Raw genomic sequence first — 142194 nt, 5'->3', positions numbered from 1 at the left:
TTCAAAATAAAGCTCCGTATCATGCTGAAGAGACAACCACAAGGCTGTAAGGCTCTCAAAAGGATCAACGTGTCGAAGCTGAAGAACAGCCGCATCACTGAAAATCTAGCGGAAGACCTAGAGAATGAGCTTGCTGATCTTCATATTGAGGATGACGCTGAGAAAGACTGGGAGCGATTCCGCAACACTGTCCATACAGCTGCATCGAAGATATTGGAGCCCTCCACATGCAGGCAACAAGACTGGTTTGACGAAAATGATGCAGAAATCCAGGCCTTACTTGCTGAGAAGCACCGCCTGCATCGTGCATATCAAAACGATCCATCCTCAGTGGCAAAGAAGACTGCCTTTATCAACGCTCGCAGAACAGTACAGAACCGACTGCGCAAAATGCGGGACTTGTGGCTGAGCGTCAAAGCAGATGAAATACAGGCATATGCAGACAGGAACGACTATAAGCAGTTTTATGAAGCCCTCAACACACTCTATGGTCCACAGTCTTCTGGGAGCTTTCCCCTCCTGAACTCTGATGGTACTGTGCTCCTTACAGAGAAGACGCAGATTCTCCAGAGATGTGCTGAACACTTTGAAGCAATTCTCAATCGCCCCTCAGTCATCAATGACGAGGCCACTGACAAGATGCCCCAGGTTGCAGTCAATGACTCCATGGATGCTTCACCAGAAGAGGACGAAGTGAAGAAAGCTATCAATCAGCTGTCAAGTGGCAAAGCCCCAGGGTCAGATGCCATACCAGCAGAGGTGTACAAAGTCGGTGGACCCATGCTGCTGCGGAAACTCACTGAGCTGTTTCAGTCCTTCTGGAAGCAGGGAACCATTCCACAAGAATTTAGAGACGCGTCCATCTTGCACCTCTATAAGAGGAAGGGCAATCGCCAGGTATGCGACAATCACCGTGGAATCTCGCTGCTTTCTACAGCGGGGAAAGTTCTTGCACGGGTTCTGTTGAACTGATTGATCACTCACCTGGAGAAGGGCTTACTGCCAGAATCACAGTGTGGCTTCTGCAAGGGACGTGGGACTATTGACATGATCTTCGCTGTGCGTCAGCTACAGGAGAAATGTCAAGAGCAGAATCGTGAACTCTACACAACTTTTGTGGACTTCACGAAAGCATTTGACTCTGTCAGTCGCCAGGGCCTGTGGAGGATCATGTCGAAATTTGGCTGTCCAGACAGATTTATACGAATGGTACGTCAATTTCATCACAGTATGATGGCTCGTGTCCTGGATGACGGTGAAACATCTGAGGCCTTCCCAGTCACCAACGGCGTCAAGCAAGGGTGTGTTTTAGCACCCACTTTGTTCAGCATGATATTCTCTGCCACTCTGACTGATGCCTTTCAACACTGCTCTGAAGGAGTAGGCATGAAGTATAGAACTGACGGGAAACTATTCAATCTGAGGCGACTGCATGCCATCACCAAGGTGAAGGAAACTGTACTTCGAGACTTTCTCTTTGCCGATGATTGTGCTCTGAATGCTAGTACAGAGCCAGAAATGCAAGCCAATATGGACAAGTTTTCAACTGCATGCAACAACTTCGGTCTCACCATTAACATCAAGAAGACTGAGGTCATGCACCAGCCAGCTCCCCACGCTCCGTACTCAGAACCGTCCATCACTGTAAATGGACAGAGACTTCAGACAGTGGACCACTTCATGTACCTGAGCAGTACCCTTTCCCGAGCAGTGTCAATCGATGATGAAGTAAACTGCAGAATTGCTAAAGCCAGCTCTGCATTTGGCCGATTGCGCTCCAACGTTTGGGAACGTCGAGGGATCAGCCTACCAACGAAGCTGAAGGTCTACCGAGCAGTGGTGCTTCCAACTCTGCTGTACGCCTGCGAGACGTGGACTGTCTATCGGAGTCATGCACGAAGGCTCAATCACTTCCACATTTCCTGTCTGCGAAAGCTTCTAAAAATCAGATGGCAGGACAAAGTGCCCGATACTGATGTCCTTACTAGAGCCAGTCTGCCGTCAGTTCACACATTGCTGATGAGAGCCCAGACCAGGTGGGCCGGACATGTCGTGAGAATGTCAGATGAACGCATTCCTAAACAGCTCTTCTACGGAGAACTCACTCAGGGAAAGCGCTCCCATGGAGGACAAAAGAAGCGGTTCAAGGACACGCTGAAGACCTCTTTGAAGTCCTTCGAGATCAACACCGCCACATGGGAAACCTTCGCACTGAACCGTCCACATGGCGCAGCCTCATTCACACAGGCAGTAATACCTCTGAGGTGAGGCGTATTGCTGAGGCTGAAAAAAAGCGTGAGCTGAGCAAGTCCAGAGCTGCTTGTACATCATCGACAGTGCCATTACATGTCTGCCCGAGGTGTGACAGGACGTTCCACGCCCGAATCGGACTGATCAGTCATCTTCGGACGCACAGAGCCCGGTCATCGAAAGCATGAGTTGTTGAGGTCTTCATCGATAATGATGGACGAACATCACTCACATGCAATCCCCCACCCTGTTCATAGCAATCCTCTGTTTCATTCTGATGTTTTTTGATGTACTTTAATGCTTTTATTCATTTTATTGATTAAATAATTGTAATTACAGTAATACATCAAGGTATAAAAGATCTACACATCTTGTCCTGTACACAGAACACAGACCGCTCCAATGGATCCCACAACCCATACAGCGAGAAAGCTGTAGCAAGCGTTAACATCTCCAAAATCATAGGGCAGGAAAATGCACCTGCTGTTTGCAACACTTGTACAGTATAGACACAGGGTGAGGGCTAGACAAAGTGACCACGATTAGTCCTGCTCCATCTCTATGTGACGAAGTGGGGGGTTTTCTTGTTTTCTGTGGAGTTTCAATGGTTTGCATGCGGAGGGGGTGGGACTCAGTTTCCCTGGGTGTTACTGGTTTAACGAGGTGAGGGGAGAGGGAGTGTGTTTTGCAGAGGACCGGAGAGAGGACGTGGGGACCCAGCCGATGGCCGGGAGGATGGATACCCCAGTGACCGGTGACCTGGCGACTTGGTGACCCAGAGGCCCAGCTGAGGAGACGCAGCCGGTTCTGGCCAGTGGGAGGACAATGGGCTGCAGAGTGAGGACCCAGTGACCTAACCAGCCGGTTCCAGCCAGAGGACAGAAGCAGGAGAGGAGGCCCCGGTTTACGACCCTGTTTACCTGGAGAGAAGACAATGGACAGAGGCGGGGCCTGGGGCCGGGGATCTCAGATGCCCAGCTGCGAGCAGGGCGGCTCTGGGCTGGAGAGGGGAAGCAGGCAGAGCCCACCTGGATGCAGGGAGACTGGGATGTGCTGTGCTGAGGGAGGCCAGGCCTGAGGGTCAGAGAGTTTCCTGTGCTGTGTTCAACTCTCAATAAACCCTCCTGTTTCATGCTGGCTGAGAGTCACTCCGGTCTAGGGAACAGGGTTGCATCAACCCCTTCGGGGGTGGAGGCCCCGGGGGTCCAGAGCGAGTGGACTCCCTGAGGGGGCCCACGGCAGAGACAGACGTGCTAAGGCTCAGAGAGGTGCGGATCCAGGAGGTGGAGGGGCCTGACCCCGAGAGAGAGTGGACCCCTGAGAAGGGCTGTCTCACTAAAAGGGGCACCCCCCACGGACCGCACGGGGCCAAGAGTGGGCACGATCTGTGAGTCCGTGACACTCTACTGTCTGGGTTTCCATCTACAGCTGTTCACACTGGAAATGCAGGACGGGCTAAGGTTAGCCCATCACCAAAAGAACCTTAATGTAAAGCAGTGCTCCTGCCAGTGCCTGGTGGGGATCATGCAGACAGACTACACCCCAGGCTGGGCATTGTCCCAGAGTAAAGCAGGGCTGTAGTGGAAGGTGGAGGAGCCCCTGGACGAACAGGGTGAAGCATGGGACAATTCAGCTAAGAGTTGCAGGGCTGGGCACCAGAAGAATCGCCGGGTGGGAACTTTGGGGTATGGCAGGGAGGGGTGGAATGAGCCCCGCTCTGGGTCAGTCCCAGTGCCATTGGCCCACTGCCTTTGAAGAGGCCACCGATGAAGGCTATTTGTCCTACTCCCCTGGGTCCCACAACCCAGCTCTCCCCGGAGAGAAACTTTGCCTTGGAATCTTAAAGCAAGTGACTTTGTTGTTAGGGCTGAAGGGGGTGGTGGGATGGGAGACGCTGTCAGCTCAGAGAAAAATCTGACCCTTGTGCTCTTTGGGGGATCGTACCTGAAATGGGGGTCACCGGGAGGTGGAAGGGCTGAGTGTAAAGGACCAGGAAGGAAACAGGGTCCTGGGAGAAAGTCAGTGCTGGGACACCCCATTGCTCATAAGACTCCACCTTCCAAGTAGTGCGGCCCCAGGTCTGTAACCCTTATGCTGGGGCGCACTGCCAAGCAAAGTCTCCTGCTGCAGGCGCACGGCCTGCCCAACATAAGGGCTGCAGAACAGGGCCCTCAGAAGGGGGGTTACTACTCTGTCCTGAGGAGCATGAGGGATGGGACTGCTCGGAACCACAGGCTTCCCCCAAGGCTTTGGGGGCTAAAGGAGTCGGCTTCTGAACTGGACACTGTGCCCTGTCACCAGTGATTAGTGGGAACGAGGCTAGCACTCTGGCTCTACGGTGCTAACAGCTAATCGGGGGTCTGAAAGGGGTGAGCCGTGGGGTGCTAGACTTAGTCAGCCCTGCCCCTGCAGCGCACATGGTAGCAGATGGGGCAGAGTGAGTCCCAACTCCAGGAGGATACCACAGCCAGTGCTGCGAACGGAGCTGCACGGCCCGTACGGCTGGGAAAGGACAAGGGTGGTCGTGGGGGAGAAAAGAGCCTGGCAGAGACAAAGTAGCGCGAATTCCGCAGAAACAGGGCTGCAGCAACTGAGCTCAATTGTCTCCAGTGTCCGTTAGGGCGTATTTCCCTGCGCCCAGCCACACAGGAGAGCTCTGCATGAGCAGGGGCTGCACAGACAGCAGGTAAAGGAACAGGGCCCCTGAGTGCCACGCTAGGGGTACATGCAGTGCCCACAGCCATTCCAGGGAGGCAGCTCAGACTTGTAACTTACATCATCATCTCCCCACTGGTTAGTTTCACCATCGTTCTGCAGGAGGCGCCATTGCTGCAAAAGCCCTGAAGGCTACCTGCACTGAACTGTCCCTCCCAATGAAGGCCAGGGCCTGGAGCCGCTCCCTGAATTCAACCCCCTTCTTGTGCAGTGGGTAGGTGAAGGCAGCCAATGGCCTGTCAAGTCTTGGATGGTTTCAGGGCCAGAAAGGGGGATGGAGAGAGAGGAGGTCGGGGAGAGGTTACATCCACCTTGGGCTCCTCTCTGCATTTCTCCCCGAGTTACTAAGCTACAGCCTCCCCCCAGCACTGGTGCCAATGCTGAGGAGACTCTTGGGAGTGAATTGGTCTCCTGTGCCCTCGCTGTCCTGCCCTGTTACCTGCTTCCCACCATAGACAGGCACAGTTAAACTCTCCCAGTGTCACAGTTACTGTCACTCACTGCCCCTGCATGGAGGCATTTTTTCCCTGTCTTCCCAACTTATATGGTAACCTCACCCAAAAGAACCTCTTGATTTGTGCTGTCCTTTCGCCTGTGTTGTCCCCTGAAAGCACAATCACATGCAATCACTAGGAGGCAGATTTTGAAGACAAGAAACCAATATGACTCCACATTTCTTCTAAGAGGCTAACGCCCCCAGCTACAAACAATAGCAGGGGTACGCCAGAGGGTGTGCTACGAATTACTGCCCCGCAGAAGGGGTGCAGCATATATAGTTTAGGGGAATGTGCTTCCCCTTTGATTGTACATTACAAGGCTGCCCCTTATTCCCATGATTAAGCAGCATTGTGCTTTCAGCTGGGGCTGTTCCAGGATTTGCACCTTCGCATAAGGCATGTCGGTGGGGGGGTGGTCTGGACCGGGTACCTGGAATTCCAGTCTCCAGGGCTGGCGAGCAGCCCAGCACTACGGGTACAGGCCACGAGTCCTGGGGGGCTCGTGGCATTTCTCAGACACTGGGTGGCCTATGCAGATGTGCTCAGCACTGGCCTCCTTCTGCTCCCACTCAGGTCAACAGAACGGTGCCTTCCCTCCCGCCCGCCATGGGAGCAGAGTTAGGCTGCCGCTGAGTGCTCTGGACTACCCCATCCAGAGCGTCCCCTCCTTGCCAGGCCTTTGGTGGGCAGCAAGCCCCTGTAGCTGGCACATACAGGAGAGCGGAAGTACAAAAGGCGGGCTGGAGAACTCAGCTGGGAGGCAGGCGCCGGAGGAGCCAGACGCCTCCTGTGAGCTCCGAGCTTGGAGGCTGCTGCAGACCCCGAGGGAGCCGAGGACTGGCCAGAGCCATTTACAGACCCAAGCAGGGAGGAGCTGCAAGCGCTGACAGAGGCCTTCTTCCCCAACGACAAGGACGACCCTCTCCAGAGCCAGGTACACCCTGAGGGGGACCTGGGAAGTGGCCCAGGGGTAGCCAACCCTTGTCTGGCTGCAACGCTGCCAGCGAGTGAGTCAGCACGTTGCGGTCAGGATCCCTGCTGACCCAGAGGCAGACTGCTCTGCCACTGCTAGGGCCCTGGGCCGGGACACAGTGGAGTGGGTGCGCCTGCGTCCCCCCGCCACCCCAAGCCATGGGTGGCAGCCTCCCCCTCCCTTAGGCAAGATGCCTGAGCTTGTCGGCCCCCCACCAGAGCTAGGAGGCCCGACTGTTTGCTGCCTAGCCTGAGTGCAGGCCTGAGCCAGAGACTCTTTGCTGCCCCACCCCGACCAGGGGCTGGGGCTCCGTAACTGTTTGTTGTTCAGCCCTGATCACAGGCCCGAGCTCACGTCTCCCGTCACCCCGCTTATTCCCCATGTCAGGCGGCCCCCGGAGACGTAGTGGGGCGGATTGGTCGCCCACAGACCCAGAGGGGGAGGAGCCACTCCCCCCAATGGACTGCAGCAAGATAACTCATGTAAGGTTGTCACGGAGTCCCCGGGCGATGCTCTGGAACTGCTCCCCACAAAGCCAGTCAGGACTTTGGGGAGCCTCCTCTCCCTTGGAGCAGACTGTCTTCAGGGCAAGAAGCTCACACGGCTTCACCATCCTGTGTCTGACCTTGGAGCATGCAGCATATGCCCCTCCGTGTGCTTCCCACAGCGAGTCCCCCCAGGTGGGGTCCTGGGGAAGCCAGAGGGTCCTGCACCCCCACTTTGCAGTCAGACGTGACTCTTAGCCAGCCAGTAAAACAGAGGTTTATTCGATGACAGGAACACGGTCTAAAACAGAGCTTGTAGGTACAGAGAACGGGACTCCTCAGCCAGGTCCATTCTGGGGCCCAGCGAGCCAGACAAACCCATCTGCACTCACTACTCGTCCCCAGCCAGACCCAAACTGAAACCCCCTCCAGCCCCTCCTTTCTGGCCTTTGTCTCTTTCCCGGGCCAGGAGGTCACCTGATCTCTTTGTTCACCTTTAGCTATTCCCTTGCAGGGGGGAAGGGCCCTGGCCATTTGTTGCCAGGATACAGAGTGTCGGCCATTTATGCACACTGGAGACTTAAGAAATGCATAGGGGAAACTGAGGCACCCACACAGTATTCAGAGGAACCATTAAGAACAGTCCCACTTTGTCACAAAGGTTTCATTGGAAAGATTATGTTTTACTGAATATGGTTATCCTATTTGTATGCATATAACAGCCTCACACCTGAAGTTAAGAATATTAATTATTTATCTGTATTTCAAACTTTGCTACCTTGGGTGACACTCCCTGCTAACACTTCAGGTATAACAATGGAGAAGCCAGCCAGTGCTGATGGCCCATCAACAAGGACAATAGCTGGTGAAAAGGTCTAGCCTTCCTGTGGACTTGCCTGGGCTCAGGGACTCTGTGATGCTATAGGGTCAGGTGGTCTGGTCACCTGATACTGGACTCCATCTTGGAATACCAAACTTTTCCACTGTGAGGTGGGGGGAACCAAACAAAGAGTTCCCACTTTATGTCAACTCTATTTAAGGCGGGGAAGAAAAGCAATCAGGGTCTTCAGTTCTTCCTCCCCTGACTCCAGCACAAAGAGACACTGGAAAACACCTGAGAACAAAAGACTGGACTGAGGGAGGAAACAGCTGCTGATCCAGGCTGGAAAGATCTTTCTGGCCTGTGAAAGAATCTGCCTGGAACAATATTTAGGGTGAGAAATATTAGTTGTAGCCAATTTCTGTAGTGTACTAAGGATAGCAAGCCTGTTTTGTTTATTTACTGAAGTGATTCTGCTTGTTACCACTTATAACCACTTAAAATGTACCTTCTTTTAGTTAATACACTTTTCTTGTTTATGCTATAAGCCAGTTTGTGCAGTTAATATCTGGGCAGGGGCAGGGAGCTGTGCACATCTCTCTCCACACTGAGGGAGGGGGCAACTTTCATAAACCCTTTGGGTCTGCACCCCTTAAAGGGGGAGTCCCTGGGTGCTGTAATAAGCCCTAAAGCTGGTCTCTGTCTGTGCAGCTGGGCGTGGCCCTGCCTATGTGCTTGGCTGGGAGAGGCTAGTGAGCCTGACCCAGGAAGATCAGGTAATAGGGAGCCTAGGCTGGCAGAAAGTGGGGGAACTCAGTGATTTCCAGGCACATCAGGTGACTCCCCAAAGGGTGCAGCTCGTCACAGTGGTGACCTTGGGCCCTGAACACAGAACACCCTGGGGATACCATGTCCCTGGGCACCATGGGCCGCGATCCTGGCCTCAGGTTAGGGGCAGACATCTGGGCTTAGGAGCAGTGTCAGCGGGGCTCAGTGCACCAGCCAGTCACCCCAAGGGCTGCAGCGCTGGGTCCTGCTTTCACCCATCCTTGGGCCTGATCATCTACCCCGGGGACCTGCCCCAGCAGCTGCTGTAGTGCAAAGCCCTAGCGCAGACGGACTAAGCTGCTCGGGGTTTGTGCCAGGGCAGCTGCCCCCGGTGCCAGTCCTGCCTGTGGCCCTTCACCCTGTCTATGCTGGGGGCCACCCTTCTGTTCCCCCTCCACCGGGATTCTGGCTCTGGGGTCCCTCCTAAGAGCCTTGGCGCTGAGGCCAATAGTCCCAGGCCAAATCCATCCCTGCCTCAATAACACAGCTTCCAGCCAGGAGGGAGCAGGCCCCAGCCCAGCACAGAACGGCTGCTCCCTCTGCCTACGCAGCACTCGTCTCCCTCCCCACAAGAGCTGCCCTCACCTGGGGGCCCGAGCTAGCCCCGTCCGGGCCCTGGCGGTGCCGCCACGATCTGTTGAGCTCCCAGATGTAGACGGGGTGAGGGATTGTGCTCCAGTGGCCGGGCCCAGGGAAGATGTCCTGGGCTGGATGGGGTCTGGATCTCAGCTCTCTGGACTGGCGGCATGGCAGGGAAGAGCATTCCAATGCCCTGCTCCAGAGCTGTGCAGGGGCTGGGCCGTGCCAGTTGCACCAGCCGTAGGCTCTTAGAGGCTCACATCGGCGTCAACGAACCTGCTGCACTAGGACTTTGGAGACACGCTCCTTCCTGGTGCTTTCAATTAACTCCTTGCGGTGGAGCCTCTCCTGACTTGACTGGGAGTTGGGTGGAGGGGAAAGGATGCAGGAGCTAAAAGCGTTTCCCGGGGAGAGGTAGGGCGCCGGAGCTCAGCCCGCATGCAGGGAAGAAGGGACTACAAGGAGCTCCTTCAGCCTCACACTCTTCCTCCATTCCTAACTAGGACGGGTGTCTTGGGGAGCAGCTTGGAGAGTGCCCCTGGACTGAGCCTTGGGAGGGTTTGTCTCTGTCCCTTTCTGCAGCTTCCCCTTGTCTCCTCTCTGCTGCTTCTGGCTTGTGTGGGGTTATTGTCATGCCTGTCTGCTGCCTAGCTGCAGGGAAGTTGTGCAGCCATGAGGTCTAGTGGTTGAAGCTCAGGAGCAGGGAGCTGAGGTTCTGTTCCTAGCTCTGGTGTTGTGTGACCTGGGGGAGTCCCTGGCCTCCTTTGTTTCCCTGCTAGTTAGTTGGTGATAATGATCCAGACCTGCTTTTGAACTCTGTGGATGAAAGACCTTTTATAGGGATCAATATCACCGGAGCTTCAGCCTCCAGGTGCCTGGGATTTCTTCTCCTTCCTCTTCCTCACACTGTGGTTCCTCAACCCCTGCCAGCTCTATGGCCAGAAAGAGCCCCTGCCCCTCCCTCCCATGCATAGCACCTGCTGCCTCTGCCAAGCTCTCTCACGCCATCACTGTCAGCCAGGACTCTGGGGGAGGACAAGGCTGTGGTGCTGGCCAGGGGGATTGGCCATATGGGGTGGGCCAGGGCACCCCCTGTGACGTTGCCCTCCATATATTTATGGAAATATGCTTATGAGTGTAAATATAATGTAACTGGAATATGCTTTATGCAAAAGGTCTCTTGTAAGGTATCATTACAAAGCTTATAATCTACTGAATGTGTTCATCCTGTCATTCTTGTATCTGAAGCTAGAAATATGAAGTATTATTCTGAAGTCCTATTGTAACTATGCAAAATGTGGGCTATTAATGGTGGCTTGGAATCTTGATGGCTTCCATTAACTAGGACAATTGGTTGTAAATGGCTCTGTTTACTTGTAAGCCTCCCTGTGTGCCAGCCAGTGGGTAATGAAGGCTCACAGGACATGTGAACATATCACATGATACTGGAATCCATCTTAAACCTGGTGCTTTTCCATTTAGAAGGAAAGGTGGGAACCCAGAGAGAGACAAAGGATTCCTGCCTTGTGCCAAAGCTATAAAAGGGGGTGGAACAGAATAAAGGGGGCTGCAGTCATGAGAAAAGCCCTAGTTACTACCAAAACTGGAACTAACAAGAACTATACCAAGGGAAAGGATTGGGCCCAGACTAGGAAGGAGTCTAGTCTGTGAAAGATGCTTATTGGAACATCTCTGAGGGTGAGATTTACCTGTATTCAGTTTCTTAAATGTATCAGGCTTAGACATGCGTGTTTTCTTTTCTTTTGCTTGGTAACTTACTTTGTTCTGGCTGTTATTACTTGAAACCACTTAAATCCTGATTTTTATACTTAATAAAATCCCTTTAGTTTATTAATTAACCCAGACTAAGTGATTAATACTTGGGGGAGCAAACAGCTGTGCATATCTCTCTATCAGTGTTATAGAGGGTGGACAATTTATGAGTTTACCCTGTATAAGCTTTATACAGAGTAAAATGGATTTATTTGGGATTTGGATCCCATTGGGAGCTAAGTGTCTGGGTGCTGGAGACAGGAGCACTTGCTGAGCAGCTTTGGGGACATGGACCAGACCTGGGTCTGTGTTGCAGCAGACTAGCATGTCTGGCTCAACAAGGCAGGGTTCTGGAGTCCCAAGCTGGCAGGGAAAACGGGCTCAGAGGTAATTCCAGCACGTCAGGTGACAGCCTCAAGGTGGTCTCTGTGACTGAACCCGTCACACCCCCTATTCTCCCGTCCCTTAACGGACAAAGAAGACTTAACACCTATCCTGGTACCCCCCATCCCCCCCACTCCTTTATCTAGGCTCCAACAAGCACCTCTGTAGGTGCTGCCCATAGACAGAATATCTAATTCCCCACCTGGGTACAATTGTCTGTGTGCGCTCCCCTTCCATCTGTGCAAAAATGCACCTTCATGGGGGGGAAATAAGAATACAGATAAGAATCTGTTTCATAAGCCTGGAATTCCAGAAGTTAGCTGTTTTGAAAGGTACAGTCCAGTTGTGTACACTGCTTTTCACTGCATTTGTATGCAAGAAAAACTACCTTTGTGTTTAAATATAAATCAAAGGGATACAGTGTACTATTTATTGTTTGAAAACAGTATTTTCTATGCTCAGTTTTAAAAGGTTTTTTGGGGGGAAAAACAGAGGAATACTGCATTGACGCTGATTTAACAAATATTAGAAGGGATAGGCTAATATGCATGTGTTATCACTGCCCTCTCCTGGAATAAACCAGAACTGCTGAGTTGTAAACCGTAGGTCCTGCAAACCCACTAGCTAACTTTTGCTCAAGTGGTGGGGCCTGTGCTTTTGGAGCAAGAGGATCAGGATTTATTCTTGCTGTCCTTGTCAATGCTAAGTGACCACACCTAGTACAGCGTAATGACAACCATCCGGAGCTCAGATACTGCAGCAAAGGTGCTCAGCGGGCGTTATCTGCTAGTACCTAGACAGACAGAACCCTAAAGTCTTAAGGGACCAGCATTTTGTTATAACAGATTAAAAACTCGAATGCAGTTGGTCAGAAAAATAAAGATATTTAAGAGATCTGGGTGAGGGAAGGAACTAAGAATTAAAATTCCAATAAGCTCCCCTCACAAAACCCTCTTACTGAATTCCCCTGCTCTGTTATCACACACTCATTTGCTTGGGCAGGTTGATCTGCTGCACATCTCTCCAAACCTGCACAGGAAGCAATAGTGGCTGGTCAGGGTTTCCCAGCTGCTTATGCGGCCAGTGCATGTAATGACTGCAGCGTGCATGCCAAGTAATTGGGACATCTCCCAGGAGACTGACTGCATCTAGCGACTGTGAAGGGGAACAACGGCTGCTCAGGTGAAATAGATTGCGGGGAGATAAAACCCATTAATCAGAATGCCTTTGGCTAGCTCCAGGGGGTTAACCAGGTGTGAAATCCAAAGCTCTGCCCTTTTAATACTGAAGCTGCCACAGAAAAATTAAAAGAAGAAATGACAGTGGAAGGGAGTGAAGACCATGTTCTTATCATTTATTATCTGTATTGTAGTGACACCCAGGAGCGCCAGAGATGGACCAGGCCCCATCGCGCAGACGCCGAGAGTTTCCAATCTAAGTACAGGAGTTTAAATCGCTTCAGACTCTTCTAGCCAATAGTCTAATAGATGAACATTGGCTCTTACTGACGTGGTATCCAGTGAAGAATAGTCTCCTGTAAAAATAGCCTTTAGCGGTTGCCACACCACTGATGGTAGTTCACGTTTATAGGACGCTTTTTGTCCTGAACATTACACACTTACACGTGCAAGACTAATTCCCTGCACTCCTGAAATGCAGCCCGCTATGGGTGGAACTCAGCAGCTGTTTAACAATGGACAGTAACACCAACACAGAAGCTAAAAGGCAGCGAAGAACACCCTGGCTAGTTGAACTAGCAGGGGACTCTAGATAGGAAGAATACAATTATCCACAATGGACTCTTACCCAGAGACCATTTCAGCTGGGCACAGGCAGGTCTGGATCAAAGCCATACGGGGAAACATCCCCCACAGCAACCACCCCAGCAGAAGGAGACCCACCCCCTCCCAAAGCAGAGTGGGGGCCTAGGCTTTTCTGAGGCTGGGTCTCCGGCCACCTGGCTTCCTCCTTGGCGCGAGCGGTTGCTGCTCCCCCTCCACTGCAGGCTGGCTGCAGACTCAGGCAGATATCACGGTTACCCTCAGCAGCACGGCTAGCAGGAAGACTAGAAACGACAATGAAAGCTGAGATACTGGCATCGCCACATGGACAGGGGTGGGGAGAGGCAGCACCTCGTCCTGGGCCTCTCTGCCTTAACCCGGCCAGGGGACAGGCACTTGTCTGTCCGTCTATTGCTGTTTGTGGGGCACCCTTCGCTGTAGCCTCTCAGCCCCAGCTGGGCACAGAAAGCCACCTGCTGCCGACCGTTCTCCCAGGGGGTGGCTCTGCAGACCCCACCCCAGGGCAAGCAAAGGAATCCAGGCCACGATCTCCTCCCCCAGTTCCACGGGCAGCCCAAGGACGACGTGTGCTGTCAGACAGGAGACAATCCCAGAGGGGACTTTGTTGGTGGGGGGGATCCAGAGCCCACAGCTTGTTTCTCACAGGATGTAAAGCCTCCTGCTTCATGGTTTAAGCCATTCTAACTCGTAGGGAGAGGGCTGTGTAGGCTCTGTAGACTCTGGGCCTGGCCCAATCTGGCAGCGTCTACGTTCCTAACAGTGGCTCATGCACTGTCCCAGTGGCAGGCATGTCTACAGGCTTCTCATGAATGGGAGCTGCTCCCCACCTCCTGTCCAGCCCCAGCCATGCCTGTGTGGTTTCAAAGCTCCTTCCACATGCACAGCTCCGTCGCCGCCTGGGCGATCCCGTTCACACGGCAGCACGATGGTCCCGGCCAGCTGGTGAAACTCGACCATGAGAGACCGCCAGGCTCGGAACAAAAAATAAACCAATAAATCAGATGTTACGGAGAATCTGGAGGCGAAAACAGGAGAAAGAGCGACAGCTGGAGAGATCAAAGCACCCTGCCCGACTCCACTGCAGAGGCACTGCCCTGCTCCTGACCCGTTCTCTCGCTCCAGTGCACGAGAGAGAGAAGCCGAGTGAATGAGGATAAGGGGTGTCTGCAGGGGAGTAGCCCCCTGTGGCGTGTGCGTGGTGCTCACACACCCCAGAGGTGGCTGCATTTCACAGGTGCCGGCTGTACACAGGGTAGTTGGAAAGCGTTGTGTGAGCCTGCTTTTATAGAGCACCCAAAGAGCTGCTGTGTGTAGAGCCAGCACCCCTGAGAGCAGCCCAGAGGACAGCAGAGGAGGGGGATTTTTGGTTAGGACAGTGGGGCAAGCCCCTGGCTTAGGGAAGTCCCCTGGGAGCTGCATGCCATCACTGCTGAATCGGTCTCGTCACTAAGGCGCGGCAAGGAACTCGGCAACGCACGGGGCGGGGTGCTGGGGGGGAGGGGGAGAACTGAAGCAGCCCCACTGGAATTGGAACCTGCTGTCCCAGAGCGTTTATTAAAGCAGGACTCAGAGACTGTGGCACCCGGCACCCCCTGTCATGAGCCAGCTGGAGAGGGCCCGATCCCGGGCTGCTTGCACGCTCTCAACTCCCATTGGCTTCAAGGCGAGCTGGCTTCGAACATCAGCCTTCCTTGTGCTCTGTCTTAAGTGCCCAGGGCCGTTGCTGGCCATTCCCCTAGCCTGGCAAGGGAAGCCATTTGCAGGGCACAAGAACCAGGGGATTTTGTCAGCCCAGCTACAGTGCTGCTCCTTGTCCAGCCCCGTCCTCTATTAACCCTTTACACACACAGACGTAGCTTGCACAGAGGCTTAGATCGTACAGCGGGAAGGCCCATTGTGATCGCTAGCCTGAGCTCCTGCGTAGCACGGGCCAGGGGACCGAGCTGAATTAATTCCTGCCTCAGTAGAGCAGATCTTTCGGGAAACCAGCCAGTCTCGACTGAAAAATTGCCACTGCTGGCTGGGTAACCCGGATGCAGACGAGCCAGCCCCAGCTGTGCCGAGGACTTGAAAACCGGCCCCGGAGCCCCTTCCTATTCTTACATATCTCAACTGATTCCAGTCCTGTCCAGAGTCGGACGCCCTGTAGAGTGGCAGCCCCTCTGCACTGCTGTGCTAACGTAGGAAGGGCGCCTGCGGTAGCAGCCAGAACTCCTGGGTCCTCAGCACACGTGCTGCCTTGCGAGGTAAAGGTGGGGAGCAGACCTAGGGCCAGACTCAGACTCGAGGGCTGCACGCCTGCATCACCCAGACGTCAGTGGGAATTCTGGGTGCTCAGCCCCTCTGAGAACCAAGCACCTGGTGTTTCAAGTCACCGAACCCCAGGTCTGTGCGGTGACATACGCTCCCAGACAGCCCTTTGTAATGAGAGGTGCTGGGTGAAGCCCAGACACCAGGCAAAGCAAGCATGCCTCATTGTTCAATATTACAGCAGCTGGAGAGCCCAACCAAGAGTGGGGCCTCCCTGTGCCAAGCACTGCACAGCCACACAGCGCGAGACAGGCCCTGCCCCAAAGAGCTCACAGGCTAAACAGACAAAGGGTGGGAGAGGAAACTGAGGCACAGAGCAGGGAAGTGACATGCCCAAGGTCACCCAGCAGGCCAGTGGCAGAGTCTCCTGTGTCCCCGTCCAATGCTGTGACCACTAGACATCCCTGCCTCCCATCACCCCATGTATTTGCTCTGGTTAAGCAGCTCCCCCTTCCTCTCCTCAGCGTTAGCTTTGCAGATGGGCATATTCCGGGGTATCTCTCGTCATACCAGGGTTAATTACAGCCCAGACTCACCCCCTCAAATTCCTGAATAATTTCTCCCACCTCTGAAATGCAGCCAGCTCTGGGGTGCAACATGACAGGCAGGTGAAACAGCATGCTGCCCCTATAGGAGGGGAAATGTTGCCTGATGACACAGAGCCAACTCTCTTACACTTGAGAGAGGTGCATTATTCTCGTCTGTGTTACCGGAGTGCCTCCATTGTGCGGGGGGCTGTACAAACACACACCAAAGAGCTGGTCTGTGGGCCCAAGCGCCAACAGGCGGGTACAGAGAGAGCCAGGAAGCAATGAGACAATCCTGATCAGCGCCATGGCAGCTGGTGTGCTGCACCTAGGGACCAAAGAGCAAGTGTGAAAAATGGGGATGGGGGGCGGGGGTTAATAGGCGCCTCTATAAGACAAAGCCCCAACGATCAGGACTCACTGTAAAATCAGGACATCTGGTCACCCTGGCTGAGCTCAGAGCCGGAATCATTGTCAAGTGTGTTATCAGCATCACAGCAAAGGAGGGATTTGCAGGACAAGGAGCGGGTTTGTGGGGGTTTCCAGGGAGCTGTTAATTTCAAAGGATGAATGGCCCCAGACAGTCAGAGGTGTGAACATGAGCCTGTCACCACCCCAGGTCTGAGGTCCAGAGACCTCGGCCTGCTTAGTCCCATGGCAAATGAGCTCGAAAGTTCACGCCAAAGACTGGGAATTATTGATCAGGGGACACAAGAGAAACAGGTTCAAACCCAAACCCGAAAGCCTTCTGCGATTGACGCGGAGTGGTTCTGCAGGAGAAACGATCCAATGTATCACAGGGCATTGGCTAGAGTCGCTTATTCTGTCCCTCTTAGCAGACAGGAAAGGGTTCGTTCTGTAGCTGGATTGCTGTGAATGGGGATCACTTTCCTGGCTTTTGACCCAAGAGACCGATGCAGAAGGAGAAGAGACAGGGTAGTAAAGGTGGGGCAGTACGGCTTTCCACCACCTTCTCAGGATACAAGTCACTGGCTGATACCTGGGCTGGCAGGTCGGCCTCCCCCCAGCTCACTTCCCCAGGCTGGGGTGTCATCTGGCTGGTCTGGTCCCTCTCCTTCGCTGGCAGGGCAGAGCCGGGGGGGACTGTCTCCTCCTGTCATGCTGGTGTTGGGCCGTGCTGATGGTCTCACATCAGGTGAAAAGCGGAGAGAGAGAGAGAGAGGACAGGAGGAAGACGGTGGGGGGTAGAAAGGAACACACGGGGAAGGGGAAAGCAGAGCAGGTTCTCACCTGTATTAGGTGTGGTCCTCGCTGTCCAGCGGCGACGGGCCGGTGTCCTCACTGGCGGGCTGCTGCGGATGTCCCGATGATCGAGGCTCGCCAACCAAGGGCAGAGCGTCTGCGGTGTCTCTGTTAGCACAAGAGAGCTCCTGCCACGCCGGCTCGGGCCATGCTACAAAGCACAAGGGCCCACGCAGCAGAGCTTTTAATGCCCCTGCAGTGCAGACATGGTTTGGCCTCATTTGCAGGATCCCTTGCCTGGAAAACGTTAGCTGGGAGTCAGTTTCTCCATCACGTTTCTGGGAGGGGAGTCCAACCTGCGCTTGTGTAGCGCGTTTCACACGGCCCCAGCCGTCGCCTCCTGCTGGGCTTGGGGTGGGTTTGATTTCTGGGCCCATTTCCAACCCAGGCCCCTCACAATGACCCAATCTCCGGAGACCCCCTCAGAGCTCTCCCCCTTTGCCTCCCTGACAGGGCTGGAGTCGTTTAGCCAGCAGCAGCCTGCCGTCGCTGCTGCATCCAGGCCAGGACGCAGGGAGACACCAGAGAGAACCACTGGGTCTGGCTGTGTCCAGCAGCCTCAGTGGAGGGTCTCCTGTGTATCCATGACAGGCCAGGCCGGTCTCTCCCCTGCCCCGAGGGACACAGCAGTGCTTGGGCGGTTGGCACTGATAGGTGAGTGTCGGCTTAGACTTGAGCCGGGCCTGAACCAAGAGCTGATCCCAGGCACGTAGAGAGTGGGAAGCTTTTTCCTCCCTGCTGACCAGCTCAGTGGGGAACGCACTAGACCGGGCTGGAGGCCAGCGACCCCCTGAGCCACCCATCGTCCACCTCCCCCACTGAACCACAGCCAGTCCCCAGGGCACGGGACACCTAGGCGCAGAGCCAGCGCTTTGATGTCCCTGGGTGGAGGCTGATCCCCTTGGTCACATGAGCCCAGTGAGGCGCTGGGAGGCCCTGACAAAGCCCCATTGTGGGGCAGGAAGTGGGAACAGCCTGTCCGGCGGGGGGAGGAGGGGATCTGGCTGCACAGAGAGAGCTGTTCCTGGGAGTCAGCTGGAATGAGATCAGCAGGTCGCGGGTGTCCTGCAAAGCTCGTGCTACGGGGCGAGCCAAGGGGAGACTCGGTGGCTGGAAGCTGAAGCTGGAGACGTTCAGGCTAAACATAAGAGGCCCTTTTTCACCGATAAAAGGCCCTTAGCCAGTGGAACAACGCACCAGGGCGGGGTGCGTTCACCATCACTTGGAATCTTGCACGGGGATCAGCTGGGACGGGCTCAGAAGCAGGCGCCAACTCTGCCAGGAGTCATGGGCTGGATGCAGGAATCACTGGGGGACAGTCTCCATCCGGGGCGATGCAGGAGGCCAGGCAGGCTGGTCACTGCGGTCCCTTCTGGCCTGAAGCTCTTGGAACTGGTTTCCTGCCCCGTGGGACCTGCCTCTCCCCAATTTCTGAGTTAACTCCTGAGCAAAAGGGAGGGGTAAGACTTGGAGTTGGACAACCGGCCCCCTTTAATGAGGATACGTCTGAATTACATCCCAGATGCCCCATCCACAAACATGGGCTAGTTTACCTCACTCCCCATGGGTAGGTCAGGTGGGGAAACCGAGGCACAAAGCGATTGAGGCCATTAGTATTTGTATTTCACCTAGGGGTACATCCACACTGAACCCCCCTCCCCCCATGACAGTAAGTCTCAGAGCCTGGGACAATGGGCTCAGGCTTGTGGGGTCATGCTCTGGGGTTAACAACAGCAGTGTGGACGTTCCCACTTGGGCTGGAGCCCTCCCCTCTCGCCGGGTCTCAGATCCCGGGCTCCCGCCCAAGCGGGAACGTCTGCCCTGCTATTAGCCCCAGCCTGAGCCAGTTGACACGGGCTCTGAGATTTGTGGCGCGTGGTTTTCATTGCGGTGCTGACATACCCCTGGAGACCCCAGCCGAGAGCGGGGCCCTGCCGGGCTGGTCGCACAGGTCCTGCCTGGACGAGCTAACAGCCCGCCTCGACGAGTCCACCCTCGGTTTGGGAGCCCAGCCTGAGGCACCTCAGGCGGGACGTTCCAGGGGTGCTGAGCCCCTGCAATGCCCATTGATTGCAGCTTGAGCAGAGGGCATTTGGCACTTCCTATCAGGCCTCAAGTGTCTCCAACTGGGGCTCCCCAGAACGAAGGCTCTGGCAGTCAGCCGAGAGTGGCTGGCCTGAGGTCACGCAATGAGGCAGAAGTGGAACCCAGGCATCCTGGCTCAGTCCAATAGACCCCAACTCCCGCTTCTGCGGCACGAGGGAGATCCTGGCACCACCTGTGTATCATAGACTCAGAGAATCATAGAAGATTAGGGTTGGAAGAGACCTCAGGAGATCATCTAGTCCCACCCCCTGCTCAAAGCAGGACCAACACCAACTAAATCATCCCAGCCAGGGCTTTGTCAAGCCAGACCTTAAAAACCTCTAAGGATGGAGATTCCACCACCTCCCTAGGTAACCAGGGCCGGCTCCAGGCACCAGCTAAAGAAGCAGGTGCTTGGGGCGGCCAATACCAAGGGGCGGCACTCCGTCCGCTATTGGGGCAGCATGTCCGGGTCTTCGGCGGCAATTCGGCGGCAGGTCCCTCAGTCCCTCTCGGAGCGAAGGACCTGCCGCCAAATTGCCGCCGAAGAGTGGAGCGGCGCGATCGCGCTGCCATGGCTTTTTTTTTTTTTTTTTGCCGCTTGGGGCGGCAGAAAACCTGGAGCCGGCCCTGTAGGTAACCCATTCCAGTGCTTCACCACCCCCCTAGTGAAATAGTGTTTCCTAATATCCAGCCTAGACCTCCCCCACTGCAACTTGAGACCACCGTAGAGTGCACCAGGCTGCAGCCTCTCGGCCAGATCCTCCAGGGCCTCTCACTGCACTTTGCCCCTCACTAGCTCAGTCTCGCATGCCCATTCGGAGCCCCAGGAAATCGCGGGACCTCCTGGTCAACCTCCTGCGGGCGCTGGGCAGGACAACCGGCCGTCACAGCAGGAGGAGGACGCTGGGCGGAGGCTGCTCTGCGACTGTTTCCGATCCCTCGTTGTGTCACACCTCCACGCAGCGTCCACCGACTCTCTGCAGGCAGTGGGTGCTGTCTGGGGTTCTCTGCTCGGGCACCCCACCCGCAGCCCTGAGCTTCAACCTTTCAGCCAGGCTCCCGGAGCTGGGTTTTGCCTTTGTTGTTTCCCGAATTCAGCTGTGGCCTGAGTGTATTGGTGCTTCCCCTTGGCAGAGGGTGGTCGACCTGCCCGTCCCAGCACTTGCAACAGGTGTACCCCGAGTCCTTATCCCTTGTGCTGCTGGGACGTCCCGGCCACAGGGAACGCACAAGGGCAGAAAGCAAGACCTTTGCCACAGAGGGCGTGTTTAAAGCAAGCTAAGCTAGGACACCCCAAAGGTACCCCCATTCCCCAGCCCTGCGACCACAGATCCCAGCCTCCCCCCAGCCCAGCCCCAGCTCAAGGGGAGGGGAAGCGGGGCTGAGGTTAACCACTTGTTTCCTTGGCACCAGGCGATGCTCCAGCCCCAGATGAGCTGCAGCGTTTGGGCTCTTTACGGCAGGGAGAGGGCCCCAGTTTGGCCAGCCGGGAGCGTCATAGTCCTGGCCGGCTCTTGCTGCACAGAGCTCCCGCGTTTGCTGGCAACCCAGTGCCCCCCCCACCCCCCATTAAACATACAGCGCAAGCGGATTAAGGGGCCCCCATTGTTTGATGAAGCCTATTTTGCTCAGGTCCCCAGGAATCCCATTCGCTCTGTTCCACCTTCATGTTACTCTTTCTACCCTGCTCCAATGGCCCCAGCCTCCCTAGGTCCCCTTGCCTGGGCGCGGGTCAGCACACATACTTTAAGGCCAGAAGGGACCATCATCATTCAGCTAGTCTGACCACCTCTGGCTGAGTTACCGACGTCCTCAAATCAGGGTTTAACGACTCCACGTTACAGAGAATCCACCACTGACACTAGTTTAAACCTGCAAGTGACCCGTGCCCCATGCTGCAGAAGGAGGCGAAAACCCCCCAGGGTCTCTGCCAATCTGACCTGGGGGGAAATTCCTTCCTGACCTCCAAATATAGTGACCAGTTAGACCCTGAACATGTGGGCAAGACCCAGCAGCCGGACACCTGGGAAAGAATCTGCAGTGTTGTCCTAGCTGTGTTGGTCCCGGGCGATGAGACAGACAAGGTGCGGGAGGGAATATCTTTGATTGGACCAAGTTCTGTTGGTGAGAGATACCAGGACCTGTAGAAGAGCTCTGTGTAGCTCGAACGCTCCTCTCTCTCACCCGCAGGAGTTGGGCCAACTAAAGATATTCCCTCCCCTCCCCTCTCTCTAAGAAAGAGGCTCACAGTGTCAGCTGGGACAAGCGCTCACTGATTTAAAGAGCAGCTGAGCCCCCAAGGAGTGTTTGCCGGTGGGGGACTCTGCCCTACTGGTCAAAACATGGGCTCTAGCTTCCCTGTTCTGTGTCCCCAGGCCGTCTTGTATGAAGACAGGAGCCAGCACCCCCAGCTAATCATTCCTAGGCCTGAAGGCCTCTCTCCAGGAGGTCATAATTATCCGGCCAAGTGGCCTTGATCCAAATGGCTCATCCCAAAACTAAGGAGTGAAAAAGCCGCTGGAGCCTCATCCCCATGCAAGCTGTTCTCAGTAGCCTGCAGCCAGGACCAGAGGCAGATTAAGGTTTTGTGGGGCCCTGGGTCAGAGCACCTCTTCTGCCTCTAGTCCCATCCCCCCTGCACTCCTGGTGCTCCTGCCAGGGAAATGGGGTCAGGGCGTGGGGGCTTTCCCCACCCCCAGGCAGGAATGCTGGGTGGGCAGAGCAGGTCACGGGGGTGCCCATTTTTCCAGGGCCCCCCAATTGCCAAGGCCCATGGGCATGGGACCCATTGGCCCAGTAGCTAATCCGCCACTGCCCAGGACTTCAGAGCTACAGAGAGGAGAAAGGAAGGATAAGCATAATGATACACTGGATTATTATAGATCTCATTCCTTATTGACAGTAGCAGTGTGGCTCAGGCACAGAACTGGGGACCAGGAGGCATGGATTCTGTCCCCAGCTCTGACACTGACTCCCTTGTGTGACCCGGGGCAAGTCACTTCCTTTTGCTGTGCCTCAGTTTCCCCCCACCTCAGCCACACACCCTTAAGATCTCTGGCTGGATCATGATTAATGAAGTTTCACAACTCCCCCGTGAGGCAGATGGGTACCATTATCCCCACATTACAGGGAGGGAAACTGAGGCACGGAGCATGGCGAGTGATTTGCCCATGGGCACACAGTGTGCCAGAGCTGGGAACAGACTCCAGGAGGCCTGGCCCACGGTCCCCTGTTCCAACCTCTAGACAATGCTCAGTTCCTACAGCGTGTGTCTGATTAAACACTTCGCGGGGGGGCCAGCCACTCCTTAAACCCCCAGGGATGCCCACTGACTTCTGGGGGAAGAGCCCTGAGTTCCGTCTGAGCACAGGCTTAATTTCCCTGCCAACTCCCCGGCTCTCCACCCCCAGAGACAGGGCCGGCTCTGGCTTTTTTGCCGCCCCAGGCAAAAAAGCCTCCCGCCGCCCCTCCCCGCCCCCCGGCGGGGAGCGCAGCAGGGGAGGGCGCCGAGCCCGGCCACGGCCCCGCTCTCCCCGACCAGCCGGAGCGCCGGGAGGAGGGCGGAGAGCCCGGCCGCGGGCCCGCTCTCCCTGGCGGCAGGAACGCCTGGGGGAGGGCGACGAGCCCGCGGCGGCTCCACTCTCCCCGGCGGCAGGAGCGCCGGGGAGGGGGGAGGGCAGCGAGCCCACCGCAGCCCCACTCTCCCCGGCCGGCCGGAGCGCCGCAGGGAGGGCAGCGAGCCCAGCCGGGGCCCCACTCTCCCCGACTGGCCGGAGCGCTGGGAGGAGGGCGGCGAGCCCGGCCGCGGGCCCGCTCTCCCTGGCGGCAGGAGCGCCTGGGGGAGGGCGGCGAGCCCGCCGCGGCTCCGCACTCCCCGGCGGCAGGAGCGCCGTGGAGGGGGGAGGGCGGCGAGCCCGCCGCGGGCCCTGCTCTCCTGGACCGGCAGGAGCACCGGGAGGAGGGCGGAGAGCCCAGCCGCGGGCCCACTCTCCCCGGCGGCAGGAGCACCTAGGGGAGGGCGGCGAGCCCGCCGTGGCTCCGCTCTCCCCAGCGGCAGGAGCGCCGTGGAGGGGGGAGGGCGGCGAGCCCGCCGCGGGCCCCGCTCTCCTGGACCGGCCGGAGCGCCGGGAGGAGGGCGGCGAGCCCGCCGTGGCGCCGCTCTCCCCGGCGGCAGGAGCGCCGCAAGAGGGCGGAGAGCCCGGCCGGGGCCCCGCTCTCCCCGACCGGCCGGAGCGCCGGGGGGAGGGCGGCGAGCCCGCCGCGGCTCCACTCTCCCTAGCGGCAGGAGAGCTGGGGGGAGGGCGGCGAGCCCGCCGCGGGCCCCGCTCTCCCCGACCGGCCAGAGGGCGGAGAGCCCGGCCGCGGCCCCGCTCTCCCCGGCCGGCCGGAGCGCCGGGGGAGGGCGGCCCCGCTCTCCCCGGCTGGCCGGAGCACCGCGGGTAGGGCGGCGAGCCCAGTCGCGGCCCCGCTCTCGGGCCTGAGCGCCGCCCCCCTCCAGGTGCCGCCCCAAGCACATGCCTGGTAGGCTGGTGCCTGGAGCCGGCCCTGCCCAGAGAGCCGCTGACTGCCTGGCTCCTTTCCCCTCCCCCGCACCCCCCCCCCAGGGGGACCCCCTGCTGTCACTCGCCAGGGCTTGGCCGCAGATGGTCCCTGCGACAGCCACTTCCCGTTTATTAAGTTAATAAATAAACAACATGGCTGAGAGCAGATGGGCTCTATTGATTCCTTCCTATGTACCCCCATTGTCCTCCTTTCTTTCCTATTCTCTACAGCCTCATTCTGGCTCCTTTCTCTTTTCCCTCTTGTGCCCGCCTCACCTATCTCTTTAGGCAGAGGCCGCATAGCCCTTGGCCCAACGTGCAGTGGGGCTGAAGTGGTGTTGGGACATCTGTGGTCCTTTGATTATAGAGAAGCCTAACTCTGATTTAGTTGGGGATTGGTTGATTTAGTTGGTGTTGGTCCTGCCATGAGCAGGGGGTTGGACTAGATGACCTCCTGAGGTCCCTTCCAACCCTGATATTCTATGATTCAGCACGTCCCACGGGACCCATAATTTCTCTGCATTTTAATCTAGATTAGCCGGGGAGGAGCCAGGGACTGGGCTAGCAATGGGCTTGCACTGCTTCAAACCAGAGCGTGCAGCCCGGGGGGCCAGAGGGGAGGAGAAGCACTGTCCAGCAGGGGGTACCGTGCAGCCACCCCCACCGCACACCATGACAGAAGTGCCGTCCTGGCAGCACTGGCTGGGCAATGCTGTCTTGGCTGGGATGGGGTGTCTCTGGCCTTGTCCCAGATCACGCCAGGCTGGCAGGACAGCACGGCCCCCTGGAAGCCACGGCAGGCCAGATTCTCCCAAGAGCCCAGTCCCCAGCATCGGGCTCCTTGGGCAAGTTTGCACAGCGAGGGAGAGGACGAATTCAGCAGATCAGCCGTTCGCTACAAATCCCGACCCCAGCACATCTGCTCCCTCCACGACTTTCAAGCCCTATCGGGTTCCTTTCCTGGTAGGAATGAATTTGGCTCCGGTTCAGAAGGAACAGGGCTGGTTTATCAGCTAATCCAGGGGTCGGCAACCCACTGAGTGGCACGCTGCCTGTCCCGTGAGAGGAGGAGGAGGAGGGGCGGAGCGGCCGGAAAGCGCCACGCTGGGGGAAGAAGAGGGAGGGGGGGAGCTTGGCTGCCGCAGGACCAAGCTTCTGCCTCCTGCCCCTGCAGGGGAGAGCGGGGGGGGGTCCCGGCCCCCCGCCCCCCTCAGCCCCCCCCCCGCCCACTGCTCTCCCCTGCGGGGGCAGGAGGCAGAAACTTGGTCCTGCGGCAGCCAAGCTCCCCCCCTCCCCCGTTTCTCCCCACAACGTGGTGCATTCCGGCTCCTCCTCCTCCCCGCCCCCCCCCTGCCGGGACGGCCCTTACGAGGGGGAGCGGAGCCCAGCCGAGCAACAGCTTATTCCCTGTTCCGTAGAGGAGGCAGAGAGAGGTAGGGACGGGCCTTGGGGAAGGGGGTGGAACAGGGCATATCCCTCCCAGCCCCCTGCCATGAGCCGCTCAGGGCGGGGGCCTGGGAGCACTCCCACGAGCCGAGCACCCCAGCCCTCTGCCCTGAACCCCCCCACACACACCCTCCAGCCCTCTGCCCTGACCTCCCCCCAACACCCAGCCCTCTGCCCTGCACCTCCACACCCCCCACCCCTCTGCCCTGCACCTCCACACCCCCCTCCGCCCTGCACCCCCACACACACCCCAGCCCTCTGCCCTGCACCGCCACACCCCCCTCTGCCCTGCACCGCCACACCCCCCTCTGCCCTGCACCGCCACACCCCCCTCTGCCCTGCACCTCTCCCCCCCCAGCCCTCTGCCCTGCACCCCCCCCAGCCCTCTGCTCTTACCTCCCCCCAACACCCACCCCTCTGCCCTGCACCTCCACACCCCCCCACCCCTCTGCCCTGCACCTCCACACCCCCCTCCGCCCTGCACCCCCAGTCCTCTGCCCTGCACCCCCACACACACCCCAGCCCTCTGCCCTGCACCGCCACACCCCCCTCTGCCCTGCACCGCCACACCCCCCTCTGCCCTGCACCTCTCCCCCCCCCAGCCCTCTGCCCTGCACCCCCCCCAGCCCTCTGCTCTGACCTCCCCCCAACACCCAGCCTTCTGCCCTGCATCTCCACACACCCCTCTGCCCTGCACCTCCACACACACCCCAGCCCTCTGTCCTGACCTCCACACACACCCCAGCCCTCTGTCCTGACCTCCACACACACCCCAGCCCTCTGCCCTCTGCCCTGCACCTCCCCCCTAGCCCTCTGCCCTGCACCTCCCCCCCAGCCCTCTGCCCTCTGCCCTGCACCTCCACACACACCCCAGCCCTCTGCCCTGCACCCCCCCAGCCCTCTGTCCTGCACCTCCCCACACACACCCCAGCCCTCTGCCCTGCACCTCCCCACACACACCCCAGCCCTCTGCCCTGCACCTCCCCACACACACCCCAGCCCTCTGCCCTGCACCTCCCCACACACACCCCAGCCCTCTGCCCTGCACCTCCCCACACACACCCAGCCCTCTGCCCTGCACCTCCCCACACACACCCAGCCCTCTGCCCTGCACCTCCCCACACACACCCAGCCCTCTGCCCTGCACCTCCCCACTCACACCCAGCCCTCTGCCCTGCACCTCCCCACTCACACCCAGCCCTCTGCCCTGATCCTCCCCACTCACACCCCAGCCCTCTGCCCTGATCCTCCCCACTCACACCCCAGCCCTCTGCCCTGCACCTCCCCCCCCCAGCCCTCTGCCCTGCACCTCCCCCCCCCAGCCCTCTGCCCTGCACCTCCCCCCAACACCCAGCCCTCTGCTCTGACCTCCCCCCAACACCCAGCCTTCTGCCCTGCATCTCCACACACCCCTCTGCCCTGCATCTCCACACACCCCTCTGCCCTGACCTCCCCACACACACCCAGCCCTCTGCCCTGCACCTCCCCACACACACCCAGCCCTCTGCCCTGCACCTCCCCACACACACCCAGCCCTCTGCCCTGCACCTCCCCACTCACACCCAGCCCTCTGCCCTGATCCTCCCCACTCACACCCAGCCCTCTGCCCTGCACCCCCACACACACCCCAGCCCTCTGCCCTGCACCTCCCCCCCCCAGCCCTCTGCCCTGCACCTCCCCCCCCAGCCCTCTGCTCTGCACCTCCCCCCAACACCCAGCCTTCTGCCCTGCATCTCCACACACCCCTCTGCCCTGACCTCCCCCCAACACCCAGCCCTCTGCCCTGACCTCACCCCAACACCCAGCCTTCTGCCCTGCACCTCCACACACACACCCAGCCTTGTGCCCTGCACCTCCCCACTCACACCCAGCCCTCTCCCCTGTACCTCCACACACCTCTGCCCTGCACCCCCCCACCCCTCTGCCCTGCACCTCCACACACACACCAGCCTTCTGCCCTGCACTCCCCCCACACCCAGCCTTCTGCCCTGACCTCGAGTCGCCCCGCTCAGCCCGCTGCAGGCCTAGGTGAACAGAACCCCAGGCTGGAAGCGGGCTGAGCAGGCTGGCGGTGTAAGATCAGCATTTTAATTTAATTTTAAAGGAAGCTTCTTAAACATTTCGAAAACCTTGTTTACTTTACATACAACAATAGTTTAGTTATATAATATAGACTTATAGAGAGAGACCTTCTAAAAAACGTTAACATGTATTACCGGCCCACGAAACCTTACATTAAAGTGAATAACTGAAGACTCGGCCCAGCACTTCTGAAAGGTTGCCGACCCCTGAGCTAATCACAGAGAAGCCACATCCTCAGCTGGCCCAGCTCCATTGACAGCAATGGCACGATGCTGATTTACCCCAGCAGGGACCCCTGCGCTCCCCTCGTCTGACCTTCTGTTTAACCCAGGCTGGAGAATTTCAACCCGTTGTTCCTGCCTCAAGCCCCTGCCTTGTGGTTTTTGGAAGGAGCCATCCAGATGCAGCAGTTGTTCTGATTGTTAATTTCCACCCCCACACACTAAGAAGAGGCGCTGTATCTGAGCTAGATTTCACCTAGAGCACTTATTCCTGCTTTGAAACAGAGCGAGGCAGCCCCACTTTTGAACCCAGCCAGGGAAATTTACCACAAAAGGCACCAAATCTCCTCTTTATTGGGCTGATTAGAACAAAACACACGTGTGATTTTACTCAGCGGACGGAAATGCCACCTGTCCTGGGCGAAGACAATGCGACACGGGAGATTGACCCAGGGCTTACGTGGTGAGCCGGCCCCTTAGGGCACGGACCTTCTTTCTGTCCTGTGCTGGCACAGCCCCGAGCATCACGCTGGGGGCTCCTAGGCACTAGGGTAATAGCAATAATAAATCACCACAGGGCAAGCTGCCCCTCCCAGCTCAGGGTCCAAGCCAAGGGCAGGCTCAGGCCGTGGCTCCTGGGACAGAGGAAGGGAGGCCGTGTCAGAGGAAGGGTGGGCTCGTGGTTAAGGCTCTGGCCGGGACTCAGATGTGGGGTCAGTTCCCACGTTGGCCACAGACTCCCCCTGTGACCTTCGGCCAGTCACGCCGGCGTTGGTTTGCAAAGGCTCACGTGACAATGAGAGGCGAGGCCTCCCGGCACGTCACAGGGAGCGAGATAAATAGTGAGAATCTCCCCCTTCCCCTCGCTGGGCCTCGTCCCCCATCTGTAGCAGGTGCCTTGTCTAGATGGCAAGGGCCGGCTCTGGCTATGTATGTTCAGCCCCACAGTTGGAAAGTGGCTGCTCATTCGGCAGGCCTGACTGGAGACACCTGGGGGGCTGGTGTTCAGAGGGACGGGCACCCACGAGTCCCACTGGCGTTGGCTGGAGCTGCGGGTGCTCAGCACTGCTGGAAAGCAGGCCCCCAAGGGTCTCCGCTGGCCCCCCCCTCTGATCGAAGACCAGAGCACTGAAGGACAGAGCGGAGCAGCGCGATCGCAGTGCCAGGGATTTAATGACCCGTCCGGCGCACACGTTACAGCTCTTGAGAGGGCAGGGGGCGCACCTTGCCCACACAGCACCAGACACCCCTGTAGGAAATGCCCCCGGAGTTCAGGCCCTCACCGCTCCTCCCCAAACAGCCCGGCGAGTCCTCCTCTGGCTCCCATCTGCCTGGCCCGGGGCAGAGAGCAACCAGTCAAGGCTGTGCGTGGGAGGAGATGGCGCTGTGTTTCCATGGTAACCCTCTCAAAGCCCACAAACGGGCAGCACCTCCCGGCTGGCACCGTTGGCGAGGGGGATCCTCGGCAGCGTCTCACAGGCAGGGCTGGAGATGGCCTCTGGGAGCCAGGCGTGCCGGGCCCAGGGGAGCTATGCAGGGACGTGGCCAACGCGTGTCAGTGGGTGGAACCGGCCTCTGCTCCCTCCGGGCTTTCCCTTCCCCTCAGCAGCTCGGCCACGACCTCTTCCATCAGCACCATCTCCAGCTGGCAGGTGGCAGCCACCTCGGCTCTCATGGCCGTCACAAAGGATGGGTCGCGGGCCAGAGCGCCCAGGCCCCTGGAGAGCAGAGCCTGCAGCAGAAGAAAGGGATCAGCATAGCCTGGCTGCTCGGGCTGTGGAGAAACGATCTCTGGGCTCTGTGCAGCTGATGCCTGTGCTTCCCAGCTTAGCACAAACCCGTGGAGCTGGGAATGTTCACACTCGGGAGCGAACCGGGCCTAGAGCAAAGTGTGAGCAGATGCTCGGCAAATTCCCCATATGCAGCTCCGCCGGTGCGCCTCAATCCCGACCCACAGCCCCTGCTATCCCAGCCCTGGGCTCGCCCCAGCTCCACCGGAGCCCCTCAATCCCGACCCACAGCCCCTGCTATCCCAGCCCTGGGCTCCCCCCAGCTCCACCGGTGCCTCGCAATCCCGACCTGTAACCCCCTGCTATCCCAGCCCTGGGACCCTGGACTCCCCCCCCCCACCCTCCCCGGCTCCACCAGTGCCCCGCAATTCCGACCCACAGCCCCTGCTATCCCAGCCCTGGGCTCCCTCCAGCTCCACCGGTGCCCCTCAATCCCGACCCACAGCCTCTGCTATCCCAGCCTTGGGCTCCTCACACACACAGCTCCGCTGGTGCTCCTCACTCCCAACCCACAGCCCCCTTCCTGTGTCTATCCCACAGCTGGCTTTCTGCCTGTCTTACCGCTGTGCCAGCACCATTGCTGATCTCTGCTTTCACCCCATTCCGATCCCTCCAAGTCCCCCCATTGCCCCTACTTTACCACCCCATAGATGACCTTCGACCCCTCTAACTGGGGATGAACTCTGCTCCCATCCCATCCGTAGGCTCAGGGCTGGCAACTCCCCACATCCCATCCTGCCTCTGCCCCCGCCCCCTGGCCTCACCCCATCCCACTCCAGGAGCTGTGGCCTCTCTCCTCCTTTCACCGCTCCCCCAGGAACAGTCTCTCCAGTCCCACCCCAGCCAGTCCCCCTGCTGGGTGCTGCCCCACTGCTACCTCCTGGATGAGTAAGGTGGTGGCTGGGGTGGAGGCAGCAGCGTCTCCCTCCCCGTTCATGTCACTGCCGCCATCCAGCTGGCACTCGGAGGTCAGGTCCGCTCCCCGCTCCTGGGCAGCAGCCTCCTCTCTGGGCAGCTGGGCAGAGAAGGAGCCAAGAGTCACATCCTGGGGGGTGAGCAATACTGAACGTGCTGCAACAGCCTCGACAGGTGGGCGAGGTGGGGGCTGGTCCGTGGAATCGCCCAGGGGCCACCCCCCAGGCTTGCAGAGCAGCTCAGATCCCTCTCGCCCGCCGTGGCGTCCGCTAGCCGCCCGGTGGCACCCCTTTGGAGGAAGAGCGCAGCCTCTTCCGGGGAAATGACTCGGCACTTGGACAGCGCTACCTGCGCCTGCCCTGCTCCACGCCGGGCTCCGGGAACAGCCGGGTGCCCCGGTTAGTTTAAGGAGAGGTGGCGATCATTGGCGATGGTACAGAACCCGAGGGCCAGTCCTGCCTGGCTGGGCACTAGAGCAGGGACCAAGCTCTGAGCTCCAGGATACTGCCCAGTCACTTGAACTTGGCTCCTGTAGAGTCAATGGCCAACTCCCCCAGGCTAGCAACAGCCCCGTCCATAGCCCCAGGGGCCTTCTTTCCTCTGGAGCGCAGGGCGGAAGAGGACAGGGGAATGGGCAGAGAAGGGGCAAGGCTACAGAGCCTCATCTCCTTACATAGCGGAGCCGTGATTACCTGGATATAACAAGGCACGACCCCCGCCCCCCAGTGCTCCATTCCCTGGTACGCCCATCCCCACTCCTGGCCACCGGTGGCCCCGGCAGAGGCTCCAGCCCTGTGGGCCGTTCCAGTTCCAGTTGCCATTGGGAAGAGGGCAGGGGTGCCGGAGACGAGGGTCTTTGCACCTGAGCCATTCGGGGGGCTTGTGGCTGGACACCGGGACACCCCCAGCTTCCTCCAGCCCCATGGCCGCGTCTCTGCTGCGGATAGGCCAGGAGTGCAGGCTCCGTTCTGCTTCCCAGGGGCCAACCAGGCTGGGGCGGACGCAGCGCACGAGGCAGATGCCAAGCTGGGATCTCCTGCTAGCTGGCCCCAGGGGACCCGGTGCCTCTAGTGCACAGTTGTCTTGGCCAGCCCAAAGTGGGAGGGGGACTAGCCTCCCCCTGCCGCAGATGAGCCAAATGATATCCCAGCACCATTTACCTGCAGCTCCAATCCCGGGCATCCGCCGACACTGGCTGCATGCCTCCTGTCCAGCCACCGCTGCCGCTTCTCCAGGCGGAAGGAGCGGTTGTGGCCTGAGGGGAAGGGAACGGGGGCATCACGTGGGGAGCCCACGGGAAGGGCACTGCTGTGGCCCTGAGGCATAGGGGGTGCCAGCTGGGAAGGGGCTGACTAGTGCGGGGGCTGGGGAAGCAGAGCTGGTGCACTTGGAGGTCCTGTGCACATGCCCCAGCCAGCCCTGGGCCAGCCCCCTCCCCGGCAACCCCCCGAGAGAGGCAGAGGGAACCGGATGCGCCCCTTGCTCACAGGGAAAGAGCTGAGCACGGGCCTTCCCTCGGCCTTACACCCAGCCCGCCCCTGCCCCCGGCGAGGCCTGCACATGGGGATGGGAAAACGGAGACCTGGATGACCCCTCCTGGGAACCACGACCTCCTGTCTCTGCCGGCTGAGGGGGAACTCAGCCTGCAGCACCCCAGGAAATTCAGCCTCCTGCTTCACCTCCCCTTGAGGGCCATGGCGCCCTGGGAAAAGGACCCCCCCCCCCCCAGAACTGGCATCCCTAGGGAAGGAGGTTATCTGCATTCGCTGCTGCAGGGAATTCCAGTGTTGGCTTCTCTTTCTATTGCTTAGTTCATCCTTAGGCCATGAAGAGACAGCCCCTGCTCCCCGATAAAAGGGGGCTCACCAGCTGCCTTGGTGAAAAATGGAGTCCCACCCCCACATAAAATGGGGCCCCTCCCTTCCACGCCTTATGGGGTCCCCCCAATAAAAGGGGGGCCTCCCTCCCAACCCTCTGACAAAAGAGGGTCCATCCTCCAGGCAACTTGGTGAAACATGGGGTCCCACCCTATGCCCATCTGGCAAGCTGGGAGTTTCCCCAGGCCATGACCCTGCCCCCCCAGGACACCCCTCCCAGTAAGGCCAGGAAGTGCCCGGTGTGACGATGCTGCAGGTACTGACCCAGGGCAGAGTGTGGCTGTGGCTGTGGCTGGCAGGATGCCGGCAGCATCCTCTCCCTCCGCAGCTCGTCCTCGTACTGCATCCTGTCAGGGACAGGAAAGAGCGTCAGGCTGGCGCAGGGACCACCACCCAGCCACCCCTCCAAGGGCTTCCATTCACAAGCGTCAGTCACCATGCGAGACCCTAACTTCCTCCTGCCCTCTGTCCACCACAGCTCCCTCCTCTACCCCGCATCCTCTTCTTCAGCACCTCTGGGCTCCTCCCCTCCCTCCTCTACCCTCCCTCCTCTTCTTCAGCACCTCTGGCCTCATCCCCTCCCTCCTCTACCCTCCCTCCTCTTCTTCGGCACCTCTGGTCTCCTCCCCTCCCTCCTCTACCCTCCATCCCCTTCTTCAGCACCTCTGGCCTCATCCCCTCCCTCCTCTACCCTCCATCCTCTTCTTCAGCACCTCTGGTCTCCTCCCCTCCCTCCTCTACCCTCCATCCTCTTCTTCAGCACCTCTGGTCTCCTCCCCTCCCTCGTCTACCCCCCCATCCTCTTCTTCAGCACCTCTGGCCTCCTCCCCTCCCTCCTCTACCCCGCATCCTCTTCTTCAGCACCTCTGGGCTCCTCCCCTCCCTCCTCTACCCTCCCTCCTCTTCTTCAGCACCTCTGGCCTCATCCCCTCCCTCCTCTACCCTCCATGCTCTTCTTCAGCACCTCTGGTCTCCTCCCCTCCCTCCTCTACCCTCCCTCCTCTTCTTCGGCACCTCTGGTCTCCTCCCCTCCCTCCTCTACCCTCCCTCCTCTTCTTCAGCACCTCTGGTCTCCTCCCCTCCCTCCTCTACCCCGCATCCTCTTCTTCAGCACCTCTGGCCTCATCCCCTCCCTCCTCTACCCTCCATCCCCTTCTTCAGCACCTCTGGGCTCCTCCCCTCCCTCCTCTACCCTCCATCCTCTTCTTCAGCACCTCTGGCCTCATCCCCTCCCTCCTCTACCCTCCATCCTCTTCTTCAGCACCTCTGGTCTCATCCCCTCCCTCCTCTACCCTCCATCCCCTTCTTCAGCACCCCTGGTCTCATCCCCTCCCTCCTCTACCCTCCATCCCCTTCTTCAGCACCTCTGGTCTCCTCCCCTCCCTCCTCTACCCTCCATCCCCTTCTTCAGCACCTCTGGTCTCATCCCCTCCCTCCTTTACCCTCCATCCCCTTCTTTAGCACCTCTGGGCTCCTCCCCTCCCTCCTCTACCCTCCCTCCTCTTCTTCAGCACCTCTGGGCTCCTCCCCTCCTTCCTCTACCCTCCCTCCTCTTCTTCAGCACCTCTGGCCTCATCCCCTCCCTCCTCTACCCTCCATCCTCTTCTTCAGCACCTCTGGTCTCCTCCCCTCCCTCCTCTACCCTCCATCCTCTTCTTCAGCACCTCTGGGCTCATCTCCTCCCCGCCATAATCACCCCCCACCCAATCATATTAATAAAAACAGCACAAACACCACTTGTATTAGAGAGAGAACCAATGACTGGACAGACAGACACTCTAGGTACTGGATGGATGGATGGATGGATGGATGTGTAAGATGGACAGATGGATGGATACATGATGGAAGGGTCTGTCTCGGGATAGATAGATAGATAGATGAGGTGAATGGGGACAGACAGGACAGCATCACTAAGTGTGAAGAAGGAGAGGTGACTTACCCTGGGTTCTTTTGGCACCTTAGAGACTAACAAATTTATTTGGGCATAAGCTTTCGTGGGCTAGAACCCACTTCATCAGATGCATGAAGTGAAAAAAAGTAGGCAGGTATAAATATACAGCACATGAAAAGATGGGAGTTGCCTTACCAAGTGGGGGGTCAGTGCTAACGAGGCCAATTCAATTAGGGTGAATGTGGCCCATTCCCAACAGAGGACAAGAAGGGGTGAATATCAACAGGGGTGAACACAGACTAACATGGCTACCCCTCTGAAACCTGGGTTCTTTGAGATGTTCTGGCCCGATGGGTGCTCCACCACAGGATGTGCATGCGGAGACGGCAGTCGTGCTGGCAGGCCTGCACAGAGTCACACCTTGTACTCTGAAGGAGGGAAACGGGGCGACGTATCTGCAGCGGAGGGGAAGGAGGCCGGGAAGGTGGAGCACCCATAGGAACAAAGCATCTCGAAGAACTCAAGTTATGTAAGGTAAGTCACCGTCCCTTCTTCGTCGAGCGTATGTCCCTGTGGCGCCCCACTGCAGGGCACTCCAGAGCAGTAACTCAGAGAGGAGGGGCATGCCACAGAGGTGAGTCAAGGACTGTTCGGAGAACGATATCACCAAAGGCAGCGTCCTCTCTGGAAGCAGGGGACATGGCACATGCTTGGCACAGGGCTGGCAGAAGACCAGTCGCAGTCCTGCAGATTTCTGCTATGGGAACGTACTGGATGTGGACTGAGTTCCAGTGGAATGTGCTGTCACCGTGGGGGGCGGGGGGGACGCACCCCCATTCTGTCATAACAGGTTAAAATACAACCTGCAACACACAGACAACCCCTGTATGGACTAGGAACAGGTTGGCCCTTCATTCATTCTGTTAGCAACACAAGTAGCCTGGGAGAGGCCCTCAAGGACCTAGTCCTGTCCACAGAGAAGGCAAGGGCCCATCAAACATCCAGCGAATGAAGGCTTGAGACCTCTCTGGAGGCCTGAGGATGTGGGTAGAACACTGGCAGGCGAATCTCCTGGTTAATGTGATCTTCCAAGGAGACCTTAGGAAGAAAATAGGGCTGGGGACACAGTAGAACCTTGTCCCTATGAAAGGGTGGGATATGGTGTGTCAGCCAGGAGTGCCCCCCGCTCTCCAATTCGTCTTGCTGAAGTAATGGCGCCCAGGAATGAAATTTTGAAGGCGATATGGAGGAGAGAGCAGGTGGTCGTTGGTTCAAAGGAGACTTTCCTTGGAGCATTAAGAAGCAGGTTGAGGTCCCACTGGGTCCCAAACAGGAGGAAACCAATTGTATAGAGCCTGGAGGAATCTGGCTGTGACAGGGTGGGCAAAAACCGAGAAGCCCTGGATGGGTGACTGGAAAACTGTGAGAGCAGCCACCTGCACTCTAACAAAGCTCACGGAGAGACCCTGTATCTTTAATTCCAGCTGGCGGTCAAGTAGTTTGGAAAGGGAAACTTCTAGGGCTTGGGACGAAGAAAGAGAGCATCAAGAGTGAAAGTGTTTCCATTCCGGAGATAAGTCTTGCCGGTACTGGGCCATCTGCCAAACGAACTGACTGAACTGCAGCCAAATGAGTTAACTCCATGGTCGAGAGAACCATTCGGGAGCCAGGCCCTGGGGTTCAGAGAGGACGTATCTGTCATGAGGATCTTTGATGGTGTGCGATGCAAGAATGGGGTTCCCACACCGACCCTATGTGGGTCTTTCTGTCATGTAAGGGAATCCAACACCTTCTGAGGCACTGTGACCCCTTTGGACAGGTGGTGTCTGTCTGGGATATTTACTGTTCTAAACCACATCCTGGAGACATCTGAGATGGAGTCTCACATAGGAAGTCATGAACGTGCAGGAGGATGTATGTCCCAAGAGTGGAAGACGAGCCCTCATGATTGTTTATGGGCTGAACTGTAGCACCAAGATTAGGCCAGGTAGGGTGGAAGATGTCTCCCAGAATAGATAGGCTCTTGCTGTTGTGGGCTCGAGTGGCTCCTATGCAGTTTATCCTTTACATTGGAGTTAGTATCAATTTTTTGTGATTGATGCGAAGTCCTAGTTAACGCCTTGGCCATGGCTGGTTGGACCTCTTGGAGTGATCAACCCCTGATCAACCAGGTGTCCAAATATGGGAATACCAAGATCCCCCATTGACAGAGACCAGCTACTACTGCCAAGAGGAACTTCGTAAACACCCTCGGCACCGTGGAGAGTCCGGAGGGGAGAACTTGATGTTGATCGTGGTCCAATTACAAAGCAAAGCAAACACTTGTGGTGATGGGCGTCCTGTAGGTCGTGGGCGACGAGCCCGTGTCCTGGATCCAACAATGGGAGAATGGGAGCGAGTGTCACCATGCTGAACTGTTGTGCTAGAACTTAGTTGCTCAAGTTTCTGAGGTCAAGAATCGGCCTCCCGCCTCCGTCTCTCGCGGGAACTAGGAAGTAGTTGGAATAGAATCCTTTCCTGATGGATGCTGTTGGAACCAGCTTGATTGGCCCCAGGAGGAGGAAGGATGGGACCTCCACAACACTGGACTGAAACCGGTCTCTTTGGTCTTGTGGCAGATGTTCAATGAAGTGTGTACGTTCTGAGTATGTGGTAAAGTCCCATTTCACCACCCAGGCCCGAAATTGCCACTACGGAATTGAAGAGCAGCTGGTGAGTTGCTTTCTGCCCCATACGTCCAGTCTCCTGGATTCATTGTCTATTGGAGAGGGTCTAGATCGAGTCTGACGGCTCCTTTCATTGGCTGCTAAGGAATTAGTGCGAGGGTGGGAAAAGAAGTGCTCCCTCCCCTTTGGTGGGATGTAGTACTTCTTATCAGATCTCTCTCAGGTGGGAGGAATTGTGCTGGGGATAGCAATGCCTCATTAACGGGGGGAGCAATCTTTCCTTGGGGATTGATATTCACCAAAGAATGTTATGACTCCTGGACTTCCTCTAGCGGGATTTGGAGAGAGTCTGCCAGCCTCTTCATGAGTTCCTGGAATGTTTCGAACTCATCAGCAGAGGAGGGCTGGGGTGGCGTTACCGCCTCGGCCACAGATGAAGAGGACTCAGCTGAAGGAGGTGAGACCTCCTCAGGTGGAGGCTCTGACTCCTGCTGTGTATTGTCCGGTACCGAAGACGTGCATGGTACTGGGAGAGAGACAGCTGCTTGCCCTGGATGGCATGGGACCAGTGGGTGCCTGTAATCTCTTCTTGGCATCCTGTGGAACTGGTCACCAAAATGGCCCCCAGGACTCCTATTGATGGGGGGGAGGAACAGGGAGAGTGTCCCCAATGACAGTTATCGTCTCTGGGTCTGTGAGACCTGGCGGGTTCTCTAGGGTCCTCCTTGGTACAGGGACCCTTGGCAGCCGGATGGTATGGCACCAGGAAGGATTCCTGTACCGAGACCTGAGAGGCTACTTGATGGCTCAGGTAATGTGGCGGATGCTGACTGCTGGAGGCTTGGGTGGGTTTTGGCCTGCAGGTGCCTGGGCTGTACCGGTGAGGAGGCTCTGACGGATCCCATAGCAATGGCGTCAGGCTCATCTGAAATGATGAGATCTTCAGATAACTGAAACCTGGAAGGAGCTGGAGGGCACTGACAGCCGCTGACAGCCAGAGGTGAAAATGTGGACCTTGAGATGGAGACTGCTGCAGTACTGAGGCGGATGCAGGGTCCTGTATCACTTCAGAGCTGGGGTCAGAAGCCGATGCCAAGGGATGTGCGGTAGCCCCATGCGGATCATGGTGCCACGGAGGATCAGGTACATGGTACCGACACCTCGATACCGGACTCAGTCGGAGCCTCTACGGTAACCCTTAATGGACACGAGGGCTCCTGAGAGTGGGTCTTATGAGGTGACCTACCCCTTTTCTCCCTGTCTCTGGATGGGAAGGAGTGCTTTCTCCTCTTCAAAGGCTTTGTCTCCGTGGTCCCAGCTGAGGCTGGGCTGATGCCTGAAGGAGCCAGTGCTAATGCCTGGGGGGAAGCGGACCTCTCCAGAGCTAGAGCATGTCCCATTAACAGGACTGCTAGTCTCGTCTCCCTGTCATTTTGGGGCCTGCCCCCAAACCCCAGACAGATCACACACTTTGAGGGGATGGGGGAGTTCCCCAAACACCGTAGGTAACTCCAATGTCCGTCACTGTGGGGAAAAGACCTGTGGCAAGTCTGGAAGGGCTTAGCCCTTGGGGTGTTAGGCACGACAGATTGATCGGCACAAAGAAAGGTGCAGGAGTAGATGGGGAACCCCCTCTCCCAGAGCACAGAAACGTGCCAGATGAAATACAAATGAAAATAAAATATAGGGCAGGAAAACAAATGAGAAACGAAAATACACGAGAAAAGTCCCAAGGTGAGAGAAAGGCGGGAAGCAGAACACAGCTACCCGCCGAAAACTCGGTCTCGAGCCACAGGCGGCTGAGAAGGAACTGAATGGCGGTGGGCTCTCGCCTCCCTGTATCCCGTCGCTCGGAGCCGGCGCAGGCCCACCAGCACGACGTCGCAGGCTCCAGTCCAGGGCGCACACATCCTACGGTGGAGCACCCACCAGGATGGATAGCGGAAGGACTCATGAGGGCAACCTAGTTATGTTTGTGGGGTAACCCTTGTCCCCCCATTTCGCCGCCCTCCTGTTTCTGTCCCTCCTGTGTTGTTTTGTCCAGGTGTCCGGGCCCCGGGCTAGCACAACGCTGCAGTCTATCGCCCCCTGCTGGCTGGACCATGCGAAGATATTCCTGGGTCTGCTGCTGCTGAGCTACAGGCCTTAAAGCAGTAGCAGCTGATGCGTTCAGATCCGAGGTTCGCCTCCTCAACCAACCCCTGCTGATGACCCTGCCAGGGGCATGTCATGCTTCAATTACAAGCGCTCTGGGCGGTGGCTGTGTCTTTTCTGCACTCTCTGGAGCTGTCTAACTACATAACATCACCGCCAGGGCCAGAGGGAGCGAAGAAGTGTTTGGGAAACCGAAAGCCACATGCAGATGGGCACAACTGGGTTCAGGCCAAAGGAGTCACGCTGCTTATGCCAGCCCTGGGGCCAGCCCAAGGTCCTTGCAGCGTCCATATGGATAACAGTCACAGGGGCAGCCTTGGAGGGGCAGTCTGCCAGCAGGCGCCATTCATTACACCTACAGCTGTCCGGGGCTTCACAAAAGCTGTACATCTGCGCACAGAACTAGTCTCAGTGACCAGAGCTTTAGCCTGGGCGCCTGAAATCACGCGGCCCGATTCGAAGTGGGGCTGAGCCGCCCCCGGTGTCAGAGCAGCTCTGCTCGCTGCTGCTCTAAATCGCTCTCTGCTCTGTTCGAGACTCTAAAGTGCCCCACCAATAATCTGGGGCCACATCTTCCTCTGGGGTAAAACAGCCTGGCAGCTGCACCGTGCCTGTTGCTGGGATTAGTCTGACATCTGCTGGTGTAAACAGGATCTGCGCCGGCTGTACTGGGATAGTCGCTTTCAAAGGCACTGTGCTCAGGGCCAGCTCCAGGCACCAGCTTACCAAGCAGGTGCTTGGGGCGGCCACTTCGGAGAGGGGCGGCACGTCCAGCTATTCGGCGGCAATTCGGTGGACGGTCCCTCACTCCTGCTCGGAGCCAAGGACCTCCCGCCGAATTGCCACCGCAGATTGCAATCGCGATTGCGATCGCGGCTTTTTTTGTTTTTGTTTTTGTTTGGCTGCTTGGGGCGGCCAAAACCCTGGAGCCGGCCCTGACTGTGCTCCCACTTTTTTTAAGAGGCGCTGTATTCTCCTTAACCCCGCGTGTGCCCTATGGGAAGCACAGTGTAGAACAGCGGTTCTCAACCCGTGGCCCGCGTAGGGTGACCAGATGTCCCGATTTTATAGGGACAGTCCCGATTTTTGGGTCTCTTTCTTATATAGGCTCCTATTACCCCCCACCCTCCGTCCCGATTTTTCACACTTGCTGTCTGGTCACCCTAGGCGGGCCGCATGCGGCCCAATTAGTACACAGCTGCGGCCCGCTCAGCTGTGTGATAGAGGCCGCAAGGCGGGCCCTGGGACCAGGCAACTAGCTACCTCGTGGCAGGGTCCAGGCAGACGGCTGCTGCTGGGCCCTGTACAGTGGGGTCCTGGTAGGGTCTGGAGTCAGGGTCCTGGCTGCCCCCCAGCCCCACACAGTGGGGGTTGGGGTTAGGGGTCCCCGCACAGCAGTGTCCAGGTTGGGGTCCCTGCCCCACACCCCACATCCAATTCTCCGCTTCTGCCCCCACTCTGTGGAGGGGTCTGTGGGCGGAGGGCACTGAGCATAGGGGTTTGTGGGGGGATTAGATGGGGGGCCCTGTGGTTCTTAGCCTGTGGCCCAGGTAACACTTTGTGGGCCACAATGATAAATAGGTTGAGAACCACTGGTGAAGGGGTGAAGCTGCCTGGCCATGGGGAGGCATGTGCCATGCTCTGTAAATGAGACCTGGGCAATGCAGGCATCTGGTTTTGCCTGAGACCTGAAGGCAGAAACTGCACCCTCCCATGGTTAAAGGGGAGTAAGGTGGCCAGTGTCTGGCCCGACCCACACAAGAGTAAACATATGCACGGGTGCACACTCACATGTGCACGCACGCACAAGCACCCACGGCTGCACCCGGGCTCATAGTCCCCGAGCGCCGAGCTTCCCCCTGCTCCCCAAGTCACAGCAGCCGTGCAGTCGGGTTCCTCTCTTATGGAGACTGCGCCGTTTATACAGACTGCACATTGCCTTGTGGCCCCCACTGCCACACGCCCTGGGGGGCTGTCTCCGACCGCCGAGCATTACCGTGTGGCTGTGTTGCTGTTGTTGGTGTTGGTGTTCCTGTCCGGGGGGAAGTCATCGAGGAAGACAGGGGAGTCCAAGTCTTCACTCCCCACTTCGGTGAACTGCAGGGGTCTCTGGCTGGTCACGTGGGGCTGCAGGGGGCTGTTCCGCTCCATGAAGGAGTCAACATGACCGAACAAGCCACCCGTCCTCTGGAACCAAGAGGGGAGAGGTCAGAGCGGGCCTTGACAGTGGTGCTTCTCGAGGCTTCCCTGCCTGTGGCACATGCTGCCCGAGGCACATGCTGCCCGACGGTCCGGATGGGTTTGGACCCATGGTGAGCCAGCAAAGGCCAGTCATGATGGCTGAATTTAAGATCATGCACAGCAGGGCAGCAGTAATAACAGTCCCAGTTCTTACAGAGCTGTTCTCAAAGCACTTTATAAATAGGGGGGTCAGCTCCTCACTTCACAGTGGGGGAAACTGAGGCACAGAGCAGGGAAGTGAGTTGCCTTAGGTTACCCAGTAGGTCCATGGCAGAGCTGGGAATAGAACCCAGGTCTCCTGAGTTGCAGCCCAGTCCCAGCCCATCCACTAGGCAGCACTGCCTCTCCTACCAGATAAACCCTCCCATACTCACAGGCAGCTCTGAATGTGAGGGATTCCCTGAGGAGTGAGACTGGGCAGGACACTGTCACAGACTGCTGGCAACCTGGGTTGCCATGGTTATCATTACACCACAGCCAATTGGAAGCTCCCAGCATAGTGATTGCAGAGGGAATCTCTGTCAGCAGTGTTCGGTCTGTGCACATAGTTGTGCACCTGGCAGAGGTGCCAATACACACTAGCCAGTCCATCCCAGGAACGAGCACTCTTCCATCACGTTAACTGGTTAATATCCCGCTCTGCAGTCCGGGGGGGGGGGGGGGGGGGAGGGAGGGGGTCAGTACCATTATCCCCATTGTACAGGGGAGGGGAAGGGACAGCCAGGGAGATAACACCAGTGCTGGGATTAGAACCCAGAGATCCCTGAGCTCAGGTCACCAGCCCACAGCTCCACCTAACACAGGGGTGGGCAGACTATGGCCTGCAGGCCGGATCTGGCCCACCAGCCGCTTTAATCCGGCCCTCAAGTTCCTGCTGGGGAGCGGGGTCTGGGGCTTGCCCCGCTCCAGCCAGGGAGCAGGGTCAGGGGCCGCTCCACGCGGCTCCTGGAAGCAGCAGCATGTCCCCGCTCCTATGCGTAGGGGCAGCCAGGGGACTCCGCTCTGCACACTGCTTCTGCCCCAAGCACTGCCCCTGCAGCTCCCATTGGTCGGGAACCACGGCCAATGGGAGCTGCAGGGGCGGCGCCTGCAGGTGGGGCTGGTCGTGCCTCCACATAGGAGCCAGAGGGGGGACATGTCGCTGCTTCTGGGAGCTGCTTGAGGTAAGTGCCGCCTGGAGCCTGCACCCCTAAGCCCCCCCTCCATGCCCCAACCCACTGCCCCAGCCCTGATACCCCTTCCACGCTCCGAACCCCTCGGTCCCAGCCCAGAGCACCCTCCTACACCCCAAACCCCTCATTCCCAGCCCCACCCCAGAGCCCGCACCCCCAGCCGGAGCTCTCAACACCCCCTGCACCCTACCCCCCCGACCCAGCCCGGAGCCCCCTCCCACATCCTGAACTCCTCATTTCTGGCCCCACCCCAGAGCCCGCACCCCCAGCCAGAGCCCTCACCTCGTCCCGCACCCCAACCCCAATTTCGTGAGCATTCAGGGCCTGCCATACAATTCTATACCCAGATGTGGCCCTCGGGCCAAAAACTTTGCCCACCCTAACGCCTGGGAACAGAGGAGACGGTGACCCAGGACCCACCTAGCCAGTCGGTGACGTGGTTTCCTGTGACTGACACTCTCCTCTGTGATCAGGCCCATCTCCACGGACTGTGGCATCTCCCGTGCTAGTGGCTTTGTGCCCCCCAGCCAACTCACGTGCTCACACAGAGCTGGGTCCTGCCCAAGCGTTTGGCACCAAGCGGCCATGACAATATGACTATGATCTCGGGCATCATCACTCACCCCTGGCACCTGCTGGCTGGCCCCTACCCTGTCTGCAGCAGTCACCTCTCAGTGTGCTAGGCTCTGCATGGGACACAGACAGTGGGGCTGGTATGTGTGGGGTTAGAGGGTGGTACCTCCCACTGTGCTCCATCATGGCCCTCTCCAGCTCCTCCTCGGCGGTCAGGTCCCCAGAGATCGCTCGGTGTATCTCGGGCGCGGCTTCCTCTTCGATGCTTCTCAGACCAGCCTGGTGGGATGGACAGAGATGGGGAGGTCGCTCACGGGGCTGCTGGTGGCAGGGTGAGCTTTTCCTCACCGGGCAAGGGGAGAAGGAGGCTCAGCAAAGTCCGGTGGCCTGGCAGCTCCAGCTTCCTTCCCCGAACCCTCAGCCCTGGCCCCGCAACTGCCTTCACCGAGCCCAGGCTGCCCTGCCTACTTCCCAAAGGGGGCGCTCTGGTGCCTGCTGGTTCAGCAGCCTCTCCCACGGCGCTAGCTCTGTGCACTGGGTGTGGAGGAAAGGGGGACTTCACACAATGGGGCTGGAGGAGGGTAAACGGGCTGAGCCGTGGGGTGGGGGGTGACTCTCTAGGGCAGCGGCATCTCTGCCCCTCTCGCAGGGCCATGGGGGCTGGCACATCTCACCTTGCACATGTTGGAATTGGATTTAATACCCAGGGAAAGATGATCCTACACCCCGCAGGGAGGCCATGGGAAGCCCGAGACATGGCTCCATTCCAGGTTGGACAAGAGAAATGCCCCCATCTCCCCAGGGGAGGAGTCCTCTGTGCTTGGGACATGCCCCCCAGGACCTCTGATGCAGGGAGACTGGACTCCAGTTTGAAACTCTTGCGTGGGGCTGTTCGTTCCATCAGCCAGAACGGGGGGCAGGGAGCGACACGAGCCTCAGACCTTCCCCTTGTCCCTGCCTCTTTGTCCCCATTTCATGGGTGGAGAAACCAAGGCAGACAGGAGGGAAGTGACTTGCCCATGGCTACACGAGTCAGTGGCAGAGCGGGAAAAGAACCCAGGAGTCCTGCTGCTCACCACTGTGCTTACTCCTCTAGAGCGCGCTGCCTCAGTAGAGACTGAGCCTGGGCTCTTGTGGAAGGAGCAGGGCTGCAGGAAGGGTGGTGTGAGGGCACCAGCTCTGAGATTCCATCATGGGAAGCCCTTGAAAGCCCAGACCTCAGTCAAGGCCCCAGTCCAAGCTGTGTGCAGCAGAGACCAACTGCCAGGCCCCGAGGAGGCAGCCTCCAAGCGCTCCCTTAGGCCGGGCTAGCCTCCTCCGTTTCAGGACTGTTCCTCTTAACATGAGGTCCCCTCACTTACACACTGAGACCTGTTTGGGGTCATCCACGGGCTTGCCCATGCAACGTACCCTTTGTGCAGCCCCATTTCCAGTGTTCTAAGGGACAGAGCTTCCACCCACAGACTGTTCCCCTGTCTCCATTTCCCTTTGTTCAGCTCCGTCCCAGTGCTTCCTCTCCAGCCATCCTCGAGAATTCCTCGGCCAGGTGTCGTACCGACACCTTCAAATACTTAGGCCTGCTTCCCACCTTGCCCAGCATATAACAACACCACCACCTAGCTCTTGTGAAGCACTTTTCACGAGGAGATCCCAATGTGCTTTACCACAGAGGTCAGTGTCCCTATCCCAATTTTACAGCTGGGGGAACTGAGGAACAGAGAGGGGAAATGACTTGCCCAGCGGCGCTGGTGGCCGAGCCCGGGTCTCTATCCACTAGGCAATTCTGCCCCCTGAGCCCTGCCCTGCCCTTGTGCAGGAGGGACAAGCTGGCTGCTTTATCCAGGCAAGAGGAGCGGCTGGGATCCCCAGACCTGTTTGCACTGACCTGGATAGCAATGGCGTTCTTTTTGGGCCGATACCCATAATACTCCTCCTGGCGCTTCATGAACTTCCTAAAGTGATCCTGGATGAGGAAGGTCGCGTAGAACTTGCCCACGGTCACCTCATCCTCTGGAGGGGAGAAAGCCAAGTGAGGCCATTAACACTGCCCAGTGGCTATACCCAGCCCCCGTCCGAGTGGTGTGGGGCAGCGGAGGGGGCAGGCAGAGGGTGCCAGGGAGAAATAAGCCAGGGAGCATGGCAAAGACGCACCTCCAATTGGTGGAATGACCTGGTCCAGGAGTTTCATGCTAGTTCTCTTCCAGATCTTCTTGATAATGGCCCTCAGCTCCTCGTTGGCCTGCTCAAAGTTACCTGTGGGGAAACAAACCACCGATCCATTCGTTCCGCCCCGAGGGAACACCGCACACAGCCAATGGCTAAAGGGAAAGCCAAGATGCAGTGGGTGAAATCCATCCTGTCAGCGGTCACCCGCGTGAAGGCCCATCCGTGTTTTCTAGAGCACTCGGGGTTCCCCTCGCAGCTGCGTCTGTGTTCCCACCACTTGCGTTAGGTTCATTCGGGAAAAAAACCACTGTCTCTTGTCATCCTGACTTTGTGGCTCTGTCCTGGCATGGTGCCTGAAGAGTGGGAGGCGGCAGGATGGGATGACACGCCCTGGCCTTGTTGAAACTGGGACAAGCCTAGAAAAATGGGAGGGGTGAGCCTAGGGAGGGGGCTCACTCAGCATGCTGTGATGGCTATCTTGGGCTGTGAGCTTGGGCTTTAACATGCTAAACAGGGAACAGTCTGGCCTGGCTGTGGATGCTACAGGAAACAGCTTTGGTAACATGGGAAGTAGTCAGTGCCCTAAGAGAGGGCTGTTAGGGGTCACCATGTGGACGAGGCTATTGGTTTTTGAGATACGAAACTGTTGCCTTGGCCATTTATGGCCATTAAAAATGCAAGGGCACCTTTTTACAAGTGCTGACCCTGACGGCCTTCCCAGCTTCCATCTAGGGTTGCCAACCCTCCCGGATTGGCCGGGAGTCTCCTGGAATCGGGCTCGATCTCCCAGAGGCTACTGACGCCAATCCGGGAGATTTTAGGCTACTAAAAGTCTGGCAGCGCAGCGGGGCTAAGGTAGGCTCCCTACCTGCCCTGGCTCTGCGCCGCTCCCAAAGGCAGCTGGTAAGACCCTCTAGCTTCTAGGCAGAGAGGCAGCCAGGGAGGGTCTCTACACGCTTCCCCCCACCCTGAGTGCCGACTCTGCAGCTCCCATTGGCTGGGAATTGCAGCCAATGGGAGCTGCGGGGGAGGTGCCTGCAGGCAGGGGCAGCACGCGGAGCAGTCTAGGAGCCGGACATGCCGGGTACTTTCGGGAGTGGCCCGAGGTAAGTGCCGCCCGGCTGGAGCCTGCATCCCAACCTCCTGCCCCAGCCCTGGGCCCCCTCCCAAATGCAAACTCCCTTCCAGAGCCCGCACCCCCTTCTGCACCCCAACCTCCTGCCCCAGGCTCAGCCCACAGCCCCCTTCCACACTCTGAACCCCTCAGCCCCAGCCCAAAGCCTGCACCACCTCCCACACCCCAACCCCCTGCCCCAGCCCAGTGAAAGTGAGTGAGGGTGGAAGAGAGCGAGCAACGGAGGAAGGGGGGATGGAGTGAGAGGGGGGCACCTCAAAGAAGAGGCGGGGCCTCAGGAAGAGGCAGGGCAAGGGTGTTTGGGTTTGTGGGATTAGACAGTTGGCAACCCTACTTCCATCTCAATCCCACCTCCCGAATTTCCCTCTGCCATTTGAAATAGATGGAATTGCGGTTCACCTTCCTGTCTTTACCTGCTGGGTGGTGTCGCTTCCTGCGCTCCGACGGCTGCTGTATCCCCCCCAGAGAAGGAGAGGTTACTCACCTTGTGCAGTAACTGGAGGTCTTCGAGAGGTGTGTCCCTATAGGTGCTCCACTTCAGGTGCGCATGTGCCCCATGCGCCTCTGACTGGATATTTTTGGTAGCCGTTCCCATTCGGCCCATGCATGCCCTCCCAGCAGCCTCCTACCCTGTACCGGGGATAAACAGGGCTGCGCAAGTGAACTGCCCTCAGTTCCTTCTTGACCCTGAAGTCCCGTGAGACAGAACTCCAAAGCAGAGGGGAAGGAGAGTGGGTAGTGGAGCACCCATAACAACACACATCTTGAAGACCTCCAGCTACTGCACAAGGTGAGTAACCGCTCCTTCTTCTACAAGGAGTGTCCCAATGGGTGCTCCACTGCAGTAGCCCCTGAAGGAGGAGGGAACAGTGGAGCTGCCTCTGACCTAGAGGCGTGTACCAGGGCGCAGCGTTCGGGAAAAGTGTGCACCGAGGCCTCGGTTGTCACTCTGCAAATTTCAGCAATGGCTGCATTTTTAAGAGTGCCATGGAGGCAGGCTGGAGAATGGGCTATTCTTCTCGAAGGGGGCTGACCATTAGCAGCCTGGTAACGAGCACGAATGTAACTGGGAACCCACTTTGAAAGTCTCTGGGGGGAGACTGTGGATCCTTTGGATCTGTCCACAACTGAGATGAACAGTCTGGGAGACTGTCTAAATGGCTTGGTTCTGTCCAAATAGAAGCTACCGCCCCTCTAACATCCAAGCTGTGGAGGGCAGCTTCCTCTCTAGTCTGGCGTGGTTCTGGGGGAAACACAGGAAGGTGGATAACTTGGTTAATGAGCAAATCAGAGGATATTTTAGGTATGAACTTGGGATGTGGGCCTAACAAAACGTTATCCTTGAAGAAAACAGGGAAGGGGGGCGGGAAATCAGCCATCAATGCTCCTAATTCCCCAGTGCTAATTCCCCAATGCTCCTAATTCCCCAATGCTGCCTCTAAGAATGCCACTTTCGTAGGTAAGTGCACCAGAGAGCACTTAGTGAGCAGCTCAAAGGGAGATTTCATGAGACAGTTCAAATCCCATACGGGAGCAGGCTCTGCGGGAAAAGGTTAACCAATTCCTTGATGAATTTTGCTGTCATGGGATGAGCAAAGCCTGAATGAATCCCTGCACAGGGGAACGTAAGGCTGTCGTAGCTGATGAATGAACTCTGACGGAACTCACAGAAAGAGCTGAATACTTTAAATCCAATAGATAACCAAAAACAGGGGAGAGGGAAGAAGGAACAAGGTCAATTTCTGAAGGTATTTCTAATAGAGATCTTTCTGATGTTTCTAATAGGACCTGTTGGTTCTCTGTCGAACAGGAAACCTCTATCCCCAAAAACCACTGAGGAACCAAGCTCGGAGTCAGCAGATGGCCAGGTTGGGATGGAGAGTCCGACTGGAGTCCTGGGACAGCACATAGGACATGGCTGGAAGCTGCAATGCTGGACAGGAAGTGAAGTGAGTCATGGAAGGGTACCAGACCTGCCTCAGCTCAGCTGGTGCAACTAGACTGACTCTGGCTTTGTCTCGTTTGATCTTGTTCAACACCCTCTGAATCAACGGTGTCAGAGATGTATGGAGTAGGCCCAAGGAATGAGAAAGGTGTCTCCCAACGACTGATGGCCCAGTCCTCCTCTCAAGCAGAATTTCTTGCACTTTCTGTTGGCGGTAATTGCAAAGATGTCTGCTTCTGTAAACCCCAGGTCAGGAATCTCTGTTTGAGGATCTGAGGGTCCAGTTCCCACTCGTAATCGTGGGAGAAATGTCTGCTCAGATCATTGGCCATGGTGCTCTGCATGCCCGGAAGGTAAGCGGCTGTGAGGATGTGACTGGGGCTTGACACCAATTCCATAGCTTTATTGCTTCAGCACAAAGAGAAGGGGATCTCGCCCCTCCCTGAGATTTACGTGGAACATGCAGGTTACATTGTCTGTCATGACCTTCATGGATTGGCCCTTGCTTAAGGGAGTGAAGTGGATTCAGGCATTCCTGACTGCTCCTAATTCTAGGAGGTTGATGTGCAGGAGAGACTCTTGAGACAACCATTTCCCTTGGACAGTGTGTCCCATTAGCTGCACTCCCCATCCCACAAGTGAGGCATCCAAAGTTATGGCGATGGTAGGAGGCGGCTGGGCGATAGGTACTCCTGCACGGACTTTGGACAGGTCCTTCACTTGAGCGAGTGTAGCACGTGATGAGGGCCAGACACCAGATTGTCTTGACTGTTTGTTTGTTCGGGTGATAGACTATTCTGAGCCAACCCTGGAAGCAGCAAGATGTAACCTGGCATGTTGTGTTATGAAAGTACAAGCTGCCATATGAGCCAGCAGTTGGAGGCAATTTCTTGCTGTTGTCAGGGGGTTATTTGAATCTTGGCACTAAGACTCATCAGTATCAGAAATCTGTCGGAAGGAAGGTAAGCTCTGGATCTTAGGGCATTCAGAGATGCTCCTGTGAAGTTTATCTGTTGAACTGGAGTCAAAGTGGACATTACAGATGGCTTCTGTATTGCAGAGAAGACTTTGACATACAATGGTCCTTGAACAGCCAGTTGTCGTGGTAGGAAAGATGATTATTCCCCACCTGTGCACAGCTACTATTGCCAGGACTTTGGAGAAAACACTTGGGGCAGATATGCTTTGTTCTGTCTGCTACCTCCTTAACTACTTAAAATACACCTGTTCTAGTTAATACATTTATTTCTGGTTTACAATAGAACCCAGTCGATGTGATTTCTAACGGGGGGGGGGGAAGATGTGCACACCCTCCTCCACACTGAGAGAAGAGGCGAATCTCATATAATTTCGGGTTTGTACTCCAAGGGAGGGTGGACATCTGGGTGCTGTGGCAAGCTCCTTAAGCTGAGCCTTCCCAGAGCGGATCTCTGTCTCTCTGTGCAGATGGGTGTGGCCCTGCCTGTGTGCTGGGCTGGAAAAGACGGGGGAGCCGAGCCCAGCAAGACCAGGTAAAGGGGGGCCCAGGCTGGCAGAATGGTCTGACTCAGTGAAATCCCAGCACAGCAGGTGACATCCCAGGGGGTCCAGCCCGTCACAAAGGTATCAGGAGAGATGCTGCTATGGTGGTACCTAGGGGATCCCTGCACAGATAGCTGAGAATCTGAAGTGGAGTCCTCAGCACAGTCCAGAGGAGGAGCAGACATTGGAGGCGAGGATGGTTCTCCACCTGGGACAGGTGGTACAGGAGAACCCGGGGGTACCGGAGGAAAGTAAGGTCTCAGAGGCCCTGCAGATTTCACTACCGATACCCATGTGGTACCCATTCTGGCTCATCAGACTCCAACAAGTCTTTGGAGAATCTAAAACTTCTGTGGTACTGGGTGAACCTGGACTGGATGGGGCTCTGACGCGACCAGTGTCAGTACCGAGGATGTGGATTGTTCTGGTGGTATCTGTCTAGTCAATAGCGCTGATACTGAAGATGCTGAGCTCGGAGGAACCGATGTTGCTGTCAGGGTCACATGTTTAGGCACCGGAGGTGGTATTGAAAAGTCTGTTTATGCTACAGACTTTTTAGAGGCAGAGCGTTTAGGGTCGTTTCTATAGCAGGATGGAGCCTCAGCGGTGCCCTTCCCGGTGTCAGGACTGGGGCAGCCCAGCCTACTAGTTGGAGCCAGAGCAAGGAGGGACTGGGAACCAGAACCAAGGATCAGAGCTTTAGTCCGGAGCCAAGGGGCAGAACCGGAGTCAGGAAGAAGGAGTCAGAGTCCAGAGCCAGAGTAAACTGGGTTTAAACAGGAATCAGGCTGGGGCAGGGCTGGGAGTGGGCAGAACAAGGCTGGAGCAAGATAGGTCTGGGGTGACTGCAGCTGTGGGCAAAGCATTGAGCAGCCAGTGACCTGCTGCTGCTGCTGGGCTTACAAGCACACTGGCTGGTTCCCTTCAGCCAGTCAGGCGGTCCTGCTGCAGCCCATCTGGGCTTGCTATGCCTGGAGACTAGCTAGTCCCAGGCTCAGCTGCAGGCCCTCATTCCTGACACCTGGGACAGGAGGTCTCTGAAACGGTCAATCTTGACGGTGACTGAGGGTCGTTTGAAGTGGGCCGTCCAGGAGGAGAGCCGGAACTCCGCTTGGGAATTTTAGCAGTGCGCTCTGTCTTCCTACCCGCAAAGTCCGAGGCGAGCGGGGTACGGCGATTGAGGGGCACTGTGCTCACTTGGCTGCGGCTGTACAGGGGGTCTCTTGGGCCTGGACCCTGAGCTGGTTGGACGGCGAGCTCCATCATGAGGATCCTAAGCTGAATCTCCAGGAGTTTTTAGATCTGCTTTGAAAAGCTGAGCAGATCTTGGAGTTGGCTGGAATTGGAGGCGTGTCCCAGACAGCGGATACACTGGGAATGTCCGTCGCTGACCAGGGTCGATTCCCAGCGGGAAAGGCAGCGCTTGCATCCCAGGAAGCCCGGCACACCAGGTTGATGACAATCCCCAAGGCAAACCCCTCAGAAAGGGGGAGGAGGAAAAAAGGGGCTATTAAGCAGAACCTCCCCAAATTAACCGAAGAGGGACAATTATAAAATAAAGGAGAGAGGCAAGTAAACTAAACTAAACCTTGAACTAGGAACTCGAGGCTAAGCTAGAGCAAAGCGGAAGCGGGCAAGCTTGACGCTCTGTCTCAGGCCAGCGGGTAGTTGAGAAGGAATCGAGGGCAATTTGCCTGGGCAGCTCTATATACCCTCAATACGGAGCCCGGGGATGTCTGGAGTGCATGCATGGGACGAACAGGCACTGCTAGTGAACATCTCCAATCAAAGGTGCTCGGGGTGGAGCACCGCCAGGGACACTCCTCAAAGAAGAAGGCAGCATTCTGTGGATGGGTAAAAGGATCCCTACACAACCCTCACCTACCTCACATGGGCGATGTGAGGCTAAATTATAAGGGGCCAAGTTCCCAGCAGGTGTAAACAGGCGTCTCTCCTTTGAAGTCAAGTCATGCTGATTTGCAGCAGCAAAGGATCTGGCCCTCGGTGCCCAGATGAAATGCACCAGGGTAGCCGATATTACTCACGTCTCACGCTGATGGCTGGGGAGGGACCCCTGCATGGGTGGGGCTAGGGAAGCATTCTGGAGGCGGTCTCTATAGATGCACCAGCCAGCGCTATGCTGGCAGGGCAGGGCACCAAAGCAGACAGAGCGTGTCCCTCACCTTCCGTCTTGATCTTGAGGGCTGTCCGCACCAGAGCGAAGAGAGTGGCGTTGAAGGTGACGGTGCCATCGCTGTTCAGAGGCATGTTCATGCACACCAGGCGCTGCACAACAAATGACAACTGCGTTCACCCCCAGCCCGGAGCACACTTCCCACGCACAGGGCCGGCAGCAGACCCCGGCAGGACCGCTCAGGCCAGGCCTAAGGGAGATGCTGCGCCGTGACAATGGCAGCACAGTCTGAGAGCTAGGGAACCAGAGAGACCCTCCTGGTCCATCTGTGTCCAGCAGCCCCCTTAGAGAGAGTCCCCTTTATATTCATGACAACGGAGATCCGTCTCTATTGCACGGCACTTGTGCAAAGGACGCTCTCCAGAGCACAGCTCACCAGTCAGCAAAGACAGACCACGGAGGCATAGGCTGCATGGGAACAGTCAGGTTAAAGGTTATAACTCAGACGGGTTGGGTTATTCGGCAGGCTGCATATGGCAGGTGTGGCCTCACCAGTGGAGATGTCGAAGGTGAGGGAATTGGGAAGACATAGAATCATAGAATATCAGGGTTGGAAGGGACCTCAGGAGGCCATCTAGTCCCACCCCCTGCTCAAAGCAGGACCAAGACATCCTTCTATCAGGGATGGGATCAGTGAAATCCATTCAACCACAAAGGCAGCGGGGTGCACTAGAAGATCCACTAGAGAGCCCGTCCAACCCAAAGGATTCTGGGATAAGACCGCATGGCCTTTTGATAACATGCCATTTCACCCAGTGCTCCAGAATCCACAGCTGGTTTAAAATGGCAAAACTGCCTTGAACTCTGACCCAGGAACTGGGTGGCTTTGTTAACGCTTTGATGGCATGAGTCAGAAATGTCTCCCATGCTCTGTGGAGAATGAGCGGGTGCAGGAAGAAGTGCCGCCCACTCTCCCTGCTCCCTCTGCAGCCCCCGGCTTTTGGAGAGCTGCCCCCTGCGGACAACGGGACACGTTCCCCGCTGAGGAGTTTGGACTCCCACCATAAGAGCTTTCATGCAGCTACAATGGGACCCACCGAAGCTGAAGAAAGGCCTGGTCCCCAACCCCAGACCTGAACATGGGGACACTAGAGCTGAGCCGTGCAGCTTGGACCCATCTCTAGCTGAGATTTGTGTCTGACCAAGAGTTTGGGGGTCTTCTCAGAGCTGGGGGCCTCTGCCTTGTATTGGACTGACGGTACCATGGGGGATTATAATTCAGGAAACCTGAAGTGTGTCAGCCTCCGCCCGTTTAAATTGTCTCGCTCCCCCCAAAAGCCTCCTTCTCCATTAAACACTTGATATCAGATCATGAGGATACACAAAACCAACCCTGGATTTCTCCCCAGCCCCTTTCGGTGGGAGCTGGGGAACCCAGAGGCTGCAGGGTGTGCTGGAGGGAGGGGGCCGGGACTGGGATAGAGCCGTCCAGCATGTCAATCATGGAACCTTACCCTTTGCAAAGGGGTTGTTACCTTGCAAGCCACGTGGTGCGGACAGAACTTCCCAAAGCCCAGGGGAGGCTGGATGCGTCTCAGCAGGGTCACCACATCCAGATGTTTGATTCTTCCCCTGCAGGAGTCAAGAGACAGCTGTGCTTTACCCATCTGCTCCAGTGGTAGAATTGCAAACCTGGCTGGGGATGGGGAGTTAATTGGCTTGGGAGGCAGGAGCTCAAGGTCCGATCTGTGGCTCAGCCACTGACTGCCTGTGTGACCTTGGGGAAGTCACTTAGGCCCAGATTTTAACGGTATCAGACGTTGCTCCGCTGAGTGATGCAACACCGAACTGATTCAGGAGCCAAAGGCTCGTTTCCAAAGGGATATAGATGCTGGCAATGGGATTTTTGGCTCTTTACGGCCTAAATCTCTTTTGAAAATGAACCTTAGGCTCCTAAATCAATTAGGCATTGCAAAACTCAGTGCAGCAATGCCAAAAACCTTGAAAAATCTGGGCTTTAAGTCTGTCTGTACTTCAGTTTCTCCATGTAGCGGGGTGGACACCCGCTCCTGCCCTGAAGGGCTTGAAATCAGCCCTGAAGGAGGGCTGCAGGGGTAAAAGCAGCCCTGGAGAGGGCTGGAGCTCTAAAAGCCGGGCTGATTGGGGAAGTGGCCGTAGCTGAGCCACACCCCAATCAGGCCACAGCTGGCCTGTATAAGAGGCTGGGAGCCAGGAGCTCAGGAGTCTCTTTCTGCATTCAGAGAGAGAAAGGCCTGGCTGCAGGGAGGTTAACAAGATATCTGGAGTGGAGCAGAGCTGGGGAAAGGCCAAGGGAGCCAGGGAGGCTCCGGCCTAGGAAAGCCCCAGGCTGCAGGCCTGGTAAGGCCTATTAGGTACTGGGTTGCAGGGGGCAGCCCGTGGGTAGGCAGAGGCAGCAGGTCCGAACCCCTTTGCCTGTGATGAGTGGCTGATACTGCAGTCTGCCCCAGTGAACGGGGGCTAGACGGAGACTGGGCAGTAGCCAAGACTGAGGCGAAGTGGGGATAGTGGGTGGGGGTTCCCCTGGGAGGGGGAGACCCAGAACTGTGGGGTACTGCCAGGGGGCAGCACCCAGAGAAAGGGGCACTGGGGTCCTGGGAGGGACACGGGGCCAGTGGCAAGGCGGATCACCAGCCTGCAGAGGGCGCTCCAAGGCTGGCAGAGCTAATTCCCAAGGACAACCAGCAGGAGGCGCCGCAGGGGTGAGTCCCTCACTGCTACACTCCATCTTCAACATGGACACTTCTGTGCTGCACAGACTGGTGCGAGGGTAAATTCATTAATGTAGGCAAGGCCCCCAGGCACTACAGAGATGGGGGGCAGAGAAGTATGTAGGTAGACAGATAATTTTGGAACTGATGGGGTTTCATATTGCAGGCCATTGTAGAATGACACTACAGTGCTGACATATTATGTCACTGGGGACTGGATGCTTCAATATTATGTCACTGGGGACTGGAAGCTCCCAAGTCTAGAATCCAGCTGGGGGCAGTTTGGGGGCCTGCGTTAAATGAGTTGGTGTGTCTCAGGCCAGTTCTTAACAGGTCTCAGAAAGCCACTGTTATAACTAGCACCTCGGATGATCATCTCAGCAGGGCTTTAGAGCCATAAGCCAAAAGAGCCTACTGTGCTCATCCAGTCTGACCTCCTTGTAGGATATGTAACATGTAGCATGTATATTTTTGGTGTTGGGACATGGTCTGGCAGGGAGGGAGAACAGCTGGGCGAAAAGATGAGCCAGCAACCTGATCAGCTTAACAACTGGGTCAGCAGTTCAATCAAGTGAACATCTTGGTCAGCAACCTCATCAGGTAAACAACTGACTTAGCCAGCTAATCTCGGCTAGGCAGGAAAGTGTTTATACCGTATATAATGAATAACTTTGTAACAATGTATTCGAGGCGAGTACCTGAACCTGGGGGTGCGCCTGTTTGGCCCTGTTTCGGTGGCCTGATCACTCACTGAAGCAGTGAAGAAATGACATTCTTTTTCAAGCTCAAGGGCCTGTCTGTGACCCTGTGCGTTCTGGGTAGCGGGGAATAGAACCGGTCAACGCTCCTGTATAATACCGGCCAGAGAACTTGCCCCAAATAATTCCTTTTGAACTAATGCACATCTTGAAAAACGTACAGGCTTGATTTAAAAATTGCCAGCACTGGCGAATCTGCCACAGTCCTTGGTATTGACGCTACCCGTGCTATGGCTGAGCTGTGGATAAACAGGGGACTTCAGTCCCACAGGCTGCCAATCCAGCACCTTCCAGCTGTGCTAACTTCTCTCAGCCTTTTAAGGAAATAATCCGCTGGCCTCCCTGGCTGCCACTCAGACCCAGGCCAGCCACAGACCAGTGCTCACTCACTTGGCTTCCGGGTCGTATTCTGCCCAGATTCTTTTGAATTCGTCCAGATGGTGAGGACCCAGGATGGACCAGTCCCGCGTGAGGTAGTCAAAGTTGTCCATGCTGACAGCGCCACAGAGGTTGATAATCTGGCAAGAGAGGAGCGTACGTGAAGGGGACCAGATGCGGAGCCAGATCCTCAGCTGGCACAAAGCAGCTCCCATTGAAGTCAGCTGAGCGTCTGTCCCACAATGCACCAGAGAGGGCAGGACATGAGGTCTCCAAATGTGAAGGACGTATATAAAATGACAGCGCACGGCCTGGTGCCCTGCTATCTTCCCTGTGCTCTAAACTGCTACTGGTTGGTCTCCTCTGACAAATTACACACTTTGTACAAAATTCTCCTCTCCAACCTGCCTGCTAGATCTCCGCCCCGATATCCTCGTTCAGACATTCTCTGTCTTCTCCCTGGGGGACCCATCGTGCAGGGACCAGGCCTGCTGTGTGGATTAGGGAGAATTTGGTCCTTACATCGATACGCGATAGGCAGCCAATCCAAGCTGGAGAGCGTTTCACAGCCTGTCTAGTAGAACTACTGCATGGAGAACACACTAGAGGGTCGTTTTTACATGCCTCGCTCTCACCAGAGCAAGACCCAACCCAGGACCCATGTGCCCCACAGGATCCCAGGCTGAAAAAAGAGGGTGAAAAGGGTCAGTGGATGGATCCCCTCATGCAGGGGCTGAGTGAGGGCCAAGCAGAGAGGGTTTCCTGAAGCCAGCAGAGTCTGCAGCTACCGTTGGGCAGGGAACAGACCTTAGCTCCCTGGAAATATTTCATACCCAGCCAGTAAAACCTGTGACAACCACAGGCGAATCCTCCCCTCGCCCCTGCAAGATGGATGCTGACATTTGTCCTCAATCCGCATGGCAGCCCATTCATGTCAACCCCTCCAGCGTGACTGTGGGTAGCTCAGTGGCTTGCCAGGGGGTGGGCTCTGGAGGGTGGAGGACAGCGCCTCCTGGTGACTGAGTTCTGGAGCAGCACTGGTGTTTTTCTTCCCAGCCTTCCTTCTGCCACTGGCGAATGAAGCGTGCTATACCCTCAGCCTCGCAGGAAGGGGGGTGGCAGCTGCACATTGCAGAACACCCTGAACCCTTTGGACCCTGTCTGGACTGCTCTGGACTGCCCCGGACCTGGGGTGCCACGGGAGACCTCATGGGAGAAAGCCTTGGCATTCGCTCTCTGGTTGGTCCCCGGCTGGCACAATCCTATGGCCTCCACTTTCACCCTTCTCCTGTTAAGGACAATGAAGGGACCGGGAGCTAAACACCAGGGGATCCGGAATCAGGAGCCGTACCAGGAAGGCGCAGAGCATGGAGAAGCTGATGAAGTAGAAGTAGGCGAAACCTGTGCCACAGGTGTACTCCTCCCCTGGGGTCCAGTCAGACTCGGGGTCACACTTTTTCCCGTAGCTGCAGGCCAGCAGGATCTCCTGCCAGGCCTCGCCTGTCGCACACCTAGGGAGAAAGGGAGAATGCCAGCTAGGCTCTGCAGGGAAGGGCTACCCTGCCCAGGAAGTATGGGATGAGATTAGCTGGAAGGGAGCAGGAGCTAGTGGTTACAGCAGGGGCCGAGAATCAATATTATTGGGTGCTAGTCCCAGCTGTGGATGGGCAGGGGACTAGGCGTCCGGACTCCTGGGTCCTAGCCCCCGCTCGGGGAGGGGAGTACGATGCAGCAGGTAAAACAGGGGACTGAGTCAGGACTCCTGGATTCAATCCCTGGATCTGGGAGAAGAGTGACGTCTAGCAGTTAGAACAGAGGAGTGGAAGTCAGGGCTCCAGTCAAAAGTATTTCATTTCTGAAACATCGAATGTTAGGGACAATTTGGTCCTTACATCGATACACGATGGGCAGCCAATCCAAGCCGGAGAGCGTTTCACAGCCTGTCTAGTAGAGCTACTGCATGGAGAACACACCACTTCATTTCCACAACGTGGAAACAAACCTAACCTAAGCTGACGAGGAATTAAACATTTTTAAAGTTTTGATTCAAATCATTTGGAAACGTTGCCATCAGAACTGGTGTTGAAATCAACACGTTCCCAAGAAACTTTGCAATTTCAGCCCAACAGCGTCTTTGGGTGGTGAAAAACTAAAACTTTCCGACCCGCTCTGCTCCAGCTTGGCCTTGCGTTCAGCACCAAGCCCAGCTGACCTCTGACTTGTGAGTCAGGCACCACTGATGGGCTGGGGCTCTGTGGGCATCCCCAACAGGGCTCATGTGTCTTCTTTGGGCGAGTTCTGGGGAGCCCAGTGTGGGCCCCAAGGCACATTCAGGCCACAACCTGAACCCACAGTGTATTTTCCCTGGAACCTGTTGCAACTGTAACCAGCTGGTCAGCGAGCCATACTTCCCCCTCTGTGCCAGGTCCCCAGCGGCTAGGACGAGCCCGTGCCAGCTGCGGAACTTACGCCCAGATCCTCAAAGGTATTTCGATGCCACCGATTTCAGGGGCCGCGTGTGATGCCGAAATATCTTTGAGGCTCTGGATCGTAGCCCCGCAGCACAAGCTCCATGTTCAGCTCTGGAGGTGCTGGGTCCAGCTCCTGGGGATGGCCAGGATGACAGTGCCAGGATGGTTACACCTCATTGTTGCTTCCGTGTAGGGAGACCCAGGCCCTTGTGTTGCACCACCATGGACTGGTGCATTGTGATCCAGTGCAACCTCATGGCACATATGAGGGGCCCTTTAATGACCCGTGGGAGTGAGGGACTAGCCTGGGGTCTTTGCTCCTCGAGGAAGTCAGGCTGGCTTCCCCCAGCAGTGGCTCTGCATTACAAATGCCCCCAGGCTGGCTGTACCGGGCACCCCCAGGGGATGGAATGGGAAGGGATGAGGTGGGATGAGGAAGGGGTGGAGCCTACACAGACCTGAAGAGCAGCAGGATGGCTTGTGGGAAGGTCTGGAAGTTGTTGTTCCGGTTGATTTGGGTTCCATCCACCAGGGCGATTTTTCCCAAACATCTGTGAATGACATGCTCAGGTCCCAGCTGCCCTGCAGAGGAACGCCCTGCCATAGGCATTCATTGCTACCCTCCACCCCACGTGCTCCCGCTCCTGGCCTCACCACTGCTCCCGCTGGCTCCTTTCCAGCCAATAGCCTGGCACCACAGGGAAAGGGCTGGCCTGGCAGGATGACCTTGTGGACTGGGCACAGCGCTGGGAGTCAGGGGCCCAAGGTGTGTTCCCAGCTCTGCGACTGACTTGCTGTGTGAAGCCGGGGGAGTTTGACAGCTCTGTGCCTCAGTTTCCCCATCAGCGGAATGGGGATAATAACAGTGGCCTCCCCCTGGCAGGGAGGCTGCTGGGGCTTGATTCACTAGTGACTGCAGAGCACTCTGAGACCCCCCTGGTGGAAAGACAGTGGGGTTGTATCTGTCGTGCGGCAGGAGTGCCCGAGGGGTGACCCCTGCTCCCTGGATCCTGGCTCTCCCACGCCCTGCCAGCCGGGGCCCCAGCGCTGTCCCCACCTCCTTACCTGCAGCCCGATCACAGCGTACGTAGATGAAGAACAGCATCACGATCAGCAATGCCACGTAGGGCAGGGCCTGTGAGACAAAGGGTCCAGGGCTCATGTGGGAGTGGAGCTGAGAGGGAGCAGCCTATCCCCGCTGTGGATCCCGCCTGCTTTAGGAGTAGGAGTTCTCCGGGCTGGAGCTACCAAGCTCTGGTGCCAGCCAGGGTTCCAGCGGGGCAGCTGGCCGGAGAGTGAGGCTGTCTGCTGCTGGCTGGGGCTGGAAGTTGCCACTAAAAACACCCGTTCTCCAGCATTCCTGCTGCTGTCACTCACTCCACAGCCTGCACAGGGAGCTCCCTGCCCCTGCAGCTAGGAAAAGCACTGGGGGGGGGGGGGGGGGCAGGGAGAAAGGGACATGCACAATCTCAGCACAAAGAGGTGCCTACGACTGAGGTGCTGGAGAGCACCCTCAGCGCCCCTCCAGTCCTGGAAGTTCCTGTCCAAGGGAGCTGGCGATCTTACTGATCTGGTCTGGGGAATATGGGGCCAGCTGAGGCTCTGAGACATGCTGACACCAGTATGAATGAGCATCTGGGAAGCCCTTCGTGGCTCCTCCTGAACTCCTAGATGCTTGGGTAACATACATGTCAAGTGCGTGCCAGCTAGTGACCAGTCCATATCGAGGTTAACAGCCTGCTGCTGCTACCGGCTAATGGAGCTCTTGAGCAGTAGAGGCCTGTGCTTTGGGGCTGAAGGTCCCATCTTCAAAGCCAGTTGCCCAGCCACACTGGGGATTGGTCCATATGCACCTGGAAGGACTTGATGAAGGTCCAGAGCAGGGTCCTGACTCCTTCCCCCCGGCTCAACAGCTTCACCAACCTCATCACCCAGAAACGTCGGAAGAAGGTGATGGAGACGCGGGTATTGTCTGCAGAATCCTGCAGGCAAAGCACGCCCCTTAGCTGCTCAGTGGGAACAGAAGCCCCAGGGAGGGGAGGGAGGGAGCAGGCCCAGGAGACCTGCTGAGCTCTTCGGGGCTGCTTGGCCACAGGGAGGAGCCACTGCTGTGCGGAACTGGTGGCATTTCCCCCACTGTTCACCACTACAGCCCAGGGATCTCTCGGATCTGCAGCCCGGCTCAGGGCTCTCCTGCAGTTGGGTGTTATGTGTGTTAGAGTAAGCCCACTCGCTGGGCCGGCTCAGGGGAGCTGCATGCTGTAGTGAGGGTGGAGGAGTGCTACCAAGTCAGTACATTCCAGCGAGGGTGATCCAGAAGAGAGCCTCCCTCCCCCATGCTCAGCTCCACCGGCAAGGGTTACATGATGGAATCCGGTCCCTCCTGCTTCACCTGGGGCTCTGGTTGCCACCACACTGGGCCCGAGAGCCTCCTGGCTGCAGCAGGTCTACGGCAGGGGGCAAAGGGTTTGAGCTGGCTGGGCATGTTTGGTTTGGGGTCATAGAGCGGGGCCGACCAGGGTGGGGTGGGAGGAAGGGAAGGAAGGAATAGGGTAGGTTAGGGTGGGGGAGACCTTCGAAAGACGATATTGCTGCCCTAAGTCCCCGCGAGTCCCTCCCTGTCTGGAGGGAAGTGGGGATCGGAGCCCTCCCGAGGGGGAGGTGCAGCAAAGGAGGCTATCAGGAGAGAAAAGCTCTTGGCAAGAGTGGGAACTCTCCGCTCCGCGACAGGGGCCACAGACACACAACTGACAGCACGACACCCGCTCGAGTAGCCAAACGCTGCTGGGCATGGGACCTGCAGTAATAACACCTCCTAGCTCTTCGTGTCAGCAGATCTCGAAGCAATTCACAGATCCCAGTCTTCGCACCCGCCGGGCGGTAAGGCAGGGCTAGGTTCTGATGGGGATCTGAGGCCCAGCGTGATTTCCCCAGGGAGCCTGGGGCAGGGAATTGAACCTGGACCTTCCGTCTCCTTAGCTAGAGCCCTAACCCCATCTTCCCTGTAGCTCACATGCTGCCTTCCCCACCAGGAGCCCCAGGTGTCTGCGTCGGAGCAAAGGCTCCCAATAACTTTTGGAACAAGCTGAGCAAACACTCCATAGTGCTGATCAGCCAGGATCACAGCTTGTGGGGAAAAGCCCCCGCCACGCCCACGTCAGCGTTGTCTTGTCTCATTGCACCGTCTTGTTCGGTAGCGTTCGCTGGGGAGCAGCCAGGAGCTGCTGTGGCTGGCACACTGACTCACTGGGCGGCGTGGGGCAGAGGGGGGAGCAGAGACCTGACCTGCCTGTATGGACAGAGGGGGTGTGCCAGGCACAGGCCATGGGCATGAGATCAGATGATCATAGTACAAGATCCCACTCCCCACAAGGCAGCTGTGGCCTAATGCTCGATGTGGGGAGCCACGAGTCCTGGGTTCTAATCCCGACTCCACCAGCAACTTGCTGGGTGACCTTGGGCAAATCACTGACCCGCTCCGTGCCTCAGTTTCCCCAGCTGCCCAATGGGGATAGTGACATTTGGTCACCAGGCTTTAACACCACAGTGGTGCCAGTGCCAGAGGCAGCAGTCCAGCAAAAACAGCAGGTCATCTCCAGCCGCTCCAGGTTGCCACACTGAAACCCCAGCTGCCCCTCTTGATAGCCATGGGGCTGGCTCGTATGGGGGGAGCTCTGCAAAGGACAGAGTGGGTTTATCCCGAGGGGTTTAGTGAAGTGTCCCAAATTCTGCTCTCCAAAGGGCTCCTGGTCTGAAAAATCAGCCTGTTGTGATCCCTGCCCCAGCTCCATCTCGGCCCCAAATCGCATCCCAGCCTCCATCTCTGGCCTCTCCTCACGTTCCAGCGTGCTGCTGTCCACCCAGAGCAGTATCAGCACCAGCAGCAAAAGCCCTTCCAGGTCTCTGGGTACCGCCTTCTGCTTTAAAACACCCCCACTTGTTCCAGCCAAACTGATGGAGTTTGTTTCTATCTGTTCCCCTCCATCTGTCCACCGCCGACTTCCTTCATGACTGCTGGCGCGAGAGCCTTCTCCTCTGCATCGCCGGCTGTCGGAAATTGCCTCCCTGTGCTATTCCGCTTCACTGAGCTTTGATCGCACGTCACATCTCAGCTGGAAAACGTGCTTCTCGCTTGCCTTCTCCTCCCTTCCTTTCTCTCTCTCGCCTTCTCTTTCCCCTTTTCTTTCTGTCTCAATTCATAAACACTGCCTGCCATCTCCCCTAGGGGTGTGTGCAGCCGCTCGAAACACCTGACTCAGTGACGCACCGCCAGCTCCAAAGAACTCGGCACTGCCCCGAGCCCAAAGAAAACTAGCCAGCACCTGGGCAAATGCCTAATAGCCCTGGGCCCCATTGTACCAAAGAGGGGAAGGAAACTGCAGTCAGGGCCCCTGCCCAGCACTAAGGATCCCCAGACTCTTGTCCCCCCGGCATTCAAAGCTGGGGGCTGCCAGGGACTGTCTCAGCTGATCTCGGCTGTTGGGGTGGAGCACGGGGAGAGTGTCTGAGGCGGCTAGGAAAGCGGCTATGTAGAGCTTCACTGTGGGGGGGGGGGAGGTGTTAAAGGGCCCACGTGACTTAGGAGCACAGAAAAGTAAAATTAGACAAAACACCCACGCAGATGTCTAGAGACCTTTACCTGAACCAATAGCAATAAAGGGTAAAAAAGGGGGGGTTTGCCCACAATTCTAACAGATACACCACAAATGCGTACATACCTGTCATCCATACGCACATACATACTAGCCTATGGGGTAAGTGTACCCTAACATTTCCGTGGGGGAAGAATGAAATTTGGGCATAAGAGGAAGGATTTCCGACTAATGCCCTATAAAAAGGAGAAGCAGCTCACCATTAGGCAGGCAATCTACCCACCTATCTGCTCCTGTCTACTCTTCATTGCCTCAACTACGTATTGATGCTACCCATCGACCACGGCTATTAACTATTAATAGGCCATATTTCTATTTCTTTTCAAATTGTAAGTTAAATAGGGATTTGAGCTCCCTTATATTTTATTTTAGTACAGCTTAGAGTTAAATTAAAAGAGAGTAAACAGCTCTGCATTAGCTTCCTCTGCCAGAGGTGTGAAAACGGAAATTGCCATAGGCGTGGTATCACATCTCCCAACACCGGGTTATCAAAACAGGGTGTGAGTATTAAATCAACTGTGCAGCTTATAATCTTATATTCATATATCTATATCTATATCTTAAAGAACTGTGATATTTGTAACTCTGTAATTCTAACTGTTTTACCATTTGCTTACTATCTTCATTGATTTTAATAAAAAGGTCTTTATGACTATATCTGTCTCAGTGTAAACTTCCTGTCATACCCCCGAAGTTCCTTTTATAAACTCTGTGAAGCCTGATTCAGGACGAACTTTATCTTCTGATCAAACAACTTGGCGAGCCAAAACCCATACTAATTAATATCCACAATAATAATTAGTAAAATTATTAAACTTATTAATTAATTAAAAATGTATTTAAATAAAATTAAATTAAGTGGATACATTAAATTAACACTACTAACACACCCCAAATCAGGCTACACCCACAGCCCGAACCTTCACCCCCTACACTCAACCCTCTGCCCCAGCCCTAAGCCCCTCATCCCCGGCCCCACCCCAGAGCCCACACTCCCAGCTGGAGCCCGCACACCCCTGCACCCCAACCCTCTGCCCCCTTCCACACTCCGAGCCCCTCAACCCCACCCCCACCACATGAATTTTGTTATGTTCACCAATATGGAGGTGATGTGTCACACGTCACCTCCATATTGGTGCACATAACAAACTTCATTCCGCACATGGGTGGGAAAAATTAGAGGGAACATTGCTTCTGGGACTCCTGACTTTTGTCCATCACCAGGGGATCAATTACCACCGACACCAGCACAGGCACTGTACCATACACAGCCGAACAGGGACTGAGGGAACCCAGAGCCCAGGGCAATGTCAGGCCAGGAGGGAAACTAACCTTCCGCAGAGAAAGGGAGGTTCGAGAAACGTATCCCTGCAATTGCATCAAATCACATTGTAAGAAGCTGTGCGCATACAGCTGGGGGGAGAGACCTTCTACAAACGAACGTTGCGTTAGATGATACAATGAACAGATAGAGCGACTGTCCTGTCTGTACAACAGCTGGATGGAACCTTAGTTAGATGGTTCTGTCTCTGGTTGAGTTTTGCTGTATTTCATGGACGAAGGATGGATGGATAGAAGAAAAGTGTAATATGGATGGATGGGTCGGGGTGGGATAGGGAGGGGTGGATGGATAGACAGATGGATGGAGATCACATTTCAATGTGAGGTAAGAAGATCTCCTAGAGGTTGGGTGTGTTTGCTCCCAGACCATTGGTGTCTTTAGCTCCTACCCCCGCTCCGCTATGGGAGAGTCACCCTGTGCATTGCAGAGCAGCTCCCTGGATTCACACCATGCAATCCACGCAAACACAGCAGCCGAGTGCAGCAGAGAAACAACTAGAGGAAGAAAAATAAGGAGACCCACTGCAAGCACATGCAGCTGATATTTACAATGCCATTACAGCCTCCGCTTAGGCAGTACAGTCCGCCACTGGAAGCAAGAAACGTCTGTCGAGAGAACAAGAGAGTCAGCAAGAGAAACTGTCAGAGAGGCAGGAAACAAAAGAGAGACAGAGAGAGAAAGAGAAACAGGCGGCTGGGTTCCAGAGAGAGCCAGACAGAGACACAGATCCTTGGAGGGAAGGGAAAGACGGGAAACAGAGAGAGAGAGAGAGAGACAGAAAGAAGACAGGGTAGGATGGCCCAAAATCTAACACACAGAACAAGGCAGATCTGAATCCAGGCCCAACCCCTAGGGCAGTTTGAAGGAAATATCAAGCTGGGTAAGACTGGAAGAGAAATGTTCTGACTTGGGAACCTAAAGATAGGCACTAGGGGAAACATCTGCAAAAGTACCAGAGCAACTTAAAGGCCTAAGCCCCCAGTGACGTTCAATGAGACATAGGCCTTGTCTACACTAGAAAGTTGTTCTGCTTGAACTGTTCCGGGGTAGTTAGAGCAATACAACCTGCCTTGGTGTGGACGCAATTATACTGGTGTAGAAGGTGCTTTATACAGGGATAGCTATTCCCATATGGGAACGGGAATACAAGTACATAGCAGCTTTATATTGGCATTGTTATAGCTACATATTGGTCAAAAATTCATGCCTGTTGCCAACATACACAACAGTTACATTTTCAAGTGCAGAGCAGGTCTTACGCTCCCAGGTGTCTGAGCCACTTTTGAAATGAGACTTCAGCTCCTAAGTCACTTCGGGTTCATCTTCACTATCAAGTTAATGCAGGCTCTTTCTCGGGTGTTGCCCTGACCCCGGCTCGCGTCCACACACAAAACCCTCTCACCCAAGTGTGCTGAATTCGTTAATTCCTAGAGAGTAGCTATTCCTAGAGCCCTGCGCGGATACAAAATTTGTATCCACATTCGATCCGCAAAAATGGTCCGCGGATAGAAAGCAATTCTCCCCTATGCCCGGAATACAGCTACAAGCACCACTTACAGCGTCACACCAGGCCTAAGTGGTGTCTAGCCCTTGTTCTGGCCCTGTGTGCAGGAGTGAATTTCACTCATAAGGCCTTACCCACCGTGCAGTGATGTCAACGAGTGTATTGACTTAGTGGGCTTTGGATCACGGTCACAAGGCATGATCCAGCAACAGTGCTTAACTTTAAGTCCCATTGGGACCACTTGCATGTGCTTCAATGTTTTGCTGGATCGGGACCTGAGTGACTCAGGAAAGGGCTTCAAATAGCAAGGCCTTCTCCTCCCCATCTTGCACGAGTCAGTGAACAGCCGTACACAGAAACAGGAGAGAGAAAGGAAGCAGAGAGAAAGCAAGAGAGGATAGACATAGCAAACCAGCGTTAACATTTTTCTGGGAGAAAACAACTGCCAGGGACGGCTTTGTTACTGGTGAACCCGTCCCAGTGGCGCCGCTGGGACCCAGTTGGCAGAGTTTTGTGAGGGTACTGTTTCCCTAAACCACGGTGCTCCCGGGGTCTGTGCGCTTGGGCAGGAAGCAGCATTCCAGAGCCAGAGGCAGTGCTAGCCCATTGGGCTAAGCAGGAACATTTTGAGGGGCCCCCACACAGCACATACTGAAAAAGCCAGTAGGGAGCCCCCATCAGCTGCTCGGGGCCCTAAGCAATCGCTCAGTCTCCAGAGCAGACAAGGCTACAGACTCCAGGTGAGACAGGTGCAAACACATACCCTGATGGGCAATGACCACTTGCAATGACCCAGAAACCCCAGCTGCCAACGGCGGGCAGAGAGGAGTACTTACCGGGTGGGGTTGATGCTCTCCAGCTACATGCCCGGCTTCACTAAGCCTAGTTCCCCCTAACCAAAACCTCCAGCACGGTCCCTAGAACTCTGGGTCCCTTAGCTCCTGGTGGCCAGGCAGGGTCTCCCCTTACCCCTGGAGCTTTGACAGTGGCCAAGAGGGGGGCTGTCAAGGTGCGTGCCTGGGAGCGATGTCAAGGGGGAAATGAGGGGTGGGGGGATCGTGGGGTGGCCAAGTGAACCCTCTGGAAGGAGACCAAAAAACCAGCCCCGAGGTCTCTTGTTGGAGGAGGGGATGTGGGGTGATTTGGGCAGCGTGCCCAACCCGTTAGTGTTTCTCGATACCCACTGAATGCCAAGCTCTTTCCAGTGGGAAGCCAGAGCTCCAGTGGATCCCTTCCCAAGCAACAATGGGATCTGGAGCCCAGGTGCCCTCATGTCTGAGAACTGCTGGGAAGGACACAGCAGCCCAGAACGTGTTTCAAGGCCCCCCGGGCAGACAGAGAGCACTCCGTGGGCACAGAGCCGCTCGATGGCAACTCGGCGCTTGGGGAAAGAGGCTGGTAGCTGCTGCTCTGCCTGGAACTCCTGACAGCAGCTGGCAACTGCCCAAATGAGCAGGCAATTTGGGGACCTCTGCAAGCTCCCTAAGGGGTTTGTCCTTTGTGCTGGCTGGGAATGGTGAAAAAGCAGAGGGGCTGACACAGTGCCGGTCACTAAAGCTGGGGTGGCAGTCCTGCTTAGGAGGGCTTTTGGTTGCTGTTAGCTGGTGGTGACATGGGAATGGAGCCAATGACCCAATACCTGGTGCGGGGGCGGCTCTGAGGAGTCCTGCTCTCTGGAGTTCGGCAGCTCGCTCAGCCAGTGCAGTTGCCCCAGGAGAACGGAGCCAGCCAGAGGGCTCCTCTGGGCTGTAGGGATGGCAATCCACCATGCAGGACTGGTGTGCATTGGGGCTGGGAAGCTGTGCCCGAGAACAGGAGAGGATGACATTTCATCTCCTCCGGGCCGGATCTCCTTGCCGATGGTTCGCTCTCAGATGCGGGGGAACGGATCAATGCTACTCTGGGACAGCACAAAGAGCGGGGACTCTCTGCAGTGACAACTGGATGGGCTTTTTTATTAGCGAGGATGTGCTAACCCCACTGGAGTGCTCACTTCAGAAGCTACTTCTCCGACTACAGCTGGGTCGATTGTACGCACCGCACACCCGATGTGTGTATGGAGCCGGTTTCCATGCCACGTGCTAGCAACGAGGTACACAGCTCCCAGCAATGCACCGTGCACGCCTCTCTGACAATGCTTCTGTATGCAGGCTGCTCAGTACATACACACTGCAGCGTACACGTGTGGTATCATGTAGACGGTATATACCGAATATACTCCGGTGTATATTGGATATACAGGCACACATATACAGAGTAGGCACCGGGTATATGTGGCAATCGTCATACACACTGACACACTCCAAGCACATGCAGCAGATTGAAACGGTGCCTGACCCTCACAGAGCGCAGGGCAGAAACTTCTTATAGGGACCATGAGGCAAGGGGAACCCTTTCAGCCATCTCTATGGTGATCTCAGGCCAATGAGCTGATTACTAGCCATCTGGGCATGAGTTTAAAGAACACGGGCAGGGCACGGCATGGGTGCAGCCTCTGGGGAGTACTGGCATATGTCACTGCGGAGTCAGCTTGAGGTTCTGGTTCTGTCCCAGGACAAGGGCAGTTTCCACAGGGTACCTCTCCAGGCAGATTCAGGAGGAGGGGTGGGGCGAGGGCCACTGAGGCTAGGGGGGGTCCACCATGGCTGTGTAATGGCTGAGGAGAGATCCCGTCAGCGCTGTCTCTTAAACAGCAAGGAGAAGGTTAACCCGTGTGCCCATGCCCCTGCCCCATTCTCCTTCTGCCCGGCCTAGGTTGCTCTGCCAGCCGGACCGGTGTCCCACGCAGTCCTGCAGGAACCCGGGCCTCCCATGTGACAGTGGGACGCTGGCAGCCTGCCAAGGCTGTCACTGCCATGACATCACTGTCCTGCCCGTGCTCTCGGACACGTTCCCTCTGCCCATCGCGGCACTTACATCGATCTCGCTCAGGATGACGTCAATGATGCTACCGATGATGATGAGGAAATCAAAGACGTTCCAGGGGTCGCTGAAATAGCCCTGAGATTGGAGAGAGTAATGAGGTGGGAATGACTGGGGGGGCCGAACAGGGGGAAAGGAAAGGAAGAAGCTGAGGGTCAGACAGGGGGGTTATAAACTCCCTGCGGAGGAGACCTGCCGTTCCTGAGCGCAGCGCGCTTTCTCCCTTGCAAACCGCTGCCCCGCTCACCGCGCCAGAGGGAGGGTCTCCGTTCGCCCACACAGAACACAGCCAGCATGGCCAGCCTGCCCCCCATGCCTCGAGATGGAGAGAGCACTGCAGAGCTTGGATTTAGATTTCCTTCCATGTCTACTCTTATCCGCTGGCACCCAGCACCCACTGAGCTCTTGGGGTCAGACCTTCCCAGCTGATTGGTGCCGATGCTTATTCTGGGCGAGTCCTCGGCACGCCAGGGAACGAACGCTCCTAGCCCCCAACAGGCCCAGCAACAGTGTGATTGTCCATCAAGGGAGCTCGAGTCAGGGCTGGGATGGCGGGGAAGACACGGCTCGCAAGTACAGGGGAGGTGTGTGGCCAAGGAGCTGCACTGGGAAACATTCCCTGCAGTGCACCTGCCCCGGCCCACATCACTGTGTATGGGTCGCAAGCAGCGGCTCTTGCGGCATGCCCCACGCTGGCTGCCTGGGGCTACAGGCGTATAGGGAAGGCAGGGGGAGGCTGGAGGAGGCTGTTCTTGTACTAGGTAAGTGCCCGGTGGGCATGGATCTGTTTGAACCAAGTGGCAGCAAGACAACCTGTGATTATCCCTTACGCTCAGAGGGATGACCTGGAGGGGGCTTGGTTCCCAGAGGACCATCCACATTTGGGGTTCTCTACCCCCGAGGGCTGGCATTGGTGGGGTTCAGGGAAAAGCGACCATTGGATGCCAAGGCAGCCCATGGAGCAGCGGCTCACGTGGCTGAATCGCTCGTGAGGTCGGGCAGGGGAGGGATTCCCCTCCGGGCACATCGACAGGGACCACGGAGGTGATGGCCGTCTCTCAGTGGCATTGGGGACAGGCCTGCGGGGCGGGCCGGGGGGCTCTGCCTCGCCTCTCACGTGGCTCAGTGGCTGTGGTGGGGGGAGGTTCAGGGGCTCTCCCAGGGCCGCTCACACGCAAGCCTGGTTTGATGGGGGGTCCGGAGAGCTCCAGGGAGGACCACTAGCCTCCCACCCCCATTGGAGAGACACCCAGGACAGTGAGAGCAGCGGAGTGGGGGTGGGGGTGTTGGGCGAACAGGTAGCTGGAGGAAGGGCTCCCCCTTGTGGCCTGGATTGGCCCTGCTCTTCCCCTCAGGAGCTGCCAGGTCAGCCTGCAGCCCTTGCCCAGGTGACTTCAGTGGCACTGTCCACATGAGTGACTGGGCGTGGGCAGGTCTCTCCGGGGCCCCAGGCTCCGAGGGGATTGTGTTCCCGGGACGCCGCATGGGGAGAAAATGCCATGCCCACTGCTTGGGGTGAGCCCCTGCCCTCCTCCAGATTCACACCCCCTGGGCCCCCTTCCGGACTCGCACCTGCCAGTCAGGAATCGGGGTCTGCAGCGGAGCCAGTCTCCAGGCAACCCAACGAGCACAGCTGGCCTGCAGCAGGCTGCCTGTGGATACCGCGCTTGAGGGGTGGGGAGAGCCAGCAGACAAGCTCTTAAGCCCAGCAGCAGCAGTAGCAGCAGTCCAGTGGCTACTCAAAGCATTTGTCCATGGCTGGGACAGCTCCTGCCTTGTCTCAGCTCAGGTAACTCGGTTCTGACCCTGGGCTCTGACTCCTGCTCCAACCACTGGGCACGGCTGCCCACATCCTGGTCACGTTATGCACCCCCACAGCACCCCTCTCCAGACTCATGCCCCCCAGACTTTCACCCCACACTCACCTTGGCTTTGAAGGCCATGAGCTTGAGGAACATCTCCAGGGTGAAGAGGATGGTGAAGGCCACGTTCAAGTTGTCCGAGAGGTGGTTCATCTCAGCTGACTGGTTGTAGTGCTGGGGAGCCAGGAAGAGGCACAGGTTAGCCCACTGGGCTATGGGGAGCAGGTATGAGGCTGGGCTCTCAGATTCTGGGCCAGATGTGAGAGTCTGAGACCAACATACAAAGCTAGAGCTCTGGCGGGGTTGGAATGTGAGCAGAAGTTGTGATGCTTTCCCCCATTCCACACACAGCTCTGCCAATAGTCCTGCCACCTAGCCCCCTCCCTGTTCCAGCCCTGGGTCCTGCCCCACAGCTCTGTAGATGTTCCTGACTCCTGATCCGCAGCCCGGGGCATCTCCACACTCACACACAGCTGTGCCACCGTCCCTCCCTCCTCACCTATAGCACCCGCGGCTTTTACATAGGAGGGGCCTCCCTGGAGCAGTGATGCTGAACTGCCTGAAGTATTCCAAGCCAAGATCCAAACCCAGATATCCAGGGGCACCCGACCAGTGGGCCAGCCTGAGTCTCACTTTGATGGCTTGCTAGTCTGCTATCAAGAGCAGGGTGGTCTCGGACACCCCACCCCCAGGTCCCATGGACAGTGATCAAAGGTTGCCACCCAACAGCGAGGTCGTTAGCTTTGCTCCCTCCTCACCTGCATGCCCAGGCAGATGGTGTTCAGCATGATCAGGAAGAACATGAGGTACTCGAAGTAGTAGGAGGTCACCACATACCAGGTCTGGTACTGATAGGGGTTCTTGGGGATGTAGCGTCTCAGAGGGCGGGCTTTCAGCGCGTACTGGACACACTGGCGCTGGGGCAACAGGAGGAAAAAGGTCAAGCGTTGACGCCCGTGGAGCAGAGGTGGCACCGTGGGCAATTATGAAACACTCCCAGCTATAAAACCTCCAGCTCCGCTCCCTGCCCCTCTCCCCTGCAGAGCCAGGCCAGACCCGATTTCTCACTGCGCAGGAAATCCTGTGATTTTGAACATTTTTTTCCCTGTTCTGAAAACATAAAAATTAGAAAGTTCCCATGAAACAAAAGTTGTGTTTGGAGCCGATCTAAATGTTTTGCTCTGAGAAAACGGGAATGTTTCCCGCCGCCTTCGACCTTCGTCAGCTTAAATCTGTGGTTTGGTTCGAAATGAAAAATCAAACCAACCCCCCCCCAAACATTCCATTCAGAAAATGGCTGAATGGCTGACGCTAGCCAAACGCTTCATTGCGGGAGGGGGTTCCAAATGATATTTCATCAGAAGGGAACGTTTTCAACAGCATCAGCATTTTCCACAGGAGAATTGTTGTGATGAAACATTTCTGCCCCTCTCTGACTCCAGGCTGCCCTGGTGCACGGTTACCAGCAATCGCTTGGGCGTTCTGCTCTCGGCCCCTTCTGGCCCAGGTCGCCTGGGTTAACTCCCTCTGTTCTTGCACATTGGGCACGAGACTCATAACAACCCCAGGTGCTCAGGATCTGAGATCCACCCATCCATCTGTGAAGCTGGACCACAAGTCCATAGGGCCATTTGTGATCACAGAAAAACTTGACCCGGTAACCTTTTGATTGCAGCTGCCAGAATCCCTCAAGGTCCACCCCTTGTTCCACATCTCCTTCCTGCAACCTTTCACCGAGAATCCCTTCCCACCCCATGCTACTCCTCCCCCTCTGCCAATAACTGGGCTGGGCCAAGAGGAACGCATGGGCCAGCGGATTCGGGACTCCCGCCAAGTCCGGGGGCGACTCCAATAGCTGAGTGATGGGGAGGGATGCGGCCCAGAAGAGCATTTGTGGGAATCCCTGGAACACGTCCATGCCCTGGACCTCCTGCAGGCTCCCCAAGAAACCCAGCCCAAGGGCTCCAGGGAGGCAACCCTAAAAGAAGCGGGGTGCTGTCAGGTATCAGACCAGCTAGGCCCAGCCGCTGGCCTAGTCCCTGACTAACTTCGCTGCAAAGCAATCAGTGAGCCTATCTGCACTACCTTGGAACTGACAGAGAGGTCACAGCCCCTGACGGTTCTAAGCCCGGCCCCCACCGCAGATCAGCAGCTGCTTACCGGGTACCTTGCCTGCAGCATCACTTGCCCTTGTTCCAGTCCCTGCTCCCTTCCAGCTTCAAATTTCTGGCTTCGATCCCCAGCTCTGCCCATGGCTTACCACGCCTTCGGCTCTGGCATTTGGCTTCTGACCCTCGGCTCATTCCTGGACTTTGCCCTCCCTGGACCCAGTTCTAACCAGTTATTAGTCTGAGTGGGAAGCCGGAGCCCCTTGCACTCCCAGGCAGGAATGGGCCATATAGGGCCATATTCTAGCTTTCCTTGGGCGGGGGAGAGGGCACGGGGGCAGTATGAATCCTGCATGACAGTCGTGGCGGGGACTAGCACCACTGGGAATGCCGGAGGTCCCTCATGGGGTGTGGCTGGGGCCCAGCTGCGAGGCCAGTGTGCAACGGTGGGAGCATTTTCTGCACCTTCTTAAAGGGAGCAGCAGGTCCCACTCCCGAGGGGGCTCCCCAGCCCACCGCCACCCCTTGTTGGCAGGCCACCGCCAGTCACTGACCTGTAGGGTGACCAGATCTCAAGAGTAAAATATCAGGACACATGGGGGGGCACACCGGAGGCATGGGGGAGGGGAGTGCACAACCCTAGGAAGCTGCGAGGGGGGTGCATGGCCCCAGCTCCGGCCCCCTCTGCAAGCCACGGGTCGGGGACACATGGCTCCGGTTCCGGCCCCCTCTGCAAGCCGCAGGTCAGGGACGCACGGCCTTGCTCTGGCCCCCGCCGCAAGAGGGGGTCACAGGGCTGGTGCAGGGGGTTGGGGCGCAGGAAGGGGGTTCGGGGTGCTGACTCCGGGAGAGAATTTGGGTGCGGGAGGGGGCTCAGGGCTGGGGCAGAGGTGCGGGCTCCGGGCGGCGCTTACATCAGGCAGCTCCCCAGAAGTGGCAACATCTCCCTCTGGCTTCTAGGCAGAGGGGCGGTTAGGTGGCTCTGTGCACTGCCTCGCCCACAGGTGCCGCCACAGCATCTCCCATTGGCCGCGGTCCCCAGCCAATGGGAGCTGCGGAGCCGGTGCTCATGGCGGGGCAGTGCGCAGAGCCCCCCTGGCCGTCCCTGCACCTAGGACCCAGAGGGAGATTTTACCACTAGCCATCTGGGTAGGGAGCCTACCAGCTCTGCACCAACCGGAGGCCTGGCAGCCCTACAATATTGGGACAAATGGGGTGAGGAGCCCCCTCGGGAGTGGGACCTGCTGCTCCCTTTAAGAAGGTGCAGAAAATGCTCCCACCGTTGCACACTGGCCTCGCAGCTGGGCCCGAGCCACACCACATGAAGGACCTCCGGCATTCCCAGTGGTGCTAGTTCCCGCCACGACTGTCATGCAGGATTCATGTCCATCATACATCGGTCGGGACACAGGACAGAGAGTTAAATATCGGGAAAGTCTGGTCACCCTACTGACTTGGGGCAGGCCCCCACTGCAGCTCAAAGGGTCGATACTGTGCTGCTCCCACATAGCCAATACGCTAGTGTGGTGGGGCGGCTGCCCCACACAGGGAGGAAGGATTAAAGCAGGCCAGAGGGAGCCTGCGCAGAACCCTCCCATTAGAGAGGCGAGCCAATCAGGAGGCTTGTTGCAGCGGCCAATCAGGGCCAGCAGAAGCCATATATAAAGGGCTGCTCAACAGAGCAAAAGGCAGTCTCTCCCTGGCCTGCTAGGGAGAAGGACTGGGTGCCTAGGAGCACCGTGGCTAGAGCAGAGCAGAGCAGTGCTGGGCAGGGTAGCAGAGCAGAAGGAGCTTCTGGCTGACCGCTGCCAGACTGAGGCCCCGGAGGAAGGGCAGACAACATGCTAGGGCTGCCCCCCACTTGCCCTGAGGGAAGTGGCCCACACAGACTGCAGTTTGCCCCTGGAGCAAGGGACTAGACTGGTGACTGCAGCAGGCCACTGAGGCGAGTGGCTGGACTATAGACTGCCAGTCCCCCCGAAAGGGGTGGGAGACAGCGGAGAGAAGAGGACGCCGGGGAGCAACGCGGGTCACAGAGTGTTGGAGACAGCAAAGCGGGAGTAACGGCGAGCGAGACACCACCGGAGGAGGCCGCCCTGTGGAAGGATTTGAGCTAATTCCAGAACGGCCAGCAGGAGGCGCCATGGTGGTGAGTCTCGCTCCGTCACAACTAGTTAGTGTAGGGTTACCATACGTCCAGGTTTCCTCGGACATGTCCGGCTTTTCGCTCTTTAAATAGCCGTCCGGGGGGGATTTCTAATAATCTAAAAATGTCCGGGATTTCCCCCGGTCGGCTATTTAAAGAGTGAAAAGCGGCTGACAGGGCGGCCGAGCGCCGCTCGCATTGGGGCCTCGGCAGTCAAAGCCCCTTCCCAGCTCCCCACATCCCCTGCAGCCTTAGCACGCCGCCCGGCGACGCAGTGGCCAGAGCCCCTCCCCCGCTTCCCCCCTCCTCCATAGCCTCAGCACGCCGCTCGGGCGGGGCGGAGCCAGACACCTGCTCTAAGCCGAGCGGCACGGTAAGGGGGCCGGGGAGTTGGAGAAGGGGGGCAGTCAGGGGGAGGGCTGGATGGGTCGGGGGTTCTGGGGGGGCTGTCAGGGGGGCAGGGGTGTGGAGAGGGGTTAGAACAGTCAGGGACAGGGAGCAGGGGGGGTTAGATGGGTTGGGGGTTCTGGGGGGGCTGTCAGGGGGGCAGGGGTGTGGAGAGGGGTCAAGGCAGCCAGGGAGCAGAGGGGGTTGGATGGGTCGGGAGTTCTGGGGGTCCTGTCAGGGGGCGGGGAGCAGTTGGATAGGGCATGGGAGTCCCAGGGGTCTGTCTGGGGGCGGGGGTGTGAATATGGGGTGGGGATGTGGATATGGGTCTGGGCAGTCAGGGGACAGGTAGGGTCCTAGGGGGGCAGTTAGGGTGGGGGGTTCTCAGGAGGGGGCAGTCAGGGGACAAGGACCGGGGGGGGGGGTTGGGAGTTCTGAGGGGGGCAGTCAGGGGGTGGGAAGTGGGTTGGAGTGGATGGGGGCAGGGCGGGGCTAGAGCGGGACTCCCCCCCCCCCCCCCCCAGTGTCCTCTTTTTTGATTGTGGAAATATGGTAACCCTAAGTTAGTGGTCTGTGCAGCCTGGCTTATGGGAACCATCCTGGGCTCCCAGTGTGGTGGCCAAGCCTGGATGTGTCGGTGAAGGTGTCAGAGAGCAGACAGAGAGAGGCACAGAAGAACAGGGGGTCTCGTCTTTCAACTCTGCAGCTTGGACACACCCTCGTGCCTGGGCTCCCGGCCTCTCCTGCCTGGGGTCCCCTGCACCTTGGTCTTGCCTAGTTCACACCCAGCTAGGGCACCCCGGCTCTCGTCCGGCTGGCACTCATCCCGCACGCTTAGCCACGTCCAGACCCTGGCACCTAGCTCTGGTACAACTGGCTCCTCGCACCCAGAGCCTGGGCATCCCTGGAACCGGGAGTTACCCACGTCATGGGGGCTGGGGTGGGAGGAGACTGGGGGGTCGGAGGGAGGTCTCTGCAGGGTGGGGGAGGTTCCATGGGGGGGATTCCACGGGGAGTACCTGATTCTTGTCCAGCTCGCAGTTCTTGTATTCGCTCTCGCCCTGCTCCTGGAAGGTGATGATGACAAAGCCGACGAAGATGTTCATCATGAAGAAGGCGATGAGGATGATGTAGATGATGAAGAAGGTGGCGATCTCCACCCGGTAGTTGTAGATGGGGCCCATGTCCTCGGTGTGGGTGTCAATGGCCTTGTACAGCAGCCTGGGGGGGTGGCGAGTAGAGAGCATGCAGTTTACCAGGCTGCATGGGGGGGCGGCTCAGTCCAGCTGAGCTAAGGCAGAGAGGTCAGGACATCCCAGACAGCTGCTTCCCCTTTGACTGCACTGGCACCTCTGTGCCCCTGATCGGGGGTGGGGGGGTCTGACCCCTCTCTCCATCTTCGGGAGAAGTCCCCTCACATGGCATTCCCCAGCCAGGCAGCAGCGTCAGTGGGGTGCTGGGATCTCCCCCCATGCAGCCGGACCCAGTGCCCGGCCCCCATGCTGCGTGCTCCCCCCGGCGGACTCACTGCGGCCAGCCCTCGAAGGTGGAGATGGTGAAGAGCGACATCATGGCTGAGAGGACGTTGTCGAAGTGGAAATCGTTGTGCACCCACTCGCGCGGGTACAGCTCTTGCATGCGTGTGTCTCTTCACCCCCTCCCGCAAGGCTCCCCTGCAAGCAGACTGGGGACAGGAAGAGGACGAGTGGGAGCGGGAGCTCAAGTGGAGTGCGGGCAGGACCACAGCCGGGCTGCCCACCCTTTTGGCAGCGGTGGGCTCCAAAGGCGGCAGGCCGTCTGTTTGGGGAGGCTTAGCCCCCTCTGGCCTCTTATACCCACCACCCATGCCTGGGGGCTGCCATCTTCTGCTCCTGCTTTTAATGATGAGTGAAGAAGGCCTGAAAGAGCTTTTCCAGGTCGTTCCATAAAACACAAGACAGTCCCAGGCTTAGGGTTGCCAACTTTCTACTCACACAAAACTGAACAGCCCTGCCCTGCCTCCCAGGCCCCGCTCCCCGCTCACTCCCTCTGTCACTCGCTCTCCCCACCCTTACTCACTCCCTCATTTCCACCAGGCTGGGGCAGGGGGTTGGGATGCGTGAGGGGGTGAGGGCTCCGGCTGGGGATGCGGGTTCTGGGGTGGGGCCAAAAATGAGGGGTTTGAGGTATAGGAGGGGCTCCGGGCTGGGGGATGGAGCCGAGGGGTTCGGAGTATGGGAGGGGGTTCCGGGCTGAGGCAGGGGACTGGGGGGTGGGAGGGGGTACGGGCTCTGGGCTGGGGGTGTGTGTTCCGGAGTGGGGCCAGAAATGAGGGGTTCAGGGTGCGTGAGAGGGCTCCGGGCTGGGGCAGGGGGTTGGGGGGTGGAGGTACAGACTCTGGGGTGGGGCTGGGGATGAGGGGTTTGGGGTGTGGGAGGGTGCTCCGAGCCAAGGGCGTGAGGGGGATCAGGGCTGGGGTAGGGGGTTGGGGCGTGGGAGGGGGTCAGGGGTGCAGGTTCTGGGCGGCGGTTACCTCAAGCAGCTCCCGGAAGCAGTGGCTTGTCCTCCCTCTGGCTCCTATGCGGAGGCGCCGCCAGGTGGCTCTGCGCGCTGCCCTGTCCGCAGGCACCCCCCCTGCAGCTTCCATTGGCTGTAGTTTCTGGCCAATGGGAGCTGCAGAGCTGGCACTTGGGGCGGGGACAGCGTACGGAGCCCCCTGGCTGCCCCTACACATAGGAGCCAAAGGGGGGACATGCTCCTGCTTCCAGAAGCCGCGGCTGACTTATCCCTGCTGTGCCGCTGACCGGACTTTTAATGGCCTGGTCAGTGGTGCTGACCGGAGCCACCAGGGTCCCTTTTCGACCAGGCGTTCCGGTCAAAACCCGGACACCTGGCCACCCTGCTAGTGCCTTAACCGTTGGCCTGGCCTTCCTCTGGCTTACGAGCCCAACTCCTCCTTGGTCCTGGCCATTCAACACTCCCCTCGGCTCTCTGCCCCCTAGAGCAAACTGCCCTGTGCTGCAGGCTTTGCTCTGCATAGAGACCCACGCCTGGGCTCCTCTGCTCAGCAGACTCCCGGGAACAGGCTGTGAGCACAAGAGACCAGGACTGGTTCCTCACCTTCCCCACCAGTCCCACCTCAGGCAATGACACCCCCAGTCACTGCGCTCTGGCTGCGATGTACATGCAGTGACGACAGGGGGCGCCTACCTGCATTCCTCTTCTGTCATCTTGGCCGGATCTGTACAGCTGCTAAACTTCCCCTAGGTTTAAGCAGAGAGCAGAAGAATCAGGGATTGTACTGTGAACTGCAGGGGGCCTGACTGATAGACCTGGGGAGCAAGGACAAGGGCGGCTGCTGGCAACTGCAGTACATCCTGACATGACCCCACGGCTTGGCCCTGACCCAGGGGGCAGCGTCTCCACAGCCCATTCCAGCCTGAAAGGGGGCTGGTTAGTGCCGGCCGTGAGCGTCTGGGCCCTACCCCAGCTGGGCCTTTCCTTAGAGGTGGTTAGAGCCCAGCCAGATGTGCCAGCCCTCAACTCTCCCTGCGCAGTCAGCAGCACCAACAACCCCTAGGAGCCCTGCAGGGCCCGAAGGCCAGACCACTGCTGCAGCAACCCATAGCACTTCTAGCCAAAGAGTCACGTCAACCTCATCCATTCGCACAACAGCGCAAGCGCAGACCTGCCTGCAGTGCCACGGGTGGTCAGGAGGAAACACCTGTGATCCTGCAACACGGTGGGGAGCTGGAGCGGGCGGGGGAAACCGAGTCACAGGTGGGGAAGGGACTGGCCCAAGGCTACCTGGCTGGTCAGCACGAAAGCTGTGAAGAGACCCCCAAATTGGCTGACTCCCACTGGGCCATGGGGCTGCCTTGCTTGGGCACAGATTATGCATACACTGCCCTGTTCTGCTTGCAGCGTGCTGGTACCCCAAGGGGATGGCCGGGGATGGTCCTCGGCCTCCCTCTGAATTTCTGACATGGGAGAATCCCCTCTCTTAAAAGAAACGAAGGGGAGCCACTTCCTGGCACTTCCCTGAGCTCAGCTCCACCCCAGCTCTCCCCAGGACAGGGAGGGTTGGGGGATACCAGCACTGGGTTCTGGCCGGGAGGGGCTCTCACCTTGAAGAGCTGCACCCCGATGCAGGCGAACATGAACTGCAGCAGGGTGGTAACAATCACAATGTTGCCGATGGTCTTGATGGCCACGAACACGCACTGGACTACGTGCTAGAGAGAGAGAGAGGCCAATGCAGAGATGGGCCAGGCCTGCAGCACCACGACCTGCTGTGGGTATCGGCCGTGCCCGTGTGCAGGGGAAGGGGCCATCCCAGACACGGACGGGGGACACAGCACCACACCGGTGTGCCGGGGACGCGGCCGTCCCAGACACGGATGGGGGACCCAGCACCACACCAGGGGAAGCGGCCATCCCAGACACGGACGGGGGACCCAGCACCACACTGGTGTGCAGGGGAAACGGCTGTTCCAGATGCAGCCAGGGGACCTAGTACAAAACCAGTGGGTTGCCTCCCAGCTGCCCACAGACACCTAACAAAACAGCCGGGTGAGAGTGAAATCAGGTGGCCTGAGCCCTGGGACGTGCAGTCCTGGGATCCTGCTCAGATGGCCCATGATCTGGCAGGCCCTGGATTCCTGTGGCAGATCTGAGGGGGGCCGTGTCCACCCCCTATGGAGGGCCCTTGTCCCCGCCTTGCTCTCACCTTCAGCCCCTTCGCTCTGTTAATGGCCCGCAGTGGCCACAGGACTCTCAGCACCCTCAGGATTTTCACCACGGAGATGGCGCTGGACCTGGGGAGGGCGGGGGGAGACGGGGTGACTCAGCCAGCTTGGGGTCTGGCCAGACAAATCAGCTCCTCACACGCCGTCAGGAGCCAAACCGGCCTGCAGCGATGCATCGGGGGAGAGCCAACACCTGTGCCCCTCCAACATGGGCAGGGGAGCTGTACCTGCCAGGGACAGGAGGGGACAGACTGGGGGGACAGACAGGGGAGGACGGGGCATGCTGGAGGGGGCAGGCTGGGGGACATGCTTGGAGGGCAGGCCGGGGGTTGCAGAGCAGCAGGGGCAGGAGGGGGCAGGCTGGGGGGCAGGCTGGCGGTGTGCTGCAGGGGACAGGCTGGGGGGTGTGGAGTGGCAGGGGCAGGAGGGGGTAGTCTGTGGGGCATGCTTGGGGGGCAGGCCGGGAGGTACAGAGCAGGAAGGGGCATGCTGGGGGGGCCGGCTGGCGGTGTGCTGCAGGGGGCAGGCTGGGGGGTGCGGAGCGGGAGGGGGCGCGCTGGGGGGCAGGCTGGCGGTGTGCTGCAGGGGGCAGGCCGGGGGGTGCAGAGCGGCAGGGGCAGGAGGACAGGCCGGGAGCATGCTCTGGCGGGGCCAGGCTGTCATGTGTTCTAGGAGGGAATTGCAATCCAGTTTGACAGAGCTCCCCAAGGGCAGCACTTCCAGGCGCTTCCCACCATTCCTGTAAGGGGCAGGCGGCTGCACAGTACATCAGTAGCAGAGTTGGGCCTAGCCCCCAGGATCGCTGACATCCCTGTCCTGAGCCCTAGCCCCTAGGCCACATTCCCACCCACTGTGAGGAACAGAACCCAGGAGTCCTGAAGGAACTTGGGGGAGGAGGAAGGCAATTCCAGATTGAAGTGGGTGCCTGCCCACAAAATCCTTGTGTATCCAATTCATGGCATAGCCTCTCCTCCCCATTCTCAGGGGTTGTTTATTTCCTTACTCCCAACAGCGTGGCTGGATGACTTAGTGGCACTGAATAGTGTATGAATGCTAATGCAAGGGGAATCAACCAACTCACATGCTTCTTGGCACAGGCTGATTGTCACAGGGATCAGGAGGGAATTACTCCCCACCCTTCATCTACAGCCCTGCATCTGCCCAGGTGCATCCTTACCATCTGCAGCATCAGTTACTGGTCATTGCTGGAGGTGAGATACTAGGCTAGACAGACCAATGGCCTATCCCATCCTACGTCTCTATTGCCAACGTAGATGACAGCACAGCAGATGGCCCTATCCTCTGCTGAACAGGCAGACCTGTTGCTACAACGGGTGCTTACTCAATTCCCATGGAGATGAGGGAGACAGCAACCACCAGCAGATCCAGGATGTTGAAGTAGTTCCGGCAGAAGGACCCCTTGTGAAGGAATGCACCGTATGCGGTCATCTGAAGGGGAGCAGAGGGGAGTTAATGGGAACGGGGCAGATCACCTCTGATCCTCTTTCTTTTTAGTGACTGCTGCTCATGAAAGAAGCCAGATTGGAGCCCTGGACACTTAAGTCCTCTCTAGTTCCACAGAATAGGCACAGTAAAGGAAGCTTATCATGTACCACCGAGCCAGCGAGCCTCAGCCCCACCCCACAGGAGTCTCTCCAGGGAGTTCATTCTCCACAGCCCGTTCTTGGCCCAGCTGCCAATTGTGACGGTGCTTTTCTCACGCAGACACCTGTGGCCTAGGAACTGGGCTGACAGCCACTAAACAAATGCTTCCCTGGGCGCCCAACCGGCCACAGTAGAGCACGGCCCGCAGGGCCTTCTCTGACTGCTCCGTCTAGGGCAGGACTCAGGAGCGGAGCTGGTCAAAACTCGGCATTTCTGTTTCGGGGGAAATTTCGACACATCATCATTTGGTTTTGGTCCCGATTGGAACAAAAAAACTATTTTCAAAATATCGCATGAAATGGAAGTTTTGAAAAATGTTGGTTCTGGAACACTGAAATTTTGTTTTGTTTTATTTTCTTTTATTTTCTTTCTTTTTATTGTTTGTTTAATATTTTTATTTTTCTATTATTTAATGACATGCCTGTGGCATACACTACTACTACTGGTGTCGTAAAATGACATAATCGTTTAATTATTCTATTGATTTTATTTTAAATATTTAATAACGGGTGCTTCAGTCTAGCAGAGAAAGGCATAATATAGTCCCATGGCTGGAAGTTGAAACTAGACAAATTCAGACTGGAAAGAAGGTGTAAATTGTTTACAGTGAAGGTAATTAATCATTGGAGCAATTTACCCAGGGACGTGGTGGAGACTCCACCACTGACAATTTTTAAATCAAGAGGGGATGTTTTTCTAAAGGCATTCTCTAGGTTCTATGGTCTGTGTCACATAGTAGGTCAAACCAGATGATCGTAATGGTCCCTTCTGGCCTTGGAATGGATTAATCTGTGCATTTTTAAAACAGTTAAGGGCAGCTGCTACTTAGCACTGATTGAAACATCTTCTCTTCTCTTCTAGGTCAAAACATCTGCTGTTTGCATTGTAACTCCAGTGTCAAACTATTTCATTACAACACAAACAGGAGACATTTTGATCTAAAAGAAAAGCGAAGCTGTTTCAATCCATGCTAAGTGGCAGCTGCCCTTAATAAGTTTTAAAATAAACGATATTAAAATAATATTTCTACTAGGGCTGTCAAGCGATTAAAAAAATTAATCGCGATTAAAAAAAATAATATTGATTAATCTTGCTGTTAAACAATAGAATACCATTTGTTTAAATATTTTTGGATGTTTTCTACATTTTCAAATATATTGATTTCAATTACAACACAGAATACAAAGTGTACAGCGCTCACTTTATATTTATTTTTGATTACAAATACTTGCACTGTAAAAAACAAATGAAATAGTATTTTTCAATTCACCCAATACAAGTACTGTAGTGCAATCTCTTTATCATGAAAGTTGAACTTAAAAATGTAGAATTATGTACAAAAAATAACTGCATTCAAACATAAAACAATGTAAAACTTTAGAGCCTACAAGTCCACTCAGTCCTATTTCTTGTTCAGCCAATCGCTCAGACAAACAAGTTTGTTTACATTTGCAGGAGATAATGCTGCCCGCTTCTTATTTACAATATCACCTGAAAGTGAGAACAGGTGTTCTCATGGCACTGTTGTAGCCGGCGTCACTAGTTATTTACATGCCAGATGCGCTAAAGATTCATATGTCCCTTCATGCTTCATCCACCATTCCAGAGGACATGCGTCCGTGCTGATGACGGGTTCTGATTGATAACAATCCAAAGCAGTGCGGACCGATGCATGTTCATTTTCATAATCTGAGTCAGATGCCACTAGCAGAAGGTTGATTTTCTTTTTTGGTGGTTCGGGTTCTGTAGTTTTTGCATCAGAATATTGCACTTTTAAGACTTCCGAAAGCATGTGCCACACCTTGTCCCTCTCAGATTTTGGAAGGCACTTCAGATTCTTAAACCTTGGGTTGAGTGCTGTAGCTATCTTTAGAAATCTCACATGGTACCTTCTTTGCATTTTGTCAAATCTGCAGCAAAAGTGTTCTTAAAATGAACAACATGTGCTGGGTCATCATCTGAGACTGCTATAACATGATATATGGCAGAATGCGGGTAAAACAGAGCCAGAGACATACAGTTCTCCCCCAAGGAGTTCAGTCACAAATTTTATTAATGCATTATTTTTTTAACGAGCGTCATCAGCATGGAAGCCTGTCCTCTGGAATGGTGGCCGAAGCATGAAGGGGCATACGAATATTTAGCATATCTGGCACATAAATACTTTGTAATGCCAGCTACAAAAGTGCCATGTGAACGCCTGTTCTCACTTTCTGGTGACATTGTAAATAAGAAGCAGGCAGCAGTATCTCCCATCAATGTAAACAAACTTTAGAGACTGGGAATGGTTGGGTCATTACACTAATTGAATTTTTTTTCCCCATGTTAAGTTCTCCTCACACCTTCTATGGGTCATCTCGATTATCACTTCAAAGGTTTTTTTTCTTCTGCTGCTGATAGCTCATCTCAATCGATTGGCCTCTTACAGTTGGTATGCGTACTTCCACCTTTTCATGTTCTCTGTATGTATAAATATCTTCTGTCTGTGTGTTCCATTCTATGCAGCCGAAGAAGTGAGCTGTAGCCCACGAAAGCTTATGCTGAAATAAATTTGTTAGTCTCTAAGGTGCCACAAGTACTCCTGTTCTTTTTGCGGATACAGACTAACACGGCTGCTACTTTGAAACCTTTTTTGTCTTAGTGATTGGCTGAACAAGAAGTAGGATTGAGTGGACTTGTAGGCTCTAAAGCAGGGGTTCTCAAACTGGGGTTTGGGACCTCTCAGGGGGTCACAAGGTTATTACATGGGGGGTTGTGAGCTGTCAACCTCCATCCCAAACCCCGCTTTGCCTCCAGCATTTATAATGGTGTTAAATATATTAAAAAGTGTTCTTAATTTATAATGGGGGTCACACTCAGAAGCTTCCTATGTGAAAGGGGTCACCAGTAAAAAAGGTTTGAGAGCCACTGCTCTAAAGCAAGGGTGGCCAACCTGAGCCTGAGAAGGAGCCAGAATTTACCAATGTACATTGCCAAAGAGCCACAGTAATATGTCAGCAGCCCCCCATCAGCTCCCCCCCCACCTCCCGCCCACCAGCAGCCCCGCCGATCAGCGCCTCCCCCTCCCTCCCCGCACCTCCCAATCAGCTGTTTTGTGGCGTGCAGGAGGCTCTGGGGGGGGGGGGGAGGAACGAGGGCACGGCAGGCTCAGGGAAGGGCACGGGAAGGGGTGGAGTGGGACCAGGGCCTGTGGCAGAGCCAGGGGTAGAGCAGTGAGCACCCCCCGGGCACATTGGAAAGTTGGCGCCTGTAGCTCCAGCCCCGGAGTTGGTGCCTATACAAGGAGCCGCATATTAACCTCTGAAGAGCCGCATGTGGCTCCGGAGCCACAGGTTGGCCACCCCTGATCTAAAGTTTTGCATTGTTTTGTTTTTGAATGCAATTATGGAACCAAAAAAATCTACATTTGTAAGTTGCATTTTCACAATAAAGAGATTGCACTCCAGTACTTGTATGAGGTGAACTCAAAAATACTATTTCTTTTATTTATCATTTTTACAGTGCAAATATCTGTAATCAACAATAATATAAAGTGAGCACTGTACACTTTGTATTCTGTGTTGTAATTGAAATCAATATATTTGAAAATGTAGAAAAACATCCACAAATATTTAACAAATTTCAAGTGGCATTCTATCGATTAACAGTGCAATTAAAACTGCGACTAATCGTGATTTTTTTATTTAATCGCATGAGTTAACTGCGATTAATTGACAGCCCTAATTTCTATTATATTATGACATGTCACAGTAATAGGGCATATTATGGGCGTACATTAATGGCAGTTGCTAGTTCGTATTGATGGAAACCTATTATGCGCTGTTACTCCTGCCATGGTATGAAATAATGTAAACATGAAAAAAGAAAGGACATCAAATTCTAAACAACATTTTGAACATTTCCAAACCTCTTTTTTTTGGCAGGAATTTTTGTCAGAATCAACACAATTTCATGACAAATTTCAGTTTTGGAGAAACTAACGAAAAACGTTTGAGGAAAATGTTCTGACCAGCTGTACGGAGGTGGCCGTCCTAGTGGTAACAGTAAGTGGCACAGGCTGGCCAGCGAAACCCCAGTGTCTGTCTGTGTGCAGCAGCCTCAATCAAAGATTCCCCATTCACTGCAGCCACTGCTGACGCCTGCCTCTGCTCTGCCCCGATCAGCAGCTCCCCTCACGGCATCACCCCATTATGCACCGTCTCCAGAAAGATGGGGTGTGACTCACCTTCAGGACTATTTCAACTGTGAACACGGAGGTGAAGACGATGTCAAAATATCCCAGAACCTGAAGATAAAAATCAGGCAGAGGTTTTGGTAACTCAGGAGACCAGATATTATTTGAACGTCCTACAACCGGGAGCTTTGGCAGACAGACGGCACACTGCCCGCTGAATGGAAACTGCACACCTGGTGCTAATAATAAATACAACAATAATACATACATGCTTTGCACTGTGACTGCTTCTTTCACGCCAGCATCTTTACGACACTAATGAATTAAGCCTCCCAGCCCCCACAGCAGTCAGGAAAGGATTATCCTTGGCAGAGCACAGCAGTCCAAGGGTTAGAGCCCGGGAGCCAGGATTCCTAGCTACTGTTCCCATCTTTGGGAGGGGAGAGTGTTCATAGAATCATAGAAGATTAGGGTTGGAAGGGACCTCAGGAGGTCATCAATTCCAACCCCCTGCTCAGAGCAGGAACAACCCCAACTAAATCATCCCAGACAGGGCTGTGTCGAGCCGGAACTTAAAAACCACTAAGGATGGAGATTCCACCACCTCCCTAGGGAACCCATTCCAGTGCTTCACCACCCTCCTAGTGAAATAGGTTTTCCTAATATCCAACCTAGACCTCTCCCACTGCAACTTGAGACCATTACTCCTTGTTCTGTCATCTGCCACCACTGAGAACAGCCGAGCTTCATCCTCTTTGGAACCCCTGTTCAGGTAGTTGAAGGCTGCTATCAAATCCCCTCTCACTCTTCTCTTCTGCAGACTAAATAAGCCCAGTTCCCTCAGCCTCTCCTCGTAAGTCATGTGCCCCAACCCCCCGATCATTTTCATTGCCCTCCGCTGGACTCTCTCCAATTTGTCCACATCCTTTTTGTAGTGGGGGGCCCAAAACTGGACACAGTACTCCAGATGTGGCCTCGCCAGTCAGTGTTCTAGTGGTTAATGCTGGCGATTTAGGGTCAGGACTCCTGGGTTCAATTCCTGGTTCTGGGAAAGGACCATGGCCTAAGGTGTCAGGATTCCTGGGTTCTTTTCCCAGCTCTGTAAGCATCTAGCTGGGTGACCTTGGGCAAGTAATTTCCCCTCTCTGGGCCTCAGTTTCCCTATGTGTAAAACGAGGTTAGTGACAGTGCTTTGGGGTCCTCAGATGAAAGGCTCTGTACATTCACAGTATTACAATCCAAGACCATTTAAAGGTGGGGAATCTGAGGCACAGAGTGATGTTAAGTGACTTGCCAGTGATCACACAGGCAGTTAGTGGCAGTGGTAGGGGCAGAAGCCAGGAGTCCTGATTCCAGTTTTTTAGAGCAGTCCCATTTTACCTCAGCTGTGTGCCCCACGCTGCTGAGGTTTCCACGGAAACCTGAGCCAGCAGTCCAGTGATCGAGGGGCCCACCAATGGCTCAGGCCCCTGCAATGGCAGGGATTTGTTTTATTGAGACATACCCAGCGGGTCCTTGCAAGTGATCTGTGCCCCAGAGGAAGGCAAAACCAGCCAGCCCCAAGATGCCAGCCGGTGTGACCTGGGGGGAAACTCCTTCCTGACCCCAAATATGGTGATCGGTTGGACCCTGAGCACGTGAGCAAGAACCAGCCAGCCGAGCGCCTGAGAGCACGAATGCTCGGTGCCACCTCTGCACCCTGCTCAATGGCCCACCTCCAGCCGTGGAGTTCTGATGAATAACTCCATCCACACTTGTGGGGTCTCCGAGTGCTTCACAGGGCAATGGACTGCTCTGCGGGCATCCCTACCGCTCCCTGCACCACAGGGGCCGAGCAGATCCCAGCGGGGAACGAATGTAACCTCACAGGGCAGCTTTATCATCCCTCTGCTACAGACTGGGATGGTGAGGCACAGAGAGGAAGTGACTTGCCCAGGGCCACAAAGTAAAGTTAGTGCCAGGCCAGGAATGAGAACCCAGAATCCCCTGCTGCAGCCCTGGAACAGGTTTCCCTTCCAGAGCCAGGAAAAGAACCAAGGACTCCTGATTCCTCATCCCCTGCACTAAACTCTCCTTGGGCACAAGGCAATAGCCTGGCAAGCAGCTCCCCTGAAGCTGCACGTTTCTGGTGGCTCAAACTGCTTTCCCCAACAGCCCATCCTGGGAACCTTGTTCCTGAAGGACACAGGCCGGATGGGATCCTCAGCCGCCAGGGAGACGCTGCTGAGCAGGATGAAGTTGGTGAACCAGGTGGCGTTGACGATTCGGTGGCACAGCACTCGGATCCTGGGGAAGGGAGAGAGGGGAGGCAGGCAGTCAAAGCATTGTCAGCTCCAAGGGGCTGAGTGACAGCCCAGGTTAGAGCTTGGGGACTGGTGCAGCTGGGGAGATCCCTGCGTGAATCTCGGGGGTGGCACCCCTCATTCTGTGTGCCCGGCATGCTTCTACCCTGGGACAGCTTGTGGGCACAGCTGGCTCCAGAGGCTGTAACAGCCCATTATAGTTAAAGGTGTTACTTTATAGCTCAGTCGGGAGGTTCCAGGTTCTATCCTCGCTGATCACTGCTGGGTTTCTGACAGATGGGAGGAGAAGCAGCACCTACTTGTTGGTTGGGCTGAAGATGAAGAAGGCACTGGCTTTGGGCATGGGTACTGCTTTCTCCTTGAGCTGCAGCTCTGCCAGGGGGCGTGGCCGAGGGCTCAGGGGGATTTCGGGCTCATCTTCCTCATCGTCACCTGTGGAGCAGCCAGAGGGAGGGAAACATAGTCAGTCACTTTGAGCTCGCATGTTGGGGTCATTCACTTAGCAGCAGCCAAAAAAAAAAAAAAAAAAACTTAGCAGAAGCTGAAACTTAGAGGTAGAGAAGGATCACTTGGCCCCTCCCCATCCTGGGCAGCCAATGAGGGATTGTTTCCTTAACCATCCGGAGTTGGGGATGATGAGACCCCCGTGGTCCAACTGCAGGATGAGTCAGCAGAACAGCTCTGACCCTCCATGCAGGGATCAGGAACCTGACATCTGGCCATGTTTCCTTTTATGCTGGGCAGAGAGATTGTGGCCACCACAGTTAGATGAAGGGCTGTGGCTCCCCTCGCACCCCACAGCCCCTGGGGGTACTCACACTCCCGCTGTGGAGCAAGATGCTGCTTGCCATTAGAGACCCATAGGACAAAACCCTGGGGTATCCCCCGACGTCCTGACTTCAAATCCTCCTGGCCAAACCCAGCTCCCATTGTTCTCAGTGTGTGTGTGGGGATCCCCCATTTTATGTCTCCTAGTGCGCTCCCTAGTGGCCAGCAGGACTCACCCGTCAGTGAGGCAAGTAACACCCCACAAGCAATGGAAGAGGCATGTGCAGAGTCTGGTATCCTCCCCAGAGAGACGTAGAACTCCCTGATCACGCCCCTACCCTCATACACAGACCAAGTGCTGCAGAGAACTGCACAGAGTTTATTCCAGCTCGGCGTCTGCTGGAAACAAACCATGTGGCTTTCTGCATCGTAATAAGCCACTAGCTGAGCTGCACTCTTGGGACCAGAGCCCTCCAATGGGATTTCTCTCTGCAAGCCACCCCAACCCTTTCCATCGCTCCCTCAATCTCTCCGGCTGGAGGCAAGGATCAAGCCAGAGCCTTACCTGGGAAGTCAGCAGAAGGGTAGGGGTTTTTGATCTCATTCACGTTTGATTCAAACTCGTCCACTTTTAACTGAGAAGGAGAGAGAGAGGCGACTAGCTGAGCATCCCAGAAACACCACCCATGGCACTGCCAGGGCTCTGCGTGCCAGCCTTCCCCAGGCCAGCGGGACAATGCTGCAGGCGAGAGGCAGGGAGAGCTCCCCCGATCTCCCATTGGGGCAGGAGCCATCTGTTTGTTCTGTGTTTGTACAGTGCCTGGCACAATGGGGCTCTGACCCACGATGGAGGCTCCTAGGCAGAGGCGGATTAAGGTTCCCTGGGGCCTTGGGCCAGAGCAAGTGGGGGGCCCCTCCCCACCCCTTCCGCCTGTGGCCCCACCCACAGCCCCACCCCTTTCTGCCCCTTCCCCTGGGGCCCGCCCCTGTTCCACCCAGGGTCCTCCTCATTCTGCCCCCCCACTGCAGCCCCACAACCCCTTTTGCTCCTTTCTGCCCCCCCCACTGCGCCCCAAGACCAAGAAGCTCTGTCCCGTGCCACGGCAGGGTGTGAGAGCTCCTTCAGTCCCAGGATCTGGATGCTGAGGCTTCCCCCGCCACCCCCGTGCTTCTCTGTGGGACCAGGGTCTGGCTGCTGTGGAGGGGGCTTCCCCTGCCCAACACTTCTGCCACGGAACAGGGTCAGTGCGTGGGGGCTTTCCAGCCTCACCCGCCCGGCGGCCGCAGCTCCAGGCTTTCGCTGCCGCCGGCAGATTTTTTCCGGGGGCCCCCCAGTTGGCTGGGGCCCCGGGCCCAGTGACTAATCTGCCACTGCTCCTAGGCGCTACCATAATAGAAATAATTAATAATAAACAACACGAGGCAGGGGAGCCAGGATCACTGGCCAGTTGGACAAGGGCCTCTGATGGGCCCTACATGTGTGTGTGTCTGTGAACACGTGTGTGTAGAAAGATCTTGAGTGGAAACTCCACCGAGACAGTCCTTTGATACAGGACCTTTGATCCTGGGCCTGTACCCACTGAGTCCCACTCCCCGTCCCCCCGCCACGCGTTTTGGGGGGGGGCAGGAAAAGCAGGCTCGCTCGTCAGAGGAATGATCCGGGCCTACAGGGCATACAGAATGGATGTCTTGCTACAAGTCTCTGGAGATGCGTCTGCTGAAGCTCAGGATTTTGTCCCCAGTCATTCGGTGGGCCCTGGGGAAATCTCCCTCCCTCCCCCCATGGCCATCCACCTTTCATGCACGACAGGACAAATAATGGGAAGACATTACTGCTCGGTACCGTACTCCTCAACTGCCGGGGAAAGTTCCCCTAGACATTTGTTCAGACGAGCTCAGAGGGGTCGCGGCACTGACCTTGGCTGTGGTGGGGATTCCTTCAGCCTTGGCTTTCTGTCCAGCTTCTTGGCCAGCAGGAGCTGTTCCTCCTCAGATTTCTCTGGGTAACTTCTGGACGGGGGAACCGAAAAGGAGAGGTGAGGAGTGAGGCCATGGCAGAGACGCAATGAATGCTGCTGAGATGATGCCCAAGACCAGCAGCTCACACTGATTTGCAAGCCCTGGGCCCTTGGGGGTTCCCGCTTTTAAGCAGCAGAGAGCAGCACCGACCTGGACATTTTCCTCCGCTTCTTCTCCTCGGCTTTGGCTTTCTGGGCCAACGTCAGGCTCTCGGCCTCGGCCAGATTGTCCACAGCGATGGCCAGGAAGACATTGAGCAGGATATCTGAGAGGGGGTGGGGCTAAGGAGCTTAGGGAGCATGCTCATATGTAAGGAATGAGTCCCTTCCATGGCCCAGGCTTAGCGAGAGCCTGTGTGGTGACACTAAGCAATGTACGCAGGCAGCTGGAGAGAACCCCAGGTTCAGCAACGAGCCCTCTGTGTACCCATGACAGCTGCCTCTTGGCTGTCACCAGTGAATCTCTGTTGGTGTTCAGTGGGATCCAAAGCCATGAGACCAAGAGAGCTACCCAACTGATTTTTTCATCCCTTTTAACCCCCACTCCTGTTTCACCATTTCCCTCACTCCTGGTACTATGATGTCTGAACATACCATACCCAGCCCCATAGCCCTTCCCCGATGTGTACTTGAACCTAGATGTGACTGTGCTGGATAAGACAAGAAAACGCCCAGCTGTTACTCCCCAACTGACTAGAAAGAGGATACAGTTCCCGCAGACAAGGAGGATGATGAAGTAAATGCATACCAGCACACCGGGGAAGGAGGGCCCTTTATAAGCCACGATCCCATTGTACATGATTGAATTCCAGTCTTCTCCGGTCAGGATCTGGGAGACGGGGTGAGTGAAAGAACAGGTCAGGTAGAACCATTCCACTGGACCAGAAAGAACAGAACCCAGGAGTCCTGACTGCTTGTTCCCTGCTCTAACCACTAAGTCACACTGTCCCCCAGAGCCCAGGTATCCTGACTTCAGCCCCTCCTCTATGCGTTAGACCAGCGGGATTGATGCCCTCTGCACCCCATGCCCCGTACCTGGAAGACACTGATGAGCGCCTGGGGGAAGTTATCGAAGGTGCTGCGCCGCACCTCCATGTCTTCAAAGTCGAACTTCCCGCCGAAGAGCTGCATCCCCAGCAGGGAGAAGATGATGATGAAGAGGAAGAGGAGGAGGAGCAGGGAGGCGATGGAGCGGACCGAGTTTAGCAGGGATGCCACCAGGTTGCTCAGAGAGGTCCAGTACCTAGCGTGAGGAGAGGCACACAGGCTGCTTACGTCGAGGGGCGCCGCTGGGGCGCACAAGCAGAAATGGGGGGCAGGGTGATGAGGGGAATGCCCTGCTCAGTTCGAGGGGGACACTCCATCATCTCATCTCCGCTTGGCCAAATGTCTCCCGTGTGGTCATGGGACCAGGTGTTAGACAGGAGATGATAAGAATAATGCCTAGCTCTTCTGTGGAGTTTTTCATCAGTAGATCTCAAAGTGCTTTGCAAAGGAGGCCAGATTCCTTGTCCCCATCTCACAAGTGGGGAAACTGAGGCACTGGGCAGGGACATGACTTGCCCCAGGTCCCCTAGCAGGCCAGTGGCAGAGCTGGGAGTAGAAGCCAGGTCTCCTGATTCCCATTCAAGTGTGCTCTCCATTAGGAAACACATCCTAGTACTCAGTTCCTGGCTTCGCCACAGATGTCTTGTGCAACCATGGGCCTGGCACTTAGCCCCTCCGTGCCTCCGTTCCCCATGCATGAAACAGGAATAAGGATGCTGCCCTGCCGCACAGGGGGCGTGAGGAGGAATCCGTTGCTCTGATGTTATGGTGATGACGGCAGATAAGTACCTATCTAGATAGATCTGGGGAGCCAGGTGAACCCCATGCCCAGCTTCCCCCCATTTTCATTATTGCCACCAAATATCCCAACCTAGGGAAGTGAGGTTCATGAATCCGGTGGCATTCTCAGCTCCCAGCTCTGTTGTGTCTCCGGGACCCCTCTGGCAGAGCGGGCTCCTGCTCCTGCTCCGGGTAGCTGGGAGGAGCCTCACTGGGTCCCAAAGGACAGGCTGAGCTGCTGGTTTGTCTCGTGGCAGGAGGGCTCAGACCCTGCACTCTCCACGCCCTCCTTCCAGCAGGGCCGCAGGTAACTACTCAGAGTGTGGTTTGCCCCACCACGCACAGGACAGCCTGATCAGCTGGGGGCTGATAGCGGTGAGTCAGTGTCAGATTAGAGCCCCAGAGTTCTGTGTCCCAGCCCCCCACCTCCCCTGCTCTGATCCACTAGACCCCCCTCCCCTCCCAGAGCCAGGGAGAGAACCCAGGAGTCCTGGCTCCCCGCCCCCTGCTTTGATCCACTAGACCCCCCTCCCCTCCCCTCCCCTCCCAGAGCCAGGGAGAGAACCCAGGAGTCCTGGCTCCCCGCCCCCTGCTTTGACCCACTAGACCCCACTCCCCTCCCAGAGCTGGAAACAGAACCCAGGAGTCCTGACTCCCAGCCTCCCTGCTCTAACCACTAGACCCCACCCCCCTTCTGTGGCTGGGATAGAACCCAGGAGTCCTGACTCCTAAGCCCTTGCTATAACCACTAGACCCCACTCCCCTCCCAGAGTTGTAAACAGACACTAGGTATCCTGACCCTGGCCACACAGAGGCCAGAGAACTCACCAGTTCCCCTTCCTCAGCCTCTGGCAGCTCATAGTTGTAGTCATGCCTGAGGCCTCAGAAGGGGTAAGGACAGCCCAGCCTCCCAGTGCAAGCCCCCCTGCCTGTACTGCCTGACCCCAGGCCCTGGGGAGAGGTGCCCCCACCTGGTTATCTTGAAGATCCTCAGCAGGCGAATGCACCGCAGGACGGAGATGCCCAGGGGTGACATGACGTTGATCTCCACCAGGATAATCTCCAGGATGCCGACGCACACCACGAAGCAGTCGAAGCGGTTGAAGAGGGACATGAAGTACTGGCGCAGGCCCAGCGCGTACATCTTCAGCAGCATCTCGGCCGCAAAGAGCGCCAGCAGCACCCAGTTGGCGCTGTCTGCAAGCAGCGAACCCAGCCGGTCAGCGCTCTGTACTGAGGCGGCAGATCCCCCGATGGCCACTAGCAGCTGCTCATGAGACCACATCCTCCTCCGCCCTCTCACTACACCCCCTGCTGCCTCCTTCTCCCCCAGCCTACGATCCTGGGGCAGCGCAGCAGGGAGGAAGAGGAGCCTGACTCACATTTACCTGCCCAGCTCCTAGCCCTGAGCAGCAGCAGCAGAACGCTCCCTTCCCCACCCCAGCAAGAGGTGGGTCTGTGCGCAGGAGGGGAAACACAAGACCGGGAGAAAACTACATGTGCACACAGGCACGGGGGTGTGCGTGCACTTTTGCGTGTGTGTGTGGTGCGCAGGCGCATGCACGTATGTGCGTTGGTGTGTGTGGGTGTCTATGTGGGTGTTCACGTGTGGGCAGGCGTGTGCGCACGCACGCCCGTGGATGCACTGAACCGGCAGCGGATCCCCAGCCCCGGGCCGCCCTGCTCACCTTGCACACGGGTCAGCCACTCGGGCTGCCAGTGATGCTCGGAGGCGATTGACAGGGTGTTCAGCGAGATGAGCAGGATCACCAGCCAATAGAAAAACTTGGACTTCACCACCTCGCGGCACTTCCTGCGGAACAGGCGGTTCCATCGCCTCCACTGCCGGCTAGAGAGATGGGCCAAGAGGGGTGACTTCAGGGCTCCCTGCCCCCACAGCACCCAGCCCCAGAGGGCAGAGTCATTGCAAAGCGCCCTGCCCACCAGCTCCTAGGGACCCAAGCAAACGCATAGGAGAGGGGTTCTGCAGGCAGGGATACCGCTTTGCTCCTCTCTACAACCTTTCCTCCATCCCAAACTATTACCAGCACGGGGTCAAAGTCCCCATTCAATCACCACGACGCCAAATGGGGATGCACCAGGGTAACAAAGGAGACGCTGGTGTGTTAATGAACAACTTGTTTCAAAGCCCTGGGGAAGTGTGCTTCATTTATCCCCATTTTACAGATGGTGAAACTAAGGCACTTGCCCAAGGAATAGAACCCAGGTGTCCAGGCTGCTCGCCCAGCGCAGGATCCATGAGATGCCTTCCCTTCCGCATGGCGGCCGGTCCTGTGCATGCTCTGGAGAGGACACTGCCCCTTAAAGAGTGCGCTGGCCTCACCTGTTCATCGGTCGGAATGACCTTGGATTTTCTGACACCACTCATGCAGTTCCCGGAGCCCTGGGGTGTGCTGGGTAGGAGGAGGGATAGTGGAGAGGAGCTTGACGCATGGTCCCCCAAAAGAAGAGGCGGGATACCACCTGAACTAGCCTTTTTCCAGAGCCGGACATAGCAAAATCCACCTTTGCGTGGGCTGCACTGAACATGGTGTATCCCCCCCCCCCCCCCAACAAAACTACCAGCTCTTCCGATAGGGGCTCTTACAACAGGATTGATTCCAAGAGCAGGAGAGTCAGGATCAGGCAGGAGAGAGAGACTCTGTGTGTGTGTGTGTGTGTGTGTGTGTGTGTGTGTGTGTGTGTGTGTGTGTGTGTGTGTGTGTGTGTGTGTGTGTGTGTGTGTGTACTCACAAGAAGAGAATCCATTTGTTCATGCCCTCAATTTCATACAGGCTCTCGGTCTCTGAACCCCCTTCCTCTGATGGCAGCATCCCTATGAAAGAGAGAGATCTTCAGTGAGCTGGGGACCCCCTCAACAGACACATGGGGACGTCGGCAATGGATTCCCACCAGGGAGGGAAGGGGAACTCTAAGGGTATGTCCACACTGCAATCGGAGGTGTGATCGCAGCTTGTGCAGATGCACCAGAGCGAACTTTAATCTCGCTAGCTCCGATACTGGAGCGGTGAAATCGGCGCATAATCACTCACGGGGCTATTGCGGCTTCACCCGCTCTGGTGACCGAGCTGGCTAGATGAAAGTGATTGCAGCGTAGCTATACCCTGAGAAGCACATCTGCAAAGGAAGGGTTCCCATCTAATAACTCCCGAAGAGACACAAACCTCCTCAAGAGACACGTCCGCGCTCAAGAGAACAAGTTTGGGAAGGAGGTTTTTTTTGGCATCGTAATGTGCGAAGAAATGGAGCGATACTAGACACCACGGGAGTGTAACCGGTGGCATGCTCTGGAGAGGACACTGCCCCTTAAAGAGTGCGCAGGGGACCAGTGATGGCGTTCAGAATTGTGATCATTACATATAGCTCCACAGCTGTGTAAAATGCCCCACAGAGTAAACAAAGAGCCAAGGGATTATATCCAAGCACATAACAGCATCCCAGGGAGGTAATGGGGAAGGGGGCCAATAACTCTCTTCTATAGCAACTTCCACTTCAGGTTCTCAAAAGCCCTTAGCAAATGTGACTAATTTCAGCCCAAAATGGGCAAGTGTTAGTACATCCCACTACACATGGGGAAACGGAGGCACGGATTGGTGAAGTGACTTGCCCGAGGTCACCCAGTAAGTCAGTGGCAGAGCCAGGAACAGCCGACGGGCTTCCCAAGGCCTTGGCCTGTCCTATGCCATAAGACTGTCTTTCCTCTCCAAAAACTCTTCATCTCTGGAGGGTCTGAAGCAGCTTCTAATCCTTGAACCTGGATAATGTCAAGGGAGGGGCAGCCTCCCTCAATGAGTAAACTAGGAGCAAGTGCACACCTTTCCCCGGCCTCCCACCCCGCTCATCCCACAGACAACCCCGCTCCCCACCCCAGTGGAGGATTTAACCATTCTCCAGAAGCGAGAGGGAAGCCAGGCCTGGGCGTGTCCTGCCTGGCTTTGCCCAGGTGAGGATGGTACCTTCTCCCCTGGCCCGGTGGCTGTCCATGACTTCGGCATGGGTGATCCAGTCCATGTAGCCCTTCAGATCCTCCTCCAGCTGCTGCTTCTCCCGCAGCTTCTGGAACGTGCCCCGTGACTTGGCCTTCTCACGCTCCTTGGTGAACTCCCTGGAACAAACCCAGACGGTTGGCATGAGGCCAATGGAGAGGGGGCTCTGCGGGCAGCTTCAATCCAGACCTTGCTCATGGGACACACTCATCAAGTGTGTGCCACGTCCTATTCTAGTGGCTAGTCCCCAGAGAGGACAAGAGCCTACTACTGCTGCCAGCTGGTGGAATTACTCCTTTAACTCAACTGAAGACTGAGAATGGATCAGTCCTGCCTTTTACCTTTGTTATATAATACAAAATTGCGGGGAGAGGGGGAGGAATACAGACCTAATAACAGGAAATGCTTCCTTATTCCTCATTTTTTTATCATCCTGTGGAACTCCTTGCCACAGGACACCACAGAACCAACTACTACAGCTAGATTGTAAAGAGGGCAGGTTAACATTAGAAGCACTAATGACTGTCCCCACTGCTGCTGTTGAGGCACACAGGAGTATCCGATACTGGAAAGCCTTGAGGAAATCATAACAGAGTGTCAGAGCTAAAGGGGAAGCTCACACAGCTGGAGGGTACAGAGAGATTACCAGCTGTGCCCACTTTCCCACACTCTCCATAATAAAGGTGACCTGTCAAGGGGGAAAAACATCGGGCTTGGCCTTTTTTTGCTCCCTTCTGAGGGATAAAGCAGGCCTGGAAAGGACGGCTGGGTTTGTTTTCAGTGGTATTTTACCCGTTTGCTTTAATTCATGTCTTGGCTACGCTGGAAGACTCGAGGATTAGTAAGATTGTGACACTGCAGGGACCAAGGAAGTGACACCTGGTTAACTGAGAAGGGAAGGGAATTTTACAGGGACTATTTAAAACTGCTATTGGGGCAGGGACTGTCTTTTTGTTCTGTGTTTGCACAGCACCTAGCACCATGGGGTCCTGGGCCAGGATGGGGGCTGCTAGGTGCTACCACAATACAACTGAGTAATTACAATGTGTTCATTGTCTGGTTTTGTTAAGGCTGGGGAGAAAAGCTCTCTGTGTTAAGAATTCTGCCATCCTGTCCCTTCAATTAAGGGCTGAGAGCGCCCCTGCTCCACATTCCTGAGTCATCCAAAGAGTTCTCCAAGAGAAAAGGGAAGACAAGGCTTGATAGACTTGGTAGCCAAGGTACCAAGGAAGAAGGGAAGAAGAAAAGGGAAGAAAAAGGTTAAAAACCCCCTTCAGACTTTCTGTTCATATCCCCAAACTCAATAAGGGCCCGGCCCGGCCCCTCCCTCGGGGCAGACCCCTGCTGGGACAGAGAGAAAGGAGAGCGGCACCATGCAGCCCACACGCCTTACCCGCTGAGCACGCCCAGCACCAGGTTGAGAACGAAGAAAGAGCCCAGCAGAATGAGGCTGACGAAATAGATCCAGGGCCACTCGTTCCCGATGGCGTCGTTCACCTGAGCAGGACAGAGGCAGATGAAGATCCAGGGGGAGAACCAAATCCACCGGGCTCAGGTAAGCCCATTACTGGAGTAGCTGAGCATCTCACAGTCTTTACGCATGGGGAACTGAGACAGAACGACTAACAGACTTGCCCACGGTCACAATGGGAGTCTGTGGCAGAGCAGGGAATTGAACCTGGGTCTCCCAGGTTTCAGACTTGTCCCTACTCATTGACCAGCCTTCCTCTCAGGAACCCAGTGGTTAGGGCACTAGTTTAAGGCTTTGAAGACCCAACTCCCTACTCTGCCACAGACTCCTCGTGTGACCTTGAGCAAGTCACTTAGCCTCTGGGCCTCAGCTCCCCATCTGTGCAATGGGGATAATAGCACTGTCCTGCCTGCCTCCCGGGGGTGTGGGGTGGGTGTGGGGCAGGGGGGGTTAACGACGGTGAAATGCTTTAAGATCTAATGGTGAAAAGCACTGTATAAGAGCTAGGTGGTGTTATTATTAAAAGCCACCAGATACAATATCAGACACTGGCCCAGCAACCTGTGTCTCAAGCTGCCCTCAGCCCACACTCCTGGGAACAAAGGATACCCAGAAGGGTAACACACCAAGCGCTTTCCAGAGGCAGAGGCGGGACTGGAACTCAGCTCTGCAATTCCCAGCCTGTCCCTGAGCCGTCACACCATCCTTCCTCCCCTACCATTCTTCGTGGCTTGGAGGGCAAGTTTATGGTCGCTTATACCTGAGCTCCAGAGCTGAGGAGCCGTCCGAGGACTCGCTCCCACCAGGCTCCTGTCTTTTAAGGCAAGGGTGGGGTTCGTTTGAGAGTCTCAGCGGTACTTGGACAGGGACTCTCTTGGCTAGGCAGGGTTCAAACACTCTGCTGCACTGGCGGGTGCCACCTTCTCCCTGGGAGCTCATTGCTCAGTGGATACATCATCCAGTAGCTGCAGAGTCTGCGGGGCTCGCTGCCCTGGAAGGATTCCCACCCTTTGGGAAGCCTGGCCAGCCCAACCCGCTTAGTACCATGTTCTTGTTCAAAGAGCGTGCCGGCGTCTCCTCCCTCGCAGCCAGCGGGCTCAGGCCTGCACCTACCCAGTAGAGAACTTCCGTCCATCCCTCCATGGTGATGCACTGGTACACGGTCAGCATGGCGAAGCCAAAATTATCAAAATGGGTGATACCGTTGTTGGGCCCTGGCCACCCACTCCTGCACTCAGTGCCGTTGAGGGTGCAGTGATACCCGTGGCCGGTGGTGGTGCACGGGGATGGCTTCTCCATTTCCCCTTTGGCAATGATATCTGAGGGTGAAACCGAAGCACAGAAGTCAGGCTGAGCAGAGGAGAAGGACAACTACACTCCTGCTGCTGCTTGTGCCTTAGCCCCCGGCCCCACCCAGAGGAGGGCTCTGGTGCAGTGCAATATACCTCCTAGCCACACCATATAGCCATATAACGCCCCCAGCCATGCCATAACTCTCTCAGCCATGCCATATAGCCATATAATGCCCCCAGCCATGCCATAACCCTCCCAGCCATGCCATATAGCCATATAACGCCCCCAGCCATGCCATACACCTCCCAGCCATGCCATATAGCCATATAATGCCCCCAGCCATGCCATAACCCTCCCAGCCATACCATATAGCCATATAACGCCCCCAGCCATGCCATAACCCTCCCAGCCACACCATATAGCCTTATAATGCCCCCAACCATGCCATACACTTCCCAGCCATGCCATACAGCCATATAACGCCCCCAGATATGCCATACACCTCTCAGTCATGCCATATAGCCTTATAATGCCCCCAACCATGCCATACACCTCCCAGCCATGCCATACACCTCCCCGCCATGCCATGTAGTCATACAATGCCCTCAGATATGGCATACACCTCCCAGCCACGTCATATGGTTATATGGCGATATGGTGTGGCTGGGAGGGTTATGGCATGGCCCCCCGGCTGGTGGGAGGGTCGCCCACGTTCCAGACCTGTCCCGATGTAGTAGCAGGTCTTGTGCAACTTTCCCTTGAACAGCTCCTGCCCGACGATGGCGTAGATGATGATCATGAAGAGGACCAGCAGGGCGATGTGGAGCAGGGGCACCATGGCCTTGATGATGGAGTTCAGAACCACCTGCAGGCCTGCAGCCGAGAGAGAGAGAGAGAAGGGTAACAGGTCACACCCCCTCCCCTCCTAACTGGCAGCACGGCGTCTCACAGACACATTGAACCGCTTCGCCACCGCAGCACATGGCAGGGAAGAGAGGGAGGGACCTGGGCCCAGCTCTCACTGGTGTCAACCACTAGGCCATCCTTCCTCCCCAGCATGTGTCCCTACATGTCCCAGGAGGGGGGTGTGTGAGAAGGAAAGCCGTGGTGACTGAAATCTCTCAATCCCATTACTGGCAGCAGCAGCTCCAGGCCCCCTCACACTGCCCCAGAGGGATCGGGGAAGGCTGAGTCCCTGCAGTCCATCTCCTTGGGAGATGGTCTCAGGATGGGGGCATCTGGCTCCTAGACACTGGGGTGACCCCCACCAGCTCCTTTCACAACAGGCTATGGTGGGATTGGCGCATGCTGGGTCTTGGTGGGTTATGTCTCCACGAGGGGCACTAGCACTGGGACTATCTAGATCAGGGGTGGCCAACCTGTGGCTCCGGAGCCACATGCGGCTCTTCAGAAGTTAACATGCAGCTCCTTGTATAGGCACCGACTCCGGGGCTGGAGCTACAGGCGCCAACTTTCCAATGTGCCGGGGGGTGCTCACTGCTCAACCCCTGGCTCTGCCATAGGCCCTGCCCCCACTTCACCCCTTCCTGCCCCCTCCCCTGAGCCTGCCGTGCCCTCGCTCTTCCCCCTCCCCCCCAGACAGGGCCAGCTCCAGGCACCAGCTTGTCAAGCAGGTGCTTGGGGCGGCCACTCCGGAGAGGGGCGGCACGTCCAGCTATTCGGCGGCAATTCGGCAGACGATCCCTCACTCCGGCTCGGAGCGAAGGACCTCCCGCCAAATTGCCGCCGCAGATCGCGATCGCGGCTTTTTTTTGTTGTTGTTTGGCTGCTTGGGGCGGCCAAAACCCTGGAGCCGGCCCTGCCCCCAAAACCTCCTGCACGCCACGAAACAGCTGATCGGGAGGTGCGGGGAGGAAGGGGGAGGTGCTGATCGGCGGGGCTGTCGGAGGGTGGGAGGCTCTGGGATGCGGGGGGGGAGGGAGCTGATTGGGGGCTGCTGACGTATTACTGTGGCTCTTTGGCAATGTACACTGGTCACTACTGGCTCCTTCTCAGGCTCAGGTTGGCCACCCCTGATCTAGACTTTGCTGATCGGTTGGAATTCCGCTGAGGCCCAGCTGGGGGCTGGCCACAGACCCGTGAGAAGGGGAAGCCTACTGCAGCTGCTGTGACCCTAGCCTCCCGCCAGCGAGCCGCCTGCCGTCCGGGCAGCTTTCACCCACTTGGCACTCCGGACACCAGGCGCAGGGGTCTCAGCACGCGGAAGGCTCGCAGGGCTTTGACGTCAAAGCCGCCCTTCCCCGACGGCAGTATGCCCTGCATCACGTTGATCTGCTCCACAACCACTGTGACCAGCCTGCCAGAGCGGGTGAGGAAGGGAGTGGGACAGGGAAGAGAGGGGAAAGGGGAGGAGGGGGGCGAGAGAAGGAACATGAAGGGGGAGGGAAAGGGGGGAAGGAGACAGTAAAAAAAAAAAATCCAAGCAAGGAAAGTCAATCTCACCCTGTACAGGCCGGACCGGGGAAGTTCACACCAGAGCCCCTGCCAGCACAGCTAAACCATAACCTCATCTCAGACCGGTTCAGTGCGGCTTTTTTTCTGTTTTTCGGCATGGCCAGTGAATCGAAAGATCGGTTATTCTCCCAGCTCTGATTTAAAGCCAGCCCATGTGCAGAACCTGTAGGTCTCGAAGGAGGACTTAAAAGTGGAGAGGGCGTGCGGGTGAGCTCAGGGGAGTCATCTCAGGCAGAGGGGCGCCGTGTTGGAAAAGGCAAGTGAGCCTCCGCCAAGGGGAGTCACTAGAAACGCTCCCACCAGCTTCAGTGAGCTTTGGCTCCAACTCCAGGTGTCGGGCCTGATCACGCTCTCCCTACCGTGGTCTCACAACCCGCCCCAAGAACAAACAGGACATTTTCTAAGAAACCTTCTGCCCACCCCGCCAAACCAGCTCTCCTTTACCCCAAAGAGACAATGGCGAAGTCCAGCACGTTCCAGCCGTTTCAGAGGTAGGCATCCGTGTGAAGTAGAAACCCATAGGCGATGATCTTGAGTGTGGCTTCAATGGTAAAGATGATCAGGAAGACGTACTCTATCTTCTCCTATGAGAGACAAAGGGCAGGAGAGAACCAGGAGTGAGGTGGGTAACAGACCAGCGATGCCTAGTGAGGGGGAACGACCCAGCAGCCCTGGGACCCCCCACAGCAGTCATGCAGCAAAGTGCAGCTTGTTTATTGCAGTATTGCCAATGCTTCTGATTTTATAGTGGGTGACCGGATTTCAGGGCGGTCTGGAGCCTGTCTGGCATTGACGCAAGAAGCTACAGCCCCCTTGCGAAGTTTGGTCCTGCTGGAAGCTGGCTGAGCCAGCACTGGCTCCGTTCCCTCCTCCCATCCTGTGAAAAACATGGACAGGGCAGGACCTCTGCTCTTTTCCCCTCCAGCACCTGGCCTGGAAAGGGACAGAGGGAGCCATCCCTAACCCCCCAGCCTGGGAAAGGGGAGATGAGAGGGGACCCCACTACAACCCCCAGGCCTGGGAAAGGGGGGTGAGGAAACCTAGGAGGAGCAGAGGTGAGGCTCTGGGGGCTGGATTGAGGAGTTGGGGACTGATGGGGGGCCTGAACTGATGGGGGGATGGGGAGGCTGCGAAAGAGACTATTTAAAATAAAAAATGATTTATTTTTCGTTATTTGGACAATTATTAATTAAAAACCAAATTATTCATTGTAATTACTGGATCATGTACATATGTATGTAGTTATCAAAATTATACAACAACAGAAGACGGTTTAAATTATTGTCGAAATGCTTTGAATGTGACTGAATTGATTATTTTTTAAAAAAAATCATATTCAGGGATTATGACTGTAACTACTGCACTGAGCTAAGGAAAGCTCTGAAAGGGGCTTGCTGTTGTAAAGATCTTCTTACGTGTCAAGATCTTTACAGCTCACCTCATTATTCAAAAATCGTTGGAAAACGTGCTGCACAGAGAGAATGCTTTGTGTTTCTCAGCTGTTCATTGCTCATTTGCCGGCTCCATGTTATAGGCCTTATTCAGTCTATTTCTAAATGTGTGTGAATTAGGTTTTTCTATCATATTGTAACTTTGTCACACGACAGAGCTCTCCACTGAGTACTTAGGGTTATACCTGTGTACAAGAACTTCCCATACATCCTCCCCTTTTTCCAACCAGCGAGGATGCCTTCCCTCTACGGTAGCTCTCCCTTTTGGAATGGATACTTTTGAGGGGCTCCATCCTCATAAGGAGATACCATTACCAGAAGCACGATTATTATATTGAAATGAATCTCTTGGTACTGAGGACTAGCCCAAATACATCTTCTGCATCTTCTCCTTTTGAATTCTCCTGAAGTATGTCTGTCTACTTGCAGCTTCCATTCAAGCAGCCAGAGAGAGGCACGTGTTTATTAAAGGTTGACTTGTCAACCGGACATTATCTCTCTCTCTCTCTCTCTCACACACACACACACACACACAAGCAGAGGAGAGTTTGAAAGGCAAAAGACAGATTGAAAAACAGAGTTTGATGATTTTTTAAAAAAAATCTCACTGATTGTGGGGCCAATCACATGATTTTAGAGGATGTGAGTCATGGTCCTGCTTTGAGCAGGGGGTTGGACTAGATGACCTCCTGAGGTCTCCTCCAACCCTGATCTTCTATGATTCTTGATCTCTTGAGGTTGGCAATACTGCTATTGGGTGAGAATCTCTAATTCACATATCCCCTGTTGTTAAGAGGGAAAACGGAGCAAACCAGTTTAATACTCTTTGAGAGAAGCCCCCCACTCTCTCACTAAGTGGCTTGCTGGTCTGCATGTGATTTGCATCCATAGCCTCCCAATAACTCTGTACCCAGCTAGCATTCCTTCCACAGCCAACTCCCAGGTCACCTCCACACCTGCTGCTCCTGCTCACGCACAGCCTCTTACTCCTTGGGGGAATTCTGCGCCGCCACACAATGCAAAATTTTGCAGAATTCCCTGTTGCCACTGCAGAATTTCTAACTGCCACTAGGGGCCGCTGGACTCTGCAGAGTGGAGCACTTTGATGCTCATTCTCCCAGGGACGGAGAGGGCCTTGGAGACGCAGCCAGCTCTGGCTGAGGAAGGACAGGGCTGCACCACACCATGTCCCCCGGTGGGACAGTAAAGAAGCTGGGGGGAGTAAAGGCTCTGGGGGTGCTGGTGTCTGTGCCGGGGGCTGCCCCGCGACTGGGCTCTGGGGGGAGGGGGTGTTGGTCTCTGGGCAGGGAGTGCCCTGCGGCTGGGCTCTGCGGGGAGGCGGTGCTGGTGTCTGGGCCAGGGGGTGCAGTGTGGCTCAGCTCTGGGGGGATGGGAGTCAGGGCCGGCTCTAGGCACCAGCAAAACAAGCTGGTGCTTGGGGAGGCACATTTTTAGGGGCGGCATGGCCGGCGCCAGAATGCCGCCCCTAAAAATGTGCCCCAGCCACCCTAGCTCACCTCCGCTGCTGCTGCCGCTCGTGTGCCGCTTCTCCCCCTCCCTTCCAGGCTCTCAAACCTGGGAGGGAGGGGGAGAGTCCGAGTGGCCGCGGCGCGGGCGCCGCTTCTCCCCCTCCCTCCTAGGCTTGAGAGCCTGGGGGGAGGAGGCAGGGAAGGGGCGGGGTTGAGGCGGGGCCGGGGGTGGGGTAATTAAAAAACGGGGTGGGGGTGGCCAAAATTGTTTTTGCCTTGGGCGGCAAAAATCCTAGAGCCGGCCCTGATGGGAGTGCAGGTGTCTGGGCTCTGGGGGGCCCCACACAACTCCTTCCAGCACCCCTCAACTGGAACTGGGTCATCATAGGGGTTTCTTTAATTCTCTACTCCTGGGAGAATCTTTTTTGCTGTTGTCTGTATTTTGTTGACATACTTGTTGACAGGTATTTTGAAATAAATTACCAAAATAATTTAAACTAAAGTGATTATATTGTGTCATTTTGACAAATAAAATATGCAGAATTTTTAAAATTTTGGCACAGAATTTTTAAAATTTCGGTGCAGAATCCCCCCAGAAGTAGCCTCTGTCTTCCTCCTGAGCCCGGCCCCCTCTGATCCATTCCACCGTGATCTTGTCCCTCTTTATTAAGTACAGTTGAATATGACATCTGAGCCCCACACCCCCACTCTGGCCAGTCCCCCCAGCTGGGTCCCTCACCCCCACTGCGGCCAGTCCCCCCAGCTGCCCCCAGCCCCACTGAGGCCAATTCTCCCATCTGGGCCCCTCACCTCCACTCTGGCCAGGCCCCCCAGCAGAGCCCCTTTCCCCCACTTCAGCCAGTTTCCCATCAGTGGGGCCCCTCGCTCCCATCGAAACCCAAACTGAGCCCTGGTTTTGCCCATGGCTGTGCTTGATGGGTTTGAGCTAGGGTGACCAGGTGTCCTGATTTTATAGGGACAGTCCCAATATTTGTGGCTATTACCCCCCACCCCCGTCCTGATTTTTCACACTTGCTGTCTGGTCACCCTAATTCCAGCTCCCTTTGTGTTGTGAGCCCCTCTTGCCACTCGTGGCAGGAAACTGAGGTTTGGCAAACCAGGGGAAGGGGAGAGAACTCTAAACTCCATTTGGGCAGAGAGGATGCTGCCCCCCTCCTCTCCTGCCTTCGTCCAGAGGCTTTGCTGTCTGGCGCTTCAGCTGACTCAGCGCAGCTGCCTGCGGCCATCAGGGCCCAGAATAGTTGCTGCGTTTTGCACCGGGCACAGCAGTGCCGGCTGCCTGTCCATCACCCCAGCTGACGCTAATCACTGCCTGTTGCTGGGGCCTCTTCCAGGTCAGGATTTAAATACTTTAGAACCAGCCAGATATGGGGGGGGGGGTATTTATATTGATGTTTTTACATTCACACCCCACAATAACAGGGCAGGGAGATTCCCCACTTTCAGTTTGCTCTGGGGGCCGCTGAAATCCTGACCCCACCTGGAATTACACCCTGAATGCTCTTCGGGGCCAGACTCTAAGACAGATGCCCATCTCCTGCTGCCATCAATAGGGGTGCATGCCAGGTTTGGCCCACACATATTTTGCTATGTATTCATTTGACTGGTAGATTAGAAAATGCCAGAACTGAAAGAGCGAATTCACCCTAATAGAGGATGGGACCCAGGATTGAAATCTCCCGCCTCTAGGTGCTGTGCAAGAAATCAGACCAAAGCCCACGTAGCTCCCTTTTCACCCCCACACAGACAGCGAACATGCCAGGTATCACTTTATAGCTAGAAGCCCCATTCCATATTGTGACCCGAGAACCTGTTAATGCCAACCAACAAGGAGGTACAGAGGGGTACAGGTGTACCCTGAGGCCAGTATGCACCTTCTCATTCACCCAAGAATGTCATGAGAGGTCTCCACTGAAAGCCGGTGTCACATTGGTTATTGATATCATTGTGAGATGTATGTACTGATATTATGTAAGGAGTTAGAATCATAGAATCATCGAGTATCAGGGTTGGAAGGGACCTCAGGAGGTCATCTAGTCCAACCCCCTGCTCAAAGCAGGACCAAAGTATATATACTGAAAACATGGTCTTATAGAATGGATTAAGGTGTGGTGGAAATCTATGAAGTCTGGGCTACAAACTTAAAACTGCCTTCACCAAACAAGGGCACTCCACCAGAGAAACAGATCACATCAAGGAACGACCCCACACTGGAACCCATATCATTGGACATCATCGAACAGTTACAACCTATACTCGATTGGGACCACATCCTGAAAGAGCTTTCCTGAACTCTCTCTTCTGGCCTTCAAACAACCCCCCATCCTCTCCAAACTCATCATCAGAAGCAAGCTCCCCACAGACCAGGACACACCGACTCAAAGTGGCACCAGAACTGCCAGAACAACAGATGTAAAACCTGCAGACATAGGTCCACTGCTGCGATGACCAACACCCCACACAACACACCTTTCAAGATCCATGGGTCCTACACATGCCTATCACAACAAGTGGTGTACCTCACCCAGTGCACTAAGTGCCCAACAACAACTATGTGGGTGAAACCAAACAATCACTACACTCTCGAATGAACTTGCACAGTAAAATGATAAAAAACAAAAACACCCAATCACCTGCGGGCGAACACTTTTCACCAAACGACCACTCCGTATCTGGCCTCTCAGTTGTTGACCTCAAAGGAAACCTGCACGACGCTTTCAAAAGACGAGCCTGGGGGTACGTTAAGTCTTGTTAAGACGTGATATATCAATCCCCAAACGCGCTCCCCGTCGATTCCGGAACTCCACCGGAGTGAGCGGCGGTAGTGGAGTCGACGGGGGAGCCACGGCCGTCGATCCCGCGCCGTGAGGACGGGGGGTAAGTTGGAATAAGATATGTCGACTTCAGCTACGGTATTCCTGTAGCTGAAGTTGCATATCTTACATCGACACCCCCCCCCCAGTGTAGACCAGGCCTGGGAGCTTAAATTCATAACGTTGCTAGACACCAAAAATCACCATCTTAATAAGAGGCCCTGGGGTTTTTTTGCCTTCCTCTGCAGCGTGGGGCATGGGTCACTTGCTGGAAGATTGTCTGCATCTTGAAGTCTTTAAACCATGATTTGAGGACTTCAGTGGCTCAGACACAGGTTTGATACAGGAGTGGGTGGGTGAGATTCTGTGGCCTGCGTTGTGCAGGAGGTCAGACTAGATGATCATAATGGTCCCTTCTGACCTTAAAGTCTTTGATTCTATGACACTGGATTTATGGCTTATTACAACAATCTGTAACCCACTAACCCCCTTTGTTTGTCCCATGACTGCAGAGGTGGTAACGGGCCACTTCACCTTGAATGGTCCCTTAGAATATGTGCGAGACTAGGTGGGGTGAATGTGTTAACTACTTATGCTAAACCATCTGTTCCACCTTGTATTTAGTACAGAGCACCTTTCCCAGACCCGAAGAAGAGCTCTGTGTAGCGCCAAAGCTTGTCTCTCTCGCCAACAGATGTTGGTCCAATAAAAGATATTCCCTCACCCGCCTTGTCTCTATAGTCTTTTTAAGCAGAGCAGAGTCCCCTCCCCGGCTCTGCTTTTTACAAGTCTCTTTGGGTCTGTACCACAGCCCATACACTCCATGTAGCAAGGAAGTACTGTCTTATAGACCAACACTGGCTAGCCATGTGGCACATGTTTGTCTCATAGCTGTCCAGTAGGCCACCCCTCCTACTGCCAGTGGACTACTATCCCCTCTGCCACAGCATTCACGCTGGCAACACACAGGGGACAAGGCAGGGAGGTAGGAGACACTGCAGGCATTGGGGTTTCCAGGGTAGGATGTATGCAGGGAATTGCTCAGACATGGGCCATGGCCCAGTTAAATCTGGCAGCCAGAGTGCTGACCTGCAGGATCCAGACATGCATAGATAGGATAGACCCTCACACCTCTGATACCCATTCGTCCTACGTGTCAAGTACACATGTAAGCATCCCTCCTGCCAGGCCAACACGCCCCCTGGGTGTGTGAGTCACACCAACCTGCCAGTCTGTGCCAGGCACCTCAGCTCAAAATGCCCCTCTAGCAGTGACGGCAGTTCAGATATTGGGGAGGGGTGTAAATTCCGGTCCCCGCTCATCCCACCCCCTCCTCCTGCAGGGACCCTGGGTCTCCCTCGGCCGGGAAGTCTCCCCACTTTCTGACCCACACAGTGTATGAGCCAGTGCTGCCAGGGGTCAAGTTCTTGGTGGACTCCCCTGTGTTCCACGGCACAGCAACAGACGCCCTGTGTGCCAGGTCACAACGCCATCTGTCAGTACAGGGGGGCGGCAGGCCACGTCAGTGAATGGCATTGCAACCCCCAGGTTGCCCAAGGGCATCCAGCAGCGCAGTGGCAGAGCTGGGATAGGATAGGAGCGTCTGTGGACAGCATGGTCCTGTGCTCCTTACTCAGCCCACTGTCAATCAGGTGTGACACCAATCGGATTACGCCGGTGTGAATGGGGAGCGAGAGGAGAACCAGGCCCTGGCATCTTTTCCTGGAGCCTCAGCACCCAGAGCTGGGAGGGGTCTCACATGCAAAGCTAAGGCAGGCCCTGGAGGGGAGACCTGCAGGGACTTTACAGAATCAAGATAAAGAGAGGGCCCCTCAGCCCAGCTGTAGGGGGCCAGTGGCCCACAGCGGACAGAGTGGTTGAGAAGATGGGCCACTGCGTTTCCCAGCTATGCCCTCCAGCCCTGCTCACGTCCATGCAGAGTGCTGCTGCAGAGATCACCTCCTAGCCCAGAGGTGGGCAAACTACAGCCCATAGGCCACATCGGCCTGCGGGACCGGCCTGCCCGGCCCCAAGCTCCTGGCCCGGGAGGCTAGCCCCCGGCCCCTCCCCCGCTGTCCCCCCTCTCCCGCAGCCTCAGCGTGCTGCGCTGCCAGCGCTCTGGCCCGCCGCTCCAGCCGGGCAGCACGGTGGCATGGCTGCAAGCTCCTGCCGCTCTGAGCGGCGTGGTAAGGGGGCTGGGGGGAGGGGGAAGTTGGATAGAAGTCGGGGCAGTCAGGGGACAGGGAGCAGGGGGGTTGGATAGGGGTTGGGGTACCGGGGGGGTGGTTAGGACGGGGGGTCCTGGAAGGGGGCAGTCAGTGGACAAGGAGCAGGGGGGCTTGGATGAGTCGGGGGTTCTGAGGACGGCAGTCAGGGGGCAGGAAGTGGGACGGGGCGGATGGGGCAGGGGCCAGGCTGTTTGGGGAGGCACAGCCTTCCCTACCCGGCCCTCCATAAAGTTTCGCAACCCCGATGTTGCCCTCGGGCCAAAAAGTTTGCCCACCCCTGTCCTAGCTCGTCATTTGGGCCATCTTGCCCCTCTCTTTGCCTCCCTCGTCTCTACTGCATCGTAGGTAAGCTAACTGTCTTCATTGGCAACGGCCCCAGGGCCTCTCCCCACCCTCCCTCTCACCCACTCCCGAGATTCCAGACGGCGACTCCTGCCTCCGACTGGACCATGACGGTAGGTGACCAGACAGCAAATGTGAAAAATCGGGACGGGGTGGGGGGTAATAGGAGCCTATATGTAAGGGGACTGTTGCCCCCTTACTAACACTCAGTGGGGGTGTTTTGGTTGGCTAGCTCCCAGCACTAAAAGGGGAAGGGTCGATGGCAAATCAGGAGCCTGAGACTGACAGTCCCCAGGAACAATGGGGAGAGGCCAATGCTCCAGATCAGCCTGATTGACAGGGCGGGCAGGCTAATCAGAGAGTCAGGAGGCCGGGGGGGTCCCGTCCTCCGTGTGAACTGGAATGGCCTGAGTCAGACAGAGTGGGGCCAAGCTAAGGAGAAAGCAGGGGCCCAGGCTAAGCTGCTGGAAGCAGAGCTGCAGCCCAAAAGCCAGAGGGGCCAGAAAGCAGGTCAGAGCTGGGAGCAGAGTCACAGAAGCAGACCTGTCCTGGGGGCAGAGCTGTAGCAACCAGAGCCAGAGAGGCAGCCCAGGGAGCTGAAGGCAGAGCAGCAGCAGCGTGGAGCTGGGTGCGGTGAGCAGGACCCTGGGCAGCAGGCCCAGTGCAGGGAGACCTCAGCCAAGAGGCTCTGCAGGCCAGACTTGCAATGGGTTCTGGGTCATAGAATATGAGGGTTGGAAGGGACCTCAGGAGGTCATCTAGTCCAACCCCCTGCTCAAAGCAGGACCAATCCCCAAACAGATTTTTGCCCTAGTTCCCTAAATGGCCCCCTCAAGGATTGAACTCACAACTCTGTGTTTAGCAGGTCAATGCTCAAACCACTGAGCTATCCCTCCCCTGAAGGGGGATCGTAACCCTGTCAGGGCGGGGGCGACGCTGGGAAAAAGTGTCCTGCCACCTAGAGCCTGAGAGCGTGTGGCCACCGCCAGAGCAAGTGTCCGACCCGCAGCGTCTCTGCAGCACAGCCCGGGCCTGAGAAGGAGACCTGGGACCTACAAGGAACAGACTGTGACCTGCCCTGACGTTCCAGAGACACTGTTTGTGATGTTCCCTGCCACAGAGCAGGGTGATGTGTTTCCTTTAACCTTTCCCATTTTTCCTTATTCTTTTTTAAAATTAATTGTTAATTAAACAACTTGTATTTGCTTTAAATTGTATGAAATGATCAGTGGGTCAGGGAGGTGCCCAGAGCAGAGAGAGTACCCCGGAGTGGGGACACCCTAGCCCCTGGCCTGGGTGACCACAGCAGGGTTGGGGGTCGAGCCCCCCAGGAATCCTGGGCCCAGCCTTGTTGGGGTTTACGAGGACTCTGCCAGACAGGAGAGTGGAAGGGGAGTCCTCAAGGGCAGGGAGGCCTCTGGGTAAAGGAAGTGGGAGCGAGGACTCAGATCCTTTCGCTAGCCCACTTCACCGGGGTAGTGCAGAAGCCAGGAAAGTTCCCCACAATAGCGGGACCATTCCCCCGCTTACATATATAAGAAAAGACCCCCCAAAATTGGGACTGTCCCTATAAAATCGGGACATCTGGTCACCCTACATGACGGCAGCCTCCATCGCCCTCCTGTTACGTTTTCTAACAAGCCCCTTTCTGCTTTCCTCTCCCGCTGGGGTGGAGCTCCCTGTAAACACCCGCAAAGCTCCCTCTTCTCCTTCATGTCCCTCCGCAACACTCTCTTTTGCCAGGATGCCTGCGAACAAACCTAACAGCTTAAACTGTCAGCTCTCCGGGGCACGGACTGCAGCTCCTGGTCTGGCATTGCCAAGGGGCCGTGGGCGATGGGAACGGGGACTCCCTCGCCAGCCAGGGCAGAGCTGGCTCACTATACAGGCTCTGCTCCCAGCTCCCCAGGGCCCGGCATGGGGGGGATGTGGAGCATGTTGGGGAGTGACCCAAAAGCACTGCACTACAGCTATTCTCTGCTTCCCTGGGCCCATAGGGAGGCACTAGGAGCAGAATGCAAGTCCACAGAGCCCTGAGATTGCTCTAAGTTCCACTGCGGGCTGGGGTGGCGCCTGAGAACACAGCGGGTTTCAATCCCCCTGCTCCCAGTGCAGGAACGGACGCACCAGGCATTAGGTCCAGAGCACGTGGCGGACGTTTTTCCAACGGTGCCCAGGAGGCAGGAACCCAGGGGGAGTATTTCCAACCCAGACAGCCTCTCGATGCTAGGAGACCCCGGCTGGAAGGCTGCCTGTTCGAACGGCTCCCTACGCAGATCACGGGGGATCTCGGCGAGGAATGCGTACAGGGGAACACATAGGAAAGAGCTGAGGACCAGTTCCTGGCTTGTACACTCAGCTTTCCCCAGAGCTCCGGCCCCCTCATCCACTGCTCCTCTCCTCCCATAAACAAGTGACGGGGCCTTGCTTGATGAATCCCAGGGCTCCTGAGACAGGCTGCAAAGCAGCAATAACTCTCCCTGGGAGCTGAGCGAGTGGAGGTGCCACTTCCGATAAGGAGCCTTTCCCTTTATGGACTCCTTAGCTCCCAGTCATAAACCTTGCCGCTTTTTCTCCGTCAGGGCTGGCCTCTGTAACCCTGTCAGCGGGGCCTTAACTCTGGGACCTACACGGGACCCCCAGCCATAACTTAGCTGCCCGCTCAGATCCCCGAGGTAGGCTGCAGGACTGTCAGCTACCAGTTATTTATTCACTTTAAAAGCAACAATAGCAGCCCCTGCACATGCCCCTGGCTCTGACACTCTATCATCTCCGGGGAGGTCTGAGCAGGCAGAGGAGCGTGTGGATTCCTTTTCTTGTTTCAAGGTTCATGGGACTCTAGCAGCTGGATTGAGATCTCCGGGGATTTCGCTCTTTTGTATCCACACAGCAGGTGCAGCAAGTGTGTGTGTGTGTGTGAGACCACTGCCCTCTACTGGATGCAATCACAACTGCTCAACTGTGTGCCCAAGCCCCTACTCTGCTTACAGCTAATGGAGATTTTCGTTTTGCTCTGAAAGTAGGGGCCTGGGCTTTCTGGAGCAAGATGATCTGAATTAGGAGCCCACCGTCACTATGAAATTCTAAGCGCTCACGGTGTGAAACAGAGGGACAACTATGCAGTTCTTAAGTGGCCAAACTGAGGGGGGCACAGAGGAACATTTGGGGGGGGCACAGCACAGAGCGCAGGGGGGGGGAATGCCACCCCGCCCCGCTCTGCCCCCAGCTCCACTTTGGCTCCAATCCCAGCCCCAGCTGAAGGTCGGGCCCCAGCCATGGCTCTGCTCCCGGCTGCAGCCCCAGCTCCGGCCCCGGCCTCAGCTCCAGTTCTCAGGGGCGGGATGTGGACAGGTTCCACTATGGGTAAGGGGGGGCAGGATGGAAAAAGTTGCGGAACCACTGATCTAAAAGACCGTCAAGCAGGGTTTTCCCCTAGAAAAGGCTCTAGAGCTAAAGCGAATATGGGAAATGGTTCAAATGAAAGCCTTACAAGATGGTTGCTAGAATAGGAGTCGTGACCAGGAACTTGACATGAGCCTCTGGCCCACACAGACTGGTTACAAGCTTCACCACCAGCCTTCATTTAAAATGAATTACTCACAAGCCCCCACCTAAGGGATAGCCCCCCCCCCCATAAATTAGCACCACGGGGGCAGAGGGTTGTACTGGGGGCTGTTTGTCGGGGGGGGGGGGAAGAGACAGAGAGGAGCAGAATGAGAGACAAGAAAGAGAGGGATGCTGAGCAAAGAGCCGGCAAACCCCAAACCCCTCATTCCCAGCTCCACCCCAGAGCCCTCACCACCCCCTGCACCCCAACCCCCTGGAAAAAGCCTAGAGAGGGCTTGTGGGGCGCTGGCTGAATGGGTGCTATGAGTGAGGCCACTTTGGTGCCTCCTGTGTTCAGGGACGCAGGACTTTACAAGGAAGGGACAAACACACAAGACTGCATAGATTGAAGATAATCTCAGATTCCATCATCAATTTATGCTCTCAACTGGACAACCCGCAGGGCCCCAGAATTTCAGTAGCTGCTCGGGTCAAAGGGGATAACGGAGTGGTTTAGTGCTGTTAACAGTCAACAGAGATGTTTTATTAACAGAATCATAGAAGATTTGGGTTGGGAGAGACCTCAGGCGGTCATCTAGTCCAACCCACTGCTCAAAGCAGGACCAACCCCAACTAAATCATCCCAGCCAGGGCTTTGTCAAGCCTGGCCTTAAATATCTCCAAGGATGGAGATTCCACCACCTCCCTAGGTAACCCATTCCAGTGCTTCACCACCCTCCTTGTGAAACAGTGTTTCCTAATATCCAACCTAGACCTCCCCCACTGCAACGTGAGACCATTGTACCTTGTTTTGTCATCTGCCACCATCAAGAACAACCGAGCTCCATCCTCTTTGGAACCCCCCTTCAGGTAGTTGAAGGCTGCTATCAAATCCCCCCTCACTCTTCTCTTCTGCAGACTAAATAAGCCCAGTTCCCTCAGCCTCTCCTCATAAGTCATGTGCCCCAGCCCCCTAATTATTTCAGCCCCCTAAACAGCTTCTTACTTGTGGGGCCAGCCACTCCCATCCCAACGCAACAGGGAGCAGAGACCTGTATCTTGGTGTTGTGGGTCCCAGCTTCCCTTCCTGCTTATGGACTCAGAGGCTCAGGTGCAAATTTCACGACTACATAACTGGAGATCATGCAGCTCACGTGCTGGTGGCTTGGAGGGTGAAATTTCAACGCCAGGCAGGCGCTAACATTCGTGGGCGAGGAGCTCAGCCCCTTCATGCTGCCTCGACTTGATGCCCCGGCTATTTTTAAAAGGTTAGTTTGGAACACAAGTGAAAGAAAAAGGTTTGCCTCGGGGGCTTTGCCGTGAGTGAGGCGGCGCCGGGCGGGTTTGTACAACACGAGGACGAGGCTGTCTCTTACCAGGCTGGAGTTGGAAGCGTTGGTATCATCGTTCGGCATGGGCAGGTAGACGGCCAACGCCACGCAGTTGGCAAAGATGGTCATCAGGATAATGATCTCGAAGGGTCTGTGGGTGGGCATTAAGGAGAAGCACAGAGCTGAGGCGCAGTCCCTGCATATGCACCAATTAATGGTAACCACCTCGTCAGCTGGTACAATGCCATGGCACCGGCCATATTTACACAGGAGAGGCCCAGGGATGGACTAGCCAGGGGGGCTGGGGGCACTGGCAGAGCTGGGGGGGACACCCAGGGCTGCAATAACACGGGGTGCGGTTGTCATCAGACCTGCCAACACTCCCACAGTTTCAGAGCCTCTTACAGATCTGGGGCACAGCCCATCAGTCTAAAGGGAAATCAGCCTCCGATTGGCTGCCTTCCCTACTGCCCCACCCCTTGGGGAAGGCTCCCCCTATCCTCTCCTGTGAACGGGGATGGGTTCCTGCCTCCGCTTCTCCCCATCTCCCTCCCACCCTAGGGTTGCCAACTTTCTACTCGCACAAAACCGAACAACCTTGCCCCACCTCCTGCCCCACCCCCTCCAAGGCCCCGCCCCTGCTCACTCCATCCCCCCTCCCTCTGTTGCTTGCTCTCCCCACCCTCACTCACTCGCTCATTTTCACCAGGCTGGGGCAGGGGGCTGGGGTGTGGGAGGGGGTGAGGGCTCCAGCTGGGGGTGCAAGTTCCAGGATGGGGCCAGAAATGAGAGGTTCAGGGTGTGGGAGGGGGCTCTGGGCTGGGGCAGGGGGTTGGGGGGCAGGGGGGGGTGAGGGCTCTGGGGTGGTGCTGGGAATGAGGGGTTTGGGGTTTAGGAGGCTGCTCCGTGCTGGCACTGAGGGGTTTTGAGGGCAGGAGGAGGATCAGGGCTGGAGCAGGGGGTTGGGGACGGGGAGTGGGTCAGGGGTGCAGGCTCCAGGCGGCACTTACCTTAAGCAGCTCCCAGAAGCTGTGGCATGCCCCCCTCCGACTCCTATGCGGAGGCACAACCAAGTGGCTCTGCATGCTGCCCTGTCTGCAGGCAACGCCCCCGCAGCTCCCATTGGCTGTGGTTCCCGGCCAATGGGAGCTGCGGGGGCGGCGCTTGGGGCAGGGGAAGCTTGAGGAGGGGGGATGAAGAACCTCTGCATAAGGAGCAGAGGGGCAAATGTGGGGCTGGGGGAGGGGCTCAGCAGTGAGGGGGAGCTGGGGAAGATTGGGCAGCTAGAGGAGCACAAGACTGATGGGGAGGCACAGAGCTGATGTGGGGAAATGTGGGAGCACATTAGTAAGTGCTGTGGGGCTGCTGTGACCCAGTGACCTCTTGATGCCAACTGGCACAGCAGGTGCAGGGGGTTTTACAGGGCTCTCCTGGGTCAGTTCTATGCACGTTAGTACTCCAGAAGACAGTCTCCAGCAACAGCCAGTAGCCCGCTGGTCATCACAATAATTTTGAAATGTATGCATGGATAATATTTAAGGAATTATGTCTCTATACTTAAAATTATGTTCTTAAAGCCTCGGGAGCTGTGGCAGGTAATCAGGAGGAGTGGCATTGTATGTCAATAATGAGGTAAAATGTAAAGAAATAATAAGTGATGGAATGGATAAGACGGAGTCTGTCTGGGCAATAATTACACTGGGTAAAAGAACTACTAGAGCCTCCCCTGAGATAGTGCTTGGGGTGTGCTATAGACCGCCAGGATCTAGCCTGGATGCGGACACAGAACTATTTAATGTTTTTAGGGAAGTAAAAACTAATAAGAACTGTGTAATCATGGGGGACTTTAACTTCCCAGATATAGATTGGGGAACAAATGCTAGTAACAATAATAGGGCTCAGATGTTCCTAGACGTGCTAGCAGATGAATTCCTCCATCAAGCAGTAACAGAACCGATGAGGGGGGATGCAATTTTAGATTTGGTTTTGGTGAGTAGTGAGGACCTCGTTGAGGAAATGGTTGTAGGGGACAACCTTGGCTCGAGTGACCATGAGCTAATTCAGTTTAAACTAAATGGAAGGATTAACAGAAATAAAACTGTGACTAAGGTTTACGATTTCAAAAAGGCCAACTTTAATAAATTAAGGCAACTACTTAGGGAAGTGCATTGGGCTAACATACCTAGGGATCTAAAGGCAGATGACGCCTGGGATTATTTCAAGTTGAAGTTGCACGAGCTGTCCGAGGCCTGTATCCCGAGAAAGGGAAAACGGTTAGTAGGCAGAAGATTTAGACATAGCTGGATGAGCGGGCGTCTCAAAGGGGCGATTAAGAAAAAGCAGAAAGCATACAAAGAATGGAAGAGGGGAGGGATCAGCAAGGAAACCTACCTTATTGAGGTCAGAGCATGTAGGGATACAGTGAGAAAGGCCAAAAGCCGTGTAGAGTTGGACCTTGCGAGGGGAATTAAATCCAATAGTAAGAGGTTTTATAGCCATATAAATAGGAAGAAAACAAAGAAAGAGGAAGTGGGACCGCTAAAGAATGTAGATGGAGTGGAGATTAAGGATAATCTAGGCATGGCACAATATCTAAATGAATATTTTGCATCGGTCTTTAATAAGGCTAATGAAGGGCTTAGAAATAGAGGGAGCAGGACAGAGGGGAATAAAGGAGGGGGGATTGACATTACAGCATCAGAGGTGGAAGCCAAACTTGACCAGCTAAACGGGACTAAATCAGGCGGACCGGATGATCTTCATCCTAGAATATTGAAGGAACTGGCACAAGAAATTGCAAGCCCCTTAGTGATAATTTTTAATGAATCTGTAAACTCGGGGGTGGTACCGTTGGACTGGAAAATAGCTAATGTGGTTCCTATTTTCAAGAAGGGGAAAAAAAGTGACCCGGGTAACTACAGGCCTGTTAGTTTAACATCTGTAGTATGCAAGGTCTTGGAAAAAATTTTGAAGGAGAAAGTAGTTAAGGACCTTGAGGTGAATGGCAATTGGGACAAATTACAACATGGGTTTACGAAAGGCAGATCGTGCCAAACCAACCTGATCTCCTTCTTTGAGAAAGTAACAGACCTTCTAGATAAAGGAAATGCGGTGGATCTAATATACCTTGATTTTAGTAAAGCGTTTGATACTGTACCGCATGAGGAATTATTGGTTAAATTGGAAAAAATGGGGATTGATATGAAAATCCAGAGGTGGATAAAGAACTGGTTAAAGGGTAGACTGCAGCGGGTAGTACTGAAAGGTGAACTGTCAGGTTGGAGGGAGGTCACCAGTGGGGTTCCTCAAGGTTCGGTCTTGGGTCCGATTTTATTTAATCTATTTATTACTGACCTCGGAACCGAATGTAGGACTGGGCTGATAAAGTTTGCGGATGACACAAAGTTGGGAGGTATTGCCAATTCGGAGAAGGATCGGGATATTCTGCAGGGAGACTTGGATGACCTTGTAAATTGGAGTAATAATAATAGGATGAGATTTAATAGTGAGAAGTGTAAGGTGATGCATTTAGGGATGACTAACAAGAATTTTAGTTATAAGCTGGGGACGCATAGGTTGGAAGTGACGGAGGAGGAGAAGGACCTCGGAGTCCTGGTTGATCGCAGGATGACTATGAGTCGGCAATGTGACGTGGCTGTGAAAAAAGCTAATGCGATCTTGGGATGCATTAGGCGAGGTATTTCTAGTAGGGACAAGGAGGTGCTGCTTCCGTTATACAAGGCGCTGGTGAGACCTCATTTGGAGTACTGTGTGCAGTTCTGGTCTCCTATGTTTAAAAAGGATGAACTCAAACTGGAACGGGTACAGAGAAGGGCCACTAGGATGATCCGAGGAATGGAAAACCTTTCCTATGAAAGGAGACTCGAGGAGCTCGGTTTGTTTAGCCTAACCAAAAGAAGGCTGAGGGGGGATATGATTGCTCTCTTTAAATATATCAGAGGGATAAATACCAGGGAGGGAGAGGAATTATTTCAGCTCAGTACTAATGTGGACACGAGAACAAATGGATATAAACTGGCCGTGGGGAAGTTTAGGCTTGAAATTAGACGAAGGTTTCTAACCGTCAGAGGGGTGAAATTTTGGAACAGCCTTCCGAGGGAAACGGTGGGGGCAAAAGACCTCCCTGGCTTCAAGATTAGGCTAGATAAGTTCATGGAGGGAATGGTTTGATGGGATAACGTGATTTTAGTCAATTAGGCAATAACGTGCGATCGCTGGTAAAATGAGGGTTCGGCTGGAGATTCTTGCCTGTATGCTCAGGGTTCTACTGATCGCCATATTTGGGGTCGGGAAGGAATTTTCCTCCAGGGTAGATTGGCAGAGGCCCTGGAGGTTTTTCGCCTTCCTCCGCAGCATGGGGCAGGGGTCGCAAGCTGGAGGATTCTCTGCGACTTGAAGTCTTTAAATCACGATCTGGAGACTTCAACAGCTGAGTTAAGGGAAAGTGGGTGGGTCAGCTTTTGTGGCCTGCATCATGCGGGAGGTCAGACTAGATGACCATAATGGTCCCTTCTGACCTTAAAGTCTATGAGTCTATGAGGGGACATATCTCAGACAGGTTCCTTTCGGGAAGGGGTTACAGACACTTATCTCCCCGTCTGGTCCTTGTCTGTATTGTGTACGGTCCCTTCACAGCAGGAGTCTAGCTTGTGGCTCAGTATGCAACTAATCTAGATTACAAAATTGACAAGAGACTGCAAAATCTACCAGTCCTCGCCTACAGACAGCCCCCCAACCTGAACCAAATACTCACCAGCAACCACACACCACACAACAAAAACACTAACCCAGGAACCAAACCCTGCTGCAAACCCCGGTGCCAACTCTGTCCACATATCTATTCATGGGACACCATCATAGGGACCTAACCACATCAGCCACACCATCCGGGGCTCGTTCACCTGCACATCTACCAATGTGATCTATGCCATCATGTGCCAGCAATGCCCCTCTGCCATGTACATTGGCCAAACTGGACAGTCTCTATGCAAAAGAATAAATGGACACAACTCTGACATCAGGAATTCATAACATTCAAAAACCAGTAGAACACTTCAATCTCTCTAGTCACTCAATAACAGACCTAAAAGTGGCAATTCTTCAACAAAAAAACTTCAAAAACAGACTCCAACGTGAAGCTGCAGAACTGGAATTAATTTGCAAACTGGACACCATCAGATTAGGCCTGAATAAAGACTGGGAGTGGTTGGGTCATTACAAAACCTAAACTTAATTTCCCCAATACTAATTTCTCCCTACTGTTACTCACACCTTCTTGTCAACTGTCTGTAATGGGCCACTCTCTCACCACTTCAAAAGTTATTTTCCCTCCCTTGGTATCCTGCTGTTAATTGATTTATCTCATTAGACTGACCTCAGACTTGGCAAAGCAACCCCCATCCTTTCATGTATTTATACCTGCTCCTGTATTTTCCACTCCATGCATCCGATGAAGTGGGTTCTAGCCCACGAAAGCTTATGCCCAAATAAATGTGTTAGTCTCTAAGGTGCCCCAAGGACTCCTCATTGTTTTTGCTGATACAGGCTAACACGGCAACTACTCTGAAACCTACCAGGAGGAGCAATTAGCACCAGGGGGTCTGGGTTACGAATAAAGATCAAAGGACTGTTTTGAGATAGCCTGGGCTGCAAAAGAGACACTGGGGGCTCCTTTACTTAGGAGGCAAGCTGCCAGCATGACTTGTCTCATGAAACAAGGATCACAGGCTGTAAAAGGTTGGAAGGATTTTGGGGTGAGCATTGCTCTGTACGACATGAAAGTATCGAGTCTAGGTTCTAGAATGCACGCTCTGATTTTACGTTGTATGTAACCATTGGTTTCCAATACACGCCCCCCACAGCACGTCTCCCATGCTGGGCGACAAGACAGGCTGGATAACACAGCAGTTCAGACAATAGAGCTCCTCTGTTGCCCTGCTGTCAGGGGAGGGAGCGAGCGGAGCAGCGCAGAGACCCCCAGCCAGGACTGAAAGGAGGAGGAGAAAGACAAGCCCTAGCTGCAAGAGAGGTCACCCGGCTGCTGAGTGGCTCCTGCCCGCTAGATTATCCAAATAAAATCCGTGTCCCACCTGCTATTCGGATAACAGGGAGCGTCCTGTACGTGCTACACGATCTGCATCAAATAAACTGCTGCGTGTGTCCCTCTGGACACACCCAGTGTGTGCAAAGCAGGGCAGCGATCGGAGGTGGGACTGGGGAGCTGTGGGGGGTGTGGTGTACAGCTGCTTTGGGTGCAGCGAACCTGGGACCACTCAGTGAGCGATCAGCACACTCCAACCTCCCAGTGTCCTCTTGGCGTGTGCCAATTGCTAACCCTTCAGTGACAGCAGGACCTGCAGAGGCTGGGGTGCCAGTGGAGGTGAGGAGCTGACCCCCGGTGGGGAGAGACGAGGCTCCCACTAGCAAAGGGCAGGTGGTAGCAAGGTGCCTCCCAACCCCGGGTACCCGTGTGAAGCGTCACGGCTGGGCACAGAGTTCATTCATTTGAATTTAGGGAGAGGCTGGAAGTGTCCCCACCCCCACGCCAGACAGTATTTCATGCACATTTGTCCAAGTTTGCGCAAATTCAAACTCTGCTGCTTTTTGGCCCCAAGGCGTTGCCAAGTCTGGGGGCTGCAGGTCAGGATTGAGGGGCAGTGGCAGAGCTGTGTTTGGGGGTCTGCCGGCTGGGATAGCAGAGGAGCTGGAGGTCAGGGCTGGGTGTGTGGGGTTTGTCTAGCACCTACCTGCCCCCTGTTTGGCCCAGGACTGCTCTCGGCTCCCTAGTAACAGAGACAGGAAAAGCAAAACAAAAGCAGGGTCTTGCACAAACATCTCCACTTGTTCCTCTGCCGCAGCAGGACCCAGAGCCCCGGGGAGCGGGGAGGGCTGGGAAATGATGCTCGCCGGGCAATTTTGCAAGGCAAACCAATCCAAATGCTCTCCAGCCATTTAACAGATCCAGTCACCCCTCTGCTCGACAGCCTGGGGGGATGGTGCTGGGGATTTGCTCCCCAGCGGCTGCCTATCCTGCGCCTGCTGTGTATGTGGAGGTGGATCGGAGATAGCGGGGGAGGCTGGGGGAAAGGGTGTCACAGGACACACAGCTCGTGTCCCTCTGTCATCCCACCCACGGAGCGTGCTGGGTTTGCTTTCATGGGGCCAAGCTGAGAACAAGGCGGCGAAGATTCAATCCAGGAGAAGCAGCGTGGCCTGGCTAGGGGATGAGGCAAAGGCCTAAGACACGTCAGCTGCTACAGACAGTGACAGCCGGAGAGGCCCAGCCATTGGGCTAAAGATCACATCACACTTGAGGTCACTGCGTGGCTGGAGACCATCCACAGTGATGACAGGCTGGGCCCCGACGGCCGGGAGGCCGCGCTGCTCCTGGGACACTCACACTGCAGGGGACATTAGCTGGTGCCTGATCCTCAGAGTGGGGCTCCCCGGGGCCGGGCTCCCCAACAAGGCATTCCTCCCCTCCCTGGAATACACCTGGGCCCAACCCGAGTCTCTGCCTGCCAGGGCACCTGCCTGATGAGGGCTGTGGGGAGGGGGAGGGATTGATAGGAGTCAGCTTTCAATTACCGCGTGCTGGCCTGTCCTGCAGCAATTTCACACGCGCTCCTGCACCCGGGGGTAACTGCGTAAAGCATAAGCAACGCTGAGGACAAGGTCTGACACCCCCATCCTTAGTCCCTTCCCTCTGGGCTCCATTTATTATCCCAACAACCACAAACTCACCCCAGGAAAACAAAACTGCCCCAGCTGGGGCTTTCTACCCAGCCACAGCGCCTAGGGCCTCTCTCCAGCGGCTCCTGCAAGCAACTGTCCTTTGCTACAACATCTCTCTGCAGACCCCACCTCCCTGCCCCTCCTTAGAGTGAACTAAGCACCTGTCTCTCCTCAGCTAGGTCTTATTAGTGAACAGGGCCAGCTGGCCACAGGCCTGCAGCCCTTAATGGGGCAAGCTGCCCTGTTACACAGGCCAAATGAACACTTTAGATATCTTTGGTAAAGGAAGCCATGTATATCCGCGACGACGTCTTTCGACGACGAACCAACCCCTTCGCCCCGTGGATAAAATCTCCTGGCCGTTCAGCATCCGCCTGCTGCCTAGACCTGCCGTAATCAGCTGACAAGGAGGCCAATGGCTGCTAAAGATGATCCTCTGCTGCCTTAATTTTAGTCGCGTGCCCGAGGTGGACATGCTGGCAGTCTGTATATTTCACCCCACACTTCACTGTCAATCACCATCATCAGCCTCCCGTAGCCCTTCCATCCCAGGCTCTCGGGCCTTGAAAAACTCAAGTCCCTTCCCCACCATCTCGTTTCCCTCATTTGCTCCCTGGAAATAACGGTGCTGCCCTGCGTGGAGATCTGCAGAGGGAAAGCGCTCATGAGTTGTTACAGAGAACGAAACCCCCCCTTCCCTTGGGTTTTTCTCCCCTTCTCCAGAGGAGTTAAAGGAGGGACACAGGGATCGAGCGACCCGCCTGGAGTCACACCCAAAGTCAGCGGCAGAAATGGAAACTGAACCCAGGAACTCCTAGTCCCCTGCTTCGCCCACTGCATGCGCTGCCTTTTGTCCCGCAAGGATGGAAGGAGCCTGGGACTGTTCTCTGTGCCTCTGCCATTTGGGGATTTACTCTATGTAGTTCCCTCCCAGATACTCCCTAGAGAAGTATTACCTAGTGGTTGGAGCAGGGGCCTGGGAGCCAGGAGCTCTGTCCCTAATTCTGGTCCTAACCTGCTGCATGCTCGGGTCTTAACTCGTCTGTGGCTGAAGTGCCGAGGGGTGCCAGCCTGGCCCCTTTTGCTGGCAGGAAATGCAGCCAAGTTAAACCAATACAGCCGTTTGGGATCCTGTGGGGGCAGGGTTCCCTCCTGGCTTCTCTCCATTTATGACTCCGGTGAAGCCCTTTGAGAGCATCAGCTCAGCCCTGGCGGCAGCAGCAGCAGCATGCATCATAAACCTGTCTCTAGCTGCAGCCTAAATCACACCAGGCCTGGAAATTTGCTGGCTTTTATAGCCAGGTTCTCTGGGGCATGACAGGGAGCAAGCTCCACTGGGCACCGGATAAGCAACCTGCCTTCTGAGCATTGTGAAGCGAGGGTGGAGTCCAGGTGCCATGTATACCAGTAATGGGGCACATGTCCCCCCAGCGCCCCAACACTCCCAAACCCCACTCCGTACACCCCCAGCATGCTCACAAAGCACGCTTACAATTAACCCCCTACCAAGCAACCGGTCTGACCTTTGAGCAAATGCTACCTTGAGTGGCCAGAACTAGGCCACTTCCTCTCATTGCAACCCCAAAGCAGCAAACCAGGGGCACTGTGGGTATAAATAGTGCCCAGAGCATTGTGGGTATAGATAGAATCTGCTGCATTGTGGGTACCAGTGTAACCTGATGCAGAGGAATCTCTCTCTCACACTCATGCTGTCCCCTACCCTGTTTGCAGTGACTGCTTCTTTGACCTTCCTGTTGGCACACCTGTCTCTTTCCTCCTTCCAATCTGTGTTCAGTAGCAGGTCCATTCGCTCTCATGGCTACAAGGGGTTCAGTGGTTACGGCAGTGACCTAGGAGTCGTAGGTTCTAGTCCCAGATGTGCCACTGATTTGCAGGCTGACCCTGAGCTAGTCACTTCTGCTTTCTGTGTCTCTTGTCCCATGTGTAGCTTGAGGGCACTACTTGTGTTACAGCTGCGGGGAGCAGTTGTGAGAATTAATTCATTAAATGTTTGTAAGGCAGTGAGAGAGCCTTGGGCAAAAGCAGCCTAGAGCGGTATTATTAAAAGGATACAAAAAACCCACCAGGTCCCAGAGCCCTTTGCATAGAGTAGGACTGGGATTGCTCACTCCCCACTGAAATGCTGCCACTTCTGGGGTAGAACACTGCCTGGCAGGGAGGGAGGGAGGAGGAGTCACTAACAGCTATTATGCAGGAAGGATTTTAGGGAGGCAGAGAGTGCAAAACTGGAGCGTACCCAAGACAAAGGCCCCACACGCCATTTCTTCCAAAAGGTACCACCGAGCCTTCAATGGCCACGCCCCACACTTTAGGTCTGATCCAGCAGCACGGGGCACCTGGCCGGGTGCCAGGCTTCAGGACTGAGTCCATGAGAGAAGCGCCACCTCGAAGAAGTGAGGTTTTTACCCACGAAAGCTTATGCCCAAATAAATCTGTTAGTCTTTAAGGTGCCACCAGACTCCTTGTTGTTTTTGTAGATACAGACTAACACGGCTACCCCCTGATACTTGACGCCACCTCTTGAGTCACTAACACCTCTTCCTGCTGCACCCGGGATGATCTCCCAGCCAAGCCGTGACTAGACCCAACATGCTTCATGTTCCATACCTGCAGCCCACAGTACAGGGACTCTGATGGCCAAACTGCCAGCATGTACCCACAGGACGACCCCCCCCCCCCCCATTGTTTCATTGATTTCTCCCAGAGTGAGATAGCGCCCTCAAGTCAAGAAAGGACCCAGACGACATGCCTGATGGCCAGAATGCAGCCTAGTACGCCTGGGTTGAATCTGGGCCCTTTGGGATCCTAAAAGCAACAGCCTCTGTCATTTGAGCTAATGAAGTAAGGTCCAGCTTGTTACATATTTAGTAATTGACACAGTTGGAGCCGGAATGCCGTTGACTGCCAATGAGATTTTGGCTCCTAAGTCCCTTTTGAAAATGATATGTAGGGTTCTGAGCACAGCAGTGCCTAAATACCTTCCCAATTCTGGGCCTCGGGCTATGAGCTGGAAGCAGCGGCATCCTCCTAAACACTTGTCACCGGTGTGGCTGCCTGTAGCACTCTCTGCAGGCCACGCCTGGCACTACAGGCACTCCCTGCCTCAGTTTCCTCCGAGGTGGTCCCCAACCCTCAGCCTTCCCCACCCAGGCTGGAGGTGGTGATGGGGCCCAGCCCTCCAGCCAAGTCTCTGACTAAAACTTCACCCCTTCCAAGGTAACAAGAATCCAAACACACAAAAGGTTCTTCCGCTCTCCATGGGCTCCTCTTCAGCCCCCCAGGGTTAGCTCCCAGCCCCTCTGGGCTGCCATTCCGTCATCCCTGCTGCAGGGTCCCGATCTGAGGCCAGAAGGGCCCATTGTGGCCATCTGGTCTGACCCTCTGTATCACACAGGGCCTGAACTCATTCCTCTTTGAGCTAGAGCTGGGCTTTTAGCAAAGCCGGGATCAGAGAGCGGGGAGCCTAGGGCAGTGATGGATGGAGAGGGAGAGGTGGAGGGGAAAGACAGAGAGATGGTGGTGGGGAGAGAGAATGAGGAAGAGATGGGGAGAATGAAGGAGAGAAAAAGGGAGAAGGAAAGAAAGAGGGAGAGAGAAGGGAATGGCGAAGGGAGCCATCCATCTGTGATGTCAGACAGCAGCTGCGGGCAGCCGGCGAGCGGCTGACTCCCTCTCTGAGCTATTCCAAGCAGCTCGCAGTGTCCCTCTCAGTCCCTTCCCCCCCCCACACACACTTTACTTTCCCGGTCTGACATTTTCTCCCCTACGCCCCGCTCCGGGCCACCTCCAGCTTTTTCTCTTTCCTGCCTCCTGATCAAAGTGCATCCTCTCCCCACCACACCCCGATCTCTGCCCCGGCTTCTCCAATCACCCGGCATCTTCCTGCCCCTGGCCCCTGCATTTCGGTTCTCTCCTCCTAGCCCTCTCCCCAAACTGGTTGATCCTCTCGCATTCCTTCCCCAAAATGGTTTCTGCCTTCCTTGGATTCCCGCCAGCACCATGTATATAACTTCCCTCCTGAAGTGAAAGCAACGTCTCTCCCGCTCGCCTGGCTGCACAACGCCCTGGAGAGGGGAACCCTTGGGATTATTTCCCATGGCCCCATCTTCGCTTGGTACCAAAGAGACTGAACAGAAACCGCAGTGTCCAAACTGCCTTGGTTTCTCTCACCCAAACAGCCCCCCTTCCACTGAACACATCAATTACCATCTCCGACCTCGTCCCAAGAAAACACAGGCCAGATCCTGATCTCCCTGACTCCGGCTTCATGCCACTGAGTGCAGCAGGATCACAGAACCGGGCCCCTCAGCTATATTTAGCCTTTCCTCAGCCTTCCCTGCTCTTTCGCATCACCGGCGAGATAGACGGTACAAACAGGCACTTCGTCAGCCGTCAGGAACAGGAAAACCAGATCGATCGCTCACCGAGTTTAAACCTGTCCACACCCACCAAACGGCCCCATTCTCTCCTGTGCCTTGGGCACGCACTTTCCTCTCGCTCGCCGCTGGGTCGAGGCATTCCCTCCACACGCTTTCTAATGCCTCCTTTGTGCTTTGCCGGGTGTCCGTCTCCCATGTTTCTAGACACCCCCACGCAGGTCCCGTCTCCCCTCCCCGCCTAGGTGGAAAGGATACTTCCATTCCACAATGCCGATGCAGGCTTTCCGCAGCGGGTGCTGAAGGGTTAAGCAGAACAGAGCCCTGGCTGGCCGGGGGGCTGCTGGTGGCACCGGTTTCTTTGGCTTTTCTTTCTGTTGCTTTTTCTTCTGATCATCCTGGGCAGAAGCAGGCTCCATGATCTTCCTTCCCTAGCTGCCTCCGCCAGTTCTTCTCCCCCCGTCCTCTCCTCCCACAGCTGAGACCCCCGTCCCCAGCCCGAAGCCCCTTCTGGTTCTCTTCTGCCGAGCCAGTCTCCTCGGTGCAGAGCGGGAGGCGGAGGGTGAGGGGGGGCTGGAAATCGCACTCACACATACACAAATGCACCAGGCATGAGTTTAAAATTAGACTCCGTCCCCGCTCTCTGGTGCTGTCAGAGTTCCTGAGACAGCAAAAGAAGCCCAGCAGCTGTTGCTTATCCCAACACCGGTAACTGCTTCCCAAGCTACGGCTCCAGGTTGGGAGTGGGGGTGAGGGACCCACTTCAAGAGGGAAATACTCGGCGAAAATCCCTCTTCAACCCACTTCAGCTCTCTCCCTGGCCCTCTTCCCCATCTCCCTCTGGCTTCTGAAGCAGCCCAAGGAATCATCAGGCTGTTTAAACAACACAAGCCGCCTGCTTTGTCCGACTGGGCCCAGGGTGCATCTAAAGAATGAAATATCAGTCCTCACTTGGGTTGGGTGACTGCTGCAGATAAATCCTACCTCATTTGCAAATGCATTTGCCTCTCCCTTCTGGTGTTCACTTTCCGGTAATCCTTCCGGCCAGTGCGTTTGTTAGGACAAACATTCCCCGTCAAAGCAAATGTTGTTACTAATCGGAATCAGGGAATGTATGGAAACCGCTCCGTGCTAGGCGCTGCACGTACATGAGCGACAATCCCTGTCCCAACAAGTGTAGAATCTAACCAGACACGAGTGGGAGGAAGTTAGAGTTCTGATCCCCACTTTGCAGAAGGGGAACAGAGCAGTGAGGGCCAGATCCTCAAAGGTATTTGGGCACCGAACTCCCACGGGGCTCAATGAGAATCAGGCACCTAACTGCCTTTGCGGATCTGGGTCAAAGTCCCAGTAGCAGAGCCAGGAATGGAACGCAGCTCTCCTGAGCCCCACGCCAGGGCGGGAACCCCGAGTGTCTCCTTCTGCATTGCAGAGTAGTCACAGAAAGCACGTGCCGAACTCGGAGCGTTTGCCCCTGGATCCTGACTGTAACTAGCAGGCACTTCTCCAAGGCCTGCCCAGCAAAGGGGGGTCAGCAGTGCCGTTAGCCTCATCCAGAGCGAGGAACACAGCCCATGTCTCCTGCTGCCTCCGCTCGGCTGCCAGGGAAATTCAGTGGTTAAGATCTGGAGCAGGCTCCCAAGGGAGGCTGTGGAATCCCTGTCACTGGAGATTTTAAAGAACAGGCTGGACACACACCTGGTCTAGGTTTACTGGTCCTGTCTCAGCACACGGGGCTGCACTTGATGACTTCCCAAGGTCCCTTCCAGCCCCACATTTCGAGGATTCTACAGGGCTTGTTCTGGATTTCACCCCCTAAAAGGGTCTAGGACTGGCTAGCACCAACACCCAACATCTTGTCTTCCCCCTCTGTCGCATCGCTGCATTTTACACTGACTGATCTGCCTGCATGTCCCCTAGGGAAATGTCTACATACAAACAGTTAAATACTCCAGGAGATGTATTAGACTTTGCCCTGCTACAGGGGCCTTTACCCTGGATGTGTTTTACAAACATTACTAGATAATAATACCGAGCACCTACAGAGGCTTATATCTGCAGATGTCAAAGCTCTTTAGAAAGTTGGGTCAGACGTATTATCCTGTCACGGAGTGTGGGGGGACACAAGGCCCTGCACCCCCGGCTTCCTGCGATTCACCATGACTCTCAGCCAGCCAGTAAAGCAGAAGGTTTATTTAGATGACAGGAATACAGTCCAAGACATGTCTTGCAGGCACAGACAACAGGACCCCTCAGTTAGGTCCATCTTGGGGTCCCAGGGCACCCCAGCCCCCTTGGGAGGTCAGAGCCCCGTCTGCCTCCCAGCCATATCACCAGCCAGCTCTGAACTCTCTCTCTAGCCTTTGTTCAGTTTCCCGGGCAAAGGTGTCACCTGGCCTCTAACCCCTTCCTGGGTTCTCAGGTTACATGCTCAGATATCCTCCCTTGGCAAGTCTCCCATCCCCCAATGCAGACCGTCTTAGCCACACTCCCCTGTCAGCATTCAAAGACCACATTAAGAACAGTCCCAGTTCGTCACATATCCCCATTTCACAGGTGGGGAACCTGAGGCCTGGAGAGGCAACGTGCTCAGAGGCATGCAGCAAACTCACGGCAGAGCTGACAAAACAACCATATCTTGCGCTTTTAAACCCTGCTCTGCGAACACTTGACAAAGAAAGAACGTATCAGTGTCCCTATTTTACAAGCAGAGAAACTACAGGCCCACATGACGGGGGTACTGGCCCCACACCAGACAGCAGGCTAGGGACAGAACCCCCATTCCCTGCCTTGCAGCTGGAGGTGCTAACCACTCTGCCACCACCCTGCTATGGCTCATATAGGGTGACCAGACAGCAAATGTGAAAAATCGGGACAGGGGGTGGGGAGTAATAGGAGCCTATATAAGAAAAAGACCCCAAAATCGGGACTGTCCCTATAAAATCGGGACATCTGGTCACCCTAGGCTCATACCATCTCAGGATCATGTCATCTGCCATGGAACTGCCTGTCTTGGGAGCATCCCAATTTGAGGGCCAGCAACCCCAGTGCGACACAGTCCTGAAGGAGAATCCCTTGGCTACATGCCTGCTAACCAATGGGGGGAGGGGAGACGCTGCAGCTGTTCCTGTCCATTGCTGCATGTTCTGGGAGAATCAGCTCAGCTGTAAAGGGGTAAAATTAGCAACATTAATTCCACACACGCACACACCCCCAATCTTTTCCCACATTTTAGGGTCAAATATTCCTTCTCACACCCCAAATGATGGGGTCCCTGGAGGTATCATGGGCTGCGTTCACCACATCTGACTGTAGTCCTGAGTGGGTCCCCATTTTGCCCTCCCTCCTTCTCCCACTAATCACTGTCCCCTTTCACTTGGGATTCAACCTATGAGCTCCGCTACTGCTGCAGCCCCAGAGGGGAGTTCTGAGGATCTCAGCCCTGTTCCAGCGCCACTAGCAGCTGCTAGTGCTAGGAAGGGTCTCTGGGGACATCTCGTGGCCAGCTGGGGGTATGGCAAGTTTGGAATTGGTACACGCACCTTGGTAGATGGTTTTCCTCCACCCCAGTCACAGCTGTAAGTAATTGCACACACTGATTGATCACTGACTAGGTGTGTGCTTTTAAAGACAGAGATCCAGCAATGTGTGAATGGAAGGCCTAAGGAAGGTCTGCTCCCTGCCCCGTGCCATCCCCTTGGCCAGGAAGGGTTAGCCGCAGAGGACTGACATGGTGGTGGCTCCTGGGGTTTTCTAAGGCTCTAGGTGAAGAAATATCAGGCCTAGATGGCAAATTCAGAGGCGACGTTTCCATCCGGCTCCAGTTGGACAGACTCTGCCTCTGGCAGGGATACCGCCAGCCCTAGAAGACACAAGATCGTCCTGAATGGTACTATGGGACCATCACGGAGCTGGATTTGCAGGTGCTTTTTTGTGGTTCAAGAGTTTGCAGGCTTTGACTCAGCCCCAAACTGCCAAGGGAGATTCGGCCCAAACTGCCCCGGGTTAGGAGGCAAACTCTGTGCCAGCCCCGAGTAGCACCTGGCTTCCAATCAAATCCACCAATTGGCAGGCTCCTCTTGGAGGCCTGAGAATCCTCAGCAGAGCCCAGTGGGGACTGTGGCATTCAGAGATCACATCCAGACCACAAAGGTGATTCCATTGATTTCAATGGGATTTAGGAGCTGAAATGCCCTGGAGGATCTGGGCCTCAATGCTGAGGGTGCTCACAAGCGCTTCAGCATTCTATGCCTAGTTCCAGCTTGCTGTACAAAACAACAAGAGCTTTGTGGCACCCTGCCCAGACTCTCTGTCTGGGAAGCTCAGCCCTTGAAGGCACAACTCCCAATACCACATCTTCCCTTCCAAGCCAAAACTTAACAACAATAACTCTTAAAACCCCAACATTTATATAATACACAATTACACATATTGATAACCAAGGTAATAACTACACTAACAAGGTTCAATTAGTCTGTGAGATGCCCTGCACTGTCGCTTAGACCTGGGAGGTGTAATGTCATGGCACACGTACACAGAAGTTAGGGGGGGGGAAATCCCATCAATGGCTCTTGCTGGATGGTTGTTAACAACCAAACAAAACAACCACGTGCTGTTTACACACATTGCTATGCGCATTGTCTACATTTAGTCGTGGTTGCTCCTTTGAGCTCTAATACCGTTTCCAAGAACTTTTTTGGACTTGTTCAGAACCTGTATACTTTCCTCCACCTAGTAGTTACCACAGCACCATCTTTAAAAAAATACAGAAGGACACCATGGGTATGTCTACACTACGAAATTAGGTCGATTTTATAGAAGTCGATTTTTAGAAATTGATTTTATATTGTCAATTGCATATGTCCACACAAAGCGCATTAAGTTGGCGGAGTGCGTCATCACTACCGTGGCAAGCATCGACTTACGGAGCGGTGCATTGTGGGTAGCTATCCCACCGTTCCCGCAGTCTCCGCCGCCCACTGGAATTCTGGGTTAAGCTCCCAATGCCTGATGGGGCAAAAACATTGTTGCGGGTGGTTTTGGATTCATGTCGTCAGTTGCCTCTCCGTCCATGAAAGCAACAGCAGACAATCATTTCGTGCCAGATACCAGGGCGATTAGAAGAGCACCGCAAGGCGCGCTGCAGATCAGAGAGGCTTTGAAAACCAGTTTCATAATTGGCCAGGCTTCGGTGTGACAGTTGTGTTTCTGCTTGATGCAAACACACCCCCTTTGTTGATTTTAATTCCCTGTAAGCCAACCACCCTCCCCCCTTCGAAATAAAGTAACTATTGTTTTGAAACCATGCATTCTTTCTTTATTAATTTTTTTTTTAAAGAGATAACGGACAAGGTAGCCCGGGTGGGGTGGGGGAGGAGGGAAGGACAAGGCCACATTGCTTATTGTAGCCACACTAAAAATCGAACTGTTTGAATGACAGCCTTCTGTTGCTTGGGTCATCCTCTGCAGTGGAGTGGCTGGGTGCCCGGAGCTCCCCCCCCCCCCCCCCCCCGCCTGCATTCTTGGGCGTCTGGGTGAGGAGGCTATGGAACATGGGGAGGAGGATAGGCGGTTATACAGTGGATGCAGCGGGGGTCTGTGCTCTTGTTGGCTTTCCTGCAGCTCCAACAGATGCTTCATCATGTCTGTTTGCTCCCCCATTAGCCTCAGCATCGCATCCTGCCTCCGCTCTTCACACTCACTTAATTCTTTCCTGGCCTCTGCCACTGAATGCCTCCATGCATTAAGCTGTGCCCTATCAGTGCGAAAGGACTGCATGAGCTCGGAAAACATGTCATCGCGAGTGCGTAGAAACATTCTACGCTCTATGATTCTGGGGGGACCGCATACTCACCTGTGCTGCTGAGTTCGCCACGCTGACCAAACAGGAAATGAAATTCAAAAGTTCCCGGGGCTTTTCCTGTGTACCTGGCTAGTGCATCAGAGTTCAAAGTGCTTTCCAGAGCGGTCACAGTGGAGCACTCTGGGATAGCTTCCGGAGGCCAATACCGTTGATTTGTATCAGCACTACCCCAAATTTGACTCAGCAAAGTCGATTTTAGTGCTACTCCCCTCGTCGGGGAGGAGTACAGAAGTCAATTTTAAGAGCCATTTTGGTCGACGGAATGGGGTTGGTTGCGTGGACGCATTCATTTTTAAATCGACCTAATGCGGCTAAATTCGACCTAACCCCGTAGTGTAGACCAGGCCCATGATACAGACAGAAGGGACTTCAAGTGTCAATAGCAATGAATACAGTGGTCAAGAGACACGTCTTCAGGCTCCTCATGAAGTGCACTGGTATTCATACTGCTAAGCTTTGCAGGTCACAGAAGAATAGTTTTCTGTTACTAGAGAAACTTTAATCAATAGTCAGCAGAATGCCAGCAAAGCAAGTGTGTTGGCAGAAGCAAAGGGGCTTATGGTACAGATGGATTTGGAATTCACAATCTGCATCTTGGTATTTTTGGATGTGTGTATTATGTTATCACCTTCTTGCAGCGGGAAAACATTGATTTTGCCTGTGCAGTAAATGCAATAGAGAGTTGCTGAAAAGTTTTGCACAACCTGAGAATGGATGAAAAGTTCCACAGGTATTTCGTCAAAGCTGAACAGCAGGCTACTGAACTGAATCTGCAAATGCCAGCTTACAGGAAGAGGCAACCAGCAAAAACTCTGGATCATTTTTACCCCAGTCACACCGCATCCTACCTTTTGGAATCTTTAAACAATAAATATAAAGTCGATTTCTTTTTCCCTGCACTCAATGCTGCAATAAGTGAAATTGACAGACAATTTAATACTCAAAGCGTGTCCTATCTCACTGCAAAAAGCCTGAAAACTGTTCATATATCAAAAGGAAAAGAAGCACTTGTGAAGCTGAATGAAGAATTTCAGTGCAGAGTTCCTGAAATGCAATATGATTTATTAGTACACCACACTGAACCTATTTTAAACGCTCAGGGACCAGACAGTGGAATATCTTTTCTGGAACTCATGAAGGTCTGTAAAGAACATGACCTGGAACTTTTGTATCCTGATGGATTTGACCTATTGGTGCTTTTGGCAACATTACCTGTTACAGTTGCAACTGCAGAAAAATGTTTTAATGCTAAAAAGTGTAAACTTGGTAGACTTTGCAGCCGCCTGACAGAAGCTCGTCTTCAGCAACTGTTAATTCTTGCAGTAGAGACTGAAGTAACCAACAGCGTTAACACAGAAGAGGCTGTGGATACCTTTATTCAGATGGCTCCCCGGTGCATGGATTTCCGTCGAAATGGTGAGTGTACCACTGTTTATTTCTATGCAGATGATGTAGGTGCGTGTGTTGATATGGTTTAATGTGTATAATATGTATGTGTTTAACTTGCCCTTCCAAAAGTGGTCAAATTGAAATTCCTGCCCACGCCCCTGCCCACCAACGTCTCCGGCATGCTCTACCTGTTTGCTGAAACAGGAGTGAAAGCACAAGCAAGAGAAGCTCTTCAAACGGGGACTCCTCCCTGTTGCTGGCTCTGGTTGCCGGGAGCGTGCAGACCCAAAAGACGGCTTGGCAGGATGCGTTGGGAACCCGATGGGCCGTAACAGCTTCCTGCCATGTGCAGGGCGAACAGTCACGTTTTCCCACACTGAACCAGGAGCTAGAGTGGCCACAGCTGGGGAGGGCGCTAGGAAGCCTGGGATAGGGTGGTTTGACTCCGGTTTGAGTACTGCAGTGTGGATGCTGGAGCCCCGGCTTTGGGGCCTGTGTCCTGAAATGGTAAACCTAGGGCATGGACACTCCCAAATGCAGGGTCCACGCACTCAAGTCCCACTAACCCATGCCTTACATTGCAGTGTAGACATGCCCTCTGAGAGCTGGCTGGGGGTTTGGGTTGCCAGGCTTATTTAGCTTGTAGGCAAGGAGTGGAGGAGCGGGCCAGAAGTGCAGGCTGGCCTCTAGAAGCCAAGGCCCAGAGAGCCAGCTGTGTGCGCTTAGGACTGGCAATGACGGGTGTGCCCTGGGGATACCCAATGTTACCAATTCCCACGATTTTATTGTGTCATGATATTTGCTACTCCTCATAAGGCCTGAAGTCAGGTGAATACAAGAGAATCTCAGCTTGCACTTCAAACAAATATGAAGGGTTCTTTTCACCCTCCCGGTGGTGGAGAAAAGTTTAAAAACGTGAGCCAAGTGTGACCCTAAAAGCTCAGACACCAGAAGGCAAGTGAAAAGAACCAAATATTTATGATGTTTGTAAAAATCTCATGACTTTTAAGCCAATCTTGCGATTGTCAAAGGCTTGAGCTAACAGTGGATACACTAGATGAACTGCCACAGAACGGAGGAGTTCTTGCCCCTGTATTTGGCCCCGTGGTGCCAGGGGCCACACAAGGCCCTGCTTCTAGGGGCTCAATGTGGTTTTGGAAGAAGTCAGGAGCGAGGAGGGGGCTGGCGAGCAGCAGCCTTGTCTTGTCTAGTTAGATTGTAAGTGCTTGAGGGCAGGGATTGTCTGCCACTCTGTGTTTGTGCAGCACCTACCACAACCAGGCCCTGATTTTGGTTGGTTCCTAGGCACTGCTGTAATGAATGTGATTAATAACCTGCCCCTCCCACCGTGAATGTAGCCCCCTGGCATTCGGGGTACAGCATTTTAGCCGTCAGGCTGGAGAGGTTGGACGCCCAGTTCTAAACTATTGGGGTAGAGCAGGTCGACTGTGAGCAGTAGGATCCTGAGCCAAGGTTTCCCCCGTGGCTGCCTCTGCCCTGGGAGCAGCCTCACACGCTGGGGCATTGGTTTTGCCCACGTCTGGGCTAGAGTTCCCCAGTAGACAATGCTCTGAACCTGCCTCGAGCTGGGCACTGCTGGCTCTCCTGACCTCTCCAGAGCCCCAGCGGTCTGCTGCAAGCACCATTCCAGGTCTCGCTCCTGGGGTCTGGCCCAGCGGGACACCTTCCCCGGGCCTGGTTCTGACTGCACGGCCCCCACAGGAAGTAGTTCAGAGGAGTCAGTCAGCTCTGTGGGGCCAGGCTCTCCTATCCACCGGCAATTAGTGCCCAAGGACATAGGGTGCCCTGAAAGGCCAGAGTATCAATGTGCTGCATTAGCTCCCATTTCTTGCCCTAATGCATCATCCTGCCATGCTACCGGGATCCTGCTGTGCCACTGCCTTGACCCTCAGTGCCCCATCTTCCTTCCCCACTAGGCCCTCACTGTGCCTCCCCCGCAGGGTGCCATTGCCTGGGAGGGGCAGTGCCACCACCCTCCATTGCCCCTCAGACACCCCCAAACCGCTTGCTTGCCCCTGAGAAGGGAGGCCAGCTCCCTGGTGTGTGGGTCACCAGCCGTGCCTCTGTCCCCTGCACCCCCCTTAGCTGTTTGGTTTGGTCCAGATGCTGATGCTGCGGATGATCAGCCATTCGCTCTGACCCTCTGTCACTAGGATCCGCACGCACTCCGGGGCGGCAGCCGTGCTGTTCTCCAAGCCGCTCCGTTCAAAGTGTCCCTTCTCAAAGACTCCGACGTGGGTGTATGTAGAGCAGCCCTTGCCTTTCCCCTGCCGCTGGCTGCCCAGCTCCACGGCCCCTGAGTGGAGATAGTCGGTGTGGCGCTCCTCGGAGCTGGTGTGGACCTGGAGCCGTGAGATACGGGCAGGCTGGTGGAACACGATGGTGAAGTGGCTGCCAGCAGATGGGGCTTTCCCCCAGAAGTACTCCGGCATCGTGCCGTAGGCCTTGCTGGGCAGGTAGTTCTCAAAGGTGTCTATGTCTGTGAATATCACAGCTGGGGGGTTGTCAGGCAAGTCGAAGGAATCTGCCTCGAAGTCGTTGTCTTTCAGCCGGTTGACCGCCCCCTGGAAGGAGGAGTACAGGCCGATGTGCTGGAAGAGGGACGGCTTGAAGCGAATCACCTCCTTCTGGGTGAGCAGCAGGCGGAAGTGCCCCAGCAGCCAGTCACACGGCATTTCCTGGTAGAACAGCAGCAGGAACTGGGCCAGCTGGGGCAGGTCGCTGGAGTGGTAGAGTTTGCCAATGTAGCCCAGCTTGGAGAACTCCAGCGTGACCCAGTAGGAGCCTTCCCGGGATGCCACTGCCTTCCTGATGGCAGTGAAGAAGGACTTGGAACACTGCACGTCATCCTCAATCATGAGATAGTAGGAGGAAAGGTTGGCAGCGAAGCTGAGGAGATACGCATAGTCCACGTTTTGCTTGGCTCTGAACTGAACTCGATTCTCAGCATCATTGTAGTTCCTCTTCAGGCCTTCCAGGGGCGGGTAGCACTCCGGAGGGGCATGGATAACCATCAGCTGGCCCCGGAGGAGATGGGGAGTGAATCTTGAGGTAATGTCCGTCACCACCTGGGTGTTCCACTCCGAGTCTGGGTCAGCCAGGTGCACCACCACCACCATCTCCTCCAGCTCCTCCTGGGTTGATTGCTTGAAGATGGACTTCAGCGTGTCCAGGAGGTAGTTGCCTCGCTTCCGCTTGACAGATGACAGCCCCACAGTGAGGAACTCTGAAACACGGAGGGATGAAAGGACAGACATGAGCACCACTGACACATCAGTAAGGCTCAGACCCTCACGGTATTTCGGGGCCTAACTCCCTTTGAAATCCGGGAGAGTTGGGCACCAAAATACCTGTGAGGGTGCGAGGCTGGCTGATTTCACAAGAAGCCAATAGCAGGTCCTTGTGTTTGAACTCAGGCTGACACCCTCTACTGAAGGTCTCAGAGGATGGCTGGGCCTTTACGGGGAGTTGTGCCCAGCCTTACCTATGACAGATTGGCTACATCCCACCTGAGATGGATAGCTGCCTTCAACGACCTGAAGGGGGGTTCCAAAGAGGATGGAGCTCGGCTGTTCTCAGTGGTGGCAGATGACAGAACAAGGAGCAATGGTCTCAAGTTGCAGCGGGGGAGGTCTAGGTTGGATATTGGGAAACGCTATTTCACTAGGAGGGTGGTGAAGCACTGGAATGGGTTCCCTAAGGAGGTGGTGGAATCTCCTTCCGTAGAGGTTTTTAAGGTCAGGCTTGACAAAGCCCTGGCTGGGATGATTTAGTTGGGGTTGGTCCTGCTTTGCAGGGCTGGCTTTAGGCACTGCGGGGCCCGATTCAAAAGAGCTGCCGCTGAAGACAGCGGCGGGACTTCGGCGGCAGCTCTATTGGCTGCCGGTGCATTCGGAGGAGGGTCCTTAGGGACGTTGCGGGGCCCTCTTAGGGGGAATCGGGTGAATTGCCCTAAAGCCGGCCCTGCTGCTTTGAGTAGGAGATTGGACTAGGTGACCTCCTGAGGTCTCTTCCAACCCTAATATTCTATGATTCTATTCCTTTCCCCAACTTTGTGTCTGTCTTCTGAATTTCAATGGTAGGCTCTAGGAGTCAGGAAGCAAATTGTACTATTTGTTTGTACAGCAGCTAGCCCACTGGTAAATGTGAATTGTTTAATGATGCTAGTAATTTCAGGAGAAATGTGTGTGTACCCGCCCTTGCTTATTTATCACGTTTTCTTGTTAATTTCCCCTTTGCGTCCTACCGAATCTCTCTCAGTGAAAAGCTCCAAGCCCGTGTTGTTTAATCAGAGTGGAATAGCTGCCATCTCTCCTCGCCCCAGATGACTCAACCACTCCCACTGCACCTCCAAATTGACGCAAATGAGAATTTTAGTGCCACCAAAAAAACCCTCCACCAACACACAAGACAGGACAGGGTCTCCTCTCTCTTCTGCTGGTCCCCTTCCCCAAGGGAGAGCAGGAGCAGGTAGGAAGAACTGCCTCCCTGTGGCCATGGAGTAGCAAGAGTTGCACAAACAGAGCTAGAAGGAAGCTGTATGTCTTGTGCCAGATCGTTTTGCCCACTGGGCGACAGTGTCACACCAGCTATGCCAAGGGGAAACTCCCTTCCCGGCTGTGATGGGGGACACCAGCCCCACACTGAGCTGGCAAGGGCTATGGGGCTCAGCCCTGCCCCGCTGCACCTGCATTCGCTGCCAGGTGATGAACGAATTTATCAAGGGAAGTGGACAGGTCTGTGGGTGGCTGTCCCAGGAGGAGAACAGATCTCTTATCTTTTGCTTCCTGAGGAAAGGATCAGCCCAGAGCCTTTGCAGAGACTGCTAACTGGGTGCCAGAGCTCTAGGGGGAAGGTGGGCCTGGCGCGGGACGGTGGAGTTTGGTTTTGGAACCCCTTCTGCAGTAAAGCAAAGCAGTGATTTGCAGGCTGCCTGGGCCAGGCCTGTGGGGCCCAGCGAGACTGTGGCAGGGAACCTGTGTCTGGGAGCAGTGGGGAAATGCCTCACTAAACTCCTGTGGATTTTTGCACCCTACGCAAGTCTGCCCTGTGGTTTGTCTCGGACCCGGGAGCGGGGGGCGGGGTCACACACTCCCACTTGCAGCAGAGGGAAGGCCACAGCCCACTGTTGTTTCTGTTTTGGGCCCTCTCCCGTGGGTGTGAATAGCTCCTCAATGACAAACGTCTGCAGCCGCTATTCCAGGCTCCGGAGAGACTCAGCCGTGTGTTTGCTAGAGCCCTAGTGAGGGTGTGGCAGCTTGTAGCTTTCAGAGGAGTTAACAGGTAGAGGCTACGGGGGAGCCTAGCCTTTAACTTGACCTGCAGACTCATGTGACAGCTACAACCTGCCTTGTCTTCACTAGGATGTTAACTCAAGTAAAGCCCACGCCATTCTTCCAAGTAACGTCAAGGCTGCTCCCAGACCTCTCAAACGGTGGCGAGCCCCGCCATGGGCAAGACAGCCAAGCCCAGCACCCGAACACAGGTATAGACTCATAGAACCACAGGGTGAGAAGGGATCGCAGGGTCAGCTCGTGCAGCCCCCTGCCACAATGCAGGACTTGTTGTGTCTAACCCACCCCAGACAGATGGCTCCAGCCTCCTTCTGAAAACCTCCAGCGAAGGAGTTTCCACAAGCTCCCTAGGCGTCTGTCCCATCGTCCTACTCTTCTTACCGTTAGGAAGTTTTTCCTGAGGTTTAATCTACATCTGCTGTGCTCATAGGTGCTGACTCTGTGGGTGCTCTGGGGCTGGAGCACCCATGGGGAAAAACTGGTGGGTGCCCTGCACCCACCGGCAGTTCCTCACCCTGCCCCCCCCCCCGCTCCAGCTTACCTCCGCTCCGCCTCCTCCCCTGAGCGCGCCACCACGTCCTGCTTCTCCCCCCTCCCTCCCGGCACTTGGCGCCACGAAACAGCTGTTTCATGTGGCAAGCCTGGGAGGGAGGGGGGAGGAGGGGGAACGCAGCGTGCTTGGGGGAGGAGACGGGGCCGGGGCGGGGATTTGGGGAGGGATCCAATAGGGGCAGGAAGGGGCGGAGTTTGGGCGGGGACTTTGGGGCAGAGGTGGAGTCGGGGCGGGGCCAGGGTGGGAAGGGGTGGCGGCGCGAGCACCCACCGGCACCAAAAAAAGTTGGTGCCTGTGGCTGTGCTGTAGTTTGACTCCATTGCAATGGGGTCAAACTACAGCAGTGGCAAGAGAGAACAACTTTTCTCCATCTTTTTTATGGCAGCCTTTCAAGTATCTGAAGACAGTTATGTGCCCCCTTAATCTCTTTTCCAAACTAAACATAGCCAGTTCCTTCAGCCTTTGCTCGTATGGCTGCATTCCTTCCCTTTGGTCATCTTTGTCACTCGCCTATGGATCCTTTCCAGTTTCTCCACATCCTTTCTAGATATTGGTGACCAAAAATGGACACCGTCCTCCAGCTGAGGCCTAACCAGCGCTGAGTATGCCTCTGTTAATGCAATCTAAAATTGCATTTGCTTTTTGTGCAACAGGATCGCATTGCTGACTCCTGCTGAGGTTATGAACCACCACAGCTCCCAGATCCTTCTCAGCAGTGCTGCTGCCAAGCCGGTTATCCCCCATTCTGCATTGGTGCCAGAGCAGCAGTTGCAGAAATCCGTCAGCTGGCTTCCCAAAAGCTGCTCTGCTATGGCTGGTGCCTCTAACCCAGCGTTTCTCGCCAGTCCCGGAGATCTCCCGGACACAGTTTAGGAAGGCAGCAAGTCAGTCCCCGTGGTATCAAAAAGGTTGAGAACCACAGCTCTAGACCATCTCTCTTCAGATCCAGCTGCTGGCAGAGAATGCTGGAGGCTAAAGCAGGCTGGTCCTGGGATACTCACTCTTCCTAGAGGGGGGGTGGCCGGCAAGGTAGCGATAGGAGATGTTCCTGGAGGCAGAAGCGTTCCACAGCTCCTGGAAGCTGCGCAGGTTCCCGTCGGGTTGGAGTTGCTGCAGCACCATTTCCTGGACCCAGCGCTTCACCTCCTCCTGGGAGCCAGAGCAGAGCCAGCGTTAGCTGCTGTTAGCGCACCCCAAGGCAGGCCTGTGGCAAATACACCTCGTCCGCCAGGGGTGGCAGCTCCAGCCCAGAGCCCCCTTTGCTCAGGAGGGCTAGAGCTGGAGAACAGCATCCCCTAGTAGTGCTGCTCCACCCCCCACCCAGCCAGTCACGCCCTCCTCCTGCTCAGACATCTCCACTGGAGTGGGGCAAGGGAGGAGAGGCCATGAAGCCCCCAATTCAGGGATGGGAGGTGGGGTTAGGAGAGGGGAGCGTGGACCCCAGAGCGAGGGGAGGAGATGCGGGAAAGCCCGTGGGGCAGGGCAAGGGGAAGGACGGGGAGGGGATGCGGGGCAGCCCAGGGGCAGGGCCAGGGGAGCACAGACTCCAGAGTGAGGGGAGGGGAGGGGATGTGGGGCAGCCCTGGGGCAGGGCTAGGGGAACACAGACCCCCAGAGCGAGGGGAGGGGATGTGGGGCAGGGCACGGGGAGGGACGGGGAAGGGATATGGGGCAGCCCTGGGGCAGAGCCAGGGGAGCACAGACCCCAGAGCAATAGGAGGGGAAGCCACTCAGCCCCTGGGGCAGGGCCAGGGGAACACAGACCCCAGAGCGAGGGGAGGGGAGGGGATGTGGGGCAGCCCTGGGGCAGGGCTAGGGGAACACAGCCCCCAGAGCGAGGGGAGGGGATGTGGGGCAGGGCAAGGGGAGGGACGGGGAAGGGATATGGGGCAGCCCTGGGGCAGGGCCAGGGGAACACAGCAGTTAGGGAGCACGGGGGCAGGCACAGG

General features: G+C 55.7%; 1 protein-coding gene and 1 pseudogene across 1 annotated transcript in view; both read right to left on the bottom strand.

Annotated features, from left to right (window-relative positions):
* Positions 1-29139: 29139 nt before the first annotated feature.
* Positions 29140-127544, bottom strand: LOC135877198 (voltage-dependent L-type calcium channel subunit alpha-1S-like; annotated as a pseudogene).
* An 8935-nt stretch (positions 127545-136479) lies between these two features.
* LOC135878516 (alpha-1,6-mannosyl-glycoprotein 4-beta-N-acetylglucosaminyltransferase-like) overlaps positions 136480-142194 on the bottom strand; it is a 5937-nt gene continuing 222 nt past the window's right edge. Inside the window, exons 2-3 of the mRNA XM_065404209.1 lie at positions 141247-141394; positions 136480-137624 (exon numbers count right to left, since the gene is read on the bottom strand). Coding sequence (XP_065260281.1) covers positions 136480-137624; positions 141247-141394 — 1293 coding nt within the window. The remainder of the gene's footprint in view (positions 137625-141246; positions 141395-142194) is intronic.

The sequence above is a fragment of the Emys orbicularis genome, chromosome 4 (assembly GCF_028017835.1).
Source record: "Emys orbicularis isolate rEmyOrb1 chromosome 4, rEmyOrb1.hap1, whole genome shotgun sequence".
Lineage (NCBI taxonomy): Eukaryota > Metazoa > Chordata > Testudines > Emydidae > Emys > Emys orbicularis.
Note: the sequence above shows the minus strand (reverse complement) of the source record. Positions and strands in the feature narration are given on the sequence as shown.